The sequence below is a fragment of the Pan paniscus genome, chromosome 8 (assembly GCF_029289425.2).
Source record: "Pan paniscus chromosome 8, NHGRI_mPanPan1-v2.0_pri, whole genome shotgun sequence".
Classification (NCBI taxonomy): Eukaryota; Metazoa; Chordata; class Mammalia; order Primates; family Hominidae; genus Pan; species Pan paniscus.
This window is the reverse complement of record NC_073257.2, coordinates 134,394,477-134,538,655: the sequence shown is the minus strand read 5'-3', so window position 1 is coordinate 134,538,655 and position 144,179 is coordinate 134,394,477. Positions and strand designations below refer to the sequence as shown.

The window sequence follows — 144,179 nt, the reverse complement described above, 5'->3', positions numbered from 1 at the left end:
AAAGTGTATTTCTGTTACTTGTAGCAAAAAGGACATTCACTAAGGTAATAGCAAGTGATTCTTCTCAGCATTCAGTCAACCTGGAAGACGCAGGTAAATGGAGGTAGATAAATAGATATATTAATATATTGGTTTATACAGAAATATAGATACAGGAACAAATATTGGTTGTGATTCTTGCTGGTGTCATTATCCTGTTTTGGAACAGCATGATAAGAAGTACTGAATCAGGCTGGGCATGGTGACTCATGCCTGTAATCCCAGCACTTTGGGAGGCCGAGGCAGGCAGATCACCTGAGGTCAGAAGTTCAAGATGAGCCTGGCCAACATGATGAAACCCTTTCTCCACTAAAAATACAAAAATTAGCCAGGTGTGGTGGTGGGTGCCTGTAATCCCAGCAACTCAGGAGGCTGAGGCAGGAGAATCACTTGAATCGAGGAGATAAAGTTTGCAGTGAGCTGAGATTGTGCCACTGCACTCTAGCCTGGGCAACAGAGTGAGACTCCATCTCAAAAAAAAAAAAAAAACGGAAGTACTGAATCAGATTGGCCAGCCAATCAGTCGGGTCCCTGACTGCTACAGTTTGGATGTGTATTCCCTCTAGATCTCACAATGAAATGTAATCCCCAGTGTTGAAGGTGGAGCCTGCTGGGAGGTGATTGGATCATGGGGGTGGATTTCTCATGAATGCTTTATCACGATCTCCTTGGTGCTGTCTTTACAATAGTGAGTGAGTTTTCGCAAGATGTGGTTGTTTAAGTGTGTGGCACCTCCTCCCCAACTCTCTCTCTCTTGCTCCTGCTTTGCCATGTAAAGTGCCTGTTCCCTCTTTGCCTTCCGCCATGATTGGAAGCCTCCTGAGGCCTCCCCAGAAGCAGACGCTGCTATGCGTCCTGTATAGCCTGCAGAACCATGAGCCAATTAAACCTCTTTTCTTATAAATTACCCAGTCTCAGGTATTTCTTTATAAGAATGCAAGAATGGCCCAACCCACTAACCCAGCTAGATTATGGTATAGTAATAGCCATTAAGTCAGTTCACTAAAACACTGAACTTTCATCTCATTAGGAGAGGATGTCTTCCCAGAAGGCCACAGATATTTTTCAGTAGAAAATGGTTCCAGGAGTCTTCAAAGATGTCAAGTTAACCCAACAGCAATTGGAGAAGGGCACCAGCCTATAAGTGAGGAGTGAAAAGGTTAGATCCCACCTCAAACATCCAAGATAGCATTTGAAGTCAAATTTCCACTCAAAGCAAAGAGCATTTAACTGATTCTCATCCATAAATATTATTGAAAGTTTCATTTTATACATAGCAGGAACTTAAGCATCATTTGTAGGCCAACTACTATCACGAGCAAGACAGAACTACTGGTTTTATGGCGAGTTGACTATACATATGGTCATGCACATTTGAACTATGATTGAAGAGGTTTCTATTCCTTAATCTCTACATTTCACAGAAAAACCTTAGCTGGGTATATTCATAGAGATACCAACGTCTGTTCAAAATGTTATGTGACAGCTGAAAACAACATAGGTAACTGGAGTGTGATGATCACACAAACAAGGTGGGCTTTTTGTTTTACTCCATGCAGAGGTTTTTAAGGGACCCAGTTCCATATGTAGTCTAATGTGTTTTTGACCAGTGGGAGATAGTAGAACTTTAACACCATCATCATAGCATACTGCATCACCACATTGGCAGAATGGTGATCAGAAAGCCGGCACCTTCTCAATTGTGTGTCCCTACAGGTCTTTTCCCAGTACAGGGGAGAGAAATAGCAAATAGGCTGTTCTCCTGCCTCAAGAGAGAACTCAGACAAACAAGAATCCACCTTATTTTAAAGACAGGTCAGAAGAGGCTGCATGATCATGCTCAGTGATGCCCACATCCCCAAATTGTGATAGGAAGATTGTCAAATAATAAACCAAATCCCAACGTAGCTTTAAATAGATTGATACGGTTTGGCTGTGTCTCCACCCAAATCTCATCTTGAATTGTAGCTCCCATAACTCCCATGTGTTGTAGGAGGGACCCAGTGGGAGGTAATTGAATCATGAGGGTGGGTCTTTCCCATGCTGTTCTCATGATAGCAAATGAGTCTCATGAGATCTGATGGCTTATAAATGGGAGTTTCCCTGCACAAGCTCTCTTTTTGCCTGCCACCATCCATGTACAATGTGACTTGCTCCTCCTTGCCTTCTGCCATGATTGTGGCTGCTCCCCAGCCATGTGGAACTGTGAGTCCATTAAACTTCTTTTTTTTGTAAATTACCCAGTCTCATGTATGTCTTTATGAGCAGTGTAGAAATGGACTAATACAAAGACTTTATTCAAAATGCTTATAGCAGTACTGAGAATGCTCCAACCAGAGGATTGGCAAGGATCTCAGAGGTCAGAGAGAAAGGAATTTGGTTTCTAGGGAGGATGACAGAAGCTGGAAGGACTGAGGGTGGGAGATGGGATGAGCAGGTAGTGTGACAGGTGACCAGGAATGTGTGTCTCGTGGTCAGCTCATTTCCAGAAGGGTCTTTGGGAGGCTTATTCTGCTTTGCAGTGCTTGTTTATCTTGAGGGATGAATCAAAGGTGGGGAAGCTGTGGTGGGAGACCAGCTTAACTAAAGTTTGGTTAGGTCAATTTGGCAAGAATTTCATTTCAATTGATAAGGAAGGTAAATAGTTCAGCTAATCATTGAAGAGAAAATGAGTGAGAATTTGGGGTGTCCAGGTTGCCTAAGGAAAATGTGGGATTATATGAGTCTTATCTAAGTCATACAGGTGAGGGTGGTCTTTCTAGTAAGCCATTCTCCAGAACAAAAATGGTGGAGAACTTTCCTTAACCTTGTTGTTTTCCATTATCACAGATAAGGAGGATTAGTCTCAGATAAGTTTAAATTGTCACGATAATTGTACCTATCACAGTGGGTGATCTAGGATCAATTGTGTTCTTATTTGTAAAGCACTTAGCCCATAATTGAGCCCATAATTTCTGCCTTTTAAGCACTAGGTGGATAAACACTTTGGAAGTCCCCTATATCCTGAGAAAAACTCTCCTCCCTCCAACCAGCACCCTCCATGCTGCAGTTCTTCGCTCTTCCTTCAATGCTCTCATCTCTGACACTGAGGATGGAGCCATTCCTCAGCTCTCCAGACTTCAGGGGTTTACAGGAGTCCCCTCTCCTGGGAACAGGCTCTGGAGGAGGTGGCCACTTTCTCTGCCCAGGAAGCTGCCCAGAAGGGAGGGCAGAGGAAGGTCCCTAGGACTTGGAGTTGCAGAGGGAGAGGGGAGGAGGAACAGGGAGGAAATAGTGGTGAGCACCTGGTAGAGAGGGTGATCTAGGGATTGTGAAGTGCTTAAGCAGATAGTCAGTTACTTATTCCACTTTTCTTTGGCCAAGAACATGTCTCAGAACATGATTTTTAGGGGTGAGCTGTTTGGATTCCAACCTGAAAATGCATAGCCTCCTTGTGAGAAGAATGAAAGCATGAAATTAGATTGCCCACATTTACCTCATATCCTTCTTGGCTAATTGATTTTCCATAAAAGGACACAAAACAAAAAACAAAATGCCAAGCTGGGAGTTAGCTGTAGGTCAAGGCAGGAGAATCAATAATGACCACACTGTGAAGAGGGACTTGAGTGCAAAGAGATGGAGCTGAGCAGGGAGAGGAGGTGGCATTGCTGTCCCCATCCCTGGGAGCAACGCTGGGTCCCTCAGGGGGAAGGGAGGAAAGAAGGACTGGCTCTCAGCATTTACAGACCAGCTCACTCACTGCTTTCTTCTTGTTTCTTTGATTCCACTCAAAGTACAATATCCCCACTCTGGAGCCACAGACAGAAAAGTCAGCCCTGACCAAGGCAACCTTCACGTCCTAGTTTTTGATAACGTTTTTTGTTTAGCACTGAAGTTCTCCTGTCCCTGAAACCTCTTATTCAGGGCAAACCAGAAAAGTCAGCCAATCTAACGCTCAACTGAATATTTCTTGTTTTAAATTCTGTAATGAGACCAATAATCAACCTAATGTTGAAGTAAACCTGTTGAATACGATTTTTTTTTGGAGTTAGGAGAAATAAGCCATCTTAATTTATGAAATTTTCACCATTTCAGGGACCTGTCATGGACTTGAATGCAGGAGCCCTGAGTGCAGTCACAGGGCCTCCCTCTGGGACATGACTCTGTGGCTCGCACTCATGATGGACGTGTTGGTAGGAGCCCAGCCTCTGCATCAGATGGCCCTCATCACAGTCCTAGCTGGCATGACAGTGTGTGCCTCTGGAGAAGTTATTTTCAACTAACTTTCTCAAATCCTAGGCCAGACACAGTGGCTCACACCTGTAATCCCAGCACTTTGGGGGGCTGAGGCGGGTGGATCACCTGAGGTCAGGAGTTCAAGACCAGCCTGGCCAACATGGTGAAACCCTGTCTGTACTAAAAATACAAAAATTAGCCAGGCAAGGTGGAGCGCACCTGTAATCCCAGCTACTAGGAAGGCTGAGGCAGGAGAATTGCTTGAACCCGGGAGGCGGGGTTTTTGGTGACCCAAGATCGCGACACTGCACTCCAGCCCGGGTGACAGAGTGAGACTCCATCTCAGAAACAAACAAACAAACCTACAGAAAACAAAACAAAACAAAACCTTCTCAAATCCTAAGTAAACTAGGGATAGTAATACTACCCCAAAAGACTTCATGTCATGATGAAATTAGACAACGTGTATGACATTATTAAGGTAGTACCTAGAGAATGTTGTGTTGAATAAACATTTAATGGTTTTCACTATTATTATTCCTTTGTCATCGTTTCTATCTCCAGTTCACACATGAGAAAACCATGGTTGACAGAGGTAAAAGGTCTGATGTTTCTATCTCCAGTTCACACATGAGAAAACCATGGTTGACAGAGGTAAAAGGTCTGATGTTTCTATCTATCTCCAGTTCACACATGAGGAAACCATGGTTGACAGAGGTAAAAGGTCTGATGTTTCTATCTCCAGTTCACACATGAGAAAACCATGGTTGACAGAGGTAAAAGGTCTGATGTTTCTATCTCCAGTTCACACATGAGGAAACCATGGTTGACAGAGGTAAAAGGTCTGATGTTTCTATCTCCAGTTCACACATGAGAAAACCATGGTTGACAGAGGTAAAAGGTCTGATGTTTCTATCTCCAGTTCACACATGACAAAACCATGGTTGACAGAGGTAAAAGGTCTGATGTTTCTATCTCCAGTTCACACATGAGGAAACCATGGTTGACAGAGGTAAAAGGTCTGATGTTTCTATCTCCAGTTCACACATGAGAAAACCATGGTTGACAGAGGTAAAAGGTCTGATGTTTCTATCTCCAGTTCACACATGACAAAACCATGGTTGACAGAGGTAAAAGGTCTGATGTTTCTATCTCCAGTTCACACATGAGGAAACCATGGTTGACAGAGGTAAAAGGTCTGATGTTTCTATCTCCAGTTCACACATGAGGAAACCATGGTTGACAGAGGTAAAAGATCTGATGTTTCTATCTCCAGTTCACACATGAGAAAACCATGGTTGACAGAGGTAAAAGGTCTGATGTTTCTATCTATCTCCAGTTCACACATGAGGAAACCATGGTTGACAGAGGTAAAAAGTCTGATGTTTCTATCTCCAGTTCACACATGAGAAAAACATGGTTGACAGAAGTAAAAAGTCTGACCTGGAGCCGCATGTCAGTCAGCGACAGAATGGACACAGGTAGCTTGTTATTTTTCTTTGACTCTGCTTTCTGTCCAGGGTTTCCCTGGACCTTTTCCAGTCAAAGACATCAGCGCGCTAAGCAGAAGTCATGTTCAGCTGGTCACATTGTATTATTCTACTCCAAGATGCTCTTGGAACATTAAAGACCTGACCTGCTCACACAAAGTCCCAGGCTACCGTGTGCTGTGCACCAGAGCTAGAGGACAAGTCCTACCTGCTGTGTCTCCATATCTGTACATTTAGAAAAACCAGAAAAGCCAACCAAAACTAGGATTTGTTTTTTTTTTCTTCAAACATGTGAGTTTCAGGTGATCCTTCAAGCTCCAAGACAAACATTCTGGAACAACTTAGATGACAGACAGAGATGCTTGCTTCATGTGAGGTTTACAGGATCCAGATGCTCCTTCCAGCTTCAAGGGTGGAGGGAAACTCCGCAAGGTCAGCTCTGGAAGGTCCCTGACCCTGTGTCCTCCTCTCCCCTGGTCACATTCAGGGAGGACTGTGGGCCTCCTGGGGACTGACCAAGTATCCCGGGGAAAACAAAACAAAACAAAACAAAACAAAACAAAACTGGACTCATCCAGAACCAAAACCAGGAGCCAAGCCTTCTTCTGTCCCCAGATAGACCTCACCCATGGTGAAGGAAGAAGTAGCCACTTCAGCAATGTGCCTGAAATGCACTCAAATATGCCCAACACAGGCCCTACTGGGAGCTCTGCCCTTTCTGAAACACTCAGAAAGATGGAGGGAGCACCTTTCTCTGTGTTCTCTTTGTTCCTAAATTCACCCCATTCGGGTGACTCCACCTCTGCTCACGGCACCTGCTCAGCACGTCCTATTCCGGCCTTTCCAGACCTCCCCATGCTGGAGGCCAGACCTGAGCTCCACCTCACTGGGAAGCCTGGTGTGAACAGCATAGCTGGGTGAACCCCAGACCTCACAGTGTCTGCAGCTGTCACCCACTGCCTGATGGGGGTGTCAGGGGCCATTGCTTCTTGTGCTGCTGTTTGACTCTATGCAAGCTGGTTTCAGTCCTCAACTGAATCCCTAAGTCTCTTAGGGATGGGGAGCGTGTGCTGTGTATTTCAGTGTGTCCAGAGACTCATAGGGCACCAAGTATAATCTCAGTCCAGGAGGCACAAGTTTCTTATTTATATATATTTTATGTATATATAATATATATTTCTTGTTTATATATTTTTTCTAGGATTATATATTCATATAGAATATGTATACTATACATTCCTTATAGTATATAGTTCATATACTACTCACTTTGCAGAAATACACTAGAAAATGCTACAGGGCATATAATAAGATCAATAGAGAGAAAGATGGCTTCTCAGAGATACACACTTCTATATCAAGAAGACAGGAAAGATAAAGAAAGTTTTCACATATGATCTTCTAACACTAAAGATGTGGGTGTACAGAAATGCTGAGACAGAACCCGTACCTTTTTCTGGAAAGGTCACAGGGTCACACTCCCTCTCCCTCACCCAATGCTGGTCCAGGAGAACTATGACTCAATCTTATTTCTGCAGTCCCAGGTATAGCCTCTGTCCAACATATGCAGAACCAGGCTCAGGCAGAGCAGGGGAGCATCAGCAGGTGCCTCTTCCCCCGACCTTCCTATTAATATGTTGACCAAGCATCAACAAAGTAATATATTTCAAAGAAGGTGGGTGGATAACTGGGTTCTCTGGAGTACTTGATGGTGATGATGTTGGAAGAAGAGTAATAGAATGTACTGAAGCCTTTACAAATCCTGCCCAAGGACTCAGACCCTGGAGGTCCATCCAGCACTTCCACGTATTCTTTGCCACATGAGAATCCTCTGGGTCAGAAGAAAAGGCAACCATCAGCATTTGGATTTGTCCTCCAGCCAGGCTGCCACCTCCCTCCACCAATGAATCCACACTAGATCCCAACAGCTTTGCTCATGAGAAGTGCAAGGACAGATGAGAACGAAAGAAGGAAAGTTCATCAGTTCTTCAATAACGCAAGCAGGGGCCCGAGCACCCCCTCCATCTTCCCAGAAACCTTCACCTCCACCAGGGCAGCAGGTGGCTTCCCAGTCTCATGGTTTCCATGTCTTCCAGGGAGCCCAGCCCATGGCCCTAGGATTCCAACCCAGGAATTTTAGTCAAAACATCAGCTGTGTTTCAAGTTCCCCAAACAGGGAATGCAGCCAGCAGAGTGGTGTGTTTCCTTAAACCACAACCTCTGTGTCAGGACAAAAATCACCAGAAATGAGTGTGTGGACACCACTCCCTGGTTCCTGCCTTCCTTTCCCCTGGCAGATGGGACAGGAAGAGGTGAAGCATGACCCTCCACTAGCATAAGCTTGGCCTTGTTTACTCACTGCAGAGGAGAGAGGGGTCTCTATCTCCATCCTGTGAGAGACAAGCTGCACATGGAAGTTCTCAGTCCTAGGAGACCTCCCTACTTCCCTCTCCTCCCTGTGCTTTTCCAGTACTAATCTCCACCCCTCATCCTCAGGCCCCAGCAGGTCTCAGTTCACAAGGAGGGGCTGCAGCCTCTCTGGGGTATAATAAGACAACAAGGGGACACCCCACCAGGACACACACGGGGCTGACTTTATACTAGTTTTGCTCTTGGCCCAGCCTGTGTCCCTCCTTGGTGCCAAGGACAATCAGATTCAAAATCAACTTTGAAAAGGACAAAGGGACAATATGGGAAAATGTCCACAGCCGCCCATCCCGCTGGCCTTGGGGAAATTATGACACAGGAAGTGCACGACTCTTTCATTCCAGGTCCCTCCTCAAGCTCCTTCTCTCCTTGTTTCCCCATCTGGGTCTTCATGGCCACACATCCTTTTTGAATCCCTGGGCCTCAGGTTGGGTAGACAGTTTAAGCCCCGTATTTGAGGCAGGTGTCTCGAAGTGTCCTTGATCCCATAGAACTCCTGCATAATGTAGTGGGATTCTGAGCCCATAGGCTGTCTGGAGGGGACAGGACCTCTGGGTCACACAGTTCCACCATCTGTCTCATCCACCATTGTGGGCTGTGATTGGCTTGGTCTGGAATTGATGGAAATGTGGTTTCCATGCTGAAATCTGTGAACACTGCCCTGGGATATCAATGCAGTAACTTAGGCTGCATTGGAAATGCCTTCTGTGGCTTTATCACTTCATTCATTCATTTAAGAAAAATACCTGCAATCCAAAGACAGACTCCTAGTAGACACAAACGAAGTCATAGGCAAGAGTAATATTACACTATAAATTCAGTGTAGAGCTTTCCAGGGGTATTATGTAAACCCCTGTGAGAAAAAGATCTCTCCTCCTCTGCAGAGAGTCAGGAAAGTGGTTTTATTGTTATGGAGGTTGTTGTCCTTGAGCTAACTCATGAAATACAACATGAAAACCCTTTGCAGAGGGCAGATGAGTCTGGCAGGGATTGAAGGATGCATTCCAGGCAGAGGGCAGGTGTGAGCAAAGGCAAGGAGCTGCTGGACTCTGGTGTGTCCAGGAAACTCAGCGTAATGGCACAGCCCACAGCAGGGTCCAGAGAGGAGACGTGATCAGAAGTGAGCAGAGAAGAGAAACCAGTTGTGAGGAATGAGAAAGGCATGACAAGAAGATCAACTTTATTTGGAGAAAACGAGCCAGTGAAAAGCTTTCAACAGGAAGTGAAAATGTAGTCAAATTATGTGTCAAATGGCTGTCATGGATAGGGTGGAAGGTGAACCATATGAGGTCAAGATGGGATCTTTCCTAGAAATACCAACAACATCAAAGAAAACTCACAACCCCAGTACTCACTTGAGGTCTGGAATGGCCACCGTGAGTATCTCCCCGGGGTTCAACTCGATGATCCAGACGCATTCAGTTTTCGGCCCAGCGTAGTTGAAGATCCTGCCATATTCATCCGTGTAGTGGCCCCACAGTCACTGGGTGCTACAAGAGGAGAAACGAGGCCCAGGCACTGCAGGGATGCTCTAGGTCTGGGATTGGCTTGTGTCATTCCAGGGGCCCCTGTTATTACTGATTCTCCCAACTTCCCATCCTTGGGAAGAAAATTCAACCTTAATGGCCAGTCTGATGGCTCCACAAACAAGGTGGGATTTTTGGTTTCAGACTTTATTAGGTGACCCACACTTATTTTAAATTACAATTTGTTTATGACCAGTGGGAAATAGAGGAACTTAACTCCCCTTACTAAAACTTTCTCACCAATCGTATTGCCCGATTAGTGAACAGAAAATCAGCACAAACACTATCTTTCCATTTCCCTACAGATCTTTTCTTAGGGCAGGCTGGACAAATAACAAATAGGCAGTGCTCCTGCCCCAATAGTAGCCCAATCCCTGAACAAATGAGAATCCATCTCCTTGAGGTTCAGTGATGCCTCAGGCTCTGAAAGTGTGACTGAGGATGAAAAGAGCACTTTCCTTGAGTGGTCAAATGTGTTCCAGTTTCTAAAGCACTTAGCTTGTGCCCAGCAACTGGTTAAGCACTAGGTGAATCCACCAATCAATCAACAAGCCACCCTGCATCGCAAGAAACTGCTCCTCCCTCTAGCCTGCATCCTCACGGAGAAGCTCATAGGAAGAGGGAAGAACTGCACCCTGGAGGAAGCAGGTTAGAGGGAGGAGCAGTTTTCTGACACCGAGGATGGAGCAGCTCCTCAGATCTCCAGACTCCAGGTGTTTAGAAGAGGCTCCCAACCTCCAGGAACACAGGCTCTGTGGAGTGGTGGCTCCTTTCCCTGCCCAGCAGGCTGGTCAGACAGGAGGGCAGAGGAGACTTCGGGGGGGCTTGGAGGTGTTGGGGAAGTTGGGAGGAAGCTCATGGAGGGGAGCACTGAGAGGGTGGGAGGGGGAATTAGCGATTATGAAGGCTGAATCCAATTACCAAGTCCTTTTGGACAAGAATTATCCCTGGTACATGCCCTTCTCATTGATCCATTTGGATTTCAACCCCAAAACAGTGTCTCTGTGTGAGGCAAGGGAAAGAGGGTAACAGTCTTGTCTGCATTTACCTGTGGCAAATTGAGCTTTAACAGTTGTGGTTGAAAGACAAAACAAAACAAAAAAAACCACGAAAATCTGAACTTACCAATGGGTGAAAGCAGAAGAAAGGAAAATGACTACACTGTGAAGAGGAGCTTGAGTGCAAAGGGACAGAGCTGAGCACAAAGGGACAGAGCTAAGCAGAAGAAGAGATGGCGTCACTGTCCCCATTTATGGGAACAGCCCTGGGTTACCCAGAGAGAAGGATGGAAGGAAGCATCGGCTCTCAGCACTCACAAATTCACAAACCAGCTCACTCACAGCATTCTTGTTTTTCCCATTCCACTCAATTAAAGTTTGTCTCACTCTGGAGCCATGGTCAGAAATGACTGCTCTGATAGAGTAGTCAGCTTGTCTTGAATTATCCGAGACATTCCTGATTTTTTAGCTAAAGGTCTCATGTCCCACTTTCCTGGGAAAAAATAAAAGTCAGCTACCTTAACTCTGATATAAACACTTCTCCTCGTAAATTCTATAACAAAACCAGTGATTAATTTGAATTTGAAATAAATCTGTTGACTAAAATTTTTAAGTGAGTAGAAGTGAGCCATGTTTATTTATGGAAATTTCACTGTTCAGGGACTGGAGTTAAATAACGGGATCCAAGCCAGCCCTGCATGCAATCTCATACGTCCCACGGTGCACGTGACACTGGGATCATTGTCAGGCTATGATCTAGCGGGCAGGCACACGGGTTCAGAATCAGATGTCCCTGGTTAACTGTCCCAGCAGCCTAGAGCTGAACGGCTTTGGACAAAGTTTTTAACTCTCCGTAAGCCTCAGTCACTCATCTATACAATAGGCATCTTGATTTTAACTACCTTACAGGATGAAGCTGGGTGCACGAGCCCATGGCCCAATGCCCAGCACAGGGTAGCCTGGCATACACCTGATCTGTCACTCTAACGCTTTCAAGACAGTTGCTTCGTTTTCCAAATTAGATGATGTTTCTTTACTAAGTAAATTAGCAATCCTTATAATGCTACACAACCTATTCTGACAAGAAAGTCAACCAGGACATCTTAGCTGTCCTTCCTGAGTCTGAGACTATATTGGTCCTTTGTGGGTGCAAAGAAGAGTCTCCCCACAGCTGGGGCCTCTATCAAGTTGGCTCTGGAAGAAATAAATCACGATTCCCCAGAAAGCAGACCTCAAGTGCAAATCCTGAACATGCCTGTCATATTGAGTGACATTTCTGTACTGTAACCACATCTACCTTAAATTCCTTTCATCTAGATTCTTAGGCAAAGGCCTTGAGGCATGGGGAAGAAGCTGCTACTTAACAATCACTAACTATACAAGCTTTCAGGCTGTGAGGCTAGTGATCACTCCAGGGAGCTTTAGTAATGAACTTTTCTAAATTTGCTTGAATGGAACCTTTTGCTTCACTAACTCCTCACAACAGCCCTGTCGAGGCACCCCGATTCTACAGCTGAGGTGAAGAGAGGTTGGGTGACTTGGCCAAGGCTATGCAGCACTCATTAGTTTCTGCATTTAAGCTTGGCACCTCTGCCTCTTTTTCATCAAGTTGTCTTTGTGTCTCTTGATTTCACCAAGGATGAGGAAACCAAATGTCAAGCATATTAAGTTTTTCCACCAAGCTCTTAGGGTTCCTATGACCAGTTGCCCTAAGGCCTCACTGTAGCCCTAATTTAGACAGAAGCTGTAAGCTGTTATCTGAGTTGGAAATGTAGATGGGCATCTGAAGCTTTAGCCAGAGGCAGCCACGTGGAGCTGGGGCCTACAGTGAGGCTGAAATCCTGGCAGGGGAGGAGAGCACCCGGTGATGGGGCAGCCCCTGACGTGAGTGTGCAGTCAGCAAAGTGGAGCAGCGCAGGAGAAATGGGCAAGGTTGGAAAGGACCCGGCAAGGGCAAGAGAGGAGAAAGAAGTGACGAGAGTAGGAAACAAGGAGCTCAGGAAGGAAAGGGGAGAGAGAGGAGGATACAAAGAAAGAAGGTGGGGAGAATGAGGGAAACAGGAAGCCAGGGCAAGAGAGACATAGAGACGAAGACATCTCCCTGAGGAAATCTATACCCTCTTCCTTTCCTGCCTGCATTCAAAATCAGTTGGCCAGTCCTCACGCAGTTGACACAATTCCCAGGGTCCAGCCCTCTAGAGGGCAAGTGACTCCCCCTCTTCCAGGCATTCCCAGCCAGCGGTGGGAGCTGCTGGTTATTGCTCCTCCCGAAGTTGCTGCAGCAGCCATGTGACAACCCGCTGGGCAGATGCAGAGCTCCCTCCTGCTGTGGGCTCCCCCAAGGGCCACAGTTACCCCCTTAGAAGTCCCCAGACACATTCCATGCAGGGCACCCTCACCAAGACACTGCCTGCTGTCAGACCACCTGGAAAGCCTCGAAAGCAAGACCATGTCTGATTTTCTCAGCCACTTCTGGGTGAGCCCTGCAGAATCTCAGCATACATTGCTTAAGGCAGGAAGGAGGGTCACAGAACACATCAAGACCGGGAACTCAGGAACCCAGAAATGTTTAAAAATCACGATGGCATCAGCACAATGACATAGATATTTTCCTATTTGTCTCTTCCTCCACCAGCACTAAGTGAAACATTTTGTATGGAAGAGAGTATCTTTCAGCTAATCAGCCATGGGCTTCTTCCTTGGCAATAAGCAAATTTAAAAATCTCTGCAGTTGAAAAGGAAAACAGTGCGAGGCCCAGGAGAAAGGGCCTGGGGCCATGCGTTACCTATACTGCACAGCAGCGGCCAAGCGAAGGCTCTGGACAGCCTCATCCTCAGCAGGGCCTGGCACCAAACTCAGGAGTGAGCTCAGCTCTGGTGGCTTGGGGTTATATAGAAACACCCATGAAATTTGATCTTCTCCCTCCCATCTGGAGCCAAGATTGGCCAAGCTGTAGGATCTGAGGGTGCTGCAGGATCACCTGGGTGGTCTAGAGAGGGAGGGGTGAGGTGTGGCTAGATGCTAATCAACACTGATCTTTCTCAGCCAGGTTCCAGGTTTCACCTAGACAGAGATATAATGGCCAGGTGCTCCTTCTCCTTTCCGCCCAGGCAGACTCAAGGGAAGTATCACAAGCTGGCCTCAATCCATGATCTCCTACTGGGGCAGCCCTCTTTCTTCGGGTTAACTTGTAGCATCTGCAGCTGTATTATGTTGCAGAAGCCTCACGACACCCCAGAGGTGAGGCAGGCCAGGAGTCCTTGGAAAGCTGAAGATCCGAGACCCAGAGAGAACCAGGAGACTTTCCCAAAGTCACATGGCATCAGGGGCAGAACCAGGGTGAGGTCCCGAACTCCTGACTGCCCATCTCTCCCACAGCCCTCTCTGTGTCACAGGAGAGCAAAGGCATGAAATCAGGCCCTTGAGCAGATCAAGGTGTGAGTGGGTCACAGTGGGGCCACTGCAGGGATAGGCCCACCCATGTGAGAATGTCCAGGTAGATGGCATGAGTATCTGTGTCTGCCTGTATTACACATGTGTCATGCCAGGATCCACATGGCTCAGTCCCAGGGCAGGGTCATGGTTAAAAGAGGCTTTGGTGGAGAACAGGCTGGAAATTTCTTAGAAGGTTACACAGAGAGTTCCTTTATGATCTAGCAATTCCACCAGCTGTATGCTAAAGAGAATTAACAGCATATGTCTAGACATAAATTTGTACATGAATGTTCATAGTAGCATTGCTTATATTAGCCAAAGAGGGGAAACTATCTAATATCAACTGAGAAACAGATGAAGAAAACTTGGTATAGCCATAATGGGAATTTATTCAGCCATATGAAGGAATGCAAGCCAATTTGCCAACCAAAGACTGGGACCAATTTATACAACAACCAGGACTTCATGAGGACCCATTTTCCTAAACTCTAACCAACTCCTGATTTTGTCACATCTTTTAATATGTCTTGTAATCAAATATGATGGAAATAATACCTAATGTTATAAAAGGCATTTCCCCAAAGTCCAGTGGGGCTGGCACCTTTTCAATGCCTCCACTCCCACTGCAGCTCTTTCAGAAATGCCTGTTCATATCTTCAGGACAATCTTGTATTGCATCACTCGTCTTCTTATGGATCAAAGAAGCCACCCTCGGCCTTTATTTCCCACAACTTTGTTTGCACAGGCCGTGATGGGTTCACAGTGTGAAGGGGCTTTCCAACTCAAGTAGAACAGACCGACACTGCTGGGCTGGGAGCCCAATCGACACTGCTGGGCTGGGAGCCCAGTTGTTTCTCCCTACTCAGAAGTCACTGAAAAAGGCTGTTTTAGTGTTAAGCCCCCATGTATTACTAAAGTAAACTGCAATACTTCCTCACAATTCTCCTTCCTCCTCTTACTCCAGATACCCTGTCCCATTAGCCCTCATTCACCCTACCCCTGGCCCTGGGCTGGGAAGAGGTCAAAGCTCCCCACAATTGGATGTGAATGCCCAGATGGAGCAAATGCTGGAGCCCATGGAGAGGATGCATCCTTCCTCTTATACCCCAGCCCAAGGATCCTGCCATGGGCTCCAATGTGTCAGGATGGCTACATGTCTTCCAGCATCGTCCCCACATGGCTGTGGCTGCCTGAAGGAACAAAGACCTAGTATCTTTTCTGGAGGACCCTGGAAACCAAAGTCTTAGGTGCCCCAAGTCACGATGTCAGCTTGGAGGAAAGATTTGGGTTAGCACCAGCTTCTGAGGATTTGTGTCCCTCAGATCTTTATCCTCCCAGGTCGTCCCTTGCTCCTATGTAGCCCTAAGTGGATTTGTTTATTTCCCTTTGTATGTTCTTCTCTCATAGCCTGCTGCACTCATACCTGTCCTCTGCTTCTCCAGGAGAGGTTAGTAATTCTCTGCACCTTGTTCAAAGACCCCTGTGACTGACGCCATCCACAGTGTCAGAACAGTCCAACTGGTCTCCTCTGTTCCAGGTCTGCCATTATCTGCCTCCCCACCACCCTTACTTTTACTTTACCAGGAAGAATTTTAGGGTCTGATGGGCATTTTTTGTGTTGTCTCCCTAGCATGATTTCCCAGTTGGAAACAAAAAACCCCAACTTTTTCCAGGTATCTATTCTCACCCAGCATACCCAATGTGTCCTAGGAGCAACTGGCTCCAAGCCTAGCTCTAAATGCTGGCCTGAGTAGAGTAGGAAGGTGGCGTGGATGGTGACAGAAGGCTCACCCTCTGCATCAGTGATGGATGCAGACTTGAGTGTGTGACCCAGATTGGTCCAATGGCATCAAAGGAAGGTGGGACTCAGAGGGAGGCAGACATGGCTGCTCCCCCTTGCTACCAGGATGAGGATGAAGCCAACTGGCAGAGCTGCAGAGCAAGGCAATGGTGGGAAGGCCACGCCAGAGCTGCTGCTGATGTCAGCCCCAAAGCCTCTGCATTGTCCAGACACAGGCGTCAATCCCTGTCCTCATTGTTTAAGTCAATTTGAGATGAGGTTTTTGTGCATGTAGCTGAAAATATCCTAAGCTCTACAAGGCCCCTTGAATACCAGAAATTAAAGTGCTTGCTCTTTAGAGAGTCTTAGAAGAATGAGAACCATCCATCACCTGCTAAAATCCCCCAGGCTGAGCAGACCGGCCACGGCACCTCATTTGGGAGATTCCAAACAGCTTGGGCAGGTGGCGCCACAGAAACCTCCAAGGTCCCTTTGACAAAATGCTGACTATGTCAACTTCTCAGAGGCCCTGAGGCACATGTGCATGTGGGTCCTTCTATTTACTGCCTCACCAAAGTCTCCAGAAGCCGGCCACAGCCATCAGAAAATACAGCCATCTAAATTACAAGAATAAGCAGACGGAAATATGCAAAACATTATGCTTGGGAAACACTCATCCTGAAGATTTACATAAAATGGTAGTTATTGAGTAAAGTAACCGTAATCTATTGACTGGGCTTCTGAAAATCAAATCATGGAAAGCCAGGCTATGGCTAAACTCCAAGCCCTTACGCTGGTAACTACAACAAAAATTCCATCTTCATTTGGCAGTATCTTTTCTTATGCTTATTTGTTATCTATCTTCTGTGAAAACTCCAAACTCCAATTTCCTATGCCAAAAGGAAAAAGGAAACTAAGCTGAAAGCTGAGGCATGCAAGAAGCTGCCTTTCCTTTTGTTCCTAAGCAGAGAGCTACAGATAAAAGGTTAAATATCTCCACAGGTAGTTACTCTATGTTCACCTTATCTTATGTAAATGCCTATTTACTGAGTGTGAGACAAACTCATGATTGACTATCCCCTACCTGCTCCTTTTCTTAAGACTTAGAAACATTTTTAAAGTAATTGAATTAAGATTATTGATTGGGAAGGAAAAAAATTAACACAATGAAATGTAGGAACAGAAATGCAAGAGAAGTTGCTTAATCCTATGCCTTCCAGCCAGGATTATTGATTGGGAAGGAAAAAAATTAACACAATGAAATGTAGGAACAGAGATGCAAGAGAAGTTGCTTAATCCTATGCCTTCCAGCCCAAGCGGCACAGCGTAGACATGTGGATGACCATACCCTCCCTCTTTCCCTTCCAGCCATCTTTTCCCCTTTAAGTATTGAAGCCCACAAAATCATCTTGGGACCACAAGCTTTTTCTGTGTGTGTGTGTGTGTGTGTGTGCATGTGTGTGTTTGTTTTTTCAATTTCTAGTCATGTCCTTAACCTTGGCAAAATAAACTTTTAAATCAATTGAGACCTGTCTCAGATACCTTTTGGTTTACAAATTGGCCACCAACTGAAGAGACTCTGAGTGGAGGTGCCCCTGACCTTTGATGAATCTCCTGTGGGTGCTTGGTACTGGCTTGAGCTATCTTTATTGCTCAAACCAATGGCACCATTTGCTGAGGCCTGGGAGCTTCCCCACTCCAGAGAATCCCTGATCTCCCCAAAACTTGGGTGAGATCTAAGGTGTATTTCACCATACAACTGCTTTTCTGGAGTTTTACTCACTTCTAACAAGGAAGGCAAGTTTTCCTGCTTTCTGAGAGACCCTAGAGAAAAACGCTAGACAGTCTCTTAGAGGAAAACACCCGATGGCCACTTGAAAAACACCAGATGGTCAGGAGTCAGGGTGTGTCGATGGCTATCAAGGGCACCAGAAGCCCAGGGCAGGGCAAGGAGCCCCGGTCCCCCTCCCCTGTTCCGGGAACTAAAAACAGAAAAACATTTCCAGGAAATACTGCCCGCCACCTGTAAGCCCCCTGACCAACCAGAGTGAGACAGCTGGCTCAGGCCATAATTAAGAACCAATCAGTTACTCCCAATCCTCGCGCCTTAATGTGTGACCCAATCAAATGTGTGTATCCTCCCCTTGTTTCAATTTGTAACCTCCCCCTGATTGCTGTGTAACCCCTCCCTTGTTTTGATGTATGGTTTTTGCCTATATAAACTGTGTAAAAACAGCCATTTGGGGTCTCTCGGCCTAATGTGCTGGGGACCCTAGCGCGCTAGTAATAAAGTGTGCTCTTTGCTGTGATCTCCGTGTCGGGTGGTCTCTTGCGGCGGCCCCATCCCGAAGTAGAATCTTGAGTAAGGTTCTAACATTTGGGGGCTCGTCCGGGATTGGTCACCGCCTGACGACCCCCCCGACCCGCATGGTGAAGACCCGCTCGGCCCGGGCCAACGACGGACGTCCAGACATCCTGCGCAGGTACTTTCGTTCTGTTCTGTTTGTCTGCTTGACTTGTGTATTTTTGTAGCCGGCTAAATCTGTAGGCGGGTTCTCCCTGCCATCTGAAGAGTACTGGTGCTCAGTCTGTATAAGTGTGGAAGGGGGGTAGACGTGCCCGGCACCTTCCCACTTACGCCCCGGGGGACGCCCTGGTGGTAGTCTGGAGGAAAACTGACGATCCCGTCGGTCTCCTCACCTCTGTAGGCGGGTTCTTCCTGCCATCTGTAGGCCGGTTCTCCCGGCCATCCGAACCGCTCTGGCGGTTGTCTGGAGGAGAACTGACGATACCGTCAATCTCCTCACCTCTGTAGGCCGGTTCTCCCGGCCATCTGAATCCTTCGTGGAATTGTGGCGCCGTTCTCTTGCCGCGTGGCTTCTGTGTGTGTGCAGTCTCTGTTTTTGCTGTTGTCCTGTTTGTCTGTGTGTTAGAAATTGACTTGGGCTTGACTATGGGACAGACACTGACGACTCCTCTCTCTCTGACTCTGACTCACTTTCCTGATGCAAAGGCTCGAGCCCACAATCTTTCTGTTGAAATTCGCAAATGGCGATGGAAAACCTTTTGCTCTTCCGAATGGCCACCCTCGGTGTAGGGTGGCCCCAGGACGGAACTTTTGACCTCTCAATTATCTTACAGGTTAAGGCAAAAGTGATGGATCCAGGGCCACGAGGCCGCCCTGACCAGGTGGCCTATATCATCACCTGGGAAAACCTGGTTCGGGATCCACCCTCTTGGGTGAAGCCCCTCATCTCCTCAGCTCCTCCTTCCCAGTCGACCCTCCTCGCCTTGAAAGCCCCCCGAAACCAGACCTCGGTCCCCCTGAAACCTGTTCTCCCGGATGAGAGTCAGAGGGACCTCCTCCTTCTAGACCCTCTCCCTCCTCCATCTCACAACCCTCTCCTCAACCCCCCTCCCTACTCCACACCCTCAGCCCCCATGTTGTCCCCTGCCCCTTCTTCCACCCCTTCGGCTCCTACTCTTTCTCCAACCTCCCCTTCTTCGGTGCCGACCTCCTCTTCTTCCACCTCCTCTCTGTACCCATCCCTTTCTCCGGCTCCACCTGAACTCACCCCTCAGACCCCGCCTCAGACACCCCGCCTCCGCTTACGGCGGGCCAAGGACTCCGGTGACCAGCCCACCTGGCAGTCTTCTCTCTTTCCCCTCCGCACCGTGAACCGCACGGTCCAGTATTGGCCCTTTTCGGCCTCAGATCTCTACAATTGGAAGACCCATAACCCCCCTTTCTCCCAAGACCCGCAGGCTCTGACCTCTCTGATAGAGTCCATTCTCCTCACTCACCAACCCACCTGGGATGACTGCCAACAGCTCTTACAGGTTCTTCTGACCACAGAAGAGAGACAGTGAGTCCTCCTCGAGGCCCGGAAAAATGTGCTGGGGCCAGGAGGATTCCCGACCCAACTCCCTAATGAGATAGATGAGGGATTTCCCCTCACCCGCCCGGACTGGGACTATGAAACTGCAACAGGTAGGGAGAGTCTCCGAATCTATCGCCAGGCTCTGTTGGCAGGTCTCAAAGGGGCCGGAAAGCGCCCCACCAATTTGGCTAAGGTAAGAACTATTACTCAGGGAAAGAATGAAAGCCCGGCGGCCTTCATGGAAAGGCTCTTAGAGGGGTTCCGGATGTACACTCCATTTAACCCCGAGGCTCCAGAGCACAAGGCCACCGTGGCAATGTCATTCATAGATCAGGCAGCGCTAGACATAAAGAGTAAGCTCCAAAGATTGGACGGGATCCAGACCTATGGGCTGCAAGAACTAGTTAGAGGCAGAAAAAGTTTATAATAAAAGAGAGACTATTGAGGAGAAAGAAGCTAGGCTAGCAAAGGAACAGGAGGAACGAGAAGATCGACGAGATCGTAAGAGAGACAGGCATTTGACTAAAATCCTGGCAGCAGTAGTGACAGGGAAAGGGCCAGGGCCAGGGAGAGAGGGGGGAGAACGAAGGCGCCCGAAGGTGGATAAAGACCAATGTGCCTATTGCAAGGAACGAGGACATTGGGTCAAGGAATGTCCTAAACGTCCTAAGGACCGGAAAAAGCCCACTCCTGTCCTGACCCTGGGAGAGGACAGTGATTAGGGGCGTCAAGGCTCCGAAGCCCCCCCCCGAGCCCCGGCTAACCCTTTCTATAGGGGGGCGCCCCACCACCTTTCTAGTAGACACCAGGGCCCAGCATTCAGTTTTGACAAAAGCAGACGGGCCTCTTTCATCTCGCACCTCTTGGGTACAAGGAGCAACAGGAGGAAAGCTGCACAAGTGGACCACTCACCGAACAGTAAACCTTGGAAAAGGTATGGTGACTCATTCTTTCTTAGTAGTGCCTGAATGCCCATATCCCCTTCTGGGGCGAGATCTGTTAACCAAGCTCAGAGTCCAGATACATTTCTCGGAGAGAGGGGCCCAGGTGCTAAATGAGGATGGCCAGCCTATCCAAATTCTGACTGTATCCTTGCAAGATGAGTACCGGCTTTTTGAGACTCCTATCCCCACCAGCCCTTCTGATAATTGGCTGCAAGAATTTCCCCAGGCTTGGGCAGAGACAGGGGGACTTGGACTGGCTAAATTTCAAGCTCCGATTATAGTTGACCTCAAACCCACTGCAGTGCCGGTGTCCATTAAGCAATACCCCATGAGCCAAGAAGCCCGTATGGGCATACGGCAGCATATTAATAAATTTCTGGAATTAGGAGTCTTGTGGCCATGCCGCTCACCTTGGAACACGCCGCTCCTCCCAGTAAAGAAACCTGGTACCCAAGATTATAGGCCTGTCCAGGACTTGAGAGAAATTAATAAGAGAACCATGGACATACATCCCACCGTCCCCAACCCTTACAACCTGCTCAGTACCTTAAGGCCAGATCACAACTGGTATACGGTGCTAGACCTGAAAGATGCATTCTTTTGCTTGCCCCTGGCTCCCCAAAGCCAGGGATTCTTTGCCTTTGAATGGAGAGACCCAGAGAAGGGGATCTCGGGCCAATTAACTTGGACTCGGCTTCCCCAAGGGTTCAAGAACTCTCCTACCCTCTTTGATGAGGCTCTTCACCGAGACTTGACTGATTTTCGCACCCAGCACCCAGATTTAACTCTGCTCCAGTATGTAGATGACCTCCTCCTGGCCGCCCCCACCAAGGAAGCCTGCCTGCAGGGCACCAGACACCTGCTCCAGGAGCTCGGAGAGAAAGGATACCGAGCATCTGCCAAGAAAGCACAAATCTACCAGACTAAGGTAACCTACCTGGGGTACATCCTAAGTGAAGGAAAGAGGTGGCTCACCCCTGGGCGAATAGAGACTGTAGCCAGCATTCCGCCACCCTGGAGTCCCAAGGAGGTGCGTGAGTTCCTAGGGACTGCCGGGTTTTGCCGCCTGTGGATACCTGGTTTTGCTGAGTTGGCAGCCCCTCTTTATGCCCTCACTAAAGGGAGCAACCCCTTTACCTGGTCGGAAGAACACCAGCAGGCCTTCGAGGCTTTAAAGAAGGTGCTCCTCTCTGCCCCAGCCCTCGGGCTACCTGACACATCCAAGCCTTTCACCCTCTATGTAGACGAGAGGCGGGGGATAGCCAAAGGAGTCTTGACTCAAAAACTGGGGCCCTGGAAGAGACCGGTAGCCTACTTATCTAAGAAACTGGACCCTGTGGTGGCTGGATGGCCTCCTTGCCTCCGCATCATGGCAGCCACCGCTATGCTAGTCAAAGACTCTGCTAAGTTAACCCTTGGGAAACCACTGACTGTCATTACCCCGCATGCCTTGGAGGCCATAGTGTGACAGCCCCCGGACCGTTGGATCACCAACGCCCGCCTAACCCACTACCAAGCCCTCCTACTAGACACGGACCGTGTCAGCTTTGGCCCTCCAGTCACTCTGAATCCTGCCACCTTGCTACCTGTACCGGAGGTCCCGCTGAGCTCCCACGACTGCCAACAAGTGCTAGCGGAGACCCACGGAACTTGAGAAGACCTCCAGGACTACGAACTCCCAGACACGGACCACACTTGGTACACAGACGGTAGCAGCTTCATGGACGCAGGTACCCGGAGGGCGGGGGCGGCGGTAGTGGATGGACATGCCACAGTATGGGCGCAAGCACTGCCTCCCGGCACGTCTGCTTAGAAGGCTGAACTGATAGCTTTGACAAAGGCCTTAGAGCTATCACAGGGGAAAAAGGCTAACATCTACACAGACAGTCGGTATGCCTTTGCCACAGCCCACACCCATGGGAGCATTTACGAGAGACGAGGTCTCCTGACATCAGAAGGAAAGGAAATCAAGAATAAGGCCGAAATAATCGCCTTATTAAAGGCCCTCTTCCTCCCTAAGAAGGTGGCCATAATCCATTGTCCTGGACATCAAAAAGGGCAAGACCCTGTCGCCCAGGGTAACAGGCAAGCTGACCAGGCGGCCAAGCAGGCCGCTAGAGTAGAGACATTGACTTTAGTTTCAAGAACCAAAGAGGCTGACCAGGTACCCCTTTCCACAAGCTATATCTATACACCAGGAGACCGGGAAGAAGCAGTAGCCTTAGGAGCCACAGAAAACCCAGAGACTAAAAATTGGGAAAAAGACAGGAAGACAGTCCTCCCACAAAAAGAGGCCAAGGCCATGCTGCAGCAGATGCACTCTTGGACACATTTAAGTAGTAAGAAGCTAAAACTGCTCATTGAAAAGACTGACTTCCTAATCCCCAGGGTCGGCGCCCTCCTGGAGCAAGTAACGCTCGCTTGCAAGGCCTGCCAACAAGTAAACGCCGGGGCTACGTGAGTCCCGGCGGGGATAAGGGCACGGGGCAACCGCCCTGGGACCTATTGGGAAGTAGACTTTACTGAAATAAAGCCTCACCATGCTGGATATAAGTATTTATTAGTGTTTGTAGATACATTTTCAGGATGGGTAGAAGCCTACCCCACCCGGCAAGAAACGGCCCACATAGTGGCCAAGAAGATATTAGAAGAAATTTTCCCCAGATTTGGACTTCCCAAGGTAATCGGGTCAGACAATGGGCCAGCCTTCGTCTCCCAGGTAAGTCAGGGACTTGCCAGGATACTGGGGATTAATTGGAAACTTCATTGTGCATACAGGCCCCAGAGCTCAGGGCAGGTAGAACGGATGAATAGAACTATTAAAAAGACCTTGACAAAATTGACCTTAGAGACTGGCTTAAAAGATTGGAGACGCCTCCTATCCTTAGCTCTCTTAAGAGCCCGAAACACGCCTAATCGCTTTGGGCTCACCCCTTATGAAATCCTCTACGGAGGACCACCTCCCTTGTCAACCTTGCTTGATTCTTTCTCCCCCTCTAACCCTGAGACTGACTTGCAGGCTCGGCTAAAAGGACTACAGGCAGTGCAAGCCCAAATTTGGGCTCCTTTGGCAGAACTTTACCAGCTGGGCCACCCACACACCAGTCACCCGTTCCAAGTGGGAGACTCCGTCTATGTCAGACGACACTGCTCCCAAGGACTAGAACCCCGGTGGAAGGGACCACACATCGTTCTTCTCACCACACCCACTGCTGTGAAAGTTGACGGGGTTGCCGCCTGGATCCACGCATCCCACATGAAAGCTGCTCCGAAGGCGTCAGGATCAGCATCGCCTAAGAAATGGAAACTTCGCCGCTCTGACGACCCTCTCAAGATAAGACTCTCTCGTGCCTAACCTCCCACCTACTGTTAGCCCTTTTGCTTTTGCTTCCCTGTGTTACCAGCAGCAGTAACCCCCACCAGCCCTATCGCTTGACTTGGCAAATAACTAACTTTGAAACCCATGAAGTCCTCAACGAGACTTCACATGTAGCCCCTTTAAATACCTGGTTCCCTGACTTGTACTTTAATCTTGACAAAATAGCCAGGATAGATGAAATGGAGGGTGGCGAGTGGAGAAAACGAGCAAGGAGAGTCTCCCTAAGTAGAAACGGGTTTTATGCCTGCCCTGGATTCCGGACAGGGCCTATGAAAAAGACCTGTGGTGAAATAATGTCCCTATACTGTGCAAGTTGGTCATGTGTAACTACTAATGATGGGGAACGGAAATGGGAGACCCAACCCTGGTATGTGACCATGTCCTATGTCCAGCCCTGTACTAGGACCAGGTATTCGGCCACTTGTAACTTAATCCGTGTCAAATTTGAGGAGGCCGCAAAAACTGACCCCCGCTGGACAACTGGACTAATTTGGGGCCTAAATTTATACCAAACTCCAGCATCTGGGCTCCCTATCCAAATTAGGCTATTAGTTAACCCGGTCTCAGCCTCAGTCCCGGTAGGGCCAAACCCGGTTCTAACAGGGAGAGCACCTCCTCAGTCAGGGAGTCGGCAAAAAGTCCCAACCACCACTACCACCACTTCCCCGGCCCCTACCCCATCTCCTTCGTCGTCCAACTCCACTCTGTCATCCAACTCCTCCCTGTCCCCTTCGTCGACCAACTCCTCCCCCTCGGCGCTCCCGAGGGCCCCGTCGGCGCTCCCGGGGACCACCCGCCGGCCTCCCGACCCGGAAGTAACCAATAGGCTCTTCAACCTCATCAAAGGCGCCTACCTCGCCCTGAACCAGACAAAGCCCGAATTCACCACCTCCTGTTGGCTCTGCCTGGCCGCAGGCCCCCCTTACTATGAAGGTATTGCCTCTATTGGTAGTCTTACTAACTCCACTAGCCATTCTGGGTGTGCATGGGACCAGCATAAGAAACTTACCCTAGCAGAAGTGTCAGGGTCGGGAACTTGTATAGGCCGGGTGCCCCCTAGTCATCAGCATCTTTGTAATAGAACTCTGGCAGTGCCCAGAACTAGTCACTATCTAATACCCTCTGGGCCAGACTGGTGGGCTTGCAAGACTGGGCTCACCCCTTGTGTGTCCGCAGCTGTCTTCAACGACAGTGAGGACTATTGTGTATTAGTACAAATTGTGCCCCGAGTTTATTATCAAACTGGAGAATCTTTTGAGTCCCAGTTTCAGCAAAAATACCTAACTGCTAGAATAAAGAGAGAGCCTGTTTCCCTCACCCTAGCTGTTATGTTAGGATTAGGAGTGGCGGCTGGGGTCGGGACAGGCACCGCAGCATTAGTGCGTGGCAGTTACTAAATGCAACAACTCAGGGCAGCTGTAGATGAAGACCTCAGGGCCATAGAACACTCCATTACCAAACTTGAAGAATCTTTAACCTCCCTGTCTGAAGTAGTACTCCAAAATCGACGGGGACTGGACATAATTTTTCTGAAAGAGGGCGGCCTTTGTGCAGCCCTTAAAGAACAGTGTTGCTTTTATGCTGATCATACAGGAGTAGTTAAAGACTCTATGGCAAAACTTAGAAAAAGACTAGACGACAGACAAAAAGAAAGAGAATCCCAACAAAGCTGGTTTGAATCTTGGTATAACCAGTCCCCCTGGTTTAGCACTCTCATTTCCACTATCATAGGACCCCTAATCTTGCTTCTAGTCATTTTAACTTTTGGACCTTGCATTTTTAACCGCTTGATGGCCTTTATTCAGAGTAAGTTAAACATAGTGCAGGCTATGGTCCTGGCTCAGCGGTACCAGGCCATCAAAACTGACGAAGAGACTCAAGATTGAGCCTCTAAGTCACAAAAAGAGGAGGGAATGAGAGACCCTAGAGAAAAACGCTAGACAGTCTCTTAGAGGAAAACACCCGATGGCCACTTGAAAAACACCAGATGGTCAGGAGTCAGGGTGTGTCGATGGCTATCAAGGGCACCAGAAGCCCAGGGCAGGGCAAGGAGCCCCGGTCCCCCTCCCCTGTTCCGGGAACTAAAAACAGAAAAACATTTCCAGGAAATACTGCCCGCCACCTGTAAGCCCCCTGACCAACCAGAGTGAGACAGCTGGCTCAGGCCATAATTAAGAACCAATCAGTTACTCCCAATCCTCGCGCCTTAATGTGTGACCCAATCAAATGTGTGTATCCTCCCCTTGTTTCAATTTGTAACCTCCCCCTGATTGCTGTGTAACCCCTCCCTTGTTTTGATGTATGGTTTTTGCCTATATAAACTGTGTAAAAACAGCCATTTGGGGTCTCTTGGCCTAATGTTCTGGGGACCCTAGCGCGCTAGTAATAAAGTGTGCTCTTTGCTGTGATCTCCGTGTCGGGTGGTCTCTCGCGGCGGCCCCATCCCGAAGTAGAATCTTGAGTAAGGTTCTAACATTTCCATGACATTGGAAACAGGAGAGCAAGTCCTTCCTGGAATCTCTGCTTACTTGCAACAGGGAAGGTGAGTTTGAGTTTCTTTCCTGCTTCTAAGATGGTAGAGAGCAATCTTCGGCCTGGGCCCCGTTCCTAGGTACGTAGCTGAATTGGGATATTGTGTTGAAAAGTCTCCTTAATGACTAAAAGTTAAGACTGATAACCAGCTGGTCTTAATTTCTCCTTACCATTAGAGCGTTCAGTGGGGCAGGTGGTGACACAGAAACCGTCAAGGTCCCTTTGACTAAATGCTGACTATGTCAACTTCTCAGAGGCCCTGAGGAACATGTACATATTGGCTCCTTCAGTTTACTACCTCACCAAAATCTCCAAATAGCCATCCTCAGCCATCCAAAAAATACAACTATATGAATAAGAAGAATAAGCATATTCTTTGGCTTTTCGCTGTTTTTTTTTTCAGTCTTTCTCCCATTGGATTTGACCAACTGTACTGGACTTGGTCAAACCCGGATAAGAATTCCAAATTATGGAGGCCTCTGAATTGGCTAAAATCCCCCACAGCTGCAAAAAGAAAAACAAAAAGGTGCTTGGCTTCTCAGTTCACTTCCTTTCTTAAAAATTGTTGTTTCACTTACTTCCACCCTGTTGCCATCTTCAGTACCAAGTGAAAAAAATATCTAGAAAGGCTTCTAATAATTTGGGTCCCTTAAAGAGCTCAGGATAAAGGCACCGCTCACTCCTTTTAGGGGTGTTCTTTCTTTGTGGAGTTTCAACAGTCATGGGCAGATTGTTCTCAAGTCTAAAGCTCTTCTGTCTTGTATTGCATTGCCTGGTTTCTTTGGCTTTGGGGGGTACCAGAGATTACCTTGGACTGTGAGAGGATCTGACTTTAGTGTGTGTAATGGCAGAAGATAGCTACAATTTTAGGGGTGGCTGAGGACAGTTGGCAGGAAATGGTCATTACTACAGGGAGATACTCCTTTCTTCACACATTTGGATAAGAACATTGTGGTTTAGTCCTTAAAAAATGCATGCATTCTTGGCCCCATTCCCCAAAGAGCTTTACCCTAAAGCCGGTGATCTAATCAAGCTAAGTTAAAAGACCACCTATCATTAGCTGGGCGTGGTGGCGGACCCCTGTACTCCCAGCTACTCAGGAGGCTGAGACAGGAGAATGGCGTGAACCCAGGAGGCGGAGGTTGCAGTGAGCCGAGATTGCGCCACTGCACTCTAGCCTGGGCAACAGAAGGACTCTGTCTCAAAAACAAACAAACAAACAAATAAAAACACCTATCAAATTAAGTCACTTTAATAAAAACATTTTGTAAAGAAAATTTACATCATTAAAGGAAATCTCCGTTTTGTAAGAGCATCTCTGTCTCTGCATCTGTACCACTAGGAACCTTAACTAGGGGGAAGACAATGGCTTAAAGTTTACATAACAGACCTTGACTTTGTTTAGGTCTAAGTCTGTGCCTTTGAGATGTACATTTTCTACCCTGTTTCACCAAAGTCATGTCTTTGGAGTTGTACATTTAGAGTTGCTTAGTTAACAATTATTTTGGACATGGAACAGATCATCAGGAGACTAATAATCTGAAGTAGGGGACAGAAAAATTTTGAAAACACACAAATGAAAAATCTAAAGTGTTTAAGATGTGCCTCTGTCCGTGTCCATCTATAGAACTGTATGTGTCATGTGGAAGTGATATTTCACGACCAAGTTATATGAAACAGCGCTAATTGTCTTAAAGAAAAGTCTAAAGAACTCTAATTAATTGTCTTAAAGAAAAGTCTAAGTGTTTATCGGACTAACAGAAACTAGTTCAGAGGCTTTTCAGTTCACATGACTTTGGTCATCTTTGGTAAGTTTAATTTGGTAAATTTAATTTTCTCTATTGATTTGAAATCTTAAAGTCATGTTATGTTAAATTAAGTAATCCTAGAATTTTCACTGGGAATTACAGTTACTAGGAGTTAGATAAGTAGGAGAATAAGATGTGTGTTTGGTGAAACAAAAACATAAGGATATGGTTTTTGCTTAAGAAAATGTATTTTTTCTAGTTTAGAGGACCATTCTACTGGTATTAAGATAAAAACAACTGCTTATATCCAACCATTTTTTAATAAGCTGGTGAGTTTGTGTTGATATCTCTCGGCTAGAATTCCAAAGTAAAAGCTATAGGATCTTCGTATGAGTGTGCATGTGTGCTCAGATGTATTTATGTGTGCATACATCTGTTTTGTTATGTGTTGTGGCCAGAAGGTACTAAATTGGCTTAAAAATAAAGGAGTACTCATAAATTCAGGAAATATGCCCAAACGTGTGAGAAGGCCCCATGCACTGGAGCCCTTTCAGCACTTTCTTGAAGAAAACTACAAAACAAAATAGAGGACCAGTGACTTAGAAGCCCACCTGAGCAGATAACACCAACCCCTCACCCATGGCCACAATTACGGGAGAGCAAGTTGTCGTTAGGGCAGCTCCACAGGAGCAGCCCTGTTCTGAGCAAAGCGTGTCCTCCAGGAAGAAGGCCTGCAGCCCTGGCCAGACCAGGCACTTTTCAAGGCCAACGCTTCAGCCTGATCCACCACCCCTCGTCTTCACTTAGTCCCCAGTGTATCTCCTGCTCCCAGGCGGGAGCCCAGAGGCTCTGTAGGATAAGAAGATAAGAGGGGCACATCCCAGAACAGCAGAAATACGGGGACCTTCTGTATGAGTTTTCCTACTGGCTGAACCTTGAGCCTCTTGGTGACAGGGACAGTCAGAACCAAAAAACCTTTGAAAAAGGAAAGGGTCCTTAGGAAAATGTTCCAAACATCTCACTCTTCTGACCCCTGGAGAAATAGCGACACAAGAAATGCCTGGCTCATTAAGCCCTGTCCTCCTCTCAAGCTCCTTCTCTCTGTTCCCTGAATCATGACCTTCGTGAACATACCATTATTTGCTGCCTTATGAAAACAAAGTTTTGTAGAGGGTTGTAGCACTGCTCGTGTCAGAGCCATTTCCCAGGTGTCCTTCATCCTAGAAAGCCCCGAGAAACTTAGTGGGGGTCCTGACACCACTCCACCTCTGGAGCGGGAGGAGCCCTTAGTCACTCAGATTTCATCATGTGTCTCATCCATTACTGCGGCCTGCCCTTGGCTTTGTCTGGAGTTGATGGAAATGTGACTCCCACGTTAAAATCCATGATGATGGCCCTGGGATAGCAGGGCAGTAACTTACTGCTATGTTGCTAATGCCTTCCGTGATCTTATCACACTAGTCACAAATTCATTCATTTAGGAAATATGGCTTGAACCCAAAGTTAGAGTTTCCATAGTGGCAGACAAAAATAAAAATGCAAATAACATTTTATGCTAAAATCCACTATAGATTTTCATGGGGTGACTGATGAGGCAAAAGGAGAGAGAGACGCAGTCACCTGAGGAGTTAAAAAAGAAGTGGCATGGAAGAGGTGTTCTAGGATCCAATATGTTCCTATTTTAAAAGGTTTGTTCTGTACCTGGAAAGTCCTCTGTCCTTGGTAAAAAATAAATTAATAAGCTGCCTGCATCACAAGGAAACTGCTCCTGCCCCCAGCCCGCATCCTCCATGCTGCGGTTCTTCCCTTTTCCTTCACAGCTCTCACTTTTGACTCTGAAGTTGGAGCAGCCCGTCCGCTCTCCAGACTCTGGGTGATTAGAGGAGGCTCTGTTCCCCCTGGGACACAGGCTCTGTGGAGAGGCAGCTCCTTTCCCTGCCCAGTGAGGCTTCCCAGATGGGAGGGCAGAGGGGCCCCCCATGCTGGAGAGGAGTTGACAGAGCTGGGGGGATGTTCTAGGAAGGAGACCCCTAAGAGGTCCAGCCTCATGTCTGAGCCTCTCTAATGCTCCACCCAGCTGTCCTGCCCCAACCCACCCCAGTACACACATCTCTGCACCAGCAATGCCCACAGGGCCCATGAGGAAGTGCCTCTCTCTCCTTGTCCTTCAGTTCGCCCCACTCAGATGACTCCACTCCTGGTCATGGAACCTGCCCAGCACGTCCTTTGCAGTCTTCCCAGACCTCCCCATGCCGGAGGCCAGGCCTGAGCTCCACCTCACTGGGAAGCCTGGTGTGATCAGCGCAGGTGGGGCCGACCTCAGACCTCACAGTGTCTGCAGCTTCCACCCATTGCCTGGTGGACGTGTCGGGGGCCATTGCTTCTTGTGCTGCCACTTGACTCTGTGTGAGCTGGTTTCAGTCCTCAACTGAATACAAGCCTCTGGGGATACAGACTGGGCATTATTCTACTCGTGTGTCAACATGAGTTGCTCCAGGCTATAATCGTATGTCCCAGTGCATTTTTTGTACTACCTGTACTCAATACTTGGCCACTGGAAGGCGGTCTCACCCTTTTTTCTGGCAGTCACAGAAACATCTGTATATGCAGCATGTCACTCAGCTGGCTTCCACAGAGAAGGGGAGAATCAGCAGGTTTTCCCCTTCCCCACCTACCTTCTGAGTCACTATGGTAATATGCATCCCACAAAGAATGTGGATGGTTGGCTGAAAGTTCTGTTATATGTGATGGTCATAATATTGGAGGAGGATTGGTAGGTCAGGGACGTATCTTTACACATTTTGCTCAGGGATCTGGACCCCAGAGATCCATCCAAGACTTCTACCTGTTCACTCCCATAGGCGAAGCTGTGGGGCAGAGAACTGACAGGTGTCAGCATTTGGAATCACCCTAACTCCAGCAGGCAGCTTCCTCCCCAGTGAGTGGCACCAGCTGTCATTAGCTTCACTTCTTACAAGTGCAAGGCCCGGGGCGAGCAAGGAATGGAAAGTCTAACAGCTCTTCTGCACACAGATTAGTCTCTTTCCATAACCCCTGAATAAAATAAATGTTTTCTTCACCAGGACTGCAGGCGTCTTCCGAGTCCCCTTGGAAGCCCTGCCTGTGGATGGGAATACCACTCAGGAATTTTAATTCCAGCCACCAGCTGTGTTTCAGGCCCCACAAGCTACAAAATCTGCATCTCAGGGACATGTGTTTTCAGCCACAGCCTCTGTGTCGGGATGAGATGCTCCAGACATGAGTGTGTGGATGCCACTCTGTGATTCCTGCCCTTGGCAAATAGAGGGGCAACAAGGGTCCCCAGCCCAAGCTTGGCTTCCCTGACTCAAGGCAGGGAGGGGCCTCCATTTCTTACCTACAGTGAGATATTGTGGACATGGAATATCGCCCTCCTGAGGGGTCTCCCCATTCCTCTCACCCCCTTCAGTCTTCAAACCTGACCTCTCATCCTCAATTAGCCCCCAGCAAGCTTTATGTACATGGGAGAGTGTTTACAGCTTATTTGAAGTATGAGAAGACAGTTAAGACATATCCCATTAGGACACACACAGGGTTGACTTTATACTAGTTTTGCTTTTGGTCCAGCCTGAGTGCTTCCTTGATGCCAAGGACAGTGAGATCTAAAACCAATCTTTGAAAAGGGCAAAAGGACAATACAGGAAAATGTTCAGAGCTGCCAATCCTTCTGAGCCCGGAAAAATGGTGGCACAGGGAATTCCCAACTCCAACCTCCTTCTCTCCTTGTTTCTCCATCTTGGTCTCCTGTGCTGCAAGTCCTTTTTCAGAATCACTGGAGCCCGTGTTGGGCAAATGGTCTAAGTTCTGTATCTGAGGCAGCCATCCAAAAGATGTCCTTCATCACACAGAACACCTGCATAACCTTGAGGTCCCAGCCCAAAAGCCAGTATGGAGGGAAAGGGGGACCTTAGTCACATATATTCCATCATCTTTCTCATCCACATCCTGGGTTGTGTTTGGCTTTGTCTGGAATTGATGGAAATGTGGCTGCCATGCTCAATCAAAACAGACTGTCTTGGGTATAAATGCTACAGGGTTTTCTGCCTTCCGGGATCTTATCACTGCTTTCATTCATTCAATCATTCATTCATGTATTCATTCATTAACAATTTTGCCTTGAACCCCAAAAGAGAGCTTTCATTGCAGTGGCGTCAAAGAATGAAACAAGTGTCGGTGTACATTGAAAAGACAACTCAGCCTTTTCTGAAGGTATCTAGTAGTGTGCAAAAGAAAGAGCTCTGCCCGTCTGGGAAGGAGTCACGCAGACACTATGGAAGAGCTGGGCCTCCAGCTGAATCATGAAATCCTCGTAGAGGACCCTAAGGATAGGGCAGATGAGTCTGACAGGGGTAGAAGGAGACGTTCTCATCAGAGCCCAGTGTGAGCAATGGCATGGAGCTGCTTCACAGGCGGTGCCAGGAACCCCAGCATGGAGGGGGCCGAGGGCAGGAGTGGGTGGAGGGGAGGAGAGGTCCAGGAGCCACATTGGGAAGTATTTTGCAATGCAGGCTAAGGAGAGAGCACCTGACCTGGAAGACAGGGAGGCACTAAATGCATTTGCAGCAGGAGTGGAAGCCTCCAATTCTATTTAGAGGCCTCTGGGTTGGGTGGGGGTAAACTGGCAAGATGCCATGTGGATTTCATCCCAGCAAACTATACCATCAACAAAGGAAATCACATCCTGAGCACTCACTTGAGGAGAGGAAATAACAGATAGATTTTCTTTTAGTTTCACCTGGATGGCCCAGACAGATTCTGTTTTGTTCCTGAGTTGAAAACCTTCCCAGAGAATGCATGAGGACACCCCCCACACTGAGGACACCCCCCACACTGAGGACACCCCCCACACCGAGGACACCCCCCACACCGAGGACACCCCGCACACCAAGGACGCCCCCACACCGAGGACACCCCCACACTGAGGACACCCCTACACTAAGGACACTCCTACACTGAGCGGGTCCTACAACCAGAGAATCAGGAACCACCATGGCTCCAGGGCATCTCCTGAGCTGAGGGACTTTGCTATTTCTGGGGCAAATGGTTGTTGATACTCACAACTTTCAGGTGTTCTCAGAAAAACTGGTGATCAGGCCAGGTGCGGTGGCTCACGCTTGCAATCCCAGAACTTTGAGAGGCCGAGGCGGGCGGATCACTTGAGATCAGAAGTTTGAGACCAGCGTAGCCAACATGGCGAAACCCCGTCTCTACTAAAAAGTACAAAAATTAGCTGGGTGTGGTTGTGCACGCCTGTAATCCCAGCTACTCAGGAGGCTGAGGCACAAGAATCACTTGAATCCAGGAGGTGGAGGTTGTAGTGAGCCAAGATAGCGCCACTGCCCTCCAGCCTGGGTGACAGAGCCAGACTTGGTCTCAAAAAAACAAACAACAACAACAAACAAAACAAAACAAAAACAAAAAAGAAAATTGGTGACCAGATAGCCATTCCCCCAAAACTAATGTGGCTTCTGTTTCATACACTCAGAGATTTTGAGTTCTCACACCCATTTGTAGTATAATTTCTTTTAGATCACTGGGAAATAGAAGAAATTTAGCACCCCTCACCAAATCTTCTTTATCATCTACCCCACTGCCACAGTGGAAAACAGAAAGTCAGCACGAACACCTCCTTTCTACCACTCTGATTGTCCTTTCCTAAGGAGGCCAGAAAAAATAGCAAATAGGCAATGTTCCTGCCCCCAGAGAGGCCTAACCCTGCCCCATACATGAGAATCCATGTCACTGTAAGACCTGAGGGTGCGGTTCCAGAACACTGTTCAGTGAGGATGAAAGTAGCACCTCGCATAAGGGGGCAAATGTGTTCGGGTGTGTAAAGTGCCCGGCAGGTACCCAGCAACTGGCTAAGCACTAAGTAAATGAATCCATCCATCAACAGGCTGCCTGCAGCAGGAGGAAACCTCTCCTCCCTCTGACCCACCCTCTCCACGCTGCAGTTCTTCCCTGTTCCTTCAAGGCTTTCATCTCTGACTCCGAGGATGGAGCAGCCCCTCAGCTCTCCAGGACTCCAGGTGTTTAGAAAAGGCTCCCATTCTCCTGGGACACAGCTCTGTGGAGAGGTGGCTCCTTTCTCTGCACAGTGAGGCTACAGAGAAGGCAGGAAAAGAGAGGGGCTCCATGGGGCTGGAAGGAGTTGAGGGACACACAGAGGAAGATCATGTGTGGAGAGAGAAGTTTCAGGATTGAGCTGAAGTTGTATCAGTGCTGAAGCTGATATTCAGATACATGTACCACATTCTTTTGGCCCAGAAAAAGGCTCAGGTCCTACACTTCCTGTCGAGACAGATGGTGTCCAACTCAGAAATACATAGTCCTTGTGTGAGGAGAGGGAAATGGTGAATATATATTGCTCATGTTTACTTCTTGTCATTGTTGGTAAATGGATTATTCCTGAATAATCATGAAAACAGAAAAGCAAAATGAAAAGCCGAAGTTACCAATGGGTCAAGGGAGAAGAATGGAAAATGAGCACACTATGAAGAGGAGCTTGAGTGCAAAGGGACAGAGCTGGGCAGGGAGAGGAGGGGACATCGCTGTCCCCATCCCTGGAGCAGCCCTGCGTCCCAAGGAAAGAAGGAATGGCTCTCAGCACTCACGGCCCAGCTCACTCACTGCTGCTTTCTCCTTGCTCGGTTCGACTCAAAGTCCACATTCTGACACCACAGTCTAAAAAACTGCTCTGATCAAGGGGACTGTCTTGTCCTAGTTTTGATGATTTTTGTTGCTTTAGCGTGGAAGATCACTTGTCCATGAAACCTTTCATCCTGGGCAAAATTGGAGAGTTTTTCACACTAAACCTTTTCTAAACATTTCTTATTGTAAATTTCATAATAAAATCAATAATCAACTTGAATAACATTGTTAAGTGAAGGGAAATGACACGTTTATTTATGGAAGGCTCACCATTTCAGGGACGTGTCACGGACTTGGATGCAGGAGCTCTGGGTGCAGTCGCAGGGCCTCCCTCAGGAGACGTGGCTCTGTGGTTCACACTCGTGACAGACATGGCGGCAGGAGCCCAGCCTCTGCATCAGAACGGCCCTCATCACAGTCCTAGCTAGCATGACAGCATGTGCCTCTAGGGAAGCTGTTTGCAACTTATTTACTTTCTCAAACCCTAAAAATTTTGGGAAAATTATTACTATTCAAAAAGTTCCAATCATGGTGAAATTAGACAACCTGTATGAAATTATTGATGTAGTACCTACAGAATGTTGAATGTTGAATAAATCTTCACCATTATTATTTCTTTGTTACCTGTTTCTATCTCCAATTCATAAATGAGAAAATCGTGGTTGACAGAGGTGAAAGGTCTGACCTGGAGCCGCATGCCAGTCAGCAGGAGAATGGACATAGGCGCCTCGTTATTTTTATTTCTTTGGCTCCTTTTTGGCCAGGGTTTCCCTAGACCCTTTCCAGCCAAAGACATCAGCGTGCTAAGCAGAAGCTAGGACTCAGCTGGTCCCATCGTATTATTCTACTCCAGGGTGCTCTGGGACCATCAAAGACCTGGATCTGCTCTCACTAAATCCCAGGGGACCATGTGCTGCATGCCAGAGCTAGAGGACAAGGCCTGCCTGCAGCACCTCTGTATCTGTTAATTTAGAAAAACCAGAAAGGGCAAATAAAAGTAGGATTTGTTTTTCCTATCCAAACGTGTCAGTGAGTTTCAGGCAATCCTTCAAGCTCCAGGACAAACATTCAGAACAACTTAGATGACACGACAGAGATGCTCGCTTCATGTGAGGTTTACAGGATCCAAACGCTCCTTCCAGCTTCATGAGTGGAGGGAAACTCTGCAAGGTCAGTTCTGGAAGGTCCCTGACCCTGTGTCTTCCTCTCCCCAAATCACATTCATGGAGGACTGTGGGCCTCTCCAAGGCCCACCAAGTGTCTTGGAAAAAGCCCAGACCTATCTAGAACCAAGACCAGGAGCCAAGCCCTCTTCTGTCCCCAGACAGACCTCACGCATGGTGAAGCAAGAAGCGGCCACTTCAGCAATGTGCCTGAAATGCACTTGAACATGCTCAAATGTGCCTAACCCAGGCCCCAGGGTGAGCTTTGCCCTTCCTGAAACACTCGGACTAAGGAGGGAGCACCTTTCTCTGTGTTCTCTTTGTTCCCAAATTCACCCCACTCGGGTGACTCCACCTCTGCTCACGGCACCTGCTCAGCACATCCTACTCTGGTCTCATCAGACCTCCCCATGCTGGAGGCCAGGCCTGAGCTCCACCTCACTGGGAAGCCTGGTTTGATCAGCACAGCTGGGTGAACCCCAGACCTCACAGTGTCTGCAGCTGCCACGGCTGCCTGGTGGGGGTGTCGGGGGCCATTGCTTCTTGTGCTGCTATTTGACTCTGTGTGAGCTGGTTTCAGTCCTCAATTGAATACAAGCCTTTTAGGGATGGGGAATGTGTGCTGTGTGTTTCAGTACAGACAGTAATTCGTAGGGCACCAACTGTCATCACATTCCATGAGTTATGAGTTTATTTTATATATTTTTTCCAGGATTATATATCTTATATAGACATTGGGTATTATACATCCTTGATATTATAAAGTTCATATGCTACTCATTTCGCATAAATACATTGGGAAATGCCATAGGGCTTATAATAAGATCAACAAAGAGGAAGAAGATAGAGTCTAACAGACACATGCTCCAATATCAAAAGGACGGGAACGATAGAATAGTTTTCACATCTGACCTACTGACCCCAAAGAAGTAGGTGTACAGAAATGCTGGAACAGAATCCATGTATGTTTCTGGAAGGGTTACTGGGTCATACTCCTTCTCCCTCACCCAAGGCTGATGCAGGAAAACTGTGGCTCAATCTTATTTCTGCAGTCACAGGTGCAGCCTCTGCCCAACATGTGCAGAGCCAGGCTTGCATGGACCAGGGGAGCATTGGCAGATGCTCACACCACCTGGAACGCCTCCAAAGCAAGACCATCTCTCATTCTCTCAGCCACTTCTGGCTGGCCCCCCGTAGAATCTCAGCATAAGTTGCTTAAGGCAAGGAAGAGGCCCATAGATCCAAGAGCTGAGAAATGTTAAAAATCATGCTGACATCAGCCTAGTGACCAGAACAATCCCTGTCTGTCCCTTCCTCCTCCAGTACTAAGGGGAAAGTGACACATTTTGTATGGAGGAGAGTATCTCACAGCCAATCAGCCATGAGCTTCTTCCTATGCAAAAAGCAAACTACAACACCCTCAGAGTGGAACCGGAAAGCAAAGAGAAGCCCAGGACAGAGGGCTCAGGGGCCACACATTACCTGTACTGCACAGCAGTGCCCAAGCGAAGGCTCTGGACAGCCTCATCCCGAGCAGAGCCTGGCACCAGCCTCAGGAGTGAGCACAGCTCTGGTGGCTTGGAGCTATATAGAGCCGCTCCTGAAATCTGATCTCCTCCCTCTCACCTGGAGCCAAGGCTGTCCAAGCTGCAGGATCTGAGTGTGCTGCAGGATCACCTGCAGCACTGGGTGGTCTAGAGAGGGAGGCGTGAGCTGTGGCTAGCTGCTAATGAACACTGTTCCTTCTCAGTCTGGTTCAGAGTCCTCTGTCACCTAGAATGAGATATAATGATCAGGTTCTCCTCTTTTCCTCTCTGGGTGGTCTCAGAGGAAGAATCACAAGTTGACCACAGACCATCATGACCTCCTGATTGGGCAGCCCACCTGCCTTAGGTTTAGCTCATAGCACTTTCACCTGTGTTACATTGACAAAGCCTCATAACACCCGAGAGGTGAGGCAGGCCAGGAGTCCTTGGACAAGCAAGGAACCAAGACCCACAAAGAGCAGGAGACTTACCCAAAGTCACAGGGCATCAGGGGTGGAACTATGGCGAGGTCCCAACCTCCTGACTGCTTGTGGGTCCCACGGCCCTCTCTGTGTCTGTGGAGGACAAAGGCACAGAATCAGGCCCTTGAGCTGCTCGAGGTGTGAGTGGGTCATGGTGGGGCCACTGCAGGGGCAGGTCCACCTGTGTGCGAATGTCCAGGTGGATGGCATGAGTACCTGCGTCTGTATTTATTATACATGGGTCACGCTAGGACCTACACGGCTCAGTCCCAGGGCAGAGTTGTGATTAAAATAATACAGCACAAGCCTCTGTGGAAACAGGTTGGCAGTTTTCCTTAAGTTACACAGAGAGTTCCCTTATGGCCCATAAATTCCATCAGATATATACTTCAGAGAAATGAAAACATAAGCCCACACAAAAATTGGTACATGAATTTCCATAGCAGCATTGTTCATAATAGCCAGCATGTGGAAGCAACCCAAGTGTCCATCAGCTGATGAGTAAGTAAAACGTGGTATGGACTTACGATGGACTCTTCCTCTACCATGAATAGGAATGTGAGCTGCAGTGCCTACCAAGGACTGTTGCCAATTTATACAACAACCAAGACAACAGGAGTATCCACTTTTCTGAACTATTTACCAAATCTTTTAATGTGTCTTGCTGATCAAATATGCTAGAAACAATATCTAACTTTATTAAATGTGTGTTTTCCTGAATTCCAGTGGGACTGGCATCTTTTCAGTGTCTCTGCTCCAGCTGAGGCCCTTTTGGAAATGCCAGTCCATGCCTTCAGAACAGTTTTCTCTTGCATTGTTCTTCTTCTTCTTATGAATCATAGAGGCCACACTTGTCCTTTCCTTCCCATAATTATTTGCACAGGCCCTGATGGGTTCACAGTGTGAAGGAGCTTTCCAACTCAAGTAGAACAGGCCGACACTTCTGGGCTAGGAGCCATCTAGCCACTCATAGCATCCCAACTGAGGAAGGGAGGCAGAAGCAAAGCTGGTAAGTTTCCTCTCTGCTCAGAATTCAGTGCTGAGGCCGTTTTAGTGTTAAGCTCCCAGGTATTACCAAAGTAAACTGCAATGCTTCCTCACAATTCTCCTTCCTCCTCTTACTCCAGATACCCTGTCCCATTACCCCTCATTCATCTTTCTTCTGGCCCTGGGCTGGGGGAGGACAAAGCTCCTCACCATTGGATGTGAATACCCACATGGAACAAGTGTGGGAGCCCATGGGGAGGATACGTCCTTCCTCTTGTAGTCCATGCTGAGGATGCTACCATGGGCTCCAATGTGTCAGGGCAGCTGTGCTCCCCCCCAGCAGCATCCCAGCATGGCTGCGGCTGCCTGGGAAGAAGAAGCAGTTAATCTCTTACTATCTAACTTGTTTTCTGGGGGACCCCAGATATCAATGTCTTAGGTACCCCAAGCAGTGTCCTCTTGGAGGAAAGATCTGGGTTCACACCAGCTTTTGAGGAGTTATGTCCCTTGGATCTTTGTTCCTTCAGGTAATTCCTAGTTTCCAAATGGTCCTAGGCAGACCGGCATTTCTCCCCTTTGTATGTTCCTTCCTCATGGCCTTCTGCACTGCAGTTTTTCTCTCTGCTTCTCCAGGAGAGTTTAGTAATTCTCCACATCTTGTTCAAAGACCCCCTCTGACTGTCTGTCCCCCACAGATTCAGAACTGTCGCACTGGTCTCGCCACTGCCCCAGCGTCTGTCATCATTCACCTCCCTAGCACCCTTGCTTTTATTTTACCAGGAAGAGTTTAAGGATCTGGTGGGCATTTCATACGTTTCTTCTCCAGCATAGTTTCCCTCCTTTTTTATAGAACCCCAATTTTGTCCACGTATCTATTGTCACCCCATGCACCCAATGTGCCCAGGGGGCAACTGACCTCATACTCAGGTCTGAGAACTGGCCTGAGTTGCCACTTCCCACCTGCCCATTATTCACTTAGAAGCCAGCTGGGTTACCAGATTGAGTGTGTTGGATAGCAGTGCTTGCATCCAAATAACCTTTATTTTATTTAAAATTGGCCTTAAGGTGCAGGACATGGAATCATGGCAATCCGGATATGCCATAGGGAAGTCATGAAGTGGTTTCTTTAAGTGAAAATGTGAATCTTCTCGGCTTAATAAGGAAAAAAGATGTGTATGTGAAGTTGCTAAGATCTACAGTACAATAAGATGTTTTGAGAGACAAAGGCAGACCACATTTACGTAACTTTTATTATAGCATATTTTTATAATTGTTCTATTTTATTATCATTGTTGTTAATTTCTTACCTTCTAATTTATGAAATAAAGTTTGTCATAGGTATGTATGAATAGGAAAAAACACTATCTGCAATTTCAGATATTCATTAGGGTCTTGAAATGTATACTTTGTGGATAAGGGGGAACTACTGTATTTGTCCTTGTTGTTTAAGCCAACTTGAGTGGGTTTCTTTTATATGAAGCTGAAAATATCCTAACCCCTACAATGTCCCATGAATACCAGAAAATAAAACACTTGCCCCTTAAGAAAATCTTTCAACAATAAGAACAACACTCCATCACCTGTTAGTCACGCCCCTTCCAAAACTAACCAGACATGCTCTGCCTGTTCACTTTTAGAGATACCAAACTCCTTGGACAGGTGGTTACAAAGAAATCTTCCAGGTCCCTCTGACAAATGTTAACTTCACCTTCTTAGAGGGATATGTGCATATCTGCGACTTTGGTTCAGTGCTTCACCCCAATCTCCAAAAGCCTGTCAAAGCTGTTCTAGAATACAACCAAATAAATATCAAAAATAATCAAATAGAAATATGAAAAATACTATGCTTGGAAAACACCTATCCTGACAGCTTACACAAAATGATTCTTAATGACTTTCCTAATCTTAAAATATATTGACAGGGCTTGCAAAAATTAAACCATGGAAAACCAGGACATAGCTAGAACCAGTGGACTATATATTGCTAACTACCACTACAATTCCATATTCACAATGCAACAGATAACCCCAGTACCCTTGTGAGCAATTATTGCTCATCTTTGGTACAGACTCAGAATGCTTTAAATTAAACAGACCCAGAAATTTCAAAAGACTTCATTTTCAATGAAAATATCCAAATTCCTATATAGATTAATTGATGCTTTCATTTAACCTCTCTCTCTATTTTTTTTTTTAATTCTGTGGTAATAGCCATCAGAGAGATGAAGCACTTAAGACTTAAAGTCTACAAAAATACCAAATGCATCACTGAATTTCACTCCATTCCAAATTGGCCTATCACTTGTCATTCGGTAACTGCTCTTATTAAGGAGTTGTATAGTTTTTAGCTTTCAAGTCAGCCATTATCTTGAAATTCTTTTCATTCACTGCTTTTGACCATCCAATTCATTTCACATATCAGAGGTTGTTTCAGCCATTTTTGACATGGAGAGCATAAAATATTCTTTCCTGCTTATAGGGGAGTTTTTTCTATTTAAACATGAAATGCTTTCAAAGAGAAATACCATGGCTTTTAAGGAGTTAAAAAGCATTCCTGTCATGGTAGTATTTATTGCTTGTAAGGTGGGGGTTAAATGTTAGCCAGTTATATTTACATCCTAATGAGTAACTGGTTCATAGCTACCAAACGATAAACATTATGACCTTAGTAACTATGTCTCCAATAGAAAAAAGAAAGAAAAAAGAAAGAAAGAAAGAAAAGAAAAGAAAAAGAAAAGAAAAGAAAAGAAAAGAAAGGAAGAAAGGAAGGAAAGAAGGAAGGATCAACATCAACCTACTTTCACCTTGCTCCTTATGTCGAAGGTGATTGTGTACACCCACAAATGTAGGCCTAAGAAACTTTTATTACAATTATCCAGGCTTATACAGTTCAAGGCTATATGCCAACTGATGAATTTATTTGGTTAAAGAAAAAATGTCCAAGGCAGAGGGAAGGGTGATGTGAGCAAGATGGCAGAATAGGAATCCCCAGCTCTCACTTCTCCACAAAACAACAATTTGGCAACCATCCACAGACACATATACCTTTATGGAAGCTTCAGGACCCAGGTAGGAGGTTGTGACACACCACTGAAACATAAGAGCATAGAAATCTGCTTCTAGAAGGTATGCCTGTATCCCAGGAACAGGTCAGCTACCATAAACTCAGCCCCAGACTGAAAACCAGCCTGCATAGTCAACTCTAGCCCTGCTTTCTGTAGTGTTAAAGGCAGTCTCTTTTCTCTGGGGACCCCACAGAAACTATACTCACCCACACCCAGGATAACAGGACTGCCAACCATGGACCCAACTGAAGACATGAAAGAAGCCCCATGACCAAGGGCCATCTCAGCTTGACTGCAGTCCCAGAGGCAGCATATCTGTCTTGAGACCCAGTAGATCTTTTCCTACCAAATCCAGTCTTTAAAGTTCAGAAGAGGCGACTGCTCCTTCTGATGCACAGACACCATTGCAAGATTACAAGAATCATGAAGAATCAGGCAAACATGATTCCATCAAAGGAAACTAATAAGGCTCCAGTAACCAGCTCTAAAGAAGTGGAAATCCATTAACTACTTGAAAAATAATTCAAATAATTGTCTTGAAGTTCACTGAAAAGAACAGATTTAGTACTACATGAAATCTATGAAACAACAATGAAAAAAAATTATAAGTTCATTTAAAAAATAGAAACCATAAAAAAGAAACAAGCAGAAATCCTACAGCTGAAGAATACAATGACTGAGCTGAAAAACTCAAGAGATCTTCAATAGTAAGCTTGATTAGCAGAAGAAAGAATCAGTGAACTCAAACAGGTTATTTGAAATCATCTGGTTAGATAAACAAAAAGAAGAAAGATGAAAAAGAGGGGGGAAAGACTGTGGGATTTATGTGATACCATCAAGTACATATTCTGAGAATTCCAGATGCAGAAAAGAGACAGAAAAGGGAGAAAAACATATTTAAGAAAATCATAATTGAAAATTTCTGATATCTAGGCAGAGAAATGGACATCCAGATTCATGAAGATCAAAGGTTCCCAATAGGTTGAATCCTAAAAGGTTTACACTGAGACACAATATAATTAAATTTTCAGTAGTCAAAGAGAGAATTTTGAGAGCAACAAGAAAAGCAACTTATATACAAAGGAGCTCCCCTTAAGTCTATGAGTTAACTTCTCGGTGGAAACTTTGCAGGCCAGGAGAGACTGGGATAATGATATATTCAAAATACTAAAAGACAAAAAGTCAGTCAACCAAGAATACTTTAGACAGGAAAACTGTCCTTTGTAAACGAAGGAAGTATAAAGACTTTCCCAGACTAACCATAACCAAGGGAGTTCATCAGTTCATCACCACTAGACCTTCCCTACGAGAAATGCTAAAAGGAATTATTCAAATTGAATTGAAAAGAGACTAAAAAAGTGAAAGTCTAAATTTCATTGCTAAAGGTTTTCCAGTCTTCTGTGTTTGATGATTGTTATAGCATCTGGACCTCCTCTTCCCTGTAGCCTTGTCCAGAGGCTCTAGAGTGACCAGCCATTCTGGCTTGTCTGGGATTGAAGGGTTCCAGAACTTGAGATTTTCAGTGCTAAAACTGGAAAAGTCCCAGGAAAATAGTACTGAATTGGTTCCCCTACCAAAGTTCTGGGTGTAATTTAAAGGAAAATCCAGTGATCAGAGGAAGGGAGAAGAGACAGAGATTTTATTAACCAAAGTCCCAGGAAAATAGTACTGAATTATTTCCCCTACCAAAATTCTGCATGTAATTTAAAGGAAAATCCGGTGATCAGAGAAAGGAAGAAGAGACAGCAATTTTATTAACTAGGCAGCCATCCTGACACAATGGGAGCCAACCACATCCTGACCAAACTTAACCAGTGAGGCTTCCACAAAGATTTAAGAGTTCCAGTAGCTTCCTGATACCCCCTCCCCAACTCTTCTGCTCTCCTCACAGCACACAGAAGGCATCCCTCTGGGAGAAGGTGACAAGCTGGGACAGTCACTGTGGGTCTCTATCCTGAGAAGTTACTGATCCTGTGTCCCCTGTGAGTTTCTTCATAATCTTCCACCCCCACCCACCCCTCCAATACAAAAGTCTGAGCTTGGCACTATGCCTAGGCACCCCAGGCCAACACTCAACCCTCCAGTATTTACATACTTGGGAGAAGACAGGTATCAAGAAGCAGACTCCCCATCTTTGCCACCTGTAGTCCCAAATGTAGAAATCTGCAGTGGTGCATGGGGTGGAGGTGGGTTGGTTGAGGAGAGATTCTAACTCATCAGAACACAGGAAAGCCTGGGTGGCTGTGCACCCATTCCAAGCCTCCTTGACCATAGAGAGCTCCCCAGCAGGCTGTGAATGAGGATGGAGCAGATTTTGAAAGCGTTCACTCCTCTATGTTCCCTACTAGCTCTGTACAAATCTTAGATCTCAATCAGATGAGTCATAACCCAGCATGGTGGCCTCACTCTGCCTTGGCTTCACCTTTGTCCTGAGCAGTTGTCCCAGGCCAAGCCCTTGGAGTCATCAGTGCCCCCACATGACTCCATCACTTAATCTTGGAGCTGAAGCCTCTTGGAAGATGCTGTTGCAGAAACAAATCTTTGTCTCTGATTCAGCAGGGATGCTGTTCGTCATTTCGAAGCTTGGACAAACCATATGGGCTCCCAGGCACTTATAGGTATGGAGTTCCAGGGAAAACAGAACTGTCACCTGAAGGTTGGCTCAGGCCAGATATCCAAAGATGGAGCTGAGGGATATCAGACCTCCTCATGGCTAAGAGGAGCAGGAGAGGGAATTTGGTGCTGGACTCAAGCAGAGGGAGATGAGGCAGGACTCTGATGTGTGCCATCCCATAGCCTCCACCACCTGGCTTCCCGTCTTTGGCCTGCCCCTAACCTGCACCTGGACAACTTTCCCTTCCCCAGGGGCCAAGAGTAGGCCAGGTGCCACAACCACTGCTTTCATCAGAGCCTGTGGGAGCTTCCCAAGGCATCTCCCTGCCAAGGTAGCTTTGGATTCCACACTTGCTAAAATACAGACGCTTTCCAAAAAAATGTAATGCCAATGAAGGAAACTTGAACATGGTGGCAGGCCAATGAAGCCTTTTTCCAAGCTCTCCTAGTGTATTTGCCCCTTTCTGGGTGAGCTGTAGGCTGTGGGGCGCTGTGAAATCTTTAACAACAGGCTCTGGGAAAGTGGAAGCTTCCTTTGTAGCGTGATTTCCATGGTGTGAATCCTCCCCCCATGGCCATTTTATGCCAGCAATAAGACGCCACTGCATGTGGAGCTGCGAGAGCTGGGCAGTCACTCCGCAGGGGACGGTATTTCCAGCAGACAGACACAATGTGATGTAAATATCCTTGGGCACAGGTAATAGTAAAATGGAGTCAAATAACCAGAAAGTGCTGAGTTTTGGTATTTAATATTTTTATTTTTAATATAATTTATTTAATTGTAAGACTCTACAATTTAATTTTTAATAATGGCCACATAACATCCAGCTTGTATGATTTCTGAAAATGCAGCATTTCACAGACACAGGTTTCCCAAAAGGACCTTCTCCCTCCAGTCAGTGCACACCTGAGTGGCCTTGCCAAGCACTCGGGACACTAAGTACTCCAGCCAACATAGGCAATGGGGAGAGATGCTGAGGTCAAAGTTTCATCCCCTACAGGAAACGACCATTGGCTGGGGCTGTCCCTGATTCCCACACACCAGAAGCCATTCAGGTGCCATCAAACCTGCAGAGGATAGAGCCCCTGCCCAGGGCAGAACCCCTTACTAGCCACTGCAGGGATTTGGATGCCAGGAACAGGGCTGCAGGGGACAAGATCTCAAGGGGCTGCTGGATGCCACCTTCAGCCTGTGGTAGGGACCAGGCAGAAAGGGGAGCTGCCATCCACTCTGTTGTCAGACAGTAGATCGGATTCTGTCCCCTTAAAGTAATGGAAAGGAGCCAGGACAGGCTTTCACAAGAGTCTTTTATTAGAGCTGAAAACTGTGGAACCCCTTCCTGTAATGGACAACCACTGGCACTCACAGTAAACACAGTAACAAGTTCTTCAGGAATAAAATAGCTCCAAGGTTGTTCTGCAGCGCCCTCTGGCACTGGCAGGTGGGATAACAGGAGGGTGGTGAGATGCTGTGGTTCGAAGGGGCTGGAGGGCAGCCTCTGTCCCTACAAGGTCACAGGAGACAGCTCAAAACAGGTGCCATGTGGCCCGGCCTTGTGTTCTCTTGGCCCCTGGTTGTCAGTCACTCTGCTGAAGGTGGAGCCTGGAGCAGGCTCACCGGGCTATGAGCAGGTACTGGAGGTGCGGAGAACTTGGAGGAGCCACCACAGGTCAAGTGAGTAGTCCCGTGGGGCCAGCTGGGGTGTGGGTGTGGTGTAGACATCACAACCCTCCTTTAAGCCCTCCTTTTGCACCTGGTACCACATCTTACACCGGAGCTGCAGACAGGAGTGTGTCTGATGCAGTTCTCTGTGCAAACTCAATGTGAGGCCAGGCCTCCTGGGCTCCTGGGCTCCTGGTGCCTTGGGAATGATGGAACAGGGAGGAGGGAACCTAGGACCAGAAGTCAGTGACCCTGACTCAGACCCCAGCTCTGCCACTCGCTACCTGAATCCTATGCAGTTCTGTGCTGACTTGCCTCTCTCAGCCTCAGTTTCCATCCCTGCCAGGTGAGAATAATACCTGGCCACACAGAGGATTAGAGGATTATGTCCAAGGTGCCAGGCTGGCAGAAGATGCTTAATCAGTGTTTCCTCCATGGCATGTTCTTATGGATGGCAGAGGCTGGGGCAAATATGAATCAGCAGAAATGAGGCACTTTAGGTCAGTGGGATTGTGATATGGTCTTTTGGGACTTGGAAAGTAGATCTTTCCGGAACACTCAGGGCAAGCCTGCTGAGAACCCGGCACCAGGGTCCCCCTCATCCTCACAGCAGGGACCCATAGTCTCCACTGCTCCTTCTTAAGCACAGGGCACAACCTGGACTCTCTCAGAGGGATTTAAGGAATCCTAAACCAGCAGCTCTCAATCTTGGAACAACCTGAGTCTGGTGGGTCACCAATGTCCAGGCCTACCCTCTGATTAGATTCTGATCTAACTGGCTTGGGTGCAGCCTGGCAGCAGCAGGTTCAAAAGCCCCTGGGCCATTCTCACGTGCAGTAGAGTTGAGCACCCTTGCCTCAAACCACAGTCTCAGTTGCTGGGAATCACAGCCACTTGGTGTCAGCCCAATCCTCCCTGAGTGTGGAGATGTGGTGTGGATGGGGAGGATGGGTCCCTGCTCCCAAGCAAGCCCACTTCTCTGTGTCCCCTGTGACTGGACCCTCAGTCACACTCTGACAGCTTTAGTCCAGAGCCCCTGTCACCAGTGGCCCTGTCTTCTGCTCTACCTTTCACCTGGACCTCACTGCCTCTTGCTACCAAACTCATCTGTCCCTGCTAGCCACTCTCCTGGCTGGGCCCTGCTGATAAAGGGGCCATTACCTCCTTCCTTGAGAGGCTGCCAAGTGGCTAACACTGTGGTGGTTATCTGTGAAGGAGCACTGGCTACTGGGGCTATTTTTAAGGAGAGGGGACACTTCAGGAGGTGGAAATGTTTCCTGTGGAAATAAATTTCCCCTTATAATGGTGGCCCCTGCATGACCCCTCTTTGTATCCACAGGTTCAAGTACAGAGCCTGGCTTGGGGCTGGCACTCATGGGGACCACTCAGGGCAAGGCTGCTGAGCCCCCAGCCCCAGGGTCCCCCTCATCCTCACAGCAGGGACCCACAGCCTCCACTGCTCCTTCTCAAGCACAGGGTACAACTTAGACATTCATGAATGAGTGAATGAATGAATGAATGAATGAATGGAGTTGGGATTCCATGTTGGGTTCCCAGCCTCTGAACTTTTTTGAATTCTCAGATGTCTGACTTGCCACTTTGTTACTCTGATTGATGTGTACCTCAAACCCGCACACCACTCCAGCTTCCTGCTGCTTCTGCATCTGCTCAGATCCAGTCCTGGGCTGGTGCCTGCATTCCACTGCATTGACATTGCTTTTCAGGGCAGACTCATGGTCACAGGGGAACCCTTAAGGCTTTCCTTAACTGCCCCAGCCTGGGAGGTTAAGGGTGAGTGTTGGGGGTGATGGCAAGGAGAATGGAAACCAACAAGAGACAGTCCCTGGGGCCCCCTAGCTCCTCTGACTCCTGGTAGGGCTCAGGACGCACTCTGCATCCCACGGAGGCTCACGGCCTCTCACCACAGCTGCCGGTGGTGGGCAGCTCTTGGGCAGCCCTAGTCAGAGCTGGCAGCTATGGCCAAGTCTCTGCTGGAATTCTCTGTCCCCTTGTCCTGGGGTTTCCCCTGTAGCCATTGCCCTGCTGGGGTCTCATGCAGCTCAACTCACACATCCAGAGTTAGGCTGTCTTAGCTGTCCCCTCTTGGGACAGGGGTCCTGAGATTGGCTTCATGGGGCAAACACTGGCATTGCCAGGGCAGTACAAAAAAGCTCCCATTCCTGCCAAGCCTGACCTAGGAGCCCTGAGCCTGATTTCTCTCTGATTTTCTAGGCAAATTTACTGCTTCCTTGGAACCCAGCTCATCCCTTTGTTTCTTCTGAGCTCCTTGGGTCACCTGTCAATCTCCTTCTCTCTGGAGACCTCATGCAAACAGGACTCCCTTCCTAAGGGCCCTAAGGAGTTTGCTTCTTTCCCTGAACCACCCCAGCCCATAGTTCTGGAGATGAAGTGTCAAAAACCAAAACAGGCAGATCCCTAGAGAAATGGAGGCAATCATCTTTAATTTTCAATCACAGCCACTGAAACTTACAATGCATTTAGCATTCTTGTCTTTCTCCAGGCTGCATCCTGCATATCCTGCTTTGGGAAGAACCAACACTCCAAGGACACTGGGAAGACACACGAGCTGCCCCTTCTCATTCTGTATGACAACCACCCCACCTGTCTGCTTAATTTGAAAGGATCTAGTTCTTAGGGGAAACAAAGGCAACAGTGGCCAAACTGACACTTACTCTGAAAAAGGTTCTTTATTCAGCTGGCTCTACCCTAAGGAAAGGCTGAGATTTATGCTACAGGCCTAAGAAGCGAGCTTATAAAAGGTCAGAAAAGAGGCCGGGTGCAGTGGCTCACACCTGTAATCCCGGCACTTTGGGAGGCCTAGGCAGGCAGATCACTTGAAGTCAGGAGTTTGAGACCAGCCTGGCCAACATGATGAAACCCCGTCTCTACTAAAAATACAAAACTTAGCTGGGCATGGTCTAGCCTGTCTGTAATCCTAGCTACTAGGGAGGCTGAGGCAGAAGAATCGCTTGAACCCGGGAGACAGAGGTTGCAGTGAGTTGAGATTGTGCCACTGCACTCAAGCCTGGGCGACAAAGCAAGACTCTGTCTCAAAAAAAAAAAAAAAAAAAAAAAAGGCTCAGAAATTCCACCTAGAGAAAGCTCTGCTGTTACTAATGTTTGACTTAGAGTTGCAGGTGAGGCTTTAGACGTTAGCACCTGTTTACCTTTGACATTTTGACCCAGCACTGAGCTTTTGGATCTGGGGAAAACCTCGCTCCACCTTTCTTCACCCCACCTCTACCCACCCCATCTTTCTTCACCCCACCTCCACCCACCCCACCATACACCTGTGCCAAGCTAAATGGAGTTCAGGTGCTGCTGGGCGCCAAGCTCTGCACCCTTGTTTCTTCCATCCTCTCTCGGGTGCCTGGGCTGGCAGAGCCAATATCTAAACACCTTCTCTGGGCTTCATATCTTGGAGCTCAGAGGCCGGCCACTGGTGCTGTGTGCCTTCCTCCCCAGGGTGAAGGCTGCCACAGCCAGGACCACAGCCAGGAAGACCCCAGCAGAGATGGCAGTGCTGTGATACCTCCCCTGGGAGCTGGCTGTCTCCTCCACATCAGCCACCAACACATCTGGGAAGGAGAGGAGACCACAATAACAGACAGGGCACCAGGACAGAGCCTGGCAGAGGAGGAGAGGAAGACAAGTAAAGGCCGTGGCCCCCTGGGCATAGTAAAGGCAATCAGAACTGTTTGGTGGGAAAGGATAAAAAACTTGGAGAAGGAAGTGCTGAATGGGAAACTGAGGCCAGACCCCAATGGGCAGCTGACTGTCAGACTAGAGAGATTTCACGTTTATCAGCCAAGGAGAGTCAGGGAAGTTTTTCTTAGCAGGAACTGGGAACTGGGCTTTGGGAGAACAAATCTGGCCTGAGGCTCCAGATGAATGGGAGGGGAGAGAGTTGGGCATTTTAGACCAGCTGGGAAATGATTACAAGAGTCCCAGGTAAGAGGCCCCCAGGACATGAGCTACTACGGCAGCTGCAGGTAACAGGAGGGAGAGGAGGGAAGTGAGCCTGTGCCCGCAGGCACCTTTGCCCTGCCCTGATGTCCTTTGCTCCTCACTCTGACCCCATTGCATGCACCATTCATGAGACTTATTCTGAATTGCATCTTTTCCTCCAAGACTTTATCTGCCTCCTGGTGCATAACAGTCCTTCATTAAACATGCATTGAATGAATGAACAAGTGAGGAAAGAGTCTGGAATCAGGTGGACATAAAGACGGCCTGAATAGGAATCAAGAGGAAAGAGCTGTCAAAGATGCCCCATGGGCAGCGCCCTGACCAAGGAGAGGGCTTGTGACAACTACTGCTGCCCCACCCACCCCCAACACCATGGCCACCACATCTGTTGACCTAGCCCCAGACTGGGCCAGAAATCCTGGGCATCACTCTGCAAACATTCATTCCCTCGTCCATGCCCACAACACAGAAGCACAGCCGCACAGCAACACAGCAGCACAGCCGCACAGCCGCACAGCAACACAGCAGCACAGCCGCACAGCAACACAGCCGCACAGCCGCACAGCCGCACAGCAACACAGCAGCACAGCCGCACAGCAGCACAGCCGCACAGCAACACAGCAGCACAGCCGAACAGCAACACAGCAGCACAGCCGCACAGCCGCACAGCATCACAGCAGCACAGCCGCACCGCACAGCAGCACAGCAGCGCAGCATCACAGCCGCACAGCAACAGAGCAGCACAGCAGCACAGCAGCAGATGCACTCCCTGTTCTGGAGAAGAAAAGTGACATAGCTTGTGCCCAGTAGAGCCTGCCAGCGATCAGGACAAATCCATGCAGTTGGTGTCCCCATGGCCCTGTCTAGACCCTGATGTCAACACGTCTGCTGTTACAGTTATTATCGTTGTGAGGAATACTGTCATCATTGGTGTTGTTAACATGGGTGACAACAACAGGAGTAACAAAAACTACCATTTACCAAGCACTCAATGACTTGCACCAGGAACAGGCTGAGGCAGTTTCACCAAAATTCCTTTATGTAAACCTCTCAACAGTGCTAAGAAGTAAGTATTGACATTTTCATTTTGCAGATGAGAAGCATGGATTCTGGGACGTCAGGTCTATGGGCCATCCAGGTCAGAACTCTCTTGACCTCGCCCTGCAACGGGTCCTCCAAGGACCATGAGCCTTGGGGGAGGCGGGAACCTGGTCTGATTCAACTCCGTATGACCAGGTGCAGCACAATGTAGGGCTCAATTTGAGTTGGAATATGACACCAAGAGGAACATCCCAAGTCCCCGAGTCAGGGGTCTGTGCCCCGGTGGACAGTGGGGTCTGAGAGCGACCACCTACCGAGGCTCCTCTTCTCGGCGTGGGGGGGTCTGCAGCTGGATGGGACCCAGGACGACGTCCACCTTTTCCTGGTAGGAGCCCACATCCCTCTTGGACCTCAACACACAGCCTCGGTAGCAGCGGGAAGAGGGGTCATACGCTCTGCACACCACCATTTTACAACGCAGGTACACGGAGGGGAAGCGGTTCAGGAAGTGGAAGGCCCTGAACCGGAAGCGGGCAATGCGAAGAGACGGCGAGGAGTAGGGTCCGTAGGTGTCATCCCTCACGCATCTGGAAGAGAACAGTAGCCCCTTAGCTCTCACCAAGGCCCGATTCTTCCTTCATGACTCAGTTGTACCAGGTGAGGAACTCCACAGCCTGTCCTCACTGCCCCTGCCTCCTGCACACCTCACCTTCCTTCTGTCAGAACGTGTGGATCAGACACTCACTGAGGGGCCTGCAGACAAATCCTGGCAGCTCCGGTACCTCACTGCCATCCTTAGGCAGCAAAGCCTGCGAGGGCTTTCCCGATAGACAAGCAGGTCCCATACTGCACAGTGGGTTGAGGCCTAATCCCACAATGACCACATGCTCCATGCACCCAGGTAAACCAGATGAGTCAGGGAAGTAGCTGGAGTTTGGAGCCCAGGAGCGGGACCCAGAGACAGGGCAGAAAAGTAAATGACCTTGCCTTCTCTCTCCTGGTGTCAGGGCCAGGCAAGGTCTCATTCGGCTGCACTCTGAGTACAGTGCCCTGGCCCTCCCTCTCCCAGGGCCTCTCTCTCCTGACCCTCCTCAGCCTGCCCTGAGCCCCATGCAGCTGTACGTTCCACACTGGCCTGCGAACACTCCAGGAGCCCCTATACCGATATAAACCCCCTCCTCATTCCCTGGGGCACCTCCTCTCAGCAGGGGTCAGAGGGAAAATAACCTAAGGATATGCTTACAGGAATTTTCCTAAGATGGAAGAAGCAGCTCACACTAACCCAGTTATTATAGATTGGTGGGATTTTGAAGGGCATGGCAAAGAGAAAAGCCAGGAAAACTGGCCCACTGGCCTAGGATGGGCATTTCTTATGGGTGGTGGATGTGGTCTCCAGGGCAGTCTGGCTCAGCCTGGGAACCTGGCCAGGATCTGCTCCCCTCCTGTCTTCTAGAGCCTCCTTCCTTCCTCCATAGGCAACCCAGATTCTCTCAAATACCAAGTTTTGTTTTTTGTTTTTGTTTTTGTTTTCACAGTAGCTCCCTTAGTGGCAAAGGAGGAAGCAAAAATAGCCAGAGGCTTGTTCAGAGGTGGGACACTTGGGAAAAAGGTCAGGGTCACTTAGAAGCCCCCGGGCAGTCATTGCATTTGCCGTAAAACCCTGCCATTCAGGGCTCCATGCAGACCAGAATGCCACAGCGAAGCCACAGCCATGACTCCACCTCAGAATCACTCAAGATTTTTTAAATGTAACATGCCCAAGCCCCACCAGGCCAAACAGAGAATGTATGGGTAGGGCCTGGGCAGGGTGTGTTTGGAGCCCCAGGTCATTCTAATGGACTTCCAGGTGGATGATCTTGTTGATGGCCAGGTGTAGCCAATAAGCCCCTGTGCTCCAGGTATAGCCAGGGTACATCTACCCCTGCACACACATCCCCGTCTTCCCAGCAAATTGCATTGTCATATAGAAATGGCAGGATTTGACCAGAAAGAATCCTTTGGCAAGGAAGAACTAAGGTCACCCACTCATTTTCATTAATGTCAATCAATTCACACAAATTCAAAAGTCACCTTATGACTATTTGTACAAAGGGAATCTGGTTAAGCTTTCTCCCCTCCTCTCAGCCACCAAGGGGGCTGCTGTGAATTGAGCAAGCTGCATAGACTGTAAACAAGGTGAGCCTCAACACCTGCCTACTGAACTGACATAGGTTCACACTGTGCCTGGAAAGAGGTGCTATGTTTAGCATATCAAGAGGGTGTCGAATTGAATCTGCCCACCTCTAATTCCTAGTAGAACTCTTTATCCTATTGGTATAAATTCTCTTGGAAGGCAATGGCTACTGAAGTGTCCAGGTCTATATTGTAAGCCAAGAAGTGTGGTACACACCCATCAACAGAGACTTCAGAGGGGGCTGGAGTTGCACATCATGGTGTCGTCATGAGTGCAGAAGAGTCAAACCCCACTTCACCCACATGCGGTCATCCAGGGAAGCTGGGCTATGGTAGAGCAGCCCAGCCTGCACACCCTCTGGCCCCAGCCTGACATCTCTGGCCTGACCTCTGCACCTCCTGAGCTTGACTGGAACCCGTGGACTCCCAGAGCTTCTATTCCCAGGCTGAAGGAGGGCAGCAGGGCTCCTGCCATCTTCAGTGCACATTCCTGGTGGACCACCTGCCGCACACTCTCTGTGCTCAGTGCCACATCCACTCTCTCTCATCCCATCCTCCCAACAGCCTTATGATGTGCGTGTCATTATCCCCACTTGACAGGCGAGCAACTGGTCCATACAGGTGCTTTCACTGGCCCAGAATCATGCAACTGGCACGTGGCAGAGCTGGCATTTCAACCTTGGTCTGCTCCAAATCAATGCTTTTCCCACTATACGCAGGTCTTTTTAACCGTATGGCTGGAGTTCAGTCACCTGGAGTCTGATCACAGTTTACAGCTAACCTGCTGAGTGAACACTGCTGAGCTGTTCTATTCTCCAGACACCCATCTCCCCAGATGTTAACTGGAGATGATACATGGTCATCCTACCTGATGAGAAATCAGGGATGTGATACAGAACACAGAGTAAAAGCACCTCAAAGGTAAAAGCTACAGGACATCACTACATGTAGAAAGGGATCCAGTTAAGCTGGAAGTACTGGGAACTGCAGTTCATCAAAATTTGCATTCTTCAAGCCTTTGGGGCTACTCATGTTTGAGTTATCAAGTAAAGGTTTAAGGCCATCGCATAAAGACACTCCTTACCCACTCCGGATTAGATCATAAGTCAAAGACGTGAAGTCATTGGAGTATGGTGATGCCACGCAGGTGTCCACAAACAAGGTCAGTACAGCATCAGAATGGAGGATTTCAGCCTGAACATACAAGTCCTGGTTCAGGTCCACGTAGTAAGGGCGGCTGGTCACAGGATACAAGAAAGATGAGGAAGTATAAAAGGAAATGTTCACGTCAAAATTGCCATACTGGACTTCCTCGACCTGGATGGTGTCATTAGCAATGTACATGGTGTCGACCCAGGTGTTCTGAAGCATTCTGCAGCTGACGTGAATACGGAGGTCTGTCCTCCTCTTGATGATGCCACCTGAGACAGCTGCTGTGAGGAAGTTGGAATAGTCGATGGTGTCATTGTCTGCCTAGGAGAGGCAGGCAAGAGAGCAGAGTCAGGCACATGTCACCTGCTAAGGGAATTCCATAGCTGATTTGGGTGTGAATGAGAGGGACATGACTCAACAAGACTTCCACCCCTCCCAGAACCACTCAGAGATGGCCATGGCACGTGCCTATCCTTTGGCTATGAGCCAGCACAGGGTGCCAGAGCTTACACTCTGGGTCCAGGTCTGGGGAAGACCCACAGGAAGGGGTTCTACCTTGTCCACCTGCTCTTAGCGTACATTTTCTGACTTTAAACTGTCTTAAAAAATTTTTTTTGCTTTATATTTCAGTGCCAACAGTTGTCACAATAAACCGTATGACTTAAACCATACGACCGCAATAAACCCTTTTGTCAGGCCTCTGAGCCCAAGCCTGCACATATACATCCAGATGGCCTGAAGTAACTGAAGAATCACAAAACAAGTAAAAACGGCTGGTTCCTGCCTTAACTGATGACGTTACCTTGTGAAATTCCTTCTCCTGGCTCAGAAGCTCCCCCACTGAGCACCTTGTGACCCCCGCCCCTGCCCGCCGGAGAACAACTCCCTTTGACTGTAATTTTCCACTACCTACCCAAATCCTATAAAACGGCCCCACCCCTATCTCTCTTCGCTGACTCTCTTTTTGGACTCAGCCCACCTGCACCCAGGTAATTAAAAAGCTTTGTTGCTCACACAAAGCTTGTTTGGTGGTCTTTTCACACGGGCGCACATGACAGTATGACCCTTCTTACTCTTTCAAAGATGCTCTCAAGTGCTTTCCATTGAACCCTGTACATTAACATGATCATTTGCATGGATGTCACATTTGCCTGTGGTGCCTACGATGGAGGTAAATTCTGAATCCACTCCAAATAATGAACATGGAGTGCAGATTTATTTCTTGGTCAGAAGAAGCAGTTCTAATTTTAGATAAAAATTCACTATCGCAGGCCAGCCTGGTGGAGCTGTAGGAAGCTCCAGCCATGGATGGCACAGCCCTACTTCTGTGTCTTAGACCCGCAGCTCATGGCCATATGGTTCTGGGCAAGTGGCTTACCTTCTGCAAGCCTCCGTTGCCTCATAATTAAGTGGGAATAAAGTTGTCCTGAGAATTTTAAAAGATATATAGCACACTTAGTTCAGTGTCTGATATCTGTACGAGCTGTTAATAATACTATATCAACTCTTAGGCTCAGGACCAGGGGCACTGGGGGTTGCAAAGATGAACAAAACATTGGCCCTGCCCCTGAGGCACTCAGTGTGATAGGCAATATGGTTATTTAAAGAAATAGAGGAGGCCAGGAGCAGTGGTTCATGCCCGTAATCCCAGCATTTGGGAGGCCAAGGCAGGAGGATCACTTGAGCTCAGGAGTTCGAGATCAGCCTGGGACACATAGCAAGATCCCACCTCTACAAAAAAAATTTTTTTAATTAGCTGGGTGTGGTGGTGCATGCCTATAGTCCCAGCTACTCTGGAGGCTGAGGCTGGAAGATCGCTTAAGCCCAGGAGTTCAAGTCTGCTGTGAGCTATGATGCACCCCTGCCTGGGCATCCAGCCTGGGCAACAGAATGAGAACCTGTCATTAAAAAATTAAAATAAAATAAAAATAAATAAATGAGTGGAGGAATAAGAATGTGGCGTGTGCTGTGCATGATCAGCCAAGTTAGAAGAAACAGGGCTGACAGAGTTGTCTGGCTGCTCCAAACGGGTGTGAATGGGTGTGAACGAGTGTGAATGGGTGTGAACGGGTGTGAATGGGTGTGAAGGGCCCTCAGCGGGGCCGCTCAGGCAGTCTCCAGGCTGCGCACTTGGCATAGGAACAGTGGTCACCTTCAGTGGACTGACTTCCACTGACCAAACTCACAGCAAGCCAGAACCCAACACAATTAAGGCCAGGCCTTCACTGGGGGAGTATGACAAGGACCAATCACAGCATCTGCCACTTGTAGGGTGACTAACTGTCCTCATTTGCCTGGGAGTGAGGGGTTTCCTGGAACGTGGGACTTTCTATGCTAAAATCTGCAAAGTCCCAGGCAAACCACAGAAATCTGTGGTAGGGGCTGTTGAAAACTTCAGTATAATCATAGTTGCAGCCACCTTCAAGCCTGTAGAGAAGGGACACACCATATTGGCTTCACTTTCACCCAAAATTGGATGCAGGGGGCCATCTTAGATGGTGATAGCTCAACAAATGGTAGCTGCAGAGGCCAGCTGACTGTGGAGCTAATGAAGCTGAAGCTTTTGGGCCCCCTCTTCCCCGCCTACTGCAATATGCAGGCCTCCTCCAAGGCCTAGCAATGTGTTTGCACAGCCATACGTTTTTGCAAAGTTTATAAAAGTTCATAGATATTGCATTCTTTGACTTAATGAGGCCCCTGCCCATCTCAACACCTGCCCCTCACCCCCAACCCTAACTGTATAAGCTTCAGGCCCTGCAAAATCTGGAGCTGCTCCAGGAGCTGCTGTTGTTATTGCTGATGGGAGTGGCGGTCTGCCAGAAGCCCTCTCTGCTGGACACAGCTGGAGATACTCTGCCTGCTCAGCTTCCTTCTTCCTATTTGGAAGTAGCTGCAGCCATATCATAGCACCAAAGGTTTTTTATCTTCCTTTATTCCAATTATGTCCTGATTATGCCAAAATCATAATTTCTTCATCCCCAGAATTCAAGAAGCACAGGACATACCGCTCTAAGAAAGCTTGTGCACTGGGAAATGGAATGGGAAGCCCCAGGCTTACCTGCTTGAAGGTGCCGCAGCCTGAGTAGGGAATTGTGAATATCACCAGGTTCGGCGTTATCTGGGGCCGACACTCGTAGTATCCATTCCAGGTGGAAATGACAAGGTCACTGGCAGAAAAGCCCAAGGATTGGAGATAGCTCCTGCTCACACTGGCTTGCATGTGATTTGGCAGACAGAGCAGGTCTGATAGACAAGGACAGATAAGGCACTCAGTCACTGCCCCAGACTCCACAAGTCCTACGGGGCCAGAGGCTGTTTCCACTTAAAAAGTGCACAGACCAGGGTGGCTGACAGGGAGGGTCAGCACTTAGGATGTGGGCATAGACCTCACTGCAATCCCCCAAGGACCCAAGGGTCAAGTCAGCCCCATCCTTATGAAAGCCCAAGGAGAGCACGTGGACTCAGGATTTCTCTGATGGAGAATTGGAGGCAGGATTTTTAAATAAGTGGTATGTTTGGCCAAGTTACCATTTATCTATAAAGTAAAGTAACTGTATGATCAAATTGTGGGAATGTCATGAAACAAGGTCGTTTAGCCATGAAGCAAGTCAGTCTTTAATTCTGACTGCATAAGAGACCCTGGATGTCACCTTGCCTGGCCCTTGGCCAATCTACATATCAGTCCATACAGCAACTCAAATCATGGCCATACAGGCTCTGCTGGAAGTATCTGAGTGACCTTATCTCAGCCACTTCCAGCCACCCAGCTCAGTCCGTCTTCAGATAGAAACCAAATGTGTTAGGTCTCAGGCCATGGCCACAGTGTCCCACACTCTGAGAAGGTCACAAGGTTTCAAGCCAAGAGGTCACCTCTGCCTTTGGCACTGACTCATCACTCTCCGCTAAGAGCATCATCTGGGACCCTCTACTTAGTCTCTGCTGACCACAGTAAGACCAATCATCACCCATCAGCCAGTTCTAGCCCTGACTTTATTTCTGGGCAGCCAGAGTCCCAAGTCCCACTGCTCCTGGTCCCTTTCAGCTGAAAATCAAGCCCTGGTGACCTGAAAGGGTTCCTTCATTTCTTGTTTCACAGCGACAGGACAGTTGAGCCACAGATGCTCTCAGGATGTCCCCAGTCCCAACAGAGCATTTCCACAAGGGGACTTACTGGTGCTGTCATTGGAGGGACTGGAGTAGTACTCAGCCCGGAACCCTCTCCTTGTGATGCTGTGGTCACTGATGAAGCGAATGGACATGAAGTTGGAGGAAGAAGTGAAGGAGCCTCTGGCCCCATCACAAACTCGAGCAATGAGAGGGGAATTGCGGTAGGGGCCATCGAAAACTTCAATATAATCATAGTTGCAGCCACCTTCAAGCCTGCAGAGAGAGGACACACCATTTGGCTTCATTTCCTCCCAGAATTTGACGCAGGGGGTCAGATCTCAGGGTGGGGTCACACCTCTGTGCCAGAAACTCTGACAAAGTTCATCGATGAAAGCCATAGGTCTCCTTGGCTGGGCGCAGTAGCTCACACTTATAATCCCAGCACTTTGGGAGACCAAGGCAGGTGGATCATCTGAGGTCATAAGTTCGAGACCAGCCTGGCCAATGTGGTGAAACCCTGTCTCTACTAAAAATACAAAAATTAGCCGGGCGTGGTGGCACAAGCCTGTAGGGTGAGCGAGGCTACTCAGGAGGCTGAGGCAGGAAAATCACTTGAACCAAGGAGGCAGAGGTTGCAGTGAGCCGAGATCGTGCCACTGCACTCCAGTTTGGGTGACAGAGTGAGGCCCGGTCTCAAAAAATAAAAAGAAAAATAAAAATTGAAAAAAAAGAAAGTCATAGGTCTCCTTAAATCAAGAGTCTCATCTTCCCTCAACCTCCATGCCTGGGTCTTAGTCCTGCCCTTTGCGATCACACATATGAAATCTACAGCCCCTCACCTGTCAGCCCTTTACATCAGGAAAGGAAGGGCTCGCATCCTGATTTAGACCATTTTTCTTCCATCGAAAAGTCCCTAGTGCCCCCACAGAATAAAATCAATATGCGTGAATTCATAGTGAGAGAAATAAATAATTGAATAAATAAATATTGGGCAAGTCAAATAATCTCTCTAAAGCTTTTCCTATTTACAAAGGCAAAGTAATCTGATCCATGCACGCTGAAGAGGGCTATGGTGAAGCTCAAATAAAACAACATACAGAAAAGGGCTTTGTAAAATGTCACAAATGGTGATGGTCATTGCTATCAAGATGCTGGTTAAAGAACCAGTCATGGTCAACCTTTTCCCATAGGACTGCATCAGCTTTAAGTGCAATCTTTGTATTGTAATGACAAAGAGAATAAAATGATGTATCTTTTGCAAAATCCCAAATGAATCGCTAAAGCAGAGACTCCAAAGCCCACTGCAAACAGAAATCAACAGGGAAAACTATTTTGTTCAACAGTGGCTGTTAGAGAAGAAATTAGTGTAGCCCCTTGTTCAGGACACTAGAAAACACTGGTGCCTCTTCACAGTCAGCTGGGCCACCCGCCTCCTTGGATAAATCATATATTAATGTACTTTTGACATCAGGCATGGTGGCTCACACCTGTAATCCCAGCACTTTGGGAGGCCGAGGTGGGAGGATAACCTGAGGCCAGGAGTTGAAGACCAGCCTGGCCAATATGGTGAAACCCCGTCTCTAATAAAAATACAAAAATTAGCCAGGCATTGTGGCATGTGCCTGTAAGCCCAGCTACTTGAAAGGCTGAGGCAGGAGAATCGCTTGAACCCGGGAGGCAGAGGTTGCAGTGAGCCGAGACCGTGCCACTACACTCCAGCCTGGGTGACAGAGCGAGACTCCATGTCCGGAAAAAAAAAGAGAGAAAGAAAGAGAGAGAAAGAGAGAAAGAGAGAGAGAGAGAGAAGAGAGAGAGAGAGAAAGAAAGAAAGAAAGAAAGAAAGAAAGAAAGAAAGAAAGAAAGAAAGAAAAGTGCTTTTAGTAATGTCCTCTCTGCTTAAAACGATGATTTCTACTTATGATTGGATGCAGAGCAGATACCCTACCCTCTGGAGCAGCAATTCCTCCATCTCTGCCCGACCCCTGGGGAATTCACATGAAGAAAGGAATGGGTGGAGAAAAAGGGTTCCACAAAACAGATACAATTGTTCTTTTTGTTTTGTTTTGTTTTCCTGAGACAGGGTCTCGTTTTGTTCCACAAGCTGGAGTGCACTGGCGCTATCATAGTTCCCCACAACCTTCAACTCCCAGGGCTCTGGTGATTCTCCCACCTCAGCCTCCTGAGTAGCTGGGACTACAGGTGCAGGCCACCACACCCAGCTAATTTTTGTACTTTTTTGTAGAGATGGGGAGTCTCCCTATATTGCTCAGGCTGGTCTTGAACTCCTGCATTCAGGTGATCCTCCTGCCTCGGCCTCCCAAAGTGTTGGGATTACAACCCTGAGGCAGCATACCTGGCCAGTGTGGTTGTTAATAGGATTATTAGTGCTATTATTGCCCCTAAGTCTATCATTACTACTTAACAACCATCTTTTCCACTGGACAACATTTTGTAAATATTTTCACATCTCTCTCCCTCTCTCTCCTCTCTGTTTCTCGTGACCTTCCCAGTAACCAGTGAGGTGAGGAAAGCAGGTATTTTATTCCCCTCTTTTGACTGAGGCTCAGGAAAGTTGAGTGACTTCCTGTGGTCACACAGCAAATTGGTGGCAGACCTAGGACTTGAAACCAGAGCTTTTGTCCACTCCAAGGCTCTCGTGCCCCCTCCCCAACTCTCCACAGGATGCCTCTGGGCTAGGTCAAAAATATCTCTCAGCAAACTTCTCTCCTGACGTTCTAAGCACCATTTATTCCCTCTTGAAAGGTCTGTGGGGCCCCAAGGCATTCTTCTGGGCGCACACTTACTGGACATCTCTGAAGATCACAGTCACACGGTAGTTGTTTTGCACCTCAATGTCCCACACACACTTGGCATTGTTTGGATAGTTTCCCGGATAGAATGGGCTGGAAAAGCCCCCTGATGGTTGGGATAGGAAGCCTCCGCAGGAATAATCTGCTGTCAGGACAAAAAGCGGGAATGTCGGTGACCCCCAGAGCACACTGCACAGTCTACCTGCGGACTACTTTAAATTTAAATTACTTTAAAATTTTAAAAAATAATTCCCAAGACAGAAACCAAGTAAGAGCAAGAGGTGGCCTAGATCTGGACCGTCCACTGAGGGCTGGCAGGGCACTCTTGCAGGGAGACCACTTTGGGGGAAGCCATCTCCTCCCCAGCCCCATTGTCACTGAGGAAATGGGAAGGGGAATTTCCAGGCCACTCTGCCACAGACTTGTCAGGGAGCTCAGAACTTACTGTTTGGACGGGTGATGTTGAGAAAAGGAGCTGTTGACAAAAAGAAAAGATCAGGATCAGTTTTCTGGCATCCCTGACACAGCTGTCAACTGCTCATGAGCTGTGCAGATGCTGTGCCAAGCCCGAGTCCACAGGGAGGAGCTGGACACAGGCCTTGCCCTTGGGGAGCTCACTTGCCCTTGGGGAGGTCTGGAGGAGAGCGAATCCCAGCACACTGGGAAAAGGATGAGATTGAGCAAAGCCTGGGGAAGGAGAGGAGCCTGGGAGTCTGGCCCCTGCCCCAGATGGAGTGGGGAAAAAAGGGCAGTAATTAGGGGGCAGGCAAAGAGGTAGAAACGGGGTGTCCCAGGCAGAGGAACAGCAGGTGCAACTGCACCTGGGTGGAATAGATTTGGGGACCTCCGTGTAGATGGAGCAGCAGAGGATGGGGAGAGGGCACCAAGCATAGGGAGCAGATCATGGGGAGCCCTGGCAGTCATGCTGTGCTGAGGAGGGGAGTCACCACCAGAAGACCCTGAGGAATCACTTGAAGGGGCTGCACAGTGGAGAATGGATGGGAGGGGACAGGCCTGAAGCTGCTGCTATGGGAGGCCAGGAGGGGATGACAAAGCAAGCAGGGGGCGGGGCGGTGGGGGGTGTTGGAGAGGTGCCAGGGCCATGCTGGGAACACTCAGAGCAGCTCAGGGGCAGGCAGGGAGGAGCTCTGCGATGCAGTGGGCCCCATTTGGCCAACACTGGTCAGGGTCTGGTGTCTGTGAGGACAGTCAAATCTGACAGGTGGCGGGCCTCGCCTCGGGACTGACTGGAGATCCTAATCTTAGGTGGGTCAGGCCACTGAAGCACAGAGAGGGGCACACTATCCTGGTGGCCGGCAGGGGAGGGGACAGGGGCTGTAGAGGATGGTACCTCAGATGAACTCCTTGGAGAGTGAGCAACATGCCCTGCACAGTCTAGGCAGCAGTAATGGAGAGACCTGGAGACCAGGGAAGTGGAATGGGAATCGGGGGTACTTACCAGGTGTTGATAGCTGGTTTCCTGAAAAAGGAATAGAAAAAAAGCATAGGTCACAGACATGTGGCTTGGAGGAGGGGCCGGAATGAGGCAGAGATACACTTACATGGCCCATAACCTGACCCCCCTCGGCGAGGGTCCCCAGGTCCACCCAGCAATTGCTATTGAGAAGCCTTCCCAGCTTCCCCAGATGCTCCCTAAGTCCCGTCATACTTGTGGTCATCAGGATTACAGCTGAGGTCATAACACCCATCACTCTCTCCTTGACCATGATTGTTCTAAAACCATACCAATTGTCACCAGTAGCAAGTACTATCATAGCCACCCCGACTCAACAGTCAAGGAAACTGAAGCATAAAGAAGTAAAATTATTGCTGGAGGTCCTTTAGTCAGATGAGTGTTCAGCATAATGGCCCTGGGTCCAGAAACTGGCCAAAGATAAAGCAGCCCCCTGCACGCTCTTCTGGAGTGCGCAGGCCACGAGGACACAATGACCAGCTCCTGCCTGGGCCACAGACACCATCAGCCACTGGCCTTAAGCTCTCGCTTTATAGCAAGTTACAGGTGAAATGGGCCTTCCATGGCATTGGGCCATACCTGAGCAGATGACACCAGCATCTTCACGGTGATTACAGTTGTGGGAGAACCAGCCTCGGTTCCGGCACTGCCAGAGAGTGGATTCCGTCCCTGAGCACTCTACATCGTCCAGGGTGATGGGGCCAGAGCCAGAGCCAAAATACGCATTTCCAAGGGCTGAAACTGCACGTCCACACCCTAGCTGTCTGCAGACCACCTCAGCTTCCTGAATGGTCCAGGAGTCATCACAAACTGTCCCCCAGGTGCCACCATGGTAAATTTCTACACGCCCGGCACATAGACCATAGGATGAATTTAAATTGACCAACCTCAAGGTGGCATCTGAAAGACACATTAACTGAGAGATCATGGCCATGTCCCACAACAAATGTCCCACAACAAACCTCAAAGGCCAAGCATCCCACAGGCCTTTTCCCACCTCCAAAGTCGCCAAATAGAAATGTGGAAAAGCTGGGGTGGAGGTACTGGACTGCTCCATGCAGAGCTGAAAGAGGCTCTAGACATCGCCAAGCTCAGATCCCCTCACCTCCAGACGGAGAGGGGTGGCTCTGAAGGAGAGTCACCAGGTCCCCCGGAGAGTTGGTGGCAGACCCAAGGCCAGGTGTGACCCCCAGTCTGCACCCTTTGCTGCCTTCCCAAGGGCCTGCCCACACAGTCAGTGCCAAGAGAAAGAGAATGGGCCGTGCATCGCTGAGGCCCTTCTTTGATTTCCTTGGGGAAACATGGTGCCTCCAAAGAGGCAGCTGGGTAAATCCACCAAGCCTCATAGGCATGGTCTAGTGTGCACTTACCGCTTGGGAAGGAGTTATACCAAGCCAAAAAGCCAGTGTTTTGGAAACTGATGTCACTTCGAAAGTGAATGGTCATTCGGTTGTAAGAAGATGTAAATATTTGCCTGGTATCGTTACAGATTTTCCCCAGCAGGAGACTGCTATTCAATGATCCATCAAAGATTTCAACATAATCAAAACTGCAGTTATGGTGTGCCTCCAACCTGTATGGAGAAAATGTATTCAAGTCAACATTGAAATTCCTATTGCCCCTCCATTTTATAAATAGTTTGCACTTTACGAGGGATGCCATTGAATACAGATTTTTCTTCTAGCTCTTCCTCAATTAAGTCAAAGGACATCAGTGTTCCCTGATGCTTTATGGTAGGAATCAAAGCCACCAAAAGCTTGTCCACGGCACATGAGAGTGAAAAGCATCCCAGCCCAGGACACAGTCTAAACCAGTGGGTGTGCTGCAGAGGAACTCACCCCTCACCAGATGACCAGGCATTACTTACTTCAGATTACTGAAGCCCAGGTTTATGCGATAACCAGAATTCACTTCTATTTCCCAAACACACTTAGCATTGTTGGGGTAGTATGCAGGGTAGGATGGGCTGGACAATGTCCCACTGGCATAGAATAAGAAGCCACCACAATTTGAAGAGGGTCCTAGAGAGGAGAGAGGGGACATCTCCATTGTACCAGGTCTTCAGGTATTTTGTGACAAGCAATCATCTGTGTAAGTATCATCCAGTTTCATCTTCTGCACTTTATAACATGACTTAACTTTCCCTGTAAACAAGTCCCCTCTCTTGGGCCTGGTTCTAGGTGGCCCAATATTAGAAGCTTTGATTCAAGTCCCTGCTTTCCCTGTTAGGCCTGGACAGCAACCCTCTGGGAGGAGGTGACCCAAGCTTCAGAGGGAGCATGTGTCACCTCTAGCAAAAATGCCAAGAAAGCAACAAAGTGACAGCTATCATTGTTCAGTCAGCTACAGACATGGACATGGGATAGTCCTGGCTGAACACAGTGCTGACCCGTGGAGAGCACTCCATAACACAGTGTGTTCCCTAGCATCTTCCATGAGCACAGGACTCTGCCAATTCACAAGTAGCACAACGTTGGGTTAGGAGCAGGGTTTCTGCAACAAGAAGCCTGGGTTTGCATCTTGGCTCTGCCTCTATCAGCTCCGTGATCTGGAGCCAGTTACTTAACCTCTCTGCCTCAGTTTCCTCATCAGAAAAATGAGAGTGGTAATGGCATCTGCCTCATCTGTCTGATGAGGGTATTAAATAAGATATGTATATATGAACATTTATACATAAACATAAGATAGGTTTCTATGTCTACATAAACTCTTAGAGAGTGCCAGGCACATAAGCACCCAGCAATATTAGCTATTGTTATTTATCAGAAAAGGATAAATACTAAGTGGTCAAACATTTTGTTGGTTGGTTTATAGTAATAAAAACTTTTTAAAAACATGTGCACACTCAGTGATAGAAATTAAAACGTCTTCTTTTTTTTTTTCTTTTTCATAACTCTTTGTTTACTTTTTCCAAGGGGATAAGTCCATGGTTTTTAGCATACTGAGAGCTCTGAAATCACCACAGTCAATTTTAGATTATTTTCATCACCCCAAAAAGAAACCCTGTACTCATTAGGAATCACTCCCCATTTCTTCTCAACACCCTCCATTCCTGGCACCCACTGATCTACTTTTCTGTCTCTATAGATTTGCCTATTGTGGACATTTCATATAAAACAAATTGTACAATATGGTAGTTTTTTTTGACTGACTTCTCAATGTGTTTTCAAAGTTCATCATGTTGTAGCATAAATCAATATTAAATTCTTTTTTTGTTTTGTTTTGTTTTTTTTGAGATGGAGTTTCGCTCTTGTCACCCAGGCTGGAGTGCAGTGGCACAATCTCAGCTTACTGCAACCTCCGCTTCCCGGGTTCAAGCGATTCTCCTGCCCCAGCTTCCCAAGTAGCTGGGATTACAGCCGCCCACCACTACGCCCAGCTAATTTTTGTATTTTTAGTCGAGACAGGGTTTCACCATGTTGGCCAGGCTGGTCTCGAAGTCCTGACCTCAGCCGATCCGCCCATCTTGGCCTCCCAAAATGCTGGGATTACAGGTGTGAGCCACCGCACCTGGCCACTATTAAATTCATTTTTATTGCCAAATAATACTCCACTGCATGGACATATCATATTTGTTTCTCGATTCACCATGATGGACATTTGCATTGCATTCACATTTGGCTACTATGAATAAAGCTGTCCTGAATATTCACATACAAGTTTCTGTATGGACATATGTTTTCATTTCTCCTGGGTATATGCCTAGGAATACAATTGGTGGGTCATATGGTGACTCCAGGTCTAACCTTTCGAGGAGCCACCAAACTGCTTCTCAAAGTGGCTGTACCATTTTACATTCCCTGCAGCCGTGCATAAGGTTTCCAATTTCTCCACATCCTCATCAACACTTGCTATTATCTGGCTTTTTGACTACAGCTCACCTACTGGGTGTTTCATTTGCATGTCCCTGATGGCTAATGACATTGAGCATCTTTCCAATGCCTTCTCTGCTATCTGTGAATCTTCTGTAGAGAAATATCTTTCAGGTCTTTTGCTCATTGTTCAGTTGGGTTATTTGACTTTTTAATCATTGACTACAAGAGTCACTTATATATCCTAGGTACAAGTCCCTTATGAGATAGAAATACATTCTCCCATTTGATGGGAAGACAGTGTTTCTTGAAGATCATGTGGCCTGCCCTCCCTTTCTATTTCTACACTGGGAAATAATTAAGGATAAAGTCAAACTTTCAGAGACAAGGATACGAGTTACATATTTCTAATCATTAAATATAAATGGTTATAAAATATGCTATTGTATATAGTCACTTAACATTATAAAATATAATTGGAAACAATGTTTTTGCCCCACAATTAGTAACCGTTTAACTAAATGATGATATATCTATACAGTGGAAAATCATATAGTCATTAAACCTTCTTCTATACAAATAATTTCAATGCTATAAAAATGCTAATTTTAAGGTCATGAAAAAAGTATTATATACACTTAAATGAAAATGATGGGTTATACAATGGGATATAAAGCATGCCATACTGTGTGTGTGTGTGTGTTTGTGTGTGTGTATACAGTGTATGGAATGTATGCCAAAATGCCAACAGTAATTATGTATTTATTCATTAATTTATTCACTCATTCATTCACTCATTTATTCCTTCAATAAACAGTTCTTGAAAGGCAGACACAATGCTAGATAATAAGGATACATTATGAAAAAGGCAGACATGGCCCCTGCCTTCAGGAAATGCAGTTTGGCAGAAAAGATAAACATGATCTTTTGCAAATATATTTCCAATTAGCTAATTCTCAAGATTAAAATCTTTCTGCAGCCTCCCTACCTTTAGGATAAAGATGGGAGTCTTAACCCACCCACAAGGCCCTGAATGATCTGGCCTCACCCGACAGATTTCCTGCAGTCCCTCCTTGCCCCCACCCCACCCTCCTTCAAAGAGCCAAGCTCCTTCCCACCCTAGGGCCTTCAAAGCATCCCTTCTGGTTAGAAGACACTTCAGCAAATGAACCTGCTCCTCTATTAACTCCCAGCTTAAATGTCACTTCCATAAGGAACTTCCCCTAACTCCCCAATCAAGGAAGATCTCTAATACTTCCTCTTTGTACACTGAACTTTTCCTTGGAAACAGTTGTCACAACTGTAATTTTCTAGTTGGTTGTGTATAAAATAATATTGTGAGCTCTGAGGAAGAAGATCAGTTTGTCTCTTACATCATTCCATAATTTTACAATCATTCTTGATGGTAGTTTGACCATACACACAGCAAGATCTTAAAATACCTAACACAGTAAAAGTTAATATGCATGAAGTACATTCTATGTACCAGGCACTACAATGACATTGACTTTGGTCCAGTAAACCCGTTTATATCCTAAAGGAAAAATTAGTGAGGTATGCAAAAAAATTATCTATAAAAATATTCTTCATCACAAAATCATTTACAGTAATGAAGAAATACAAACAAATATCTAGCATCTGACAATTTGTCAAATAATTCATGGCATATCTGTATAATAGAATACAATACAGGGACTTAAAATGATTGTGAGAAAAGATTTAATAACACAGAAAAGTAGCCCTATTATTTTTTAAAAGCAATGAAAATCTATTGAAACATAGCCATACGGTGAAATAAAAATGACATGGAAAAGCATAATTTGTAGTAAAATTATCCATTTACTATTTGTCTCCCTTCTTCCTCCTAAAGCTTTGGAGATACCCCCCAAAATAAAAGCCTTTAAGTCTATTATTTTAAGAATACTTATCTCATTGATTCAAATGAAGAGGTGAAGGGTGTAGTGGGACAGGCCAGGGCTATGTGCAGATTGAGGAAGGCTGGGGTGGGGCAGAGCATTCGCTCATGGATAGCCAAGCTTGGGGATAAGAAATGTATGACCTATGGTTCAGGTAGAAAATGTGATACCTACTTGCAGTGGTTGTAGTTGTTGGATGCCACCAATCTAGAAAAAAAATGAAGCTGTTTAGCATTTTAGCAGATAATTTTTCCATTCCATAGTCATTTGTTTGACTGACAAAGTTAAATCCTTTTCCTTAGTACAGGACTTCTCAGAGCCTTGACAATTCCAGTTTACACTGTTCATGGCCAGTAAGGTCTAGAGTATGTAGCACCTCCCAACATATTTGGCCCAGGATATTTTCACTGTGGCACAAAAACGCTTTGCGGATGGCTCCCTCAAAGTGAAAGAATTCTTTATTTGACAAATACGTGCAGAAGTATTACTTGGCTATGTTTCTAAAATGAAGGTCCTAATTTTCCATGGGTTAATTTAGACAGTTATTTTCATCTGAAATAATGGGAGAACCAAAGCCTCCTTCCACAGCAGCATCTCTGCCAGCACTTAGCACTATCAGCAGGCAATAGCAGGAGGCCACAGGGGCCCTCCACGGTGAACCAGACATGAGAGTGATGGCAGTGGGAACTCAGCTCGTCACCCTAACAAAGATCAGAGTCCTCAGAGAGAAATTACCCCCCCAGGGGGAGCCTACCCTACTCCTCCTACTTCTGGAAACAAGAGAGGGTGGAATTCCCAAGAGAAATATTGCTGGACTGGGGTGTGGCAGACTCACCTGTCGTAGTAGAATTTATTTGGGTGGCTGCAAGGAAAAGAAGAAAACATGAGTCAGTCCCAGTGCCCAGGATGATGAGCGAGAGAAATGCTGAGTGCCTGTCCCCATCTCGTCACTTAGAAATGCTCCCCAAGAGTCATCCAGGAGAGTGGAATAGTAGATATAAACCTTAACGGTTAGTCTCAAAAAAAGATGTTGGAAGAATTCATTCTTACAGCCTGAAAGTAGATTGAACCCTTGTTTGCTATAGGAACCTACATAAGAAAGAAGCTAGTGCCTACCCATAAAATTCAAAGACGCCAACAACATTTGATGAGGTTATTGCCCTGTTGAGGTATCAGAGAAACTGGCCATCTTGAAGAGAAGCTCAGGCTGGGAGGAGGCCAGTGCAAAGAGAAGCCTTGTCATGGAGAAAACCACACACTAAAATAGAGGCCCAAGGTCTTGGAGGCCCATCTGAACAGATGACACAGCGTCTTCACTGTGCTGACAGCTGTGGGAGAGCCAGCCATTGTGGGGGCAGCTCCACAGTTAGGACTCATTCCCTGAGCAGCACACATCATCCAGGACAACGGGTCCTGAGCCCTGATCAAACCAGGCATTTCCTGGGAATGCCATGGCCCAGCCACGGCCCAGCTGCCTGCAGACCACATTGGCGTCATTGGTGTCCCAGCTGTCATCACACACGGTGCCCCAGGAGACTTGGTACAGGACCTCCACCTGGCCCTGACACTGGTCACCTCCATTCACCAGCCTCAGGGCCAAACCAGAATTGGATTCTAGAAAAGACAGGAAAATTAACTCTCTCTTGTATCTCCTAAAGGAAGAGGATCTGAGGTCAAGTGAAGTTCAGAATTCTTCCAGAAGGCCAAGGTTTCTGGGTCTCCAGTTAATGTTCTCCAGCAGCATAGACATTGACGGAAGCCTGTTCTTCATCATTTTAAGTTGATGTTCTTCATCAACTTAAGGGTTGTTTTCTAGAACCCTTGGGTGTGGACTGAGCTGTGCATGTTCTCTGATGGAGTTACCCCAGTGCCCAGCAATTCAAGTGCTGAGCCAGGCCTTCAGATTCCGAGGTTAAAGTGCAGGAGTCAACAGCATGGATCTGCAGGGACCACTGGGCTCAAGCACCTCTGCAGCAGGATGCAACCGAGACCAGCTCCCAGCTGCCTGGCAAGGTGCAGCCCTAGGACCTGGTTCTTGGGAGAGTCCACCTCTCCACCTCTGGCTGACTCACTCTGCTCACAGGGACCACCCCATCAGGCCCGAGGCTTGTTCCTGAGTCACTTTCAAACCCACAGCTTGCCTTCAATCTGAAACAAAACCTGGACCTACTGAATACCATGAGCTACAGGGACAGTGGGCAGAAGCAACTATGAGGACACTTAGTTGTGCATACCTAGCAGTGCCTATGCCTGAGAATGGAGAAAAAATGGCAGAGTTAGGCCTCCATGAAGGAGTGTCACATGCTAGACACAACACTGGGCCAGGCATCCTGATCCCTCTGTGTACCTGAACCCTGTCCTGTGAGCCTGGGAGCTGGGCTAAGATACTGACATTAGTCTAGTTCCTCTGGCCTTCAGCTTAGTATCTATAAAATGAAGCCCCTGTTCTCCCAAGAATATATACAAAGGGCCCACCAACACATGAAAAGATGCTCAACATCATTAGTCATCAGGGAAATGCAAATCAAAACACCATGAAATACCACCTTACACCCACTAGGATGGCCATGATGAAAAAGACATCATAACAAGTGTTGGTGAGGATATGGAGGAATCAGAATTCTCAGGCATTGCTGGGGGGAATGCAAATTTGGTGCAGCGGCTGTGGCAACTGTTCAGTGTTTCCACAATAAATTAAACATAATTACCCTATTACCGAGCAATCCCACTCCTAGGTATATATCTCCCAAAATTGGAAACACAAGTGCAAACAAAAAACCGTACACTATGCTCATAGCAGACTTATTCACAACAGCCAAAAGATGGAAGCAACCCATATGTCCATAAGCTGATAAATGGATAGACAAAGATGGCGTAGCCATACAATGGAATATTAGTTGGCAGTTAAAAGTAGTGGACTTCTGACACGTGCTAAAATATGAATGAACCTTGAAAACATTATGTCAAGTGAATGAAGCCAGACAGAAAAGGCTAAGATTCCATTCATAGAAAATGACCACAATTCTTAGTAAAATCTGTATACAGAGACAGAAAGCAGATTAGTGGTTGCCAGGGGCTGAGGGAAAGAGAAATGGATTATGAATGGTTAAGGGGTAAGAGCTTTCAGTTGGGGATAATGAAAAAGTCCTGGAACTAGATAGAGATGATGGTAATGAACATGGGCAACAGCCAGGGCGAGGGAAGGTTCCATCTCGGGATAGAGGGGTAACGTCAACCAGCAAAGAGCAGAAGTATCAAAGGAAAGGAAGGGTCCAACTGAGGGACTGCTATCTCTGTCACAAACATCCTGCCTGTTTTTTATTCTAATAGAAACAGTCATTCCTATTTTAAAAAGTAGCATCCTACAAGATTCAAGTAGAGCCTAGTGCCCCCATCCTTCCCGTCGCCCCAAAGGAACACAAAGATGGGTATAGAACTCTGGCTGAGCCGTCAGAGCTAATAGAGATGGTTTGGAAGAAAGCGCCTGTTTACAAGCAGGTCAATCAAAGTCCTCCCAGGCCTTGTCAGCCAGAGGTACTGGGACAGACTGACTCCTTCTCCTGGCGGGATATAGACTTGGGGCTGCCCACTGCTGTCTCTCAGCCATATGCAAAAAGCAAGTTGATAGTGAAGCCCACACAGATGAAAGAGTAGATGTAAGCAAAGCATGGGGAAAAAAGACTTGGAACTTCTGGAACCAGCTGTACCTGAAGCTCCAGATCCACCACTAAACATTCTGGATACCTGAGCCAATGAATTCCTTTTCAGCTTAAGAGTATTTGAGTTGAGTTCCTGCCATGTGCAAACAAAAGCATCCCTAATAATAGATCCTCTTTAAAGATCAACTGACAACTGGTAGATACCACATTGATTGAGGTAGGGAGCGGCCAGAGGCTTCAAGCAAGACCCAGGAGTTTCACCCAGACCTGCTGAATGCCAGTGCTTTGGCTAGACTCAAAGATGATCCTTATAAGGGATCCAAGCAGATTCTGTCCACCATTTCCAGCTCCAAGGCGATTAACTCTGTGTCTGGATGTGATGTCCAAGTTGAACCAAAACCAACCCTTTCCCTTGCAGGTTTTAGCAATTCACCAAGTCAGCAAGTCTCAGGATACCACTCCAGCAAAAATCCCCTGTGTGGTCTTCCATCCCAAACCACAGGTAATAACAAGGCTTTGCCTGGCAGATCTCATGGGAGCTGCCCTCCCAACACCATGCTTGCTAGACACACAATGCACTGCAGTTCTTTGGAAGGAGCTGAAACTGACCAAGACCCAGGTCACACATGCACAGATGCCCGTTTGCACTCCTAGCCCATATGCCTCCAATCCAAATGCTCCTAACTGGGGCCTCAAGTGAGAATTCCCTACCCCAACATATGTCCTTTCCTTACCATGAGCCTCCTCCTAAGGAGAGGATCCCTCCTCTGCCCCGCTGTCTGTGCTGTGTCCACCATACCCTCACCCAGTGCTACTCAGTAGGGGAGAAATGGAGCCCTGGGGAGCCAGAACTTTTTTCTTCTGCCTCTTCCTTGCACTCCCTCAGGAAGGGGATAAAGTCTGGGTTGTTGTTTCAGTTTGGTCCCCTGTCCTAAGTGACCACAGGAACACTAGGCAGTGAATTCATATGGATTCTTAGCAGAGAGCTAACAAGTCTTCAAAAACACAGGAAACATAGGAGAAGCTTTGAGTGAGGAGATCAGAATGTAATTAGGAGTTTCTTCTGGAGCAAACTCCACCCCAAGAGAGGGAGCCCAAGGTCTTGAAGGCCCACCTGAGCAGATGACACCAGCGTCTTCGTGATGGCCACAGTTGTGGGTGAGCCAGCCATTGTGGGGGCAGCTCCACAGGTAGGACTCATTCCCTGAGCAGCGCACATCATCCAGGACAATGGGTCCTGAGCCCTGGCCAAACCGGGCATTTCCTGGGGCTGACATGGCCCAGCCACAGCCCAGCTGCCTGCAGACCACATTGGCATCATTGGTGTCCCAGCTGTCATCACACACGGTTCCCCAGGAGCCTCGATACAGGACCTCCACTCGGCCTCGACACCTGTCACCTCCATTCACCAGCCTCAGAGCCAAACTGGATTCAGATCCTACAGGGGAACACAAGAACCCTTCATCCATACTGATTATGAGGTCAAGGATTTAAGGAATGTTCCACACTCAGGGCACTTCCTAATGGCCAAAGTCACGTGTGCAGGTAATCACCTTTGAATACGAATACAGACAGAGGTTCAGCTTCATCATAGTGGAAGAAGCAGTGATGTCCTACTCCACCCAAGTCTATGGAAGCTCAAGTATTGGGGAAGCACCTGTGACCCCACTGGAGGTGACAGGAATGGACGCCTCACTCCTCATTCTGAGCTCCATTCTCACACAGGATGAAGCTGCACAGCTCCAGATAGGAGGCCAAGACCTGCCTCATGTTCAGGAGTTTGGTGGCACCCACATGATCCTCTCTGGCTTCTAGCAAAGTGCCAGGAATGGTAGGACATTGGCCAGACAGCTATGGGGACAGGCACTTTCCCCACTATTCGCAGGTCTGCAGCCTGTGGCCTGAGGGCCAGGAACAAGGTCCCAGTAGGATTAGGGAGCCCTCCAGGGCTTGTCCTGAGCACCTGGCTGAGGATCTTTCCTGACTACATAAAACAGAATCCCAGGAGAGACAGGTCACCAGCACCCTCCAGCCTCCAACATCAGACCCAGGACTAGGTTCCCAGGGAGTCTACCTTCCTCCCCAGGCAACTCGCTGAAACATGAAAAACAGAGGCGCCAGCTTGAGCCTCATTCTTTCATTTTCAAAAGAAACGTTTGTCCAGAGGTAGAGAGTGAGCCCTAGGGAAGGGTGAGAGGATGATTTACCTATTGGCGGTGCCGGTAAGTTGGTGGTCAGCCAAGTATCTGTAAATTGCAACAAAGAGAAAGGACAAAATTAGACTTGAGGGAGAAAAGCTACAAAAAGAAAATCTCTGGACCAGGCAAGCATCATGAAAACTATTCAATTTCTGGTTCCTGCCACTTGCTCCAAGTGCTACCCAAGTCTTCAGCTCAGTGAGCACAGCCAGGAACAAAGGCCTTGCTGGAGACCAGTTCGATCCCTCCTACCTCTGAAGTGTGAGATGTCCTCTTCTCGGCTACGAAGGGTTAGCCTGCCCCATCCAGTGACATATGGACTGATGGGCACATATGACACCATTGCTGAGACTCTGACAGTTCGAGCTAAAATGTTAGGGGAACCAAGGAGCCGCCCAAAGGGGTATCAAGTTTCCTGGTAAGTGGAGGCACCAGAAATATTTATTATCCCTCTCCCTGCCCGAGCATGGCCTCTGCCTTTTCTGGATGCAGATATGGCCTTGCAAAATCTGGGGTGTTTGAAGGAGTGAGGGACAGAGGTATCAGGCCTGCACTGACATTGCTTGCCCATGGCAGAAGTCATGTTTAAGGCTTGAACTGACATTGCCTTCCCAGGTGACTTTGGCAGTCACTCTCAATTCTCAGAAAGGTTGTATCAGCTCTGAATATAAAGGAGCTAAAGCTCATTAAACATGAGGCCACTTCCCGAACCTGTAAGGCTTGTCCATTGTACAGTATGAAACTGCTTCATGAAACCTGAAATAAATTGAACAGAAGACAGAAGCCTCCTGAACCCTATGTCTGTTGAAGCACTATGCTGGGGTCTCAGTTACAGAGTGGTGGGAGGAAAAATAATATGCCCCACAGTATCCGCACAGAAAAGCAGGAGAGCTCTGTGGAGTGGGGAAGAGGTAACTGGGCAGAAAGAGAAGGGACATTCCGATGAAGGATGCTGGGGACTCACCTGGCCTGGGCGTTGACTGGGACTGAGCAGCTGTGAGAAAGAGAAGAGAAGGTCAGATCAGATGCACTATACAGAAAATGGCAAAACTGGAACAAAGATAGAAGGAACTGGGCAAGCCTGACACTCAGTCCATCCTAGTCCCTATCACAGACGGAGGGGCATTGCCATGTAAATTCCCACAGAGATGCACCATATAAGGGGTGCAGGCAGATCCTGGCCACTATTGTCAGCTCCGAGGTGAGTAACTTTGTGTCTGCCCAGGGTGACCAGGTTGACCCAAAACCAACACTCTCCCTTGGATGTTTTGGCAGTTCCTGAGTCAGCAAGGCTGAGGAGGCCACTCCAGCCCAAATGCCTTGTGTGATCTTACAGCCCCGACCACAGGCAATAACAAGGCCATGCCTGGCCAGCCTCATGGGGGCTGCCCTCTCCACACCAGACCTGGGGCACAGGCAGTGCTCTGCAGCATTCTGAGAGGACCTGAGGTCAAGGACTCCAAGCAGGCCTGACACAAACAGACATGCATTTGCACTCCTAACCCTTGAGCCTCTATTTCCAGACCTCCTCACTGGGTCTCAGCTGAGAACCCACTTCCAGACAAGCATCTTTAGTTCAGAGTTCCTTGTAGTGAGAGGATCCCTCCCTGCCCCTGCTATCTGTGCTGTGTCCATGATACCCTCACCCAGTGCTACTCAGCAGGGGAGAAATGGAGCCCTGGGGAGCCAGCACTTTTCTCTTCTGCCTCTTCCTTGCACTGCCTCAGGACGGGGATAAAGTCTGGGTTGTTGTTTCAGTTTGGAGCCCTGGCCTAAGTGGCCACAGCTGCACCGGGTACTGTAGCAAAATTCATAAAGATTCTTAGCAGAGAGCTAACAAGACTTCAGAAATATAGAAAACATAGAAAAAGCTTTGAGTGAGGAGATCAGAATGTAATTAGGATTTTCTTCCTGAGCAAACTTCAACTTAAGAGAGGGAGCCCAAGGTCTTGAAAGCCCACCTGAGCAGATGACACCAGCGTCTTCATGATGGCCACAGTTGTGGGAGAGCCAGCCATTGTGGGGGCAGCTCCACAGGTAGAACTCGTGTCCTGAGCAGCGCACATCATCCAGGACAATGGGTCCTGAGCCCTGGCCAAACCGGGCATTTCCTGGGGCTGACGTGGCCCAGCCACAGCCCAGCTGCCTGCAGACCACGTTGGCATCATTGGTGTCCCAGTAGTCATCACACACGGTGCCCCAGGAGCCTCGGTATAGGACCTCCACTCGGCCTCGACACCTGTCACCTCCATTCACCAGTCTCAGGGCCAAAGTGGATTCAGATCCTACAGGGGAACACAAGAACCCTTCATCCATCCCCACCAGGAGGTCAACAATCTAAGGCAAGTTCCACACTCACGGTACTTCCTAATGGCCAGAGTCACCTGGGCAAGCAGTCACGATTGCATACAACTGCTACCAGAGGTTCAGCTTTATCATAGGGGAAGGAGAGGTGATACACTATACTGCCCGGGTTTATGGAGGCTCAGATTTTGGGGAAGCACCTGTGACCCCACTGGAAGTGACAGGAATGAATGCCCCACTCCCTACTCTGGGCACACACAGGATGGAGCTCCACAGCTCCAGAGAGCAGGCCCATGCTGGCCCCATGTTTAAGAGTTTGGTGGCATCCACATGGTCCTCTCTGGTTTCTGGCAAATTTCCAGGGATGGCAAGGACTTGGCCAGACAGCTGCAGGGACAGAAATTTTCACCCACCCTTGCAGGTCTGCAGTGCATGGTCAGAGGGCCAGGAAAGAGGTCCCAGCAGGATTAGGGAGCCTTCCAGTGCTCGTCCTGAGCACCTGGATGAGGATCGTTCCTGAACACTTGGAACAGGGTCCCATGAGAGACAGTCACCAGCACCCTCCATCCTCAAACATCAAACCCAGGGCTGACTCCCTAGAAACTCCACCTTCATCCCACCCAACCCACAGGGACATGAAAAGAGAGGGGCCCACCTTGAGCCTCATCCTATCAGTTTCAAACACAAAATATGTCCAGAGATAGTAAGCCCTAGGGAGGGGTGAGAGGATTATTTACCTGCTGTTGATGCACGTGAGGTTGGCCAAGTGTCTGTAAATAGCAACAAAGAAAAAAGACAGAATTAGACTTGAAGGGAAAAGGCCTAGAACAAAAGGTTCTCTGGGAGGGGGAATCAACCTGGCAATAATTCCACTTCCTGTTCCTGCCACTCACTTCCCATGTGTCTTCCCAGGTCTCCTCTGCTGTGAACTCATCCACGGACAAAGGTCCTGCTGGAGACCAGACTGAGCCCTCCATTTCTCTAATCCTGGGGTATCTTTCTATCTGTTAGAGGATGCCCCCACCATGCCATCCCACATCTGCTGATGCATGGACTGACTAGGACATCAGATGCCATTGCTGAGGCTCAGACACTGGCAGATAAAATGTTAGGGGAACCAGGGGCTGCCCAGGGGACAACCAGGAATCAAGTTTCTGGCTAAGCAGAGACACTACAAACCTTTATTATCCCTTTCCCTGCCCAAGCACAAACCCTGCCTCTTCTGGATACAAATGTGGCCCATCATAATCTCAGAATTTTTCCAGCAGTGATGGATGGGGGTATCGAGCCTGCTCTGACAATGCCTTGAACAGGTCAGAGGGTGACACCCTCAATTTTCGAAACTATATGTGAGTCCTGAATATAAAAGGACCAAAACTTATTAAACATGGGGCCACTTCCTGAACCTGTAAAGGCTGTCCACTGGGACAGTATGAAACTGTTTCATGAAAGCTGAGAGGGGTTGAAAAGAAGACAGAGGCCTCCTGAATCCTATGTGAGTTTTCAAAGCACTGTGCTGTGTTGCGGGAAGTCAGGGACCCCAAACAGAGGGACCGGCTGAGGCCATGGCACAAGAACATAAATTTGAAGATTTCATGGACATTTATTAGTTCCCCAAATTAATATTTTTATAATTTCTTACGCCTGTCTTTACTGCAATCTCTAAACATAAATTGTGAAGATTTCATGGACACTTATCACTTCCCCAATCAATACTCTTGTGATTTCCTATGCCTGTCTTTACTTTAATCTCTTAATCCCATCTTCTTCATAAACTGAGGATGAATGTCACCTCAGGACCCTGTGATGATTGCGTTAACTGCAGAAATTGTTTAAACAATATGAAATCTGGGCACTGTGAAAAAAGAACAGGATAACAGCGATGTTCAGGGAAGAAGGGAGATAACCTTAAAGGCTGGCTGCCTGTGGGCCAGGCAGAACAGAGCCATATTTCTCTTCCTTCAAAAGCAAATAGGAGAAATATCGCTGAATTCTTTTTCTCAGCAAGGAACATCCCTGAGAAAGAGAATGTGTTCCTAAGGGGAGGCCTCTGAAACGGCCGCTTTGGGAACGTCTGTCTTTTACACTTACAGATAAGGGATCAAATAAGCCCCGGTCCCCCGTAGCGCTTCCAGGCTTATTAGGATGAGGAAATTGCCTCCTAATAAATTTTGGTCAGACCAGTTGTCTGCTCTCAAACCCTGTCTCCTGATAAAATGTTATCAATGATAATGCATGCCCGAAACTTCATTAGCAATTTTAATTTCACCCCAGTCCTGTGATCTTGCCCTGCCTCCATTTACCTTGTGATATTTTATTACCTTGTGAAGCATGTGATCTCTGTGACCCACACCCTATTTGTGCACTCCCTCCCCTTTTGAAAATCACCAATAAAAACTTGCTGGTTTTGCTACTCAGGAGGGATCACGGAACCTGCTGACATGTGATGTCTCCCCCCAACACCCAGCTTTAAAATTTTGCTCTTTTGTATGCCTTCCCTTTATTTCTCAGACCGGCCGACACTTAGGGAAAATAGAAAAGGACCCATGTGAAATACAGCCGGTGGTGGCAGTAGAAATAATATGCCCCACAGTATCCACACAGAGAAACAGGAGAGCTCTGTGGAGTGGGGAAGGGGTGATTGGGCAAAAAGAGAAGGGACATTTTGAGGAAGGACACTGGGAACTTACCTGGGCTGGGTGTCGGCTGGGACTGGGAAGCTGTGAGAAAGAGAAGAGAAGGTCAGATCAGGAATGTTACACAGAAGTCGACAAAACTGGAATGAGGAGGGAAAGAAATGGGCGAGTCTGACACTCAGTCCATCCTCGTTCCTATCACACAGGGAGGGACATTGCCATGCACATCCCCACAGAGATGCACCATGTAAGGGGTTGAGGCAGATCCTGTCCACTATTGCCAGCTCTGAGGAGATCAAATTGTGTCTGCGCAGGGTAACCCGGTTGGCCTAAACCAACCCACTCCCTTGCACATCTTAGGTGTTCCTGAGTCAGCAAGGCTGAGGAAGCCACTCCAGCCAAAATCCCTCGTGTGATCTTCAAGCCCCGACCACAGGCAATAACGAGGCCAAGCCTGGCCAGTCTCATGGGGGCTGCCCTCCCCACACCAGACCCAGGGCAAGGCAGTGCTCTGCAGCGTTCTGAGAGGACCTGAGGTCAAGGACTCCAACCTCACACAACCCAGGCCTGATAGAACCAGACACCCATTTTGCACTCCTAACCCTTGAGCCTCTATTTCCAGACCTCCTCACTGGGTCTCAGCTGAGAACCCACTTCCAGACAAGCATCTTTGGTTCAGAGTTCCTCACAGTGAGAGGATCCCTCCTCTGCCCCGCTGTCTGTCCTATGTCCATGATACCCTCAACCACTGCTACTCAGCAGGGAAGAAATGGAGCCCTGGGGAGCCAGCAGTTTTCTCTTCTGCCTCTTCCTTGCACTGCCTCAGGAAAGGGATAAAGTCTGGGTTGTTGTTTGACTTTGGTCCCCTGTCCTAAGTGACCACATGAACACCAACCGCTGTAGCAAAATTCATACAGATTCTTAGCAGAGAGCTAATAAGACTGCATAAATACAAGAAACATAGAAGAATCTGTGAGTTCAGAGGAGATCAGAATGTAATTAGGATTTTCTTCCTGAGCAAACTCCAACCTACGAGAGGGAGCCGAAGGTCTTGGAGGCCCACCTGAGCAGATGACACCAGCGTCTTCATGATGGCCACAGTTGTGGGAGAGCCAGCCATTGTGGGGGCAGCTCCACAGGTAGGACTCATGTCCTGAGCAGCGCACATCATCCAGGACAATGGGTCCTGAGCCCTGGCCAAACCGGGCATTTCCTGGGGCTGACGTGGCCCAGCCACAGCCCAGCTGCCTGCAAACCACATTGGCATCATTGGTGTCCCAGTAGTCATCACACACGGTGCCCCAGGAGCCTCGGTATAGGACCTCCACTCGGCCCTGACACCTGTCACCTCCATTCACCAGTCTCAGGGCCAAACTGGATTCAGATCCTACAGGGGAACACAAGAATCCTTCATCCATCTCAAATATGAGGTCAAGGATAAGGCATGGACAACAATCAGGGCAGTGGGTAAAGTAGTCAAGTTTCAATATGAATGCAGAAGTCACCAGGGCATGCAGTCACGATGGAAGATAGCTGCACCCAGAGGTTAAGCTTTGTCATAGTGGAAAAAGTGATGCCCTATTGTACTCAAGTCTATAAGAGCTCAAGCTATGGGTAAGCATGTATGACCCCAGAGGAGGGGACAGGAATGGCCACCCCATTCCCCACTCTGGGTACACAAAGGATGGAGATACACAGCTACAAATGACAAGCCCAGACCCCCTCCGAATTCAGGAGCTCATTGGCACCTGCATGGTCCTCTCTGCCTTCTGGCAATTTGCCAGTGATGGCAAGACTTTGGCCACACAAGTGCAGGGACTGGCACTTTCCCCGCTCTTCAGAGATCTGGATCCCATGGCCTGAGGGCCAGGAACGAGGTCCCAGTAGGATTAAGGTGCCCTCCAGTGCTCATCCTGAGCACCTGGATGAGGATCTTTCCTGACCACTTGGAACAGGATTCCATGGGAGACAGTCACCAGCACCCTCTATCCTCAAACATCAGACCCAGCACTGGCTCCTCAGAGATTCCACCTTCCTCCCACGCAACCCACAGGGAAGTGAAAAAAGAGGGGCCCACCTTGAGCCTCATCCTATCAGTTTCAAACACAAAATATGTCCAGAGACAGTGAGCCCTAGGGAGGGGTGAGAGGATTATTTACCTGCTGTTGATGCACGTGAGGTTGGCCAAGTTTCTGTAAATTGCAACAAAGGAAAAGACAGAATTAGACCTGAAGGGAAAAGGTGCAGAACAAAAGGTTCTCTGGGAGGGGGAATCAACCTGGCAACAATTCCACTTCCTGTTCCTGCCACTCACTTCCCATGTGTCTTCCCAGGTCTCCTCTGCTATGAACTCATCCACGGACAAAGGTCCTGCTGGAGACCAGACTGAGCCCTCCATTTCTGTAATCCTGGGGTATCTTTCTATCTGTTAGAGGATGCCCCCACCATGCCATCCCACATCTGCTGATGCATGGACTGACTAGGACATCACACGCCATTGCTGAGGCTCAGACACTGGCAGCTAAAATGTTAGGGGAACCAGGGGCTGCCCAGGGGACAATCAGGAATCAGGTTTCTGGCTAAGCAGTGACACCACAAACCTTTATCATCCCTCTCCCTGCCCAAGCACAAAATCTGCCTCTTCTGGATACAAATCTCGGAATCATAATCTCGGAATGTTTCCAGCAGTGATGGATGGGGGTATCGAGCCTGCCCTGACGATGCCTTGAACGGGTCAGAGGGTGACACCCTCAATTTTCAGAAACTATATGTGAGTCCAGAATATAAAAGGACCAAAGCTCATTAAACATGGGGCCACTTCCTGAACCTGTAAGGGTTGTCCACTGGGACAGTATGAAACTGTTTCATGAAAGCTGAGAGGGGTTGAAAAGAAGACAGAGACCTCCTGAATCCTGTGTGTGTTTGAAAAGCACTGTGCTGGGGTCTCAGTTACACAACTGGTGTTGGGGGTAGAAATAATATGCCCCACAGTTTCCACACAGAGAAACAGGAGAGCTCTGTGGACTGTGGAAGGGGTGATTGGGCAGAAAGAGAAGGGACATTTTGAGGAAGGACACTGGGGACCTACCTGGACTAGGTGTCAGCCGGGACTGGGAAGCTGTGAGAAAGAGAAGAGAAGGTCAGATCAGGAACGTTACACAGAAGTCGGCAAAGTGGAACGAGGAGGGAAAGAAATGGGCGAGTCTGACACTCAGTCCATCCTAGTTCCTATCACACAGGGAGAGGCATTGCCATGCACATCCCCACAGAGATGCACCGTGTAAGGGGTCGAGGCAGATCCTGTCCACTATTGCCAGCTCTGAGGTGATCAACTTTGTGTCTGCCCACGGTAACCCGGTTGGCCTAAACCAACCCTCTCCCTTGCACGTCTTAGGCATTCTTGAGTCAGCAAGGCTGAGGAAGCCACTCCAGCCAAAATCCCTTGTACCATCCTCAAGCCCTGATCACAGGCAATGACAAGGCCATGGCTGGCCGGCCTCATGGGGGCTGCCCTCCCCACACCAAACCTGGGGCACAGGCGATGCTCAGCAGCGATCTGAGAGGACCTGAGGTCAAGGACTCCAACCTCACACAACCCAGGCCTGATAGAACCAGACACCCATTTGCACTCCTAACCCTTGAGCCTCTATTTCCAGACCTCCTCACTGGGTCTCAGCTGAGAACCCAGTTTCAGACAAGCATCTTTAGTTCAGAGTTCCTCGCAGTGAGAGGATCCCTACCCCGCCTTGCTGTCTGTCCTGCATCCATAATACCCCCACGCCGTGCTACTCAGCAGGGGAGAAATGGAGCCCTGGGGAGCCAGCACTTTTCTCTTCTGCCTCTTCCTTGCCTTACCTCAGGAAGAGGAAAAACTCTGGGTTGTTTGAGTTTGGTCCCCTGTCCTAAGTGACCACAGGAACACTAGGCAGTGAGTACATATGGATTCTTAGCAGAGAGCTAACAAGTCTTCAGAAATATAGAAAACATAGAAGAAGATTTGAGTGAGGAGATCAGAATGTAATTAGGAGTTTCTTTAGGAGCAAACTCCACCCCAAGAGAGTGAGCCCAAGTTCTTGAAGGCCCACCTAAGCAGATGACACCAGCATCTTCACTATGGCCACAGTTGTGGGTGAGCCAGCCATTGTGGGGGCAGCTCCACAGGTAGGACTCGTGTCCTGAGCAGCGCACATCATCCAGGACAATGGGTCCTGAGCCCTGGCCAAACCGGGCATTTCCTAGGGCTGACATGGCCCAGCCACAGCCCAGCTGCCTGCAGACCACGTTGGCATCATTGGTGTCCCAGTAGTCATCGCACACGGTGCCCCAGGAGCCTCGGTATAGGACCTCCACTCGGCCCTGACACCTGTCACCTCCATTCACCAGCCTCAGGGCCAAAGTGGATTCAGATCCTACAGGGGAACACAAGAACCCTTCATCCATCCCTATCATGAGGTCAAGAATCTAAGGAATGTTCCACACTCAAGGCACGTCCTAATGGCTAAAGTCACCTGGGCAGGCAGTCACCTTTGAATATGAATAAAATCAGAGATTCAGCTTCATCAAAGTCAAAGAAGCAGTGACACCCTATTCTGCCTGGGTTTATGAAGGCTCAAGTTTGGGGAAGCACCTGTGACCCTACTGAAGTTAACAGGAATGGAAACCCCATTCCCTAACCTGGGCACACACAGGACAGAGCTGCACAGCTACAGTAGGCAGGCCAGACTCTCCCCATGTTCAGGAGCTTGGTGGCAATCCTATGGTCTTGTCTGACTTCTGAAAATTTCACAGGTATGACAAGGCCTTGGCCAGACAGGTGTGGGGACAGTCACTTCCACCGACTCTTCACACCTCTGCAGCCCATGGGCTGAGGGACAGGAATGAGGTCTTAGTAGGATTAGGAAACCCTCCAGGGCTTTTCCTCAGCACCTGGATGAGGATGTTTCCTGACCATTTGGAACGAGATTCCACGGGAAACAAGTCACCAGCACCCTCCAGCCTCCAACATCAGACCCAGAGCTGGGTCCCCAGAGACTCTACCTTCCTCCCATGCAACCCACAGGGACATGAAAAAGAGAGGGGCCCACCTTGACCCTCATCCTATCATTTTCAGAAAACAACATTTGTCCAGAGGTAGAGAGTGAGCCCTAGGGAGGGGCGAGAGGATTATTTACCTACTGTCGATGCAGGTAAGGTGATGGTCGGCAACGTGTCTGTAATTAAAACAGAGACAAAGGCTAGAATTAAACTTCATGGTGAAAATCTCCAAAAGGAAAGGTCTCCGGAGAAGGCAAACATCATGAAAACTACCCCACTTCTGGTTCCTGCCACTTGCTCCCCATGTGTCTGCCCAAGTCTGCAGCTTAGCAAGCTCAGCAAGGGTCATAGGCCTTGCTGGAGACCAGTTCGATCCCTCCTGCCTCTGAAGTGTGGGATGTCATCTTCTCAGTCACAAAGGGTTAGCCTGTTCCATGCACTGACACATGCACTGACGGGTACATCTAACACCATTGCTGACACTCTACTAGCTCGAGTTAAAACGTTAGGGAAACCAAGGAGCTGACCAAAGGGGTATCAAGTTTCCCAGTAACTGGAGGCACCAGAAATATTTATTATCCCTCTCCCTGCCCGAGCATGGCCTATGCCTCTTCTGGATGCACATGTAGCCCTGCAGAATCTGGGGTGTTGGAAGGAGTGAGGAAGGGAGGTGTCAGGCCTGCACTGACATTGCTTGCCTGTGGCTGCAGCCATGTTTAAGGCTTTAGCTGACATTGGCTACCCAGGAGACTTTGGCAATCACTCTCAATTCTCAGGAAGGTCATATCAGCTCTGAATAGAAAAGGGCCAAAGCTAATTAAATATGAGGTCACTTCCTAAACCTCTAAGGGTTGGCCATTGGGACAGTATGAAACTGCTTCATGAAAGCTGAGATAAATGGAACAGAAGACAGAAGCCTCCTGAACCCTATGTCTGGTTCAGAAGCGCCATTCCAGGGTCTCAGTTACAGAGCAGGGGAAAATTGTAGGCCGTGTAGTATTCACTCAGAGAAGAACGAGGGCTCTGTGGAGTGCAAAAAGGGATAATTGTGCAGAAAGAGAAGGGACATCCCAAGGAAGGACTCACCTGGCTTGGGCGTCTCACCTGGCCTGGGCGTCGACCAGGAGTGGGCAGCTGTGAGAAAGAGGAGGTCAGATCAGATGCACTATACAGAAGCTGGCAAAATCAGAACAAAGGTGGAAGGAACTAAACAGATCATGCCTTCAGTCCACCCTAGGTCCCCATCACAGAGGGAGGGCATTGCCATGCACATCCCCACAGAGACGCCCCTTGGAGGGTGTCTGGGCAGATCCTGTCCACTATTGCCAACTCCAAAGTGATTAACCTTGTGTCTGCCCATAGTAATCAGGTTGACACAAAACCTACCCTCTCCCTTGCATGTCTTAGCAGTCCCTGAGTCAGCAAATGTGAGGAGGCCACTCCAGCCAAAGTCCTGCCTGTGACGTTCCAGTCCAGCCCACAGGCGTTCATAACAATGCTTTGCCTAATAGACCTCATGGGGGCTGCACACTCCACACCAGACCGGTGAACAGGCAAGAAACTGCAGTGCTCTGGAGGGAGTTGTGGTCAAGGACTCACAGCCCCCAAATCTCAGGCCAGAGAGGGACAGACACACATCTGCACTCCTAGCCTTGTGTCTCTATTAAGACACCACCTTATTGGGCCTCAGCAGAAGACCGCGCTTCCTAGCAGGAGCCTGTGGTTCTGGGCTCCTCCCAGGGAGACAGTCCCTCCCCCATCCTCTATATGTGCTTCATCTATGTAACCCTTATGCAAAATCTTTCAGTAGGGGAAAGATGGAACCCTGGAGAGCCAGGGTGCTATACTTTGGAGGCTTGTCCCGTTCAAGTGTTATGTTGCAATTGAATCCCCAAGTTTAGAGGTCAGGCCTGATGCACCAGGTCTGGGTCATGGAGACCAACCCTGCATGAATAACTTAGTGCCCTCCCTGGTCAGGGGTGAGTTCTTCTCTTAGTTCCTAGCAAGAGCTGGTGGTTGAAGAGTCTGAGCCCTCCCTCTTGCTCTCTCTTCCTTCCTCCCTCACCTTGTGACCTCTGCCCAGGCCACCTCCCCATCCCTTTCTGCTAGGAGTACAAGCAGCCCGAGGCCCTCATCAGAAGCTGAGCAGACGCCTGCACCATGCTCCTATGCAGCCTGCGAAGCCAAGACCCAAATCAGCCTCTTTCCTCATGAACAAACCAGCCCCAGCTATTCCTTTCCAGCCACACTAAAAGACAAAGACCTGGCACTTTCCTCTTCTCCCTCTGCTTGCGCTGCCTCGGTAGGTGAACAAAGGCGTGACCCTTATTTCACTTTGGCCTGTTGTCCTACCTGACCTCCTCAAAACCTGGCAATGAAGACTCATGCAGTTTCCTAGGAGAGAGCTAAGGAGATATCAGATACATGGGAAAGTTTGAAAAGCTCTGAGTGAGGAGATCAGAACATAATAAGACCTCACTTCCTAAGCAAAATCTACCCCAAGAGGGGGAGCCCAAGGTCTTGGAGGCCCACCTGAGCAGATGACACCAGCGTCTTCACTGTGCTGACAGTTATGGGAGAGCCAGCCATTGTGGGGGCAGCTCCACAGGTAGGACTCATAGCCTGAGCAGCGCACGTCATCCAGAACAATGGGTCCTGAGCCCTGACCAAACCGGGCATTTCCTGGGGCTGACGTGGCCCAGCCACAGCCCAGCTGCCGGCAGACCACATTGGCGTCACTGGTATCCCAGCTGTCATCACACACGGTGCCCCAGGAGCCTCGGTATAGGACCTCCACTCGGCCCTGACACCTGTCACCTCCATTCACCAGCCTCAGGGCCAAACTGGATTCAGATCCTACAGGGGAACACAAGAATCCTTCATCCATCTCCATTCTGAGGTGAAGGAAAAGGCATGAACAACACTCAGGGCAGTGGGCAAAGTAGTCAAGTTTGAATACAAATGCCAAAGTCACCAGGGCACACAGTCACAATGGAAGATAGCTGCACCCAGAGGTTAAGCTTTGTCATAGTGGAAAAAGTGATGCCCTATTCTACTCAAGTCTATAAAAGCTCAAGCTATGGGTAAGCATGTGTGACCCCAGAGGAGAGGACAGGAATGGACACCCCACTCCCCACTCTGGGTGAATACAGGATGGAGATACACAGCTACAAATGGCAGGCCTAGACCCCCTCCATATTCAGGAGCTTATTGGCACCTGCATGGGCCTCTCTGCCTTCTGGCAAATTGCCAGTGATGGCAAGGCCTTGGCCACACAGGTGCAGGGACCGGCACTTTCAACTGCTCTTCAGAGGTCTGGATCCCATGGCCTGAGGGCCAGGAACGAGGTCCCAGCAGCATTAAGGAGCCCTCCAGTGCTCGTCCTGAGCACCTGGATGAGGATCTTTCCTGACCACTTGGAACAGGATTCCATGGGAGACAGGTCACCAGCACCCTCCATCCTCAAACATCAGACCCAGCACTGGCTCCTCAGAGATTCCACCTTCCTCCCACGCAAGCCACAGGGACATGAAAACAGAGAAGCCCACGTTGAGCCTCATCCTATCAGTTTCAAACACAAAATATGTCCAGAGATAGTGAGTCCTAGGGAGGGGTGAGAGGATTATTTACCTGCTGTTGATGCACGTGAGGTCGGCCAAGTATCTGTAAATTGCAACAAAAGGAATAGACAGAATTAGACTTGAAGGGAAAAGGCACAGAACAAAAAGTTCTTTGGGAGGAGGAATCAACGTGACAACAATTCCACTTCTTGTTCCTGCCATTTGCGTCCCATGTGTCTGCCCAGGTCTCCTCTGCTGTGAACTCATCCACGGACAAAGGACCTGCTGGAGACCAGACTGAGCCCTCCATTTCTCTAATCCTGGGGTATCTTTCTATCTGTTAGAGGATGCCCCCACCATGCCATCCCACATCTGCTGATGCATGGACTGACTAGGACATCACACGCCATTGCTGAGGCTCAGACACTGGCAGCTAAAATGTTAGGGGAACCAGGGGCTGCCCAGGGGACAATTAGGAATCAGGTTTCTGGCTAAGCAGTGACACCACAAACCTTTATCATCTCTCTCCCTGCCCAAGCACAAACTCTGCCTCTTCTGGATACAAATCTCGGAATCATAATCTCGGAATGTTTCCAGCAGTGATGGATGGGGGTATCGAGCCTGCCCTGACGATGCCTTGAACGGGTCAGAGGGTGACACCCTCAATTTTCAGAAACTATATGTGGTCCGGAATATAAAAGGACCAAAGCTCATTAAACATGGGGCCACTTCCTGAACCTGTAAGGGTTGTCCACTGGGACAGTATGAAACTGTTTCATGAAAGCTGAGAGGGGTTGAAAAGAAGACAGAGGCCTCCTGAATCCTGTGTGTGTTTAAAAAGCGCTGTGCTGGGGTCTCAGTTACACAACTGGTGTTGGGGGTAGAAATAATATGCCCCACAGTTTCCACACAGAGAAACAGGAGAGCTCTGTGGACTGTGGAAGGGGTGATTGGGCAGAAAGAGAAGGGACATTTTGAGGAAGGACACTGGGGACTTACATGGACTGGGTGTCGGCCGGGACTGGGAAACTGTGAGAAAGAGAAGAGAAGGTCAGATCAGGAACATTACACAGAAGTCGGCAAAACGGGAACGAGGAGGGAAAGAAATGAGCGAGTCTGACACTCAGTCCATCCTAGTTCTTATTACACAGGGAGGGGCATTGCCATGCACATCCCCACAGATATGCACCGTGTAAGGGGTCGAGGCAGATCCTGTCCACTATTGCCAGCTCTGAGGTGATCAAATTGTGTCTGCCCAGGGTAACCCGGTTAACCTAAACCAACCCACTCCCTTGCACATCTTAGGTGTTCCTGAGTCAGCAAGGCTGAGGAAGCCACTCCAGCCAAAATCCCTTGTGTGATCTTCAAGCCCCAACCACAGGCAATAACAAGGCCATGCCTGGCCGGTCTCATGGGGGCTGCCCTCCCCACACCAGACCTGGGGCACAGGCAATGCTCAGCAGCGTTCTGAGAGGACCTGAGATCAAGGACTCCAGTCCCACGCAACCCAGGCCTGACATGAATAGAAACCCATTTGCACTCCTAACCCTTGAGCCTCTATTTCCAGACCTCCTTACTGGGTCTCAGCTGAGAACTCACTTTCAGACAAGCATCTTTAGTTCAGAGTTCCTCTCAGTGAGAGGATCCCTCCTCTACCTTGCTGTCTGTCCTATGTCCATGATACCCTCACCCAGTGCTACTCAGCTGAGGAGAAATGGAGCCCTGGGGAGCCAGCACTTTTCTCTTCTGCCTCTTCCTTGCACTGCCTCAGGACGGGGATAAAGTCTGGGTTGTTGTTTCAGTTTGGGGCCTGTCCTAAGTGACCACAGGAACACCAAGCCCTGTAGTAAAATTCATACAGATCCTTAGCAGAGAGCTAACAAGACTACATAAATATAGGAAACATAGAAGAATCTTTGAGTGAGGAGATCAGAATGTAATTAGGATTTTCTTCCTGAGCAAACTCCAGTCTAGGAGAGGGAGCCCAAGGTCTTGGAGGCCCACCTGAGCAGATGACACCAGCGTCTTCATGATGGCCACAGTTGTGGGAGAGCCAGCCATTGTGGGGGCAGCTCCATAGGTAGGACTCGTGTCCTGAGCAGCGCACGTCATCCAGAACAATGGGTCCTGAGCCCTGGCCAAACCGGGCATTTCCTGGGGCTGACGTGGCCCAGCCACAGCCCAGCTGCCTGCAGACCACATTGGCGTCACTGGTGTCCCAGCTGTCATCACACACGGTGCCCCAGGAGCCTCGGTATAGGACCTCTACTCGGCCCTGACACCTGTCACTTCCATTCACCAGCCTCAGGGTCAAACTGGATTCAGATCCTACAGGGAAACACAAGAACCCTTTATCCATCCCTACCATGAGGTAAGGATCTAAGGCAAGTTCCACACTCAGGGTACTTCCTAATGGCCAAGGTCACCTGGACAAGCAGTCACGATTGAATACGACTGCAACCAGAGGTTCAGCTTCATCATACTGGAAGGAGAGGTGATACCCTATTCTGCCCGGTTTATGGAGGCTCAGATTTTGGGAAAGCGCCTGTGACCCCAGTGGAGGTGACAGGAATGGACACCCCACTCCCTACTCTGAGCACACACAGGATGGAGCTCCACAGCTCCAGAGGGCAGGCCTATGCTATCCCCATGTCGAAGAGTTTGGTGGCACCCACGTGGTCCTCTCTGGCTTCTGGCAAATTGCCAGGGATGGCAAGGCATTGGCCAGACAGCTGCAGGGACAGAAATTTTCACCCTCCCTTGCAGGTCTGCAATGCATGGCCAGAAGGCCAGGAATGAGGTCCCAGGAGTAGGGAGCCCTCCAGGGTTTGTCCTGAGCACCTGAATGAGGATCTTTCCTGATACTTGGAACAGGGTCCCACAGGAGACAGGTCACCAACACCCTCCACCCTCTAACACCCGACCCGGGACTGGTTCCCCATAGACTCCAACTTCCTCCCACTCAGCGCACAGGGACGTGAAAAAGACAGGGGCCCACCTTGACCCTCATCCTATCATTTTCAGAGAAAACATTTGTCCAGAGGTAGAGAGTGAGCCCTAGGGAGGGGTGAGAGGATTATTTACCTACTGTCGATGGAGGTAACGTGATGGTCGACAACGTGTCTGTAAATTGCAACAAAGACAAAGGCTAGAATTAAAGTTGAGGGAGAAAAGCTCCAAAAGGAAAGGTCTCTGGACAAGTCAAGCATCATGAACATTCCTCCATTTCTAGTTCCTGCCACTTGCTCCCCATGTGTCTGCCCAAGTCTGTAGCTCAGGGCGCACAGCCAGGGACATAGGCCTCACTGGAGACCAGTCCGATCCCTCCTGCCTCTGAAGTGTGGAATACCCTCTTCTCAGCTACAAAGGGTTTACCTGCCCCATCCACTGACACATGGACTGATGCGCACATCTGACACCAATGCTGAGCCTCTCACACTTGAAACTAAAATGTTAGAAGGATCAGGGAGCTGCCTAAAGGAGTATAAAGTCTCCTGGCAAGTGGAGGCAACAGAAATGTCTAATATCGCTCTCCCTGCCTGAGCACGGCCTCTGCCTGTCTGGAGGTAGATGGGGCCCTGCCGCATCTGGGGTGTTTGAAGGAGTGAGGAATGGAGGTGTCAGGCCTGCACTGACATTGCCTGCCCATGGACAGGCATGTTTAAGGCTTTAGCTGAAATTGCCTTCCCAGGAGACCTTGGCAATCACTGTCAATTCTTAGAAAGATCACACCTTCTTAACCATGTCTGGTTAAGAAGCTCCATGCTAGGGTCTCAGTTACAGAGCAGGGAAAATAGTATGACCCACAGTATCCACACAGGTAAGAAGGAGGACTCTGTGGAATGGGAAAAAGGATAATTGTGCAGAAAGGAAAGGGACATCCCAAGGAAGGACACTGGGGACTCACCTGGCCTGGGCGTCGACCGGGACTGGGCAGCTGTGAGAAAGAGGAGGTCAGATCAGATGCACTATACAGAAGCTGGCAAAACCAGAACAAAGGTAGAAGGAACTAAACAGGTCATGCCTTCAGTCCACCCTAGGTCCCCATCACAGAGGGAGGGGCATTGCCATGCACGTCCCCACAAAGATGCTCTTTGAAAGGCGTCTGGGCAGATCTTGTCCACTACTGCCAGCTCCAAAGTGATGAAGTTTGTGTCTACCCATAGTAATTAGGTTGACACAAAACCAACCCTCTCCCTTGCACATCTTAGCAGTCCCTGAGTCAGCAAGTATGAAGAAGCCACTCCAGCAAAAATCCAGCCTGTGATCTTCTAGCCCAGCCCACAGGCATTCATAACAAGGCTTTGCTCAGCAGCCCTAATGGGCACTGCCCGCCCCACACCTGACTGGTGTACAGGCAAGATGCTGCAGTGCTCTGGAGGGAATTGCAGTCAAGCACTCACACCCCCAAAACCCAGGCCAGACATGGACAGACACAGATCTGCACTCCCAGCCTTGTGTTTCCAGTCTGATGCCTCCTTACTGGGCCTCAGCGGAAGACCCTCCCTTCCCAGCATAAGCCTTTGGTTCTGGACTCCTCCCAGTGAGATCGTCTGTCCCCCAACACCTATATGTGCTGCATCCACCTCACCCTCACCTAAACCTTTCAGTAGGGGAAAGATGGAACCCTGGAGAGCCAGTGTGCTATAGATTGGATGTTTGTCCCATCCAAGACTCATGTTGGGATTAGATCCCCAAGTATAGAGGTGAGGCCTGATGTGCCATGTCTGGGTCATGGAAGCCAACCATTCATGAACAACTTAGTGCCCTCCCTGATCAGGGGTGAGTTCTTCTCTTAGTTTCTAGCAAGAACTGGTGGTTGAAAAGAGCCTGGGCCTTCCTTCTTGCCCTCTCTTGCTTCCTCCCTTGCCACATGACCTCTGCTCAGGCCACCTCCCCATCTCCTTCTGCCAGGAGCACAAGCAGCCTGAGGCTGTCAGCAGAAGCCAAGCAGATACCATGCTCCTATGCAGCCTGCAAAGCCAAGACCCAAATCTGCCTCTTTCTTCATGAATAACCTGAACCCAGCCATTCCTTTCCAGCCACACTAAAATGCAAAGACCCAGCCCTTTCCTCTTCTCCCTCTGCTTGCGCTGCCTTGGTAGGGGAACAAAGGCATGACCCTTATTTCACTTTGGCCCATTGTCCTCTCTGACCTCCTCAAAACCTGGCACTGTGGTGAAGACTCATGCAGTTTCCTAGAAGAGAGCTAAGGAGATATCAGAAACACAGGAAAGGTTGAAAAAGCTCTGAGTGAGGAGATTAGAACATAAGACCTCGCTTCCTGGGCAAAATCTACCCCAAGAGAGGAAACCCAAATTGCTGGAGGCCCACCTGAGCAGATGACACCAGCGTCTTCATGATGGCCACAGTTGTGGGAGAGCCAGCCATTGTTGGGGCAGCTCCACAGGTAGGACTCGTGTCCTGAGCAGCGCACATCATCCAGGACAATGGGTCCTGAGCCCTGGCCAAACCGGGCATTTCCTGGGGCTGACGTGGCCCAGCCACAGCCCAGCTGCCTGCAGACCACATTGGCATCATTGGTGTCCCAGCTGTCATCACACACGGTGCCCCAAGAGCCTCGGTATAGGACCTCCACTCGGCCCTGACACCTGTTACCTCCATTCACCAGCCTCAGGGCCAAACTGGATTCAGGTCCTACAGGAGAACACAAGAACCCTTCATCAATCCCTATCAGCAGGTCAAGGATCTAAGGCACATTCCACACTCAGGGCACTTCCTAATGGCCAAAGTCACCTGGGCAGGCAGTCACGATTAACGATGACTGCAACCAGAGGTTCAGCTTCATCACAGTAGAAGGAGAGGTGATACACTATTCTCCTCGGGTTTATGAAGGCTCAAGTTTTGGGGAAGCACCTGTGACCCCAGTGGAGGTGACAGGAATAGACACCCGACTCCCTACTCTGGGCACACACAGGATGGAGCTCCACAGCTCCAGAGGGCAGGACCATGCTGTCCCCATGTTCAAGAGTTAGGTGGCACCCCCGTGGTCCTCCCTGGCTTCTGGCAAATTGCCAAGGATGGCAAGGCTTTGGCCAGACAGCTGCAGGGACAGAAACTGTCACCCACCCTTGCAGGTCTGCAGTGCATGGCTGGAGGGCCAGGAACGAGGTCGAGTAGGAGTAGGGAGCCCTCCAGGGCTTGTCCTCAGCACCTGGATGAGGATCTTTTTTTTTTTTTCTTTATTATTTCCTGATACTTGGAAGAGGATCCCAAGGGAGACAGGTCACCAGCCCCCTCTACCCTCCAACACCAGAAGCAGGACTGGCTCCCCAGAGACTCCAACTTCCTCCCACTCAATGCACAGGGATATGAAAAAGACAGGGACCCACCCTGACCCTCATGCTCTCATTTTCAGAAAAAAACATTTGTCCAGAAGTAGAGAGTGAGCCCTAGTGGGGGTGAGAAGATTCTGTACCTACTGTTGATGCAGGTAATGTGGTGGTCGGCAACGTGTCTTTAATTGCAACAAAGACAAAGGCTAGAATTAAACTTGAGGGTGAAAAGCTCCAAAAGGAAACGTCTCCAGATAGGGCAAGCATCATGAAAACTACTGGATTTCTGGTTTTTGCCACTTGCTCCCCATGTGTCTGCCCAAGTCTTCAGCCCAGTAAGCTCAGGAAGGGACATAGGCCTCGCTGGAGACCAGTCCAGTCCCTCCTACCTCTGAAGTGTGGGATATCCTCTTCTCAGCTACAAAGGGTTTGCCTGCCCCATCCACTGACACATGGACTAATGGACACATCTGACACCATTGTTGAGCCTCTGATTGTTACAGCTAAAATGTTAGAAGGATCAGGGAGCTGCCCAAAGGAGGATAAAGTCTCCTGGCAAGTGGAGGTACCAGAAATATCTAATATCTCTCTCCCTGCCTGAGCACGGCCTCTGCCTTTCTGCATGTAGATGGGGCCCTGCTGCATCTGGGGGTGTTTGAAGGACTTTGTGTCTGCCCATAGTAATCAGGTTGACACAAAACCAACCCTCTCCCTTGCACATCTTAGCAGTCCCTGAGTCAGCAAGTATGAAGAGGCCACTCCTGCAAAAAAAAATATCCAGCCTGTGATCTTCTAGCCCAGCCCACAGGCATTCATAACAAGGCTTTGCTCAGTAAGCCTCATGGGCACTGCCTGCCCCACACCTGACCAGTGCACAGGCAAGACACTGCAGTGCTCTGGAGGGAATTGCAGTCAAGCACTCACACCCCCAAAACCCAGGTCAGATATGGACAGTCACGAATCTCCACTCCCAGCCTTGTGTTTCCGGTCTGATGCCTCCTTATTAGTCCTCAGCAGAAAACCCTCCCTTCCCAGCATGAGCCCTTGGTTCTGGAATCCTCCCAGTCAGACCGTCCCTCCCTCAATGCCTATATGTGCTGCATCCACCTCACCCTCACCTAAACCTTTCAGTAGGGGAAAGGTGGAACCCTGGAGAGGCAGCATGCTATAGTTTGGATGTTTGTCCCATCTAAGACTCATGTTGGGATTGGATCCCCAAGTATAGAGGTGAGGCTTGATGTGCCATGTCTGGGTCATGGAGGCCAACCCTTCATGAATAACTTAGTGTCCTCCCTGGTCAGGGGTAAGTTCTTCTCTTAGTTCCTAGAAAGAGCTGGTGGTTGAAAACTGTCTGGGCCCTCCCTCTTGCTCTTTCTTGCTTCCTCCCTCACCATGTGACCTCTGTCCAGGCCACCTCCCTATCTCCTTCTGCCATCTTGCTTCGTCCCTCGCCACGTGACCTCTGCCCAGGCCAGCTCCCCATCCCCTCTGCCAGGAGTACAAGCAGCCTGAGGTCCTCAGCAGAAGCCGAGCAGATGCCTGCACCATGCTCCTATGCAGCCTGCAAAGACCCAAGACCCAAATCAACCTCTATCTTCATGAACAACCTGGCCCCAGCTATTCCTTTCCAGCCACACTAAAAGGCAAAGACCCGGCGCTTTCGTCTTCTCCCTCTGCTTGCGCTGCCTCAGTAGGGGAACAAAGGCGTGACCCTTATTTCACTTTGGCCCATTGTCCTCTCTGACCTCCTCAAAACCTGGCAATGTGGTGAAGACTCATGCGGTTTCCTAGGAGAGAGCTAAGGAGGTATCAGAAATATAGGAAAAGTTGAAAAAGCTCTAAGTGAGGAGATTAGAACATAATAAAACCTTCCTGAGCAAAATCTACCCCAAGAGAGGAAACCAAAAGTCTTGGAGACCCACCTGAGCAGATGACACCAGCGTCTTCACCATGGCCACAGTTATGGGAGAGCCAGCCATTGTGGGGGCAGCTCCACAAGTAGGACTCATTCCCTGAGCAGCGCACGTCATCCAGGACAATGGGTCCTGAGCCCTGGCCAAACCGGGCATTTCCTGGGGCCGACATGGCCCAGCCACAGCCCAGCTGCCTGCAGACCACATTGGCATCATTGGTGTCCCAGTAGTCATCGCACACGGTGCCCCAGGAGCCTCGGTATAGGACCTCCACTCGGCCCTGACACCTGTCACCTCCATTCACCAGCCTCAGGGCCAAACTGGATTCAGATCCTACAGGGGAACACAAGAACCCTTCATCCATTCCTATCATGAGGTCAAGAATCTAAGGAATGTTCCACACTCAAGGCACGTCCTAATGGCTAAAGTCACCTGGGCAGGCAGTCACCTTTGAATATGAATAAAACCAGAGATTCAGCTTCATCAAAGTCAAAGAAGCAGTTCTGCCTGGGTTTATGAAGGCTCAAGTTTGGGGAAGCACCTGTGACCCTACTGGAGTTAACAGGAATGGAAACCCCATTCCCTAACCTGGGCACACACAGGATGGAGCTACACAGCTACAGTAGGCAGGCCAGACTCTCCCCATCTCAGGAGCTTGGTGGCAATCCTATGGTCCTGTCTGGCTTCTGAAAATTTCACAGGTATGACAAGGCATTGGCCAGACAGGTGCGGGGACAGTCACTTTCACTGACTCTTCACACCTCTGCAGCCCATGGGCTGAGGGACAGGAATGAGGTCTTAGTAGGATTAGGGAAGCTTCCAGGGCTTTTCCTCGGCACCTGGATGAGGATGTTTCCTGACCACTTGGAACAGGATTCCATGGGAGACAAGTCACCAGCACCCTCCAGCCTCTAACATCAGACCCAGAGCTGGGTCCCCAGAGACTCTACCTTCCTCCCATGCAACCCACAGGGACATGAAAAAGAGAGGGGCCCACCTTGACCGTCATCCTATCATTTTCAGAAAAAAAAACATTTGTCCAGAGGTAGAGAGTGAGCCCTAGGGAGGGGCGAGAGGATTATTTACCTACTGTCGATGCAGGTAAGGTGATGGTCGGCAATGTGTCTGTAATTAAAACAGAGACAAAGGCTAGAATTAAAGTTCATGGTGAAAATCTCCAAAAGGAAAAGTCTCCGGAGAAGGCGAGCATCATGAAAACTACCCCACTTCTGATTCCTGCCACTTTGCTCCCCATGTGTCTGCCCAAGTCTGCAGCTCAGCAAGCTCAGCAAGGGTCATAGGCCTTGCTGGAGACCAGTTCGATCCCTCCTGCCTCTGAAGTGTGGGATGTCATCTTCTCAGTCACAAAGGGTTAGCCTGTTGCATGCACTGACATATGCACTGACGGGTACATCTAACACCATTGCTGACACTCTACTAGCTCCAGCTAAAACGTTAGGGAAACCAAGGAGCTGACCAAAGGGGTATCAAGTTTCCCAGTAAGTGGAGGCACCAGAAATATTTATTATCCCTCTCCCTGCCCGAGCATGGCCTATGCCTCTTCTGGATGCACATGTAGCCCTGCAGAATCTGGGGTGTTGGAAGGAGTGAGGAAGGGAGGTATCAGGCCTGCACTGACATTGCTAGCCCGTGGCGGCAGCCATGTTTAAGGCTTTAGCTGACATTGGCTTCCCAGGAGACTTTGGCAATCAATTTCAATTCTCAGGAAGGTCATATCAGCTCTGAATAGAAAAGGGCCAAAGCTATTTAAATATGAGGCCACTTCCTAAACCTCTAAGGGTTGGCCACTGGGACAGTATGAAACTGCTTCATGAAAGCTGAGATAAATGGAACAGAAGACAGAAGCCTCCTGAACCCTATGTCTGGTTCAGAAGTGCCATTCCAGGGTCTCAGTTACAGAGCAGGGAAAATTGGAGGCCATGCATTATCCACTCTGAGGAGAACGAGGGCTCTGTGGAGTGCAGAAAGGGATAATTGTGCAGAAAGAGAAGGGACATCCCAAGGAAGGACTCACCTGGCTTGGGCGTCTCACCTGGCCTGGGCGTCGACCAGGAGTGGGCAGCTGTGAGAAAGAGGAGGTCAGATCAGATGCACTATACAGAAGCTGGCAAAATCGGAACAAAGGTGGAAGGAACTAAAGAGGTCACGCCTTCAGTCCACCCTAGGTCCCCATCACAGAGGGAGGGCATTGCCATGCACGTCCCCACAGAGATGCTCCTTGGAGGGTGTCTGGTCTGGGCAGATCCTGTCCACTATTGCCAACTCCAAGGTGATTAACCTTGTGTCTGCCCATAGTAATCAGGTTGACACAAAACCTACCCTCTCCCTTGCATGTCTTAGCAGTCCCTGAGTCAGCAAATGTGAGGAGGCCACTCCAGCCAAAGTCCTGCCTCTGATGTTCCAGTCCAGCCCACAGGCGTTCATAACAATGCTTTGCCTAGCAGACCTCATGGGGACTGCACACCCCACACCAGACCGGTGCACAGGCAAGACACTGCAGTGCTCTGGAGGGAGTTGTGGTCAAGGACTCACAGCCCCCAAATCTCAGGCCAGAGAGGGACAGACACACATCTGCACTCCTAGCCTTATGTCTCTATTAAGACATCACCTTATTGGGCCTCAGCAGAAGACCGCACTTCCTAGCAGGAGCCTTTGGTTCTGGCCTCCTCCCAGTGAGACAGTCCCTCCCCCATCCCCTATACATGCTTCATCCATGTAACCCTTATGCAAAATCTTTCAGCAGGGGAAAGATGGAACCCTGGAGAGCCAGGGTGCTATACTTTAGAGGCTTGTCACATCCAAGTGTTATATTGCAACTGAATCCCCAAGTTTAGAGGTGAGGCCTGATGCACCAGGTCTGGGACATGGAGACCAACCCTTCATGAATAACTTCGTGCCCTCCCTGGTCAGGGGTGAGTTCTTCTCTTAGTTCCTAGCAAGAGCTGGTGGTTGAAGAGTCTGAGCCCTCCCTCTTGCTCTCTCTTCCTTCCTCCCTCACCTTGTGACCTCTGCCCAGGCCACCTCCCCATCCCTTTCTGCCAGGAGTACAAGCAGCCCGAGGCCCTCATCAGAAGCTGAGCAGACGCCTGCACCATGGTCCTATGCAGCCTGCAAAGCCAAGACCCAAATCAGCCTCTTTCCTCATGAACAAACCAGCCCCAGCTATTCCTTTCCAACCACACTAAAAGGCAAAGACCTGGCACTTTCCTCTTCTCCCTCTGCTTGCACTGCCTCGGTAGGTGAACAAAGGCGTGACCCTTATTTCACTTTGGCCCATTGTCCTACCTGACCTCCTCAAAAACTGGCAATGAAGACTCATGCAGTTTCCTAGGAGAGAGCTACGGAGATATCAGATATATGGCAAAGGTTGAAAAGCTCTGAGTGAGGAGATCAGAACATAATAAGACCTCGCTTCCTGAGCAAAATCTACCCCAAGAGAGGGAGCCCAAGGTCTTCGAGGCCCACCTGAGCAGATGACACCAGCGTCTTCACTGTGCTGACAGTTATGGGAGAGCCAGCCATTGTGGGGGCAGCTCCACAGGTAGGACTCATAGCCTGAGCAGCGCACGTCATCCAGGACAATGGGTCCTGAGCCCTGACCAAACCGGGCATTTCCTGGGGCTGACGTGGCCCAGCCACAGCCCAGCTGCCGGCAGACCACATTGGCATCACTGGTGTCCCAGCTGTCATCACACACGGTGCCCCAGGAGCCTCGGTATAGGACCTCCACTCGGCCCTGACACCTGTCACCTCCATTCACCAGCCTCAGGGCCAAACTGGATTCAGATCCTACAGGGGAACACAAGAATCCTTCATCCATCTCCATTCTGAGGTGAAGGAAAAGGCATGAACAACACTCAGGGCAGTGGGCAAAGTAGTCAAGTTTGAATACAAATGCCAAAGTCACCAGGGCACACAGTCACAATGGAAGATAGCTGCACCCAGAGGTTAAGCTTTGTCGTAGTGGAAAAAGTGATGCCCTATTCTACTCAAGTCTATAAAAGCTCAAGCTATGGGTAAGTATGTATGACCCCAGAGGAGAGGACAGGAATGGACACCCCACTCCCCACTCTGGGTGCTCACAGGATGGAGATACACAGCTACAAATGGCAGGCCTAGACCCCCTCCATATTCAGGAGCTTATTGGCACCTGCATGGGCCTCTCTGCCTTCTGGCAAATTGCCAGTGATGCCAAGGCCTTGGCCACACAAGTGCAGGGACCGGCACTTTCAACTGCTCTTCAGAGGTCTGGATCCCATGGCCTGAGGGCCAGGAATGAGGTCCCAGCAGTATTAAGGAGCCCTCCAGTGCTCATCCTGAGCACCTGGATGAGGATCTTTCCTGACCACTTGGAACAGGATTCCATGGGAGACAGGTCACCAACACCCTCCGTCCTCAAACATCAGACCCAGCACTGGCTCCTCAGAGATTCAACCTTCCACACACGCAACCCAGAGGGACATGAAAACAGAGAAGCCCACGTTGAGCCTCATCCTATCAGTTTCAAACACAAAATATGTCCAGAGATAGTGAGTCCTAGGGAGGGGTGAGAGGATTATTTACCTGCTGTTGATGCACGTGAGGTCGGCCAAGTATCTGTAAATTGCAACAAAAGGAATAGACAGAATTAGACTTGAAGGGAAAAGGCACAGAACAAAAAGTTCTTTGGGAGGAGGAATCAACGTGACAACAATTCCACTTCTTGTTCCTGCCATTTGCGTCCCATGTGTCTGCCCAGGTCTCCTCTGCTGTGAACTCATCCAGCGACAAAGGTCCTGCTGGAGACCAGACTGAGCCCTCCATTTCTGTAATCCTGGGGTATCTTTCTATCTGTTAGAGGATGCCCCCCGCCCCATGCCATCCCACATCTGCTGATGCATGGACTGACTAGGACATCAGACGCCATTGCTGAGGCTCGGACACTGGCAGCTATAATGTTAGGGGAACCAGGGGCTGCCCAGGGGACAATCAGGAATCAGGTTTCTGGCTAAGCAGTGACACCACAAACCTTTATCATCCCTCTCCCTGCCCAAGCACAAACTCTGCCTCTTCTGGATACAAATCTCGGAATCATAATCTCGGAATGTTTCCAGCAGTGATGGATGGGGGTATCGAGCCTGCCCTGATGATGCCTTGAACGGGTCAGAGGGTGACACCCTCAATTTTCAGAAACTATATGTGAGTCCTGAATATAAAAGGACCAAAGCTCATTAAACGTGGGGCCACTTCCTGAACCTGTAAGGGTTGTCCACTGGGACAGTATGAAACTGTTTCATGAAAGCTGAGAGGGGTTAAAAAGAAGACAGAGGCCTCCTGAATCCTGTATGTGTTTCAAAAGCACTGTGCTGGGGTCTCAGTTACACAGCCGGTGTTGGGGGTGGAAATAATATGCCCCACAGTTTCCACACAGAGAAACAGGAGAGCTCTGTGGAGTAGGGAAGGGGTGATTGGGCAGAAAGAGAAGGGACATTTTGAGGAAGGACACTGGGAACCTACCTGGACTGGGTGTCGGCCGGGACTGGGAAACTGTGAGAAAGAGAAGAGAAGGTCAGATCAGGCATGTTACACAGAAGTCAGCAAAACTGGAACGAGGAGGGAAAGAAATGAGCGAGTCCGACATGCAGTCCATCCTAGTTCCTATCACACAGGGAGGGGCATTGCCATGCACATCCCCACAGAGATGCACCGTGTAAGGGGTCGAGACAGATCCTGTCCACTATTGCCAGCTCTGAGGTGATCAAATTGTGTCTGCCCAGAGTAACCTGGTTGACCTAAACCAACCCACTTCCTTGCATGTCTTAGGCATTCCTGAGTCAGCCAGGCTGAGGAAGCCACTCCAGCCAAAAATCCCTTGTGTGATCTTCAAGCCCCAATCACAGGCAATGACAAGGCCATGTCTGGCTGGCCTCATGGGGGCTGCCCTCCCCTCACCAGACCTAGAACACAGGCAATGCTCAGCAGCGTTCTGAGAGGAACTGAGGTCAAGAACTCCAACCCCACGCAACCCAGGCCTGATACAAACAGACACCCATTTGCACTCCTGGCCCTTGAGCCTCTATTTCCAGACCTCCTCACTGGGTCTCAGCTGAGAACCCACTTTTAGACAAGCATCTTTAGTTCAGAGTTCCTCACAGTGAGGGGATCCCTCCCCTGCCTTGCTGTCTGTCCTGCATCCATGATACCCTCACCCCGTGCTACTCAGCAGGGGAGAAATGGAGCCCTGGGGAGCCAGCACTTTTCTCTTCTGCCTCTTCCTCGCATTACATCAGGAAGGGGATAAAGTCTGGGTTGTTTGAGTTTGGTCCCCTGTCCTAAGTGACCACAGGAACACTAGGCAGTGAGTACATATGGATTCTTAGCAGAGAGCTAACAAGTCTTCAGAAACATAGAAAACATAGAAGCTTTGAGTGAGGAGATCAGAATGTAATTAGGAGTTTCTTTTGGAGCAAACTCCACCCCAAGAGAGTGAGCCCAAGTTCTTGAAGGCCCACCTGAGCAGATGACACCAGCATCTTCACTATGGCCACAGTTGTGGGTGAGCCAGCCATTGTGGGGGCAGCTCCACAGGTAGGACTCGTGTCCTGAGCAGCGCACATCATCCAGGACAATGGGGCCTGAGCCCTGGCCAAACTGGGCATTTCCTGGGGCTGACATGGCCCAGCCACAGCCCAGCTGCCTGCAGACCACATTGGCATCATTGGTGTCCCAGTAGTCATCACACACGGTGCCCCAGGAGCCTCGGTATAGGACCTCCACTCGGCCTCGACACCTGTCGCCTCCATTCACCAGCCTCAGGGCCAAACTGGATTCAGATCCTACAGGGGAACACAAGAACCCTTCATCCATCCCTATCATGAGGTCAAGAATCTAAGGTAAGTTCCACACTCAGGGTACTTCCTAATGAACTAAGTCACCTAGGCAGGCAGTCACCTTTGCATATGACCACAGACTAGGCTTCATCACAGTGAAAGTAGCACTGATGACCTACTCTGCCCAGGTCTATGGATGCTCAACTTTTGGGGAAGCACCTGTGACCCCAATGGATGTGATAGGAATGGATGCCCCACTCCCCAGTTGGGTACACAGAGGATGGAGCTGCTCAGCTCCAGATGGCAGGCCCAGACCCCTCCCTTATTCAGGAGCATGGTCCTATCTGGGATCTGACTGGCAGAGTACCAGAGATGGCAGGGATGAGGTCCCCATAGGATTAGGGAGACCCCCAGGGCTTGTTCTGAGCACATAGATAAGGATCTTTTCTGACCACTTGGAACAGGATCCCACAGGAGACAGGTCACCAGCACCCTCCACCCTCCAATATCACATCTAATTCTGGGTTTTCAGAGACTCCAGCTTCCTCCCTACCCAACCCACAGAAACATGAAAAAGCAAGGGGCCCACCTTGAGCCTCATCCTATCATGAGCCTAATGATCCCTAATGATCTTCTGGGAGGTCCTGCTCTTGTTCCCAGTGCCGAGCTGACTCTTGAGCCAACTGTTTATCACCTGCTGCCACCCTCCCACGCTTAGCCCACTTCCCCACCTCTCTTTATGGCAATCATAAGTGAACTATGAAATCCAAAGTGTATCCACAGGTAGAAAGTGAGCCCCAGGGAGTGTTGAGAGGATTCTTTACCTTCTGTGGGTACAGGTGGTGATATACTGACAGGCCAACTTTCTGTAAACAGCAACAAAGAGAAAGGATACAATTGGACTTGAAGGGAAAAAGGTAAAAAACAAGCGGTTCTCTGGACCAGGCAAGCACTGTGAAAACAATTCCACTCGAAGGTCTGGCCACTTGCTCCCCATGTGTCTGCCCAGGTCTCCTGCCCAGGGAACTCATTCAGGGACAAAGGACACCATGCAGGCCCTTCCATCTCTCTCTGAGACAGGGATGACTTATTCTCAGTTAGGAAACCTTCACCACCCCCATCCCCCACCATCCACTGACACGTGGACTGACTGGCTCATCTGACACCACTGCCAAGACTTGACACTTGCAGCTAAAATGTTCGGGATACTAGGGGTCCGCCCTGGGGGAAATCAGGTTTCCTGGTAAGTGAAGGCACCAGAAACATTTCTTAGCCTCTCTCTCCCCTCAGCATGGCCTCTGCCTCTTCTGAATGCAGACGTGGCCCTGCAGAATCTGGGGGTCTTTCAAGTAGTGAGAGATGGGGGTATCAAGCCTGTACTGATCTTGCCTTCAACAGAACATTAGAGGGTCTCATCCTCAATTCTCAGAAAGGTTGTGTCAGCCCTGAATATAAAGAGGCCAAAGCTCATTAAACAGCAGGCTTCTTTCTGAACTTCTAAGAGTTGTTCATTGGGACAGCATGGAACTGTGTGATGAAAGCTGAGATGGACTGAAGAGAAGGCAGAAGCTGAATCCCATGTGTGGTTAAGAAGCCCCATGCTAGGCTCTCAGTTACAGAGTTGAGGGGGAAATAATATGCCCCAGAGTATCTGCAGAGAAGCAGGAGGGCTCTGTGGAGTAGGGAAGGGGTAACTGAGCAGAAAGAGAAGGGGTATCCCGAGGAAGGATTCTGGGGACTCACCTGGCCTGAGTGTTGACTGAGGCTGGGCAGCTGTGAGAAAAAAATAGCAACATTAGACACCAAACACTCAGTGACTCCAAGTAGAGTTAAGGCTGAAGTGACTTGGGGTATCTACACCCTGAGCTGATGCCCATTACACGCCCACCAAGTGGGCCCTGCCAGTGCCCACCGTGAAGCCCTCGGTCCTTCAGGGACCCCACAGCCCCCGGCATTGCCTTCTCTGTGCCTGTGGCTCACTCTCCAGGGATATGAAGGTCACTTCGGTGCCTGGGACCGGCCACAACAACCTCGGTATCAACACCCAGGGAGCGGCAAACAGCCACCCTAAGCAATGAGTAGATGAAGACCCTAACTCTCCACCCTTGAGCTGCGATGAGTCTGAGGTTTGACGTGGATTCCTGGTGATACTCTAGGAGGTCCCCCTGCTCCCTATGCTGAGCTCACTCGTGAGCCCACCATTTGGGACTCACTGCCATCCTCCCACCCTTACCCCACTTCCCTGCCTCTCTTCACAGCAATCATAAGTGAACTATTTACAATTGCATCCTTCCCTCTGGGTCAGCGGCTGACAGCACTCAAGGTAATACAGTGTTCAAGGGGAGGGGAGGCTTCACCAACCAGATCCCCAAAACGTGCTGTCCCTGAGAAGGAGCCTCGGGGAAAATGGGGGTATGAGTTATGCGGATGTTCCTGGAGCAGAATAAAAAGCTCATCATTTCTGATGTCAGCATGCTGGACCCTGTGTCTGAACACTGGTGCCTCAGTCACCTCCAAACCAATGTTGTGGCACTGCTCGCAGCTTGGGGATTTGTGCTGACCGTGGCATTGTACCCACAGGCCAGCTGCCCCAACTAAACTCCAGAGCCACCAGATAACCAGGAAAGACTTGGGCGGGGGCCCTGGAGTGAGAAACCTGTTACTATATTCTCTGAATACAGTCTGTCCCCAGAATGGGCCCAAGTGATTTTCTTTTTTTAATAGAGATGGGGTTTGCCATCTTGCCTAGAGCTGGTCTTGAACGCCTGAGCTCAAGCAATCTGCCTACCTCATCCTCCCAAAATGTGGGGATTAAAGGCATGAGCCACCACACCCAACCCTCCAGAGATCTGGATGCCTACCTGAGCAGATAACACCAGCATCTTCACCATGGCCACAGTTATGGGAGAGCCAGCCATTGTGGGGGCAGCTCCACAGGTAGGATTCATGCCCTGAGCAGCGCACATCATCCAGGACAATGGGTCCTGAGCCCTGGCCAAATCGGGCATTTCCTGGAGCTGACATGGCCCAGCCACAACCCAGCTGCCTACAGACCACGTTGGCATCATTGGTGTCCCAGCTGTCATCACACACGGTGCCCCAGGAGCCTCGGTATAGGATCTCCACTCGGCCCTGACACCTGCCATCTCCATTCACCAGCCTCAGGGCCAAACCAGAATCAGATCCTAGAGGAAGGCACAGAATTTCTCTTGCACATTCCTACTGAGGCACAAGGTCTCAGGGCCTGCAGGGCATTCAGGGTCTTCCCCATAGGCAGATATCTTTGAGAGAATCTCTAATTGGGCTGGGCTCTAACAGGCCTTAAGGTTAGAGTTCTTCATGGGGAAGAGGACAGTGACTGCTTGGCCCAAACCCAAGCCTTAGAGCTTCAGCTGGAGCAGAATAAAAGGCTCCTCCTGATCTGCATCCTGGAGGGGACCTAGAGATACACATGACCCTTCTCTGAGCAGACCATGGGCTCTGCCTGATTCCCTCAGACAGGGGACACACAACACCCCACACTGAAGAGCAGCACGATAACATCAAGATGTCCCGGGAGGAGCTCTGATGTGTATCTGCAGTTCTAAGGTTGATTTGGAGCACATTTGTCACGTGATATTCCTGGCCTTATAGGCTTCCTCAGGGACAGGATTGTTAGGGTCAGCACAGAGCTGTGGAGATGGGGGAGCTGGGCTGTCACTCTGGACTGGAGACTGATCCCACTGGTCTCTGCTTCCAAAGCACACAGGCTCTTGGAGACACCATATTCTGACTGATTTCTCCCTACCTCCAGGAACATGGGCAATGAAGGAAGCTTCACTCTAGCTGACCTCTGGGATCCAGAAGGTCACTGTGTACTCACAACATTCCCTCCCATCCCATTCCCTAAAATTTTTCCTGAGTAACAGTAAAGCCCATGGATATATTTGGCATCATGACCTACAGAAAGGGATTCAAAGTTACTCATTACCTGTCACTACAGTAGACTCAGTATTTGTAGTGGCAGTCTCTGCTTTTGCCAATTGTAGAAGATGAAAAACAAACCCCACCCCAACCCCCCCAAAAAAAACAGAAAATATAAAGTTAGGTCTCCTCTGAAGACACTCATGGGCTGAAAGTAAACTAGGATCTGCTGAGGAGCCATCACTCCTGATCTGGATATTGTCTTGCTGTGTAAATTTGGGAAAGTCAAGAAACCTGTCTAGCATTGAGTTCTTTGATTCTAAAGGGCTGCTTGGGGAGGAAATATTTCTGTACCAACATACTCACTCTGATTCCGATGTGTCTACATGTAACCTATACAGAACTCCAGAAGAGGGATGCAAAAATAACTTTTCCCATTCTTAGGCCTCTAATTGATTTCTCTTCTCTCATTGCATTGGCTACTACCTCCAGTACAACATTGAACAGCAGTGGAGATGGAGGGCACACTTGCCTTGTTTTTCACATTAGCGGAAATGCTTCTAATATTCCCCTTTAAGTAAGATACTGGCTTGGAATCTCTGTTTTTGAATTGCTCCAGAGCCCTGGAATTTGTCCAGGGCACCTACAGGAGCTGACTGAGTGCTGGGGCTTGGAGAGGAAGTGATCTGAGAGTTACCCTTAACCCACTGCAGCCACAGCACTCAGCTTCTGTCTGAGCTCTCCACTGGGCTGCTACATGAGGTCTCCAGATCTAGAAGAAATGTGACTCCCAGCTGACACTAGAGTTCCTGATAAGAGCAACTCCAGGTAAGTCCTATCTGCAGTCCTGTGTGACAGGCAGATCAGCCAAATACCTCTGCCCCCTGACTCCCATCCCTGGCTGGACCAGTTATACCAAAGGGCTTGTCACACCAAGGTGTGGTCCTTAACATGTAACAGGGACCTCAGGGGAAACCACTCAAGAGGAAGGAACAGATTCTCCTCTTATAGCTGCTGCAAATAAGAAAATGTGGGAATCTTGGGAAGGGACATGGCTAAGTCAGAATAAAGCCAGTCTCACCCTCACTTCTAGTGTCTTCTGTGTCCTTCATCATAGGAAAGAGGAAGAGGTTAAGTCAGACCTCACCCCATGGGCCAGAGGGAGAAGGGAGAAGAAAGAAGATGACCTGAGGAACAGGAGGGCCCGATGCATGTACCATCAGCATTCCCAACTGCATGCCAACCCTGGGCAGCGCAGAGGCCTTGGTGAGAATGTTGTCCTTGAGCTTCTCCTAGGGCCAAGATTTCCCATGGGAAATGGGAAGTGACTTCCCTTCCCAAAGCCCAGGCTGCCAGAATCCCAGGATGTATTGACTATGTCTCCCAGATTTCTCACTGGAGATACCCAAGGGGGAAGTACATGAGCTCTGATGCCCATGAGCTAAAGGATTGTGATTTCTCTCTGTTAAGAAGAAACAAGGGTGGCATAATATAGGCTTAAAGAAAGGGCAAGGGCAAGGATGCTGTCCTAGCAATTTGGCTACATTAGCAGGTAGGCACCTGACCCTCAAGGCCCTGTAGCCAGAGATCCAGAACCCTAGGCTGGCCACGGATGAGCACAGCTGGGTGAGGAACACAGGAGTGAGCAACAAGCAAAGATAACAGAATCTCTAGAGACAGAACAAAAGGCTCCACTGAGAACTCCTTGGAGATGCGTCTTCAAGTTGATTCCTCCTCAGTCTCAGACATGATCGATGCAAGATATACCTGTTCAGACCTGAGGCCTTTTGTGGAAGGGCCCCTCGTGGGAGCTAAGCACCCTACTTTCTATGCCCTCTGCACCTCATCTGAATCAGAGATTAACCTAGGGGTGCAGAGGGGTAATGAGCCTACAGGGATCCCCCATAGTAGACGTTACCTTCTGCTACAGTTGACTCCAGGGTTGACTCTGAGGGAATCAGAGAACCTGCAGGGTGGAGAAAGGAAGAGCTCATTGAGTGTAGCCCTCGCTTGGGGAGGGTTGGTCCAGGGCTTGCTCAGCTCTGAAGCAAGGGCTGGAAGCACAGGTCCTAAGGGCACCATCCATTGCTAAAAGCCAACCACGTGCCAATCGCTTTGTCACTGTACTAGCCCCAGACTGGGCTAGGATGCCACATGAGCATCCTTTACTCTTATTATCCTACCCCCATCTCCTCTGCTGCCACAGCCTCTATTCAAAAAGTCACCCAGTCCATTCACAACCCCATGCTAGTCACAAGGTTGAATGTCAAAAGACATCTGGCGGTTTCTATGGCTCAAACACACCCTCAAATGACAAATATTCACCATCACTGAAATATTTCTGAGAAGGTGGTTCAACCAGAAAAAAAGGTGGTTTCGAAAGAAAACCAACCTTTCCAGAATGCAAAACTAAACCACTCACAAAGTGGCTGCATGGAGGACGATGCCCCCTTGGGGAGCCCAGTCCCACTTGGTGGTTGGATTACCAAGGACACACCCCAGGCATGGTGGCATGGGCTCAGTCCAGCCCACACTCCAAATGACAGAGTTGCTCTTGAAGTAGACAGTTTAACCAGAAACTCGTCTTTGGGGATCACGCCATGGGACAGTGTCCTTGTAGGTTTCTTTGTGAATTAAAAAAACCTCTTGGTGTCTGCACACATCCTGGCACTACGTGAACAAAGGAAATCAGCACTGGGACTTGCTGGGTTAGGTCCAGGAGAAGTTCTCTTTTCCATTGAGCATGTTAAGTATCTTTTATTTGTCACTTAATTTCCAGTAAAGAGAATGCCTGGGTTCCCTCCTCAATTTGATGTTGATATACATTTATGTCTTAAGTCCCAAGAGTTCTCCCACCCTCCTCAAGTTTTAAAAAGGGAGAAACCGCCACTTAGGAAGATATATATTTGGTATCCCAGGCCAGGTCGTGATGCTGCTGAAGTGATTGCATCAGCAGGCTCTGAGGGGCTGAGACTGAAGCCTACCTCCACCACATCCAACTTCAGAAGGATATGTAGATGATCCCTTGGCCTTCATTGCCTATGAAAAGGGGTGGTACCACTCACACTCCAACATCAATTAAGACGTCACTTACAGCAAAGCAAGTAAACTACAGAGCACACACACGTGTACAAACGTGCTCGTGTGTGGTGATATGGACTCAGAGTTGCACATACACAGCACAAGGTGATATCCACACTACCTGAGCACCTGACGCCAGCACACTACTTTCTATGCCCTCTGCACCTCATCTGGATCAGAGATGAATCTAGGAGTACAGAGGGGTAATGAGCCCATAGAGCTCCCCCATAGTAGATGTTACCTTCTGCTACAGTTGACTCCAGGGTTGACTCCAAGGAAATCGGAGAACCTGCAGGGTGGAGAAAGGAAGAGCTCATTGATGGTAGCCCTTGCTTGAAGAGGGTTGGTCCATGGCTTCCTCAGGTCTGAAGCAAGGGCTGGAAACACAGGTCCTAAGGGCAACCTCCATTGCTAAAAGCCAACCATGTGCCAATCACTCTGTCACTGTACTGGTCCCACGCTGGGCCAAGGTGCCGCACAAGCATCCTTTGTTCTCCTTACCCTCCCCCAACCTCTTCTGCTGCCACAGCCTCTATTCAACAAGTCACACAGTCTATTCACAGCCCCATCCTAGTCACAAGAATGGACGTCAAATGACATCTGGCTGTTTCTATAGCTCAAACACACCCTCAAATGACAAATATTCACCATCACTGAAATATTCCTGAGAAGATGGTACAACAAGAAAGGTGGTTTCCAAAGAAAACCAACCATTTCAGAATGCAAAACTAAACCACTCAAAAAGGTGGCTGCATGGAGGACGATGCCCCCTTGGGGAGCCCAGTTCCACTTGGTGATTGGATTATCAAGGGCACACCCCAGGCATGGTAGCCTGGGTTCAGTCCAGCCCAAACACTGAATGCCAGAGTTGCTCTAGAAGTAGACAGTTTCACCAGAAACTCCTCTTTGGGGAGCACACCATGGGACAGTGTCCTTGCAGGTTTCTTCATGAATTAAAGAAATCTCTTGGTGTCCGCACACATCCTGGCACTATGTGAACAAAGGAAATCAGCACTGGGATTTGCTGGGTTGGGTCCAGGAGAAGTTCTCTTTTCCATTGAGGATGTTAAGTATCTTATTTGTCATTTAATTCCCAGTAAAGAGAATGCCTTGGTTCGCTCCTCAATTTGATGTTGGGATACCTTTATGTCTTAAGAACCAGCAGTTCCCCCATCCTCCAAAGCCTTTAAAAAAGGAGAAACTGCCACTTAGGAAGATAAATATTTGGCACCCCAGGACAGGGGTTGTCGTGATGCTGCTCATCAGAACCAGTCCACAAGGTGATTCCATCAGCAGATTCTGAGGGGCTGAGACTGAAGCCTGCCTCCACCACGTCCAGCTTCAGAAGGACAGGAAGATAACCGCTTGACCTTCATTGTCTATGAAAAGGGGCCGTACTACTTACCCTCCAAACATCAATTCAGCCATCACTTACAGCAAAGCAAGTAAAATGCAGAGCACACACACGTGTACAAACACGTGCTCATGTGTGGTGATATTGACTCTGAGTTGCACATACACAGAGCAAGGTGATATCCACACTACCTGAGAACATGACACCAGCACCCTACCTTCTATGCCCTCTGCACCTCGTCTGAATCAGAGATGAACCTAGGGGTGCAGTGGGGTAATGAGCCCACAGGGATCCCCCATAGTAGACGTTACCTTCTGCTACAGTTGACTCCAGGGTCAACTTCGAGGGAAATGGAGAACCTGCAGGGTGGAGAAAGGAAGAGCTCATTGATGGTAGCCCTTGTTTGGGGAGGGTTGGTCCATGGCTTCGTCAGCTCTGAAGCAAGGGCTGGAAACACAGATCCTAAGGGCAACCTCCATTGCTAAAAGCCAACCATGTGCCAATCACTGTGTCACCGTACTGGCCCCAGGCTGGGCTAAGATGCTGCACAAGCATCCTTTGCTCTACCTACCCTCCCCCAACCTCTTCTGCTGCCACAGCCTCTATTCAACAAGTCACCCAGTCTATTCACAGCCCCATCCTAGTCACAAGATTGAATGTCAAAAGACATCTGGCTGTTTCTATAGCTCAAACACACCCTCAAATGACAAATATTCACCATCACTGAAATATTCCCGAGAAGGTGGTTCAACAAGAAAGATGGTTTTGAAAGAAAACCAACCATTCCAGAATGCAAAACTAAACCATCACAAAGTGGCTGCATGGAGGACCATGCCCCCTTGGGGAGCCCAGTCTCACTTGGTAGTTGGATTATCAAGGGCACACCCCAGGCATGGTAGCCTGGGTTCAGTCAGCCCAAACACTGAATGCCAGAGTTGCTAGAAGTATGGCTTCTGCATCTTCAGAGATGAACCTAGCGGTGCAGTGGGGTAATGAGCCCACAGGGATCCCCCATAATAGACCTTACCTTCTGCTACAGTTGTATCCAAGGGCACCTCCGAGGGAATCAGTGAAGCTGCAGGGTGGAAAAGGAAGAGCTCATTGATGGTAGCCCTTGCTTGAGGAGGGCTGGTCCCTGGCTTCCTCAGCTCTCAAGCAAGAACTGGAAGCCATGGCCTAAGGGCACCCTCCATTGCTAAAAGCCAACTGTGTGCCAATCGCTCCATCACTGAAATGGCCCCAGGCTGGGCTAGGATGCCACACCAGCATCCTTTGCTCCTGTTACCCTCCCCCCACCTCTTCTGCTGCCATGACCTGTATTCAAAAAATCACCAAGTCCACTCATAGCCCCATCCTAGTCACAAGATCCAATGTCAATGACAACTGGCTGTATCTATAGCTAAAACACACCCTCAAATGACAAATATTCACCATCACTGAAATACTCCTGATAAGATGGTTCAACTAGAAAGAAAGGTGGTTTCGAAAGAATAACAACCTTTTCAGAATGCCGAAATAAATCACTCACAAAGTGGTTGCATGGAGGACCATGTCCCCTTGGGGAGTCCAGTCCCACTTGCTGGTTGGATTATCAAGGGTACATCCCATGCATGGTGGCATGGGCTCAGTCCAGTCCATACGGCAAATGCCAGAGTTGCTCTAGAAGTAAACATTCTAACCACAAACTCCTCTTTGGGGAACAAGCCATAGGACAGTGTCCTTGAAGGTTTCTTTGGGAACTAAAGGACCCCTTGGTGTCCACACGCTTCCTGGCACTACGTGAACAAAGGAAATCAACACTGGGATTTGCTGGGTTGGGTCCAGAAGAAGTTCTCTTTTCCATTGAGGATATTAAGTAGCTTTTATTTGTCATTTAATTCCAAATAAAGAGAATGCTTTGGTTCACTCCTCAATTTGATGTTGGTATACATTTATGTTTTAAGAACCAGCAGTTCCTCCATCCTCGTCAGCTTTTAAAGGAGGAGAAACTGCCACTTAGGAAGATATATATTTGGTATCCCAGGCCGGAGGTGGTCGTGATGCTGCTCATCAAAACCAGTCCATGAGGTGATTGCATCAGCAGGCTCTGGGGGGCTGAGACTGAAGCCTGCCTCCACTATGTCCAGCTTTAGAAGGACTGGCCGATGATCCCTTGATCTTCATTGTCTATGAAAAGGGCCAGTACCACCTGCCCTCCAATATCAATTAAGACATGACTTACTGCAAAGCAGGTAAGCTGTAGAGCACACACATATGTACACACACATACTTATGTGTGGTAATATTGACTCAGAGTTGCAGATACACAGAGCAAGGTGATATCCACACTACCTGAGCACATGACACCAGCATCTTCCCTGTGGCCACATTCGTGGTTGTACCATCCGCTGTGGGGACAGCTTGACAGGTAGGACTCCCTTCCCAAGCAATGCAAGTCACCCAAGGGAATGTTTCCCAAGCCCTGACCAAAGTGGGCCCCGCCCAGGGCTGACATGGAATAGCCACAGCCGAGCTGCCTGCAGACAACATCTGCATCCTGGGCATCCCAGCTGTCATCACACATAGTGCCCCATTAGCCTTGGTACAGGACCTCCACCCGGCCCTGACACCGGTCACCTCCATTCACCAGCCTCAGAGGCAGACCTGCAGTGACACAGCCAGAAGCTTTTATCTTGGTGCTCTCGGCCCCCTTGACTTGCATCCCTACCCTCCTCACTCCTCCTTCTTCCTCTCATCACCCTACCTATTTACAATCTTTCTCCCAGCAGGATCTTAAGTATCCCTGTTCTTCCATGTTCTCTCTTTGCCCTCTTCTCATTCTGTATTTTCCCCTGGAGAACCTCATGTACTCTGAGAACTTTCCAGAAGACCCCCAAATCCACCTCTCTGGTTCTGACTCAGCCCTGACAGCCCAGCCCTGAGCTCTAGACCAGCATTTTCAGTGGCCTCCTGGCCATCCTACCCCCGACATCATCCCAAACTCAACACAGCCTCTTCCCTCCATTTGAATTAAGGATGTCATCATGCTCCATATTAACCATGCTGGGAATAAGGGCATCATATTCGACTCCTCCTTCTCCTCACATCCTACATCTAACATCACCAAGGTCATTCCTTCCGTGTCGTTCCCACTGCCATTTCACTGAGATAAGCCTTCATCCCCTTGAACCTGGCCTCCTCCCAGCTGAATCCTCAATGTCTGCTCTTCCTTTCTCTAGTCCATCCACATTCATTGATTAAATCAGCATCGATGGAGTGCTTACTCTGCACCCATTTCTATACTAAGAGGATTCATTGGTCTCCAGGTGGTTTTCAAGTTTTATCTTTAGAAAGTACAAATATATTCAATTCAATTCCTTGCTCAAAATGCTTCAGTACACTCTCCAGTCCCATCAGGATCAAGTCCAAGAGCAAGCCTCGACCTACTTTTCCAGCCTCCTCTCCTGGGAGGGGCTAATTGAGCCTGCTTCCCACCGTGGAGCTGGCCATGCTGGGAAGTCAATAAGCACCATGTTCCTGCCCGACGTGATGCCACTAGACCACCCACTGGGGTAAGCTGTATTGATGGTGTGAGGAAAACAGGCACAGGTCCTGAGGGGTGCGGCCCACCGTCCTGACAGTAGGAGCCAGATCCTGGGTGTGGCTTTTCAATGGTGAGTTTGAGATTATGAGAAACTTGTGGTCACAGAGTGAGAGGCTGGAATGGGATGCAAAGGGAGGGGGCAGGTTGCTTTTCCTCCCAGAGGGAGGAAAGGCCAGCTGGACCATCTTCAGGGTATCCCCAAAGTACATTCTGGACTTCCCATGCTCTGTCCTTCCCCAGTCTCAGGGACATAATCCGTGGAGATGCCTGTTCAGACCTGAGGCCTTATTCGGAAGGGCCCCTCTTACGAGCAAAACACCCTACCTTCTATGCCATCTGCAACTCTTCTGGATCAGAGATGACCTAGAGGTGCAGCGGGGCAATGCGCCCCCTCCTGGTCACCCTGTGAATGGTCCCTCCAGGAGAGTGCTCGGTCTCCCTGCCTCAGCCTCTCCCTTGCTCTGTGTTGGTCAGAAATCTGCCTTTCCCAGGCCATTTCTGGATCTCTCAAGTCATGTCCTGGAAGGGGAGGGACTGACCTCAACAAGGCCAAGGGCCCAGGAGCAGAGTCATCCTAAGTGAACACATGGAAGGCCCTGAAAAATTAAACTTGGGCACAAAGTTCTCTGCACATTCTCACTGGAGAGGCAGGGACATTTAGCCAAAGTCAAAGACCAGGGCAGGGGTAAGAGGAGGCACCCATCCTAGCCTCAAATCTCTGCCCTGCTACTCACCAGACACATAATCTTAGACATAGAAATATGGACAAATTAGCTAACTGTGGCCTGGTTTTCCCATCTGCAAAATGGGTATAATCGTATTACTTACCTCAAAGTGTTCTTGGGAAGATTTCATGATAATAGCACTCACTATGTGCATTAGTTGAGCACTTATTAGGTGCCAGGTGGTATTTTAAGTATTTTTTTTTAATATATCAATTCATTTCATACATGAAAATCATTTTATGCAGGGTATATAACAAGTGCTTGGTAGATGTTAGTTATCTTCAAGATACCTGTCATTACTAGTGAAAAGAAAAGGTAGGCCCGGCGCAGTGGCTCATGCCTGTAACCCCAGCACTTTGGGAGGCCGAGGTGGGTGGATCACGAGGTCAAGAGATCAAGACCATCCTGGCCAACATGGTGAAACCCCATCTCTACTAAAAATACAAAACTTAGCTGGGCGTGGTGGCGCGCACCTGTAGTCCCAGCTACTCTGGAGGCTGAGACAGGAGAATTGCTTGAACCCAGGAGGCGGAGGTTGCAGTGAGCTGAGATTGCACCACTGCACTCCAGTCTGGTGACAGAGCAAGACTCCATCTCAAAAAGAAAAAGAAAAAAAAAGAAAAGGTACTGACCTTTATTTTCAACTATCTCTCCTCACACCAAACTGAAACTAACCTCATCTGATAAATGACTGAGAGTCAGAGAGCAAGAGGAAGGAGAATGACAGCTGGGACTGGCCGAGTGTGCACTTGAGACATGCCCCAGGTCTTGGCACCCACGTCTCCTGTCCCCCCGGCATTCCTGCGTTCGACAAGGCAGGCGTTTGCTCTGTGACCTCAGCTGTGCTCAGCCTCAACTAGCCAACAGCAGCAGAGGAGAACTGGCCAACCCCACCAGGGAAGAGGAGTGAAGAAAAGGTCTTACCGTAGTCTGTAGCCCTTGGGATCCACCCACCTGGAAAGAACACAAATTCTCTTAGAAACACTGTTTAGAAATGATTTCCTACAAGTCACAGAAATTGGCTTTCGCTTCACCGTACAATCACACCAGAGGGCGCTGTGGCTCAATCTTGGGTTTGTGTGTCCCCGACGTTCTTGCTAAATGAATTCTGCAATAGCGGATTAAAGCAAGTGGATTGGATATGAGGAGCTCAATCATTTTAGATGTAATGAAGCATATGTCTCTTTACTAGGCCCCTAACACTACAGCTTATGGTGACAGGATGTAATCTATGCTTGGAAAAAAGGGCTGGACAAGAGAAGACAGCTTAAGCTGGTTGTCCAGTCTGAAATTTGAGTACAGCTGGCATTGACAACAGCCACTCAGATGACCCCTAAAGAAGAAAATATGTTAATGTCAGATATTCTGTTCCTTCTGACTCATAACCTGAAAACATTTTATTCCATCTTGAAGCAAATGGAAATCTAGAGATCCCTGGATCTTTATATTCAGTGAGGCCAGACAAGGTCCATCGGACTCAACTGTAGCTTTTGAGTTTCTTTTTGAGCAGTTCTAACTATACTCGTGAGTGTTGATATTTCACAACTTTTATATATTTTAGAGGTCTTTCAAAGATCAGAGAGAGTATTTATTCATTTTTTAAAAAGGATAAAACTCATCCTATCTTGTAATCACCATATGGATCCATTAGATCCTTTTATAAATCCAAGATTCATTATTGGCTTCTGATTTTATTTTTCCTATGTCTTGAAGAATTTCACTATTTCATCATCCAAGAAAGTACTGCATCATTATTCATCAATTATTAAACAGTAAGAAAATGGTAGAATGGTGAAGTTGCCTAGAAGGAAGACGAACTAGTGAAATAAGTCATAATTCTTCCATGCCCAAAGTATTGTATTATCTTTCAAGAAGATTTTTTTTTAAGAATGGAGACACTTTCTTCATACTCTGTTTTTAGCTTTCATTGAATGCAGTTAAGAATTCAAATTTTTTCATTTTCTACTTGTGATGGCAAAGAGAAGAAAACTGACAAGAGAAGATGTTTTTGCAATAATTAGATGAACCAGAAGAGGAATATAGAGACAAGATATAGCACTCCAGATACTAATAATGGTAGAATTGATTGTACAACAGAAATCTCAGACTATGAGTCTTCAGATGATGATATCCTAGATGAATTTCTCAAATTCAAGAATCCAGGGTCAATGATACAATTCTAAGGACAAAAATAAAATACGGTACTCTTACACACTTCGATAGGGATTTCATCACATGATATTTTGCAACAAGAACTTCAACCATCTTATTTTGCTAAAAAAAAAAAATACCTGTGATGGTATTCTTTTGTCTTTTATGATGTTTATATACCAAAATGTATGTGATATAAAAAAGGTCTGCTATGTTTAAATTCTTATTAACAATTCCAGCATACTTTCATTATTCCTTTTCTTTTTACTTCCTGGTAAAAGGAGGATTAAGGCATTTGACAAAATTATCAGATTATTATTTTACTTTTAGAGATAGAGTCTTGCTCTATTGCCCAGGCTAGATTCAAATTCCTGGGTTCAAGCAAGCCTCCTGCCTCCAGCCCTAGAGTAGCTGGAACTACAGGCATGTGTCACCACGCCCGGCTCTTCAGATTCTTTGTAAATGTGGGTCCTGAGAGCAGTGACAGTCACAGTTCAGAGATTTGAATTTCTCTAATGGAACCAACAGGCCAGTGACAGGACTTGCCATATGTCAGAGAACATCTTCACCTGCCTCAACAGCCTGAATATGAGCTCCACGATGGGCTCCCCCAGCTGCCCTGCTTCATATTGATGGCTTAGGAAGGGGGGCACTGAAACCATGTGGCTATGCATCCCTGAAAATGAAGAAGAAGCTCGCAATAGAAACCACAACATTCTTTCAACAGAGATAGCAAACTAGGGAACTCTGTACCAGAACATCCCCACCTCTTTTCTGACATGCCATCCCTGCTCCCACACTCAAGAACGAGCTGATAGATGTGCCTAAGAGAGACTTCCATTCAAAACTCGGCCATTTAAACACAGTCTACCTGACACCATGCAATTCCCACTGCCAGGTCCCAGGTATCCTGCCTAATCCCATGGCAGTCGAACTCATCCAGCCAGAGCCTTCACAAGGCTCATCCACAGCATGGAACACAACATTGAAGTTGTTCCTTGTTCTGCTGTGTCCACACATTTTGAATAGACCCTTCTGCATATACTGAGACCAATCTGTAGTCTTCCAAGAATCAACCACATAGCTGTAGGTTACTCCAGCTGCCATTGTGGGAATGGTGGTAAATTGCCTGAAGGGAGAAGAATCACTTCTGGAAAATGATTTATTAATTTTTTTTTTTTTTTGAGACAGAGTCTCACTCTGTCACCCAGGCTGGAGTGCAGTGGCACAATCTCGGCTCACGGCAACCTCTGCCTCCTGAGTTCAAGTGATTCTCATGCTAACAAACACTGGTACCTTCCTACTAAGTTTACTCCAGGCTTTATCTGGATTTCACCAGTTTTTCATTTTCTGTTGCAGGATCCAATCCAAGAGCTCACATTACTTTTAGGAAGCTGCTTTTGGATAAAACATGAGGAAAATGTCTAGAGTAGTAACACTAAATGGTTCTGAGGCTCTGTCCATGTGCCAGATACTGCATGGGTTGGAACATAACCTCCATTTATAAATGAGTAAACTGAGGGTCACAGAGGATCCACAGCAGGCAAGTGGCAGAGGAGGGGCATTGCTGGGGCTAGCAGTGGGTACCACAGCCTTTCCTGCCCAGCACAAACCTGGGCATACTGAGTTTTTCTCAAGAGTTTGCATGAAGACCAGAGCTGACAGGTGCCTGCCACCTCGGTACTTCCAGCGCAAAGCTCTGTGGTCAGGCTCCAAGCACTGAGTTAGATGCCACGGTTCAGTTCATCACCTCAGTTCCCTGCAAGGAGCAGCAAGGGCCAGTGGGCCAGAGCTGTCATCTGAATGCTAGTGAATTTGATCCAGATTCAAGCCCTAACCCAGCCACTCACCAGTGCTGTCTTTGGACAAGCCAATAACCTTTCTGAGCCTCAGTTTCCCCATCTGAAATGTGGAAATAATTGTTCCTAACTTCAGGAATGTTAGAAGATTTAAATAAGAGAACACGGGTCCACTTCAGAGAGCATGAATTCCCACCTCTGAATGGCAAACACAGGCATGCATGCACATGTGTGCATGTCTGTCCATATGCATGCACATAACATCATGGGCAAACTACAAATGTCCTCAATCCAAGAGCACTGCTGCCTGTTGTTTCTTTGTAGATAAAGACAAGGCAATTCACTCCCTGTCTACAGTGGCTGATGTGAATTCCATGTCATGGTTCAGAGACAATCTGGAGGGTGAACTCGGTACTGACAAGAGCTGGGGCTGAGGACGCAGCCTCCCAGTTTCAGATGCTTCTGATGGAGGCAGGATGAGGATGCCCAGTCTCCACTCCCCTGAGGTCCTGGGCCTAGTGGCCCCCAGACCCTCCACACGCTCATCACAGGGGGTGGGCCTGCTCCCTACCACCCGGGTGTGAGGGCTGGGTTGGGAGGTGCTGCTTTCATGAAAGCAACGAACCAGATGAACCTTAATCTTCAAAGCTTCCCCCACTGAGCCTAGGGGGAGAGTGAGAGTTCCGGAAGTTACCTGAAAATTAGGTGATTTTTACCCTGTATCCTGAAATTCATAAATCTAGCAAAAGGTGACATAAAAGAAAAAAAAAGGCAGTAGGAAAGATAAAAGAGAAGAAGGAAGAAAGAAATGAATAAAGAGAGGGAGAGAAAGAAAAAGGGATGGAAGGAAGGTAGAAAGAAGATAGAAACAAAGGGAGAGAGAGAGAGAGAAATAGGGAGGAAAAGTGATAAGAGCTGCCCAATAGATGATGAGAAAGAGTGACAGAGAAAAAGAGAGGGGGAGGGAAGGTGATAATAGCTGCCTGACAGATGAAGAGAAACAGATAGAGAGAGAGAGGAGAGGTGATAATAGTTGCCCAATAGTTGAAGAGAAAGAGAGACAGAGACAGAGAGAAAGGTGATAATAGCTGCCCAATAAAGAGAAAGAGAGATGGAGAGAGAAACAGAGAAGGGGGAGGAGGGAGGGAGGAAAGGTAATAACTGCCTGATAGATGAGAAAGACAGGAAGATACAGTGAGGGGGGCGGGGAGAGAAAGGCAGAGACAGAAACAGAGGGAGGAGGAGGAAGAAAAGGTGATACCTGCCCAAAAGATGGGAAAAAGAGAAAGATACAGAGAGAGAGAGAAACACAGATGGACAGAAACAGAGGGAGAGAGAGGGGAGAGAAAAGATGGTAATAACTACACAATAGATAAGAGAGAAAGATAGAGAGAGAGAGAAACACAGACAGACAGAAACAGAGGGAGAGAGAGGGGAGAGAAAAGATGATAATAACTACACAATAGATAAGAGAGAAAGATACAGAGAGAGAGAGAAACACAGACAGACGGACAGAAACAGAGGGAGAGAGAGGGGAGAGAAAAGATGATAATAACTACACAATAGATAAGAGAGAAAGATAGAGAGAGAGAGGCAGAGAGACAGGAAGAGAGAGACAGAATAGGCAAACTGAGAATCACTTGTTCCTCTAGTATCTCTGCAAAATGCCATTGAGATGCAGCAATCAGAGTGCGCTACCGACGGCTCTCTCACATTTATCATCTGACTCTCTAAGAACATACAGCTATGCTTGAGTGACTGGGCTTCAAGTGTTTGTTTAAAGCTGTGCATGACAGACAAACTTGGAATTCCAAGACAAACTTGGAGTCTTAATGATCTTGTCTGCGCTCAATTACTTGACCTGATTTTGCTCGGCAAATATTAGCCATCAAGCCAGACACACCTGTAGAAAGAAGCCACATAAAGGGCATTTACAGTGGGAATCTTTCTGCCTGTTTTCATAGCACACAAATTGTGTGTTTAACCAATTGCTGCAAAGTTTAAGGGCCTCTTAATAATACACATCCACCTTTCCTAAACTTCAGGGATTTTTCTAAGACAAATCAATCATTCCTTTAGTTGAATGACTTACTGAAAACATTGACTTAATGACTGGCTTTTTCTAACTACAACCATTTATATTTCTCAGCCAGAAACAAAACAAAAAAGAGCCATTCCTCCTGAATACCTGCAAACAATTACAATTATCAGCAAAGTGCTACCCACTCTTTGATATGAAACTTCCCTTGTAATGGAAAGTAGTAGATATAATTTGCCATGATTGGGTCTGCAGGAGAGAAATCAATGAATATAATAATTAAACGTAATACCTGTAGATAGAACTTGTCCCCATAAAAGACACATTTCAAGGATGACTGTGGAGATCCCCATTTTGCTGGGTTCTTCTCAATTGAATAGAAAATCCTGGACATTTATAGGTACCTAGCTAAAAGGAGGTGTGTCCTCTAGGGTGGTATATTTCTACTGCTGCTATAAATCAATATAAAGGAAGTGAGGGCTTTTGCTAACAGTCGATGGCTAATATGTGGAAAAAACTTAGGTGTGTTTGATTGATTGCCATATGAACAATCTGGCTGTTGCCCAACTGCAAATGCACTGACATAAGTGAACAATTTCCAACTTCCTTCTCGGTGAACCTCGAGGACTCTCAAGTGTTTCCTGAATACGGGCTTGATTTTAATCTTGGGGAGTTCAAATTCATCTGTGGGAAGTCTGCCCCAAGGTTTGGGGCAGAACAGGATGTGGGCTGCTGAGCAAATACAGGACACAGTGCCAAGGGGGAAAGCATCTCTTTGGGATGGTTTTTCCTGGCAGGACATGCTCTCATCGGCCCCTGTGCAGTGCTAGTAACCTCACCTTGGAAGAACGAGGATGACATGAGTGTGGATGTGATCAGAGAGCAGAAGTCATGAGGGATGATTCCACAGAGACCATGGGTCCATAATGGCTTTGGCCACAGTCTTCTGGGTCTCACACTAATTCCACAACAGGAGCTGAGAAACACATGACCTCAAACTGAACCACCTCCAACCATTTCACATGGCTTTGATTTCTTGTCCTTGACATGCACATTGTATGACCCTTGGAGCTTGGCAAACCCACAAAACCTGCCCCCAACCTCCACCTATATTGCACACAATCCCCCTCCTTGGATTTGCTATGTAAATATCACTTCACTCTTTGGGACCCTCAGAAGTCATTACCAGACTCTGATAATCCCCCCCACACACTCTACCAAGAAGGTTGCCTGACACTTATTTTTTAACCAAGACACTTGATGGCCAGTAACTCTTGGTTAAAAGCAGACAGCTTTCCAGGACTTGCCTCTGTTTTCCTAGCCTGGGTGAGCTGTGCCCTGCTTCTCAGCTGAGAGGCTGAGGCCATGAAATGACACTTGGCTTCTTTGCCACGCACTGTTCATCAGTAGTCTATGCTGCATTCTAGAAGGGTACCATGAACCCATGTCCTGTGTCAGCCACCAGTCAGAATTTAGGGCTGGAAGTCTGCCTTTGGCTTCATCCAGATGAAAGTTACATTCAATCTTGGATGTCCTTTTTAATCCTACAACTCTTCCTGTTGTTTCCAGGTGCCTCTTCACCCCTTGAGTAGAACAGGAACACAGAATAGGCTCACTGTGTTTCATCCTCCTACTGCCAGATCAGCAACTGATAAGCACTGGGTGACGAGAGAACAGGTTTACTCACCTACCTGGGAATGCCCAAGACCGGGCACATGCTGGATTCCTCTTAGAAGGGGATTGTGATCCCTTGGTTCCTGGAGTGTTGGACTGAGAATGATAATGCAGCTGGGTCTGGGATCATCAGAGTGTCATGACAGATTAGAATTGTCTGCCGGGAGCACAGCAGGGAAAGATGATGGTAAGAATACTAAATACCTGTGAACAGGAAGGGGTAATAAGTGTCCTTCCAAGACAAAAGCAGACTGTCTGGTCTTAGAGACAGACCTGCCTGGTGACAATTTCAACAGGGGGTAGCAAGTATTAGTACAAGCTGCTATGAGAAGGTAAAGAAAAGCATCTAAATCAGATGAGGGAGGCCATCTCTCAGAGAGGGTGGCACCAAACAGTCTTGAAATACCAGCAGAGGTCAGCCCAGCAAATGAGAGCGAGAAGATGGGATGACGAACAGGAGCGACTCTCCCGGCTGTGCAGGAATGGGGGCAGGGAGCCTTCCCCTCCAGGAAAGCATGATGTCCCAGGTATCTCTCAGCTTGCCGGGGACACCCTTCTTGAGAATGTGTGGGATTTTCTGAACTGCGTAACCTCCCCGTTTTTGTTGTTTTGACTGCATCTTTTGCCCATGGTAGTTAGCAGAAAAGATCCTGAGACAATAAGGGTTTGTGAGCTTTTTGTTCAGGAGATACCAGGAAGAAGGAAGTGGTGAAGCCTAGCTGTCATTTCAAAGCCAGCCCAGGTAGGCATCCCAGGTGGGAAATGGGTGACGTCAGTGGAACAGGAAGGATGTGGCGGTCCTGGGCATGCGGGCAGAAGACAATGGGCTTGAGGGCCACCTGCCAACACTGTGTGGGACCTCAGCCTTCACCGTCAGGTGCCTCATCTTGTCCCAAGGCCATTTTGTGGCTCATAAGACACCATTTAGGGAGGTCTTTCCTTGGACGAAGAGAAGGGTTCAGGGGGACAACCTCCTCCAGCAGCAGCCCCTGCCAGAGGACCCTCATCTTCCCCTTCCTACTGGTTAGAAGCATCTGCTTAAACAGCAGGGGTTGGAAGACCACAACCACAAAGTTCCACTTTATTCACCCCAGAACTGCCATGAAGAACAACAGGAAGCAAGATAAGCCCATTAAAGCTCAGAGACTCGGCGCCCGGGCCCCATTTGTAAAGCACCTTCCCCAGGCAATTAAGCCAGCGGCACCCCCACAGCACACTCCAGGAGGTGGGACCAAGCCCCTAAATCCCAGCACCAGAGGACTGGTCGTTATGGGGAAGAGCCCCCTGGATCATATGTGGCCATTTATTAACTTATTTATTTTAAGATGGAGTCTTGTTCTGTCGCCCAGGCTGGAGTGCAGTGGTGCAATCTCTGCTCACTGCAACCTCCGCCTCCCGAGTTCAAGCGATTCTCCTGCCTCAGCCTCCCGAGTAGCTGGAACTACAGGCGTGCATCACCACACCCAGCTAACTTTTGTATTTTTAGTAGAGACAGGGTTTCACCATGTTGGCCAGGATGGTGTCGATCTCTTGACCTTGCGATCTGCCTGCCTCGGCCTCTCAAAGTTCTGAGATTACAGGCATGAGTCACCGCGCCCAGCCACGTGTGGCTTTTTTTTTTTTTAAAGCTACAGAATCCTTTCCTAAATTGGAATTCATGGGGAAGCCCCAAAACATAAAACAGGCCAGTGGAATGCTCCTGACTGTGGTGAGGGAGTCCCCTTCCAGGCCCCTCCCCTAGGGCCACCTGCCGTCAGAGCTGAGGATTACCTGTGGGAAGCCAAGACCTCCCTTCATAAGACAGGGCACTGAGAGGCCCAGCAGGGCCCCTGGGGCTGCCAGGCACACATCCCTGCCACGAAGCTGAGCTGGGGTCCCAGGCAGACTTCCCAAAACAGCCCGTTGATCTCCTTCTTCTAAAGATTCTTTCTACCCACAGACCAGTGCCCTGGGAAGCCAGAGGAAGACGGAGATCCGGGAGGCAGCCCAGGGCCCCTCCCACCTCCCACCTCTGAGGGGTCTCTGATTTCTGAGCCAGGAGCCCTGTGACCTGACAGACAGACGAGGGGGACAGAAGGACGGGGAGCCTGGTGGGAAGGGTCGGGGCTGTAGCACCTTCCGGCTGCTGCTGTTTGCCTTCCAGTCCCTGAATCCCGTAATCTGTGTGACCAGGGCTCCCCTTCAGGTGTCAGTCTGACCCCAAACTCTAATTTTACCCTCATTGAGTAGCACACCATAATTGCCGGTCATTGTTACTGTTGTAACAATCTTTTCACATTGTATGTCTGATATTTATAATGTCGCTCATTTTTGTTGCTCAGAGAGCCGGTCTTCCCAATCGGGTTATAAGGGGACCCCTTCCTACCCTTCTTCACTCACTCCCCCCACCCCCCACTGCCCCACACCTCCCTGCTGGGCTTTGAGGATCAAGCTGAGACCCGTTGTCTCCTGCTGCCCCTCTGTGATCCCAGTGCCCCAGCAGAGCAGGTGCTCAGCAGGCAATGGCTTTGAAGGTGGGGATTGTGAGCGGCTCACCCATGCTGTCCAGGGGTCCCCAGAAAGAAGTCTTGTGGTTCAACGGGGGCTGGTGACGAGCCAGTTCTCCTCCACCACTCAGCCTCCAGCTGGAGACGATGAGGTCCAGAGAGGGGAAATGACACACAGAGCTGAGACCATGTCCAGGACAGCACTCACGGCAGCTGCTGCCCCCCATCTGAAGGACAGATGAGCTCCACGTTCATCAGGATGCCATCCAACCGCGGAATCTTCCAGCAACAAACACAGCCCTCTAGGGACCCCTGACACACAGAAATCCCATTGCATGCCTCCCATCTTGCTCAGAGTAAGGCTCAAAGCCCTCCCATGGTTTATAAGGCCCTGCACAAGATACCCCTGCCTCTCTCTCCCCCTTGCCCCCTGTAACCATCATCCAGCCCCAGGGCCTTTGCACTTGCTGCTCCCTGTGCCTGAAGACTTTTTCCCCAAATGGCTGGAGACTCACTCCTTCCCCTCCTCCAGAGATTTTCTCACATAGCACCTCCTCCATGCAGCCTTACCGACTGCCCCTCCCCAGCACTCCCTAACACTCCCATCCTCTCCCCATGGCACTCCTCACCATCTGGCCACCTTCTATTTCACTTCTTTATTCTTTTGCCTGTCTGCTCTGACTAAAATGCAAGCTATACAAGGTGGGATTTTTGTCTGTTTTATCCATTGCTGTATACTCAGAACCTAGAACAATGCTTCACACATAGTAGTAGACGCTCAAGAAATATCTGCATTCAGGCCAGGCACGGTGGCTCATGCCTGTAATCCCAGCACTTTGGGAGGCCAAGGTGGGTGGATCACTTGAGTTTGTGACCAGCCTGGCCAACATGGCGAACCCTGTCTCTACTAAAAATACTAAAAAATTCGCTGGGAATGTGGTACATGCCTGTAGTCCAAGCTACTCAGGAGGCTGAGGCAGAAGAATCACTTGAACCCAGGAGGCAAGGGTTGCAGTGAGCTGAGATCACGGCACTGCACTCCAGCCTAGACAACAGAGCAAGACTCCATCTCGAAAAAAATTGTATATATATATATATATATATATATATATATATATATATATGCAGATAGATAGATAGATAGATAGATAGATAGATAGATAGATAGATAGATAGATAGATAGATAGGTCTGCAGATTGATTGACTGGATGAGCATGGGCAGATCTGGAAGAGGAGGACCAGGCCCCTTTGCACAGATGGTTCAAGTGAGTTCTGTGTTTGCCGAAGGATAATGCTGTTCATTCATCTGCTCATTCAGCAAATACACGCTGATGCCTCCAATGTGCCAGACACTGCTCTAGGGAGTGCTCTAGGGGGTGGGGCTGCAGCCTGATGCCAGATGGACATGCTCCCTGTCCTCACAGGGAGGCAAAACAGACAACAGACAAGAAATCAATCAGCAGGGAGAAGGGTTTCAGATTGTGGTAAGAATTATGGAGGAAATGAACAAGGCAATGGCATAGAGAATAGCTGTGGTAGGGAGGACGACTTTGGATAGGGCATCACATTTACCTACTAACTGCCCCTGGTATGAGAAATCTGAGGCTCAGAGAGGTTAAGTAACTTGCTCAAAGTCACACACCCAGAAACTGGCAGAGCCAGAGCTTAAATCGATGTCTGACCCCAAAGCCTGGTATTTTTCCAAAAGACTCTGAATCTTTCCCCTTCCCACCAAAAGACTATGTTTCCATTCAAATGGTAGGTTTGAGTCCTCTACACCAAAGGACATCTTGCTATTCAGAACCATTCAAAGGAATGGGTAGAGAAGGAAAACTGGCTCTGAGGTCATCAGGGAGAGTGCAGATTTTTTGACATAAGCCCTACAAAAGGTGGTAAGTGGCCTATCCCCAAAAGAGTGAAGAAAGAATATTTTTAATGGCAACACTAGATCTACATTGACCTGGTTATAATCACGAAGGCAACTAGCAGTTCAGGGGAGGCTTACAGCAAAGAGGGAAAATAAAAGGAGATTGAAGCTGTGACTCCCACTCCCGGATCCTCTGTGCTATCCTCATTCCTCCACCCCAGATCCCAAGAGCCATTCTGTTTCACCAACAATCACCGTCCTCCCGAAGTTATTTTGCAACTCTTTCCCATTAAGGCACTTGAGCTTGGTGAAGCACAGTGTGCTGCCTCTCCAAAGGGTTATTGGAACTGAGCAAAGAAACCCTGGTTTCAGGTCCAAGAACAAAGTCACCAAAGCACCAGCCGGGGGTAGCATTTCAGGCGGGATAGCATCACTAAGCCAGCCTTTCGGAGTTTGCTCAGCCCAGAGTGATCAGGTTCCAGGAAACCCAGGTACACTAATTGTACTCACCAAACACTAATTGGTAAACCAGGAGGCCAATTCATTTATTTCCAATAGGGTGTATACTTTGGCTCCAGAATTAGGCTGCTTGAGGGACAAAATTATATACCAATAGTTTGCTTGGGGAGCAAAGAACGAGGACAAGGAAATTGGATGGCATCCAAAAGAAACTCTTATCAAGATAATGGAACCTGTCATCGTCCTTCCTGCATAAAGAACTGTTCTGGGCACCTCTAAATGCTTATCAGCATGACTGCCCTCCCAAATCCCACACATGAAGCCCTGGTACATAAGAGATATGGGACTCTTTCAAGTGTACCCCAAATCAGACCTGTCCTTAAGCCTAGCAAACAACTGCACAGTTCCTGAACAATGGGGACAGTGGGGACAGTGGGGTGGGTTTTACTGAGTTGTGTGAAAACAAGTGTGTGAAAACAAGTTACAATTGGCTGGAATTGCCTGGAAGTCCAGTAGAATAAGGATGCCACAAAAAGCAGATGGATCGGGCCGGGTTCGGTGGCTCAGGCCTGTAATCCCAGCACTTTGAGAGGCCGAGGCGGGTGGATCACCTGAGGTCAGTAGTTCGAGACCAGTCTTGTCAACATGGTGAAACCTCGTCTCTACCAAAAATACAAAAATGAGTCTGGCATGGTGGTGGCCTGTAATCCCAGCTACCCAGGAGGCTGAGGCAGGAGAATCGCTTGAACCCAGGAGGTGGAGGTTGCAGCGAACTGAGATCACACCATTGCACTCTAGCCTGGGTCACAGAGACTCCACCTCAAAAGAAAAGAAAAGAAAAGAAAAGAAAGCAGATGGATCTAAGGGCATTCTAATTGTTGCATGGACCCCTGAGCCACTTCCATCTGAATGGACCAGACCATACGTTGAGTACCAGCATAGTTGCAGCCAATCAGTCCATGCACGAGAGCGCTGGTTCTCAAAGCACAGGCCCTAGACCGCTAGCATCAGCATCGCCTGACAACTTGCTAGAACTGCAAAATCTGAGGCTGCAGTGTGGGACCCAGCAATCTGTGTTATAACACGCCCTCCAGGGGATTCTGAGGCTTGCACAACACAGATAACATTTGCATGAAGCAAACTTGTAAGGAACACTGGTCTGTTTGCCAGGCCAGCTCCCCATCAAGGCACACGCAGGTGAATAAGTCATGGACCCTGCGCTCCAGGGATGAAGCAGAGCCAGCGGCCATGGGGAAGGAACATATTTCAGAGATGATGGGAACTACAGTGAGAAACATGAGCTGGGGGCTGAATGGATATCAGGGGAGTGGGGACAAAGGGGACCAAGGAGCCCAAATGACTCCCAGGTCTGATTGGATTCATTGCCAAGTGTGGATGCCACCATATGAGACAGGTAACCCAGCGGGAGGGGTGGGCTCTGGGGACAGTGAGTGCATTCCAGGCTCTGCTGCAGCCCTCTTCTCCCTCCCACCCCTGATGGGCTCCAGCTACTCCCACTGACCCTGGCCCTCTCCACCCAGTGCCTGCTTCCTGTCCATCCTCCAACTACTCACTGGTCATCTCCACCTAAATGAAAGCTTAACCTGCACACCGAGGGCATTTAGCCCTGGAGAGGGTAGGACAGGGCCCTGACCTAAGGTACACAGAAGGACTAACAAGAGCCCAGCAGCAGCTGGGGTTGGGCCACACATAAGAGGAGTCCACACCCACTCGACTGTGGGGTCTTTGGCAGCTGCACTCGGCCCCATGGGTTAGGGTGAAGAAAACAGCCCCAGGTGGTTCCAGGGGTGAGGGTCTGGAAGGCGGGCAAACAGAGGGTCATGGGTGTGATATCGGGGCTGGGGAATGGTTGTATGAGGTACCAGGGAAATGGGATGCGGCTCTATCACCAGCCATGTGGCTGCCATCAGGGAAGGGAGCGCTGGGGCCCTGGGCCGAGTGGAGACTGGCACATCAGACCACAGTCCTGGAAGCTGCTATGGTCAGGGTGTGGCCATGGGGCTAAGGAGCCAAAGTGGAATAAAGACAAGGCCCCTGGGCACAGAAGCTGGAGAGATCCCTAAAAATCACAAGGCAAATCCGATATTGTCCTGTGAAATAAACCCTTCAGTGGCAACCCCAGTGTGTTCCACATGAAGACCAAGCTCCACGGCACAGCCTCTAGCTAGGGCCACAGGTCCCAGTCCGGCTGCTTTTTTTTTCTTTTTTCTTTTCTTTCTTTCTTCCTTTTTTCTTTTTTTTTTTTTTTTTTTTTTTTTTTTGAGACGGAATTTTGCTCTTGTTACCCAGGCTGGAGTGCAATGGCGTAATCTTGGCTCACCGCAACTTCCACCTCCCAGATCCGAGCAGTTCTCCTGCCTCAGCCTCCCACGTAGTTGGGATTACAGGTATGCACCACCACTCCTGGCTAATTTTGTATTTTTAGTAGAGATGAGGTTTCTCCATGTTGGTCAGGCTGGCCTTGAACTCCCAACCTCAGGTGATCGGCCTCCCAAAGTGCTGGGGTTACAGGTGTGAACCACCACACCTGGCCCCAGTCCTGCTTCTTTTTTTTTTTTTTTTTTTTGGAGATGGAGTCTCGCTGTGTCACCCAGGCTGGAGTGCAGTGGCAAGATCTTGGCTCACTGCAAGCTCCACCTCCCGGGTTCATGTCATTCTCCTGCCTCAGCCTCCTGAGCAACTGGGACTACAGGCGCCCCTCTTGCTTCAGGGGCAGTGATTGCTTCAGCCCCCTTCCCCTTAACCAAGCAAGTGGGTTGGGTTGGGATATTATGTGGTCACCTCCCCTAAAGTCATCCTCTGTGCACATCTGGGCCCTGCTTACAGTCCTCCTGCCCTCTGACCTACAGCCCAGCCAGCCTGCCTTCTCCTCGGGGCCCGGCATGCTCTATCCACCTCTCTTTCTCACCTTCAGCCAGAAGCATGGGCCTTTCAAGTCAGTGAAACCACACGGGGGCAGAAAAGGAAGGCAGCATGAGCAACAGGAGGCAGGGGACTCTGGTGACAAACGGTACTGTGCCTTCACAACTCACCGTGCCCCAGGATTGGAGGGAAGATACACAGGAGCCCGGTTCTGAGCAGGGGCCCAGTAGGGCCCTTGTAGGGCCTCTGGGCAGGGTATCAGCCCAAGCCACCCACGCTCCAGTCATGGAGACGTTGTCTCTGCCAGCCTATTATTCCTACACTGAGGATGGTGGTCATGGCTCGGGACTGTAAGCAAAGTGGGCCAAGTTGAGTGGCTCAGAGAACACCCATCACCCGGAAGGAAAGTCTTAAAAAAGGAGGGGGGCAAGGATCTGTTGCCCATGTTGGCTGAAGAGCCTACTGTAGTCCCAAAGTGAGCTCAGTGGCAGGTAAGGCCCTGGGGGCCCTGAAGCCCTGGCCGTGCCCTCTGTCCCAGAGAGCTGGTTCACATAGAGTTTAAGGCAGAGGCCCAAATCCACTGCTCACTTGTCAACAACTACCAAGTCAGCCGTGGTTGAGAGCTTGGCAGGTAGTATTAAAAACCACAACAAATACTCTAAGGAAATTGGAACAAAGGAAGAGTTTTAAACACGTATAGGGCAATGACAAGCACACAACACTCAGCCAAACCAAAGGACAAAAGAGCCACTGGTGTCACCAAAGCTAAAGGGGGGCATGGCCACAATGGGGTCCCTATGCCTGACCAGTGAGGAGGGAAACCGCGATGGATGGCCTCCATGAAGCTATCACTGGCACTCAGCTAGTTCCTTGAGTGGGAAATATTCCATTTATATTTCCTTCTTCCTCATCATAGCACCAGGCCCAGGAGCCAGTGCCTGTGTGTGTGTGTGCATGTGTGCTGTGTGTACAAGTGCTGAAGTGTGGGCAGGTGCGTGTGCGCATAGGTATGGGTGCATGGGTGTGCACATATGTGTGCGTGGGCATGGGTGTGTGTGTGCACATGTACAGGGGCACATGTTTGTATGTAGGGAGGTGCATGCATGCATGTGTGCACGTCTGGTTGCATGTGTGTGCATGCAGGGGGCACATGTTGTGTGGGAGCACCTGTGTGTGTGTGTGCACGTGTGTGAGCATGCATATGTTTGTGCCCATGCATATGGCAGTAACTCACAGCAGATGCATAAACAACACCCATTGCAGTGGATGTACGTGAACAAACATGCTTTTTCGTGGCATTCAAGGCCACCTTGCTGGTGGTTTTGATGGGACTGAGGGGTCAGCACCAGGGGAGCCAGGAGGTCCAGCACAGCAAAGAGCTGGTCCTGGTCCTGGCAGTTCCAGAAAGGGGGAGCGTCAGACCCATGAAAGGAGCTGCCACTCGTCCCCCAGGTGGAGTGGAGCAGCTGCACCCTCCATCACCTCTGCAGTAACGTCCTCCCCAAGACTGTGGCAACTTAGGCAGTTTGTTTGCCTTTCTCCAAAGCATTTGATGCAATTTTCACAACTGCACACAAAGCAACAGCAAAGAATGAAGTGGTTAGGAAGACCACATAAATGGAAAAATAATGGTAGACTAGGGAAACAAAGGCAGGGTACATTGAGAACATAAAATTGAGGAATACCACAAGGCCTTCCACTGGAGGGACTTGGCTACAAGAGATCAACTTGAATTGTGGCTCTAAGCTTCCTAGCAGCCAAAGCAAACAAAGAAACAAGATCAGTGCTTATAGGACTTAACCATTTGCTGTTTGTAGGCATTACTTCTGTTCCCAGGGCCTGGAAAAATGTTTCCCACGTGGCCTCATGGAAGGCTTGCCTGGGAGAAGGGCTGTGGCTTTCAAATCATGTTTCCACATCACAGAGATGTTGGAAGTGATGAAACGGGGAGAAGGGATGAGCTCAGCTCCTGGGCCTTCTTCCTCCCCACAACCTCAGCTCCTGCAGAGCAGCTCTGCTTTTCTGGGTAACACTTAGAATGCTGCCCAGAGCTGGCAGCTGCTCATTTCAATTCACAGCTGCCAGAAATATCACCTTTGACTTTGTTAAAATTTCTTTTGTCTGTTTTTTAGCACCCAAGACTCCCAGGGGCCTTTCCCTTTTCTAGGCCAGCAGAGTGCTCCGTGAGACCCAGGAAGCCCACATCTGGGTCCCTGTCCCCTTCTCCTCTCCCTCCTCCTCACTCCCAGCATCCCCAGGCAATGTTCTCAAGCATTACCTGGGCTAACAAGGCCTCTGGGAGGGTAGATTTTCTCCTAAAATTGCTATTCTCTCAAGAATTCTCCCATAGGGCTTTTTTCTTCTCTCTCCTCAGACAGCAAAGAGAAGGGAAAAAAACTAAACACTCAACAGGGAGGGAAAGGCTGTGTCCCCAACATAAAATATTCCAAGTGTTCTTGATTATAGTACATCATGGATTATATCTAAAACATGTTAATGACCACAGTGAGAGAGGAAGGGAACAGCACATTAAAAGTACATCTCAATTGCGAGACAATTCCCAATTTCACATTAAAAATTGCATAAAAGACATGCATATGAGAATTAGCAAAATGGATTTATTAGAAATGGCTGTCTTTTTATATTTTTTTCCCAATACAAGAATTTAGAGGCCCCCTAATCAATGTCTCTTATTTTTTGAGGAGGAAATTGAGATCCGAATGGCACCTGCTGCCTCTTTACGGGTTTCCAATGGTTTATCACCTTGTAACTCCTTGATAAGGCACTGCCTTTCTAGTAGTAACTGTTAGAAAGCTAGTAGGTGAGTAGAGATAAGATACGAAGAGGGAAAGAGAGTCAGATTTTTCTACACTGGCTTCCTGGTTAGACTACGAACCTACTTTCTTCTCAATGCTTTGTGGCCCAAAGGTTAGGAGGCCCTTTCTGAGGATACAGGAGATAAGTTCCAGGACCTTCTGGAAAGTGTCTTAACTGAACCATAGAAACTTACAGAGAGTAGGAGCCCATTAAAAGTCCTTTTTGTGTTTCTATGTTGCTAAATGCAGTGGCAGACTGACAGGTTGCTCAAGACTGATTCCAAATTCGGGGCCATGAGCTGTGCTGGGCAGTATATAAGCATCATCGGGTGTGTTGGTTTAAAATATGCATGCCTGGGCCTCACACCCCACGGATTTTCATATGCTAAGGTTGATATAAGGCCTAGAGATTTTTTTCAAGCTTCCCAGATTATTTTAATTGTGGTGAAATAGACACAATTCCCAGGCGAAGGTGATGCATGGCCAGGTGTGTGAGAACTGAGGCCTACAGATGCTGAGCATGCCCGCCTGGCTACAAACCCAGGTGGAGATTCACATTGATGCAGTCTCATATTCATTTGGGAATAGAAGAAAGGAAGTTTGGGCTGCAAGGCAGTGATCTCAAAGAGCTCATAGAGGACTCTGTACTTAATTCAGTAGAAAATGGGGAGCTCTGGCAGGTTCTTGACAAATTTTATAAAGTGGTAAGAGACGAATTTTATAAAGACAGAAGATAGAATAAGAAATGGCAGTGTGTCTGTATTGAGATGCATGGAGATGCACACATTTCTTGAGCACAACTGCACCAAATAGCCTGTGCCAGGGGTCTGGAAAGCTACAATCCAGCCTGAGGAATTTATAATCCAGCTGGGGAGAAAAGTCACTGGTGCGTTGGAAAATAACCGATGAAAACCACTAAGCCACTTCAAGACCTGTGAATCAGAACTGGCACTAGAGATGTGCACTACAAACCTCAGAAGACACTTGATTTTAAGAAAACAAACTTAGGTGAAATCAAAGACCTCTGTAAGCTTGAATTTGGAGAACAGCTAAGAGTTAGATGGACGATAGTGAAAGATTTCTGAGACAGTACCTGGCAGTGCCTAGACATTCATAAGTTCAAATCTTCATTTATGTTATGGATTACTTTTTTAGAAATAGAAAACCACTGGTTGTTTTGAATTATTACTTGAAGAAATTGTTTTTTAAATTTAAAGGTGAAAATAAAGCCACTAACAGAGCCCAGGTTGTCTGTCATGCTGTATCAGGAGGGCAGCGTGTGCCAGTGCCTGGCAGAAGCCAGGACTGCATGGATTTGAGGGATTGGATGACGCTCCCCAGAGCAGTGTAGGGCTTACTCTGGGCCCCATGGGATGCTGTCAAGATGATCCTTCACATTCCTGGGAAACATGTCCTCAGATCTTACAAGTGTCTGACCACAAACCACTTTAGAAAATTCCAGGCCAGGCACGGTGCCTCACACCTGTAATCCCAGCACTTTGGGAGGCCGAGGCAGATGAATTACTGGAGCCCAGGAGTTCGAGACAACATGACAAAACCTGGGCAACGTGACAAAACCTTGTCTCTACAAAAAAATTAGCTGGGCGTGGTGGAGCACACCTGTAGTCCCAGCTACTTGTAGGGGGGTAAAGCAAGAGATCGCTTGAGCCTAGGAGCTCGAGGCTGCAAAGAGCCAAGATCATGTCACTGTACTGCAGCCTGGGTAACAAAGTGAGAGCCTGTCTCAAAAAAAAAAAAAAAAAGAAAGAAAGAAAGAAAAGAAGAAAGAAAATTCTAATGTCTTGACAAGAAAGCAGTTAGCATGAGTTTAAAATGAGGTATAATTTGATTCATACTTGGACTTAAAATGGTCTCTTCAACAAATTGCTGCAACAAGTGATCAAAATTTAATTCCCAAACCATTTTAAATTTTACAATGAAATAACAAAAGAAAGTCTAATTTTTTTAGAAGCAAGGGTCTTGCTATGTTGCCCAGGCTGGTCTTGAACCCCTGGACTCAAGCAATCCTCTCACCTCAGCCTCCTGAGCAAGAGTTACCATGCCTGGCTCCATTCTTTTTTTAAGGATAATATGTTTCATTTTTAAAGAGCAAAATATATCAAGGGAAGCTTTTACTTTACATTTTTTATAAAATAACCTTTCCAAACAAAGGTGTTTAAGAAGGATGATATGTTTGTATTTTTATCACATGCAGTGGAGATATTCAGATGGAAAAATCTCCACATTAATCTTCCTTGATTCAATCAAACCATGCCACAAACCTCCCATTCCCCAGTGTTGCTTAGGAGGCCCACATCCATCATCCTCAGGGGTCCTCCTGCCTCCTCGGATCATGCCAAGGTCCCAAATGTGGTCTCGTGTGCTTCAGCCCCGACCCCGTCTTTCCCTGTGGTTCTCTGGCGCTGTATTGAATCCTGGTCCTCCCCAGTCTGCCCGTCACTGCAGCCTTGTAGAAGCAGATCTTGTGTGACATGCTTCCTGCCCAGGCCAGTTGGCTCAAGCGGTGGTGGGTGACTCTACTGTCCAAGCATCTGGGTTTAGTGCCCATGCCTCTGCTGGCCCCCAGGTGGCCAGCCCCAAAACTCTGCTCTGTGATTTAAAGTAACCATAGCACTCTGTTACTGAAGAAGGACCCACGCAAGTTTTCTTCCTGGAGCAGGGAAAGATACTACTAAGGCAGGAGAATGGCGTGAACCCGGGAGGCAGAGGTTACAGTGAGCCGAGATCGCACCACTGCACTCCAGCCTGGGCGACAGTGCGAGACTCCGTCTCAAAAAAAAAAAAAAAATTAAGGTGCAAAGACAAAAAGTAAGTTTGCGTTTTGATTATACCATGGATTATGTTTATTCAATGTATCAACCATACTAGTGAATTTCTAAAGGATAAATATAACTTTCAAATAAGGCACAAAATAATAAAATGAACAACATACCATCATACATAGGCACCCACCTAATCCCAAAGGATTTATGGGTCACATGTCACCCCTAGAAATGTTCTTCATTACATTCTTCTTCACATAACAAAACCGTCCCAGAATATGTAGCATTCTGGGAATGAAACTCTATTTTTATGGGAACTTAGGGAGGTTGGCTGTGAGGACTCCCTTTGTACATTGAAAAATCATTTCCTAGCTATTTGGGGGTGGAGATTAGTCTGGCTTCCTAAGCATCAGCTTGCTCAAAGAAATCTTTAAAGTTCTCTTTCCATTTTAGCTGAGAAAATAGAAATAAAAGTGGCAGTTGGGTTGGCCTTCTAACAACAGAGGCTGGGTGTGGTGGCTCACGCCTGTAATCCCAGCACTTTGGGAGGCCTGAGGCATGAGTTCAAGGCCAGCCGGGCCACCATAATGAGACCCTGCCTCTAGAAAAACAAAAAACAAAAACTTAAAAATTAGCCAGGCGTGGTGGCGTGTGCCTGCAGTCTTAGCTATTCAAGAGGCTAAAGTGGGAAGATCGCTTAAGCCCAGGAGTTCCAGGTTACAATGAGATTGCACCACTGCACTCCAGCCTGGGCGACAGAGACCCTGTCTCTTAAACAAGAGAGCAGGAGTACCCAGCCTTAAACCCACAGGAAGAAGGAAGGCCCCATTCCTTCATGCATATTCAAGACCCCTTTTCTTCTCTGCCTAGAAACTGCCCCACCTGAAGTTGAAGGGTCCCTTAAATCCCAGGATCTGAGAGCTAGCAAGGATGTCAGCAAACATTCAAGCCCAGTCCTTCTTCCTCTCCTCATTCTAGAGATGAGAAGACAGAGCTCAGAGAAGCCAGACCATGGTGCCCAAATTCAAACTAATGGCTGCAACACTTCCTGCCCCCCATGGCATCATTCAGCCTCGGGAAAGGTCTCCCAGGGAAGGGGCTTCTGTGGGCCATGGCAGGGAGTTGCTTGTCATTCCAAGGCAGAAGCCCATTGTGGGGCCCCAGTTTCTCCTCCTTTGCATCAATACAGTTCAGCTGGGGGATGCATGGACAGGAAGGGGATGGGAAAGTGACAGGAGGCCACCATGGCCTCCATGGGAGAAGGGCCATCTCACTCAGCTTCCACACTGTGCAAGGGGCCATCTCCAGGTGACTGTTCCAGAAGAAGGACTGAGCCACCTGTCTGCCTATTAATGAGTATCCACAGCAGGACCCCCACCACACCCCGGAAACCCGGTGCAAGGGGCAGATTACGTCAGCTCTCTTTGTGGGGCAATGACTGTGACTGGGGTGGCTAAGGACTTGAGGGCAGCTTCCTGTTCATGCTACCAACGCAAGTCACCCAGCCCCCCTCAGTCACCCTCAGCTCTGTCACCTCACACAGTCAGTGCCCACAACTTATCACTCCTCTCCGCAAGGCCTTACTCTTTTCCCACGGTCTTCCTGGTCAGTCTCCTTCTCTTTCCTTCTGGCTTGGCCTGGCTTTCTTTCAGGGCCTTCTTGGTTACCCTCTCACCAGCCTACTCCACACCTGGCAGCCTGGTCTCAGAATTCAGACTGGGTATTGCTGACGAGCTGTGGGCATCTTGTCCCTGGCATGGCTACCAGGCCTGAGACTGCCTGCTACGCTAGCCCCTGCCTGTCTTCATGCTAACTACTTTCCTGTTGGCATGCATGCACCTGGCATGGGTATTCTCCCTCAGGACCTCTTTCACAGCCTTCCTATGCCGCTCCCACTGTTTCTCTTTGCCTCCGGGAGGCATCCAGAATGTTGCAGCCATCTGTCACCATGAGCTCTGAAATGACGCCTAAAGCTGCAGAGTGTGCATTCAGATGCTCTTCGTGAGGGCATCTGGCCGGGGCTTGCCAGCCACAACTGTCTTCATCACAGATCACATATCTGTAATATCTGAGGATCTCTTGACAAGAAGGGACTTGCTAAGAAGCCAACTTATCTACCTCTCAGTCTTCCAGTTAAAACACCTCTTGAACCACCCCCAGATGGTAAAATCTACATGTTTTCAAACATTTACAACATGAGCTTCCACAACTCTTAGTCACCCTTTTTTATGGGGAACAATGCACAAAAGTCACGAGATAAACGTTGTTAGCCACTGCCCAAAATGAAGAAAGGAAAATGCTCGTCTCTCTCTGTCCCGGCCCTGCTGGGGCAATATCCCCTCTGTCTTCCTCTGAGACCTGCAGAAACAGGATTGGGCTGGACTGGCCAATGGTCATGCTCCCTCACCTCTCACCTGGCTAAGCTGCAGCCTCTCCCCTAATTAAGCACATGTGCACGTGTGTGCATGCACAAACACACCCAGAGAACAAAAAGAGATTCAGATGGAAGCCAAATATGAAATGAAGCCTATCATTCAGGGTTTTTTTTTTCAAAATTCATTTTGAATTTCATATTTCAGCAGCAGCACGCTCAGGTTCACATATTCTAAGAATGTATCTCCTGCCACATAACATGCTTCATGTTGCCTTTCCTTGTTCTAAATGGGCCACATTCATGGACTTCAAAGAATAACTGTTTTAACATTTCCCCTTTCCTGATTTTATAAAGTTTTCTTCATTCCCACTCCAGCTCATCTTTCTATTCCTCAGTGTCTTCCTTTGTCTGTCTTTGGATGGTGGCATATCTATATGTATGAGCAACATTTTCATTCTTTGACCATGCTCACTTCCAGTGTTCCTTAAAAAGTCACGATTATGGGCCTTTGTGTTCACGTACACAGCCTCCGGAGAGTCTCTTGCACTTTCTCTTGGCCCCTCTCCCAAAGATCCTAGTGGCATTTAATCATTTGTCTTTTGGAGGGTTTTTGCTCTTTTCTTCATTCTCTTCCACTGTGGATTAGAGGAATTGTGCTGATAGTGCTGACATCCCATATGTCACAGCATCCATGACTAGAGAGGACGAGCCCTCTTTTTTTCTGTTCCTATTCAAAAAATTGGTGAAGGATTCTGATTGGGCTAATTTAGGTCATATGCTTACCCTTGAGCCAATCAGCTAAGTAAGGCCACCTGTGGCATCTTCAAGACCATGGCAATGCCCACTCAAATGGATAGAGCAGTTTCCAGAAGCAATTGAAAATTTCTTCTCAAGAGAACTGAAGACAAAGTACTCAAAACAATAGATACACAATAATTAGCCAGGCATGGTGGTGGGCACCTGTAATCCCAGCCACTCAGGAACCTGAGGCAGGAGAATCGCTTGAACCCTGGAGACAGAGGTTGCAGCGAGCCAAGATCAAGCCAGTACACTCCAGCCTGGGTGACAAAGCGAGATTCTGTCTCAAAAAAAAAAAAAAAGACACTCACAATAAAGTATTTGTAAGCCTGCATGTAGGTGTAGTGAGCTATGATAACATTGCTGCCTGAAGACATGTTTACACATAATAAACCCATCACAAATAAGTTATCAAAATGCCAGTAACTACTACACTCATTTGGGATAGATACTGAATAACTTTAAGTTTTTCTAGAAAAAAGTTAGAGTTAAGTATTAATTTAAAATGTAAAATTTAAGGGTAAGAATTAAAAATAAGAAATGCACAATTTACAGCTTCTACATCAGCAAAGGAAATAGAAAGGGGAACATTAATAAACTTCAAAGACAGGCTGGGAAAGAAATGCAAACAACAAGGATGGTAAATAGAAAATACAGAAGATGTTTGAAATAAAGTTTAAATGTATAAGAAATCACACTAAACAGAAATGGATTAAACTAACTTTTTAAAAGAGACTATCCATATGTATTTTTTTAATCAGGCTGCTTCTGTCCTATCTATAAAAGTTATGCCTAAAACAAAATGACATAGAAAGATTGGGAAAAGATGTACTATGCAAGTACTCAACAAAAGTTTGCATGGTGATATTAATTTATAGTAAAATATTATGTAATTTATGGTAAAAATTATTAACAGACATAAAGAGGATGGCTACATAAGAATAAAAGAAACATTGCACCAAAATGTGGTTGCATCTACCAAAATAATCTTGAAACATCCTGAGCAAAACCTCACATAATTGCAAGCGGAAATTAATAAAACCACAACTATCATGGGAGATTTTAGCTCAGACACTATACATCAAGCAAGCACAAAATTCGTGAAAATATAGAAAGGTTATATATGAAAGGGAGCTAGTCACCAAATCATGATTGAAATCCAACCTGTGATGCAATTTTAGGCAAGTTATAAGAAACAGAAGTGTTCACACTGTAAGCCCATTGTCAGCACCCTTTCTCTTATCACTCTGAAAATCATTTACCCATGAACAGCATGACTGAAAAACTATTGCTGCCAGGAAATGATTAAATAATCTGGATTACAACACACATTTACAAAACTTGCCAAAGGGTGACAGTTTTGTAAAAACAAGAGGAAGGCAGTCCTTGGCTTTTTATCATATTATTGATTTGAAAAAATGGCATCAGGCTTAAGGAACATCTCCCATAGTCTCTGCCCGAAGACTTGCCACCTACTGACTGGCGGACTGGTCACTCAGGAACTCTTTCTAGGGCAGGGCTTTCCGCCTAGAATTTTCGCAGGATCTTAAAGAATAAAAGACTCAAAACAACACTAAAGATTACAATAGAATTTTCATGCTGCCTATGAAAGCATCCACAGTTAGTGTGATATTCCCTTGACTGCTGTTTACCAGCATATCCCTGGTCAGGAATGTTTATTGCCCTGTCTGGACTCTTTTATATACTCATGTTCACATCTGGCTCAGGCTCAATTGTACACTAAGCCTCTTAACTCTTCCTCGGAAGAAAGGTCAGGAGAAAAGCTACTTCACTTCAAATGTCCTGTTTCATTCAATGAGCCTGTGATGAACACTATCAGAACAATATATATCATTTATTTTAACAAAAGGTATTTCATATGTTGATCCAAATCCATTGACCCTTTTGAGAAGAATTTATAACACATCAAGAGGCCATGGCCCAACACTTGAGAACCACAGTCCTAGGGTCTCACCATCCTTACATCCTTTCTGATGCTTCATAACACAAAACATTTTGCTTTAGTTTAAACTAGCTCCTGGAAGACAAATGAAGAGTTAATCCGCATCATCCATTCACTAATAAATTATAGAATACCTACTCCATGTCAGGTCTTGGCCCAGGCATTGAGAGTCAACATGAATAAAATAAGGTCCCTGAAGAGCTTACGATGCAGGTGGGGAGACCTAGGCAAGCAGGTAATAACGACACAGTGCAATCAGGTAACCAAAGAGACCATGAGGGCACCTAGGAGAGTCCCCTTGCTGGAGAGAGTGGCACAGAGTAAGAGCATCAAGTCCTGAAGGTGGTAGCTGGGCCAAGTCATGAAAGAAGAATAGGCAGAAAGGAAGCGGGGGGCAGGTAGTGACAATGGGGAGAGCATTAGGGCAGAAGGATTAGCATGCGCAGCGCGGAAAGATAGCAGCAAGCACCAGACACTGGGAGGATTGTGAGTGCAGAAGAAAGTCTAGGAAGTGAGTGGTGAGAGATGAGGCTGCAGAAGCCAGCAGGAACCAGGCACAGCCTTGTGTGCACCCTGAACAAGGAGAGACGCACATGCCTGGCCCTACAAGGAGGCTTAGCTTCATCTCTACAGCAGTTCTTCGTGGATCTGGAGACTCAAAATAGCCTGCTTCTTTGTCTTATCTTCTTGGGGCTTTGAATCAATTCTTTAGCCTTTTGTCCTGTATTTCCAGCTGCCATGAGAAGAATCTTCCAGACGTCTTCAATGCCCTTGGCCTAAAGCACAGACTTCCAAGTTTGACATTCCAGGTGTTACGCCAACTCCAGGCAGCCCACCTGCCTCTCTGCAGACTTTCTTCTCCTACCCACCTGTGTCCTAGTAACAGAACTTACTCTTCTCCAGCACTTTTCAATTGCTTGCAGCAGCCTAGCTCTACCTCTGTAGCCACATTCACTGTCCGGGACTCACCTCGAGCTGCCTCCTTTGGTGGAGCATGAGAAAATGTCTTCCCAATAATTTGGCATTTTCTATGCGCCACCTGGCATTGTCAAATTTCTTCTCATATGTTTACTTCTCATGTCCTGAGCTCCTGGAGGTGGCAAATGTGCTCTGAAAGACACATTCTACATTTCAAAAAGTCAGTTGGGTTAGTATGGATCAAAGCCTGAGTTGTGCTCTCTCGTTGTTAAATGGGAGCACCTTGGTTGTTAGACAACCAAGAGCACCTTGGTTGTTAGCCAAGGGGGTAGAGGCTAACCCCAAACTGAGATGTCTTGACCTAACAGACAAGTGCAGGACACCTGAAAAGGACCCACTTCCTCCCAGTGAGATTCCACCTATTTAATGCTGGTTCCTCCACTGTCAAGATCATCTCCAGGCCCGGTGACCCAGAGATCTTGGGTCACTGAATGGAAAACATGAAGACTATTTACCTCTGAAAGTGGCAATGTACATTTATGAGGTGACCTTCCTCTTTTTCTGTATAAATTTTGGTATTGTTCAAATCTATGGCACATACATAACATACATTCATAAGAAAAACAATTATTGAAGTTTTTGATTGCAAAATAATCAACAAGCTCATAAAAATGATGCCATAGTTGGATGATGTAGGAGGTTGCTTGTTACTCCCAAACACCTCAGCACCTGGGGTACAGAGATGAGTAAAAAATAAAAAAAAGAATATCAATCCTGCCATTTTAGAGATCAGTGTGCATGCGTGTGTGAGTGGCTGTGTGCACATGTGGGGCTTTAAAATGAATGGTCAAAAGATGGGTGTGAGGGAAGAGAGAAAGACTAAGAAAGAACATGTAAGAAGCAGAAACACCAGCACAGACCAGGATATGGAAGGATATGGAAGTCCTTCCTCTAGCCCTTGAGAGAAACACTCATTTCTTAAAGCAGGAAAAGACCCAAGAAGGATGAAGTCTCAAAGTTTTTGGAGGAAGTTCT

General features: G+C 48.4%; 2 protein-coding genes across 2 annotated transcripts; both read right to left on the bottom strand.

Moving 5' to 3' along the window:
* Window positions 1-7,373: 7,373 nt before the first annotated feature.
* Window positions 7,374-13,527, bottom strand: SPADH (spermadhesin family member). The gene is given in 5 exon segments (XM_034931762.1): window positions 7,374-7,575; window positions 9,527-9,647; window positions 9,650-9,661; window positions 10,746-10,775; window positions 13,482-13,527. Coding segments are annotated over 5 exon segments (411 nt in total).
* A 38,063-nt stretch (window positions 13,528-51,590) lies between these two features.
* Window positions 51,591-122,475, bottom strand: DMBT1 (deleted in malignant brain tumors 1). The gene is made up of 48 exons (XM_063607536.1): window positions 122,415-122,475; window positions 117,059-117,088; window positions 112,854-112,901; window positions 112,138-112,185; window positions 110,714-110,761; window positions 109,310-109,357; window positions 106,350-106,673; window positions 105,232-105,261; window positions 104,313-104,354; window positions 103,171-103,494; window positions 102,176-102,205; window positions 101,243-101,275; window positions 100,145-100,468; window positions 98,712-98,741; window positions 97,745-97,783; window positions 96,668-96,991; window positions 94,889-94,927; window positions 93,784-94,107; window positions 92,357-92,386; window positions 91,534-91,572; window positions 90,454-90,777; window positions 89,449-89,478; window positions 88,520-88,552; window positions 87,422-87,745; window positions 85,994-86,023; window positions 85,027-85,065; window positions 83,941-84,264; window positions 82,944-82,973; window positions 82,015-82,047; window positions 80,919-81,242; window positions 79,910-79,939; window positions 77,957-77,989; window positions 76,877-77,200; window positions 75,880-75,909; window positions 74,925-74,963; window positions 73,832-74,155; window positions 69,894-69,920; window positions 69,233-69,265; window positions 65,198-65,351; window positions 64,701-64,903; window positions 63,910-64,230; window positions 63,316-63,336; window positions 62,302-62,331; window positions 61,851-62,001; window positions 59,111-59,319; window positions 57,998-58,182; window positions 54,872-55,260; window positions 51,591-52,202 (listed from the first exon to the last, which is right to left on the bottom strand). The coding sequence occupies exons 1-48, from the start codon at window positions 122,473-122,475 to the stop codon at window positions 51,926-51,928; spliced, it is 6,486 nt and encodes a 2,161-aa protein (XP_063463606.1). The 3' UTR covers window positions 51,591-51,925.
* Window positions 122,476-144,179: the final 21,704 nt, after the last annotated feature.

Excerpts from the sequence above, each read along its gene's own strand:
- DMBT1 (XM_063607536.1), bottom strand. The coding sequence starts at position 122,475 with ATGGGGATCTCCACAGTCATCCTTGAAATGTGTCTTTTATGGGGACAA. Across the intron at positions 96,992-97,744 it reads CTTACCTGCATCGACAGTAG|GATCTGAATCCAGTTTGGCC; the intron begins GTAAATAATCCT and ends GTTCCCCTGTAG. Across the intron at positions 75,910-76,876 it reads CGCTGGTGTCATCTGCTCAG|CTGCTCAGTCCCAGTCAACG; the intron begins GTGGGCTTTCAA and ends TCTTTCTCACAG.